General features: G+C 37.9%; 8 protein-coding genes and 12 gene segments (V, D, J or C); 12 read left to right on the top strand and 8 right to left on the bottom strand.

Moving 5' to 3' along the window:
- Positions 1-861: 861 nt before the first annotated feature.
- LOC122970005 (zinc finger protein 808-like) lies at positions 862-9,222 on the top strand. The gene is made up of 2 exons (XM_044336080.1): positions 862-1,352; positions 4,167-9,222. Exons 1-2 carry the CDS (start codon positions 1,160-1,162, stop codon positions 7,040-7,042), a joined length of 3,069 nt encoding a protein of 1,022 aa, XP_044192015.1. The 5' UTR covers positions 862-1,159; the 3' UTR covers positions 7,043-9,222.
- A 1,186-nt stretch (positions 9,223-10,408) lies between these two features.
- LOC122970011 (zinc finger protein 260-like) lies at positions 10,409-45,491 on the top strand. Of its 5 annotated transcripts, XM_044336089.1 has the most exons (4): positions 10,411-10,940; positions 40,762-40,980; positions 42,071-42,194; positions 42,966-45,491. In XM_044336089.1, the coding sequence occupies exons 1-4, from the start codon at positions 10,748-10,750 to the stop codon at positions 44,200-44,202; spliced, it is 1,773 nt and encodes a 590-aa protein (XP_044192024.1). In that variant the 5' UTR covers positions 10,411-10,747; the 3' UTR covers positions 44,203-45,491. The 5 variants fall into 5 exon arrangements, with proteins under 5 accessions (XP_044192020.1, XP_044192023.1, XP_044192024.1 ...); XM_044336085.1 differs by having other exon boundaries at positions 10,409-10,940; positions 42,071-45,491; XM_044336086.1 differs by lacking the exon at positions 10,411-10,940 and adding an exon at positions 38,372-38,560 and having other exon boundaries at positions 42,071-45,491.
- On the bottom strand, positions 20,532-36,761 carry LOC122970014 (zinc finger protein 260-like). 3 transcript variants are annotated; one of them, XM_044336095.1, is made up of 4 exons: positions 36,497-36,761; positions 32,872-33,134; positions 31,153-32,175; positions 20,532-21,740 (listed from the first exon to the last, which is right to left on the bottom strand). In XM_044336095.1, exons 1-4 carry the CDS (start codon positions 36,558-36,560, stop codon positions 20,844-20,846), a joined length of 2,247 nt encoding a protein of 748 aa, XP_044192030.1. In that variant the 5' UTR covers positions 36,561-36,761; the 3' UTR covers positions 20,532-20,843. The 3 variants fall into 3 exon arrangements, with proteins under 3 accessions (XP_044192030.1, XP_044192029.1, XP_044192031.1); XM_044336094.1 differs by having other exon boundaries at positions 31,153-32,151; positions 32,848-33,134; positions 36,497-36,760; XM_044336096.1 differs by lacking the exons at positions 31,153-32,175; positions 32,872-33,134; positions 36,497-36,761 and adding an exon at positions 27,461-27,713 and having other exon boundaries at positions 20,532-22,579.
- Positions 30,264-31,243, bottom strand: LOC122970089 (gastrula zinc finger protein XlCGF49.1-like). The gene has a single exon (XM_044336203.1). It carries the CDS (start codon positions 30,993-30,995, stop codon positions 30,399-30,401), a length of 597 nt encoding a protein of 198 aa, XP_044192138.1. The 5' UTR covers positions 30,996-31,243; the 3' UTR covers positions 30,264-30,398.
- Positions 45,492-47,794: 2,303 nt separating the features above from the next.
- Positions 47,795-54,750, bottom strand: LOC122970062 (gastrula zinc finger protein XlCGF57.1-like). Its single transcript, XM_044336170.1, has 2 exons — positions 54,664-54,750; positions 47,795-51,417 (listed from the first exon to the last, which is right to left on the bottom strand). The coding sequence occupies exon 2, from the start codon at positions 51,140-51,142 to the stop codon at positions 50,117-50,119; it is 1,026 nt and encodes a 341-aa protein (XP_044192105.1). The 5' UTR covers positions 51,143-51,417; positions 54,664-54,750; the 3' UTR covers positions 47,795-50,116.
- A 2,545-nt stretch (positions 54,751-57,295) lies between these two features.
- Positions 57,296-63,856, bottom strand: LOC122970035. Its single transcript, XM_044336129.1, has 6 exons — positions 63,221-63,856; positions 61,510-61,642; positions 60,067-60,284; positions 58,879-59,958; positions 58,607-58,775; positions 57,296-57,936 (listed from the first exon to the last, which is right to left on the bottom strand). The coding sequence occupies exons 3-6, from the start codon at positions 60,275-60,277 to the stop codon at positions 57,810-57,812; spliced, it is 1,587 nt and encodes a 528-aa protein (XP_044192064.1). The 5' UTR covers positions 60,278-60,284; positions 61,510-61,642; positions 63,221-63,856; the 3' UTR covers positions 57,296-57,809.
- An 8,930-nt stretch (positions 63,857-72,786) lies between these two features.
- LOC122970101 lies at positions 72,787-73,420 on the top strand. The segment is given in 2 exon segments: positions 72,787-72,878; positions 73,095-73,420. Coding segments are annotated over 2 exon segments (378 nt in total).
- Positions 73,421-74,556: 1,136 nt separating this feature from the next.
- On the bottom strand, positions 74,557-76,348 carry LOC122970131. The segment is given in 2 exon segments: positions 74,557-75,046; positions 76,291-76,348. A coding segment is annotated over 1 exon segment (255 nt).
- A 2,640-nt stretch (positions 76,349-78,988) lies between these two features.
- LOC122970350 lies at positions 78,989-79,497 on the top strand. The segment is given in 2 exon segments: positions 78,989-79,040; positions 79,166-79,497. Coding segments are annotated over 2 exon segments (384 nt in total).
- Positions 79,498-86,139: 6,642 nt separating this feature from the next.
- LOC122970100 lies at positions 86,140-86,789 on the top strand. The segment is given in 2 exon segments: positions 86,140-86,229; positions 86,446-86,789. Coding segments are annotated over 2 exon segments (381 nt in total).
- An 800-nt stretch (positions 86,790-87,589) lies between these two features.
- On the top strand, positions 87,590-89,486 carry LOC122970107. The segment is given in 2 exon segments: positions 87,590-87,699; positions 87,916-89,486. Coding segments are annotated over 2 exon segments (369 nt in total).
- On the bottom strand, positions 89,397-91,179 carry LOC122970130. The segment is given in 2 exon segments: positions 89,397-89,886; positions 91,123-91,179. A coding segment is annotated over 1 exon segment (255 nt).
- A 539-nt stretch (positions 91,180-91,718) lies between these two features.
- LOC122970080 overlaps positions 91,719-121,896 on the top strand; it is an 891,879-nt gene continuing 861,701 nt past the window's right edge. The window contains 2 exon segments of the V gene segment in view: positions 91,719-91,770; positions 91,887-92,221. Coding sequence covers positions 91,719-91,770; positions 91,887-92,221 — 387 coding nt within the window.
- Positions 95,369-95,987, top strand: LOC122970121. The segment is given in 2 exon segments: positions 95,369-95,451; positions 95,668-95,987. Coding segments are annotated over 2 exon segments (357 nt in total).
- LOC122970109 lies at positions 101,903-102,541 on the top strand. The segment is given in 2 exon segments: positions 101,903-102,002; positions 102,219-102,541. Coding segments are annotated over 2 exon segments (360 nt in total).
- On the bottom strand, positions 103,678-104,189 carry LOC122970132. The segment is given in 1 exon segment: positions 103,678-104,189. A coding segment is annotated over 1 exon segment (255 nt).
- The window catches only part of LOC122970079, an 808,187-nt gene continuing 791,476 nt past the window's right edge, over positions 105,186-121,896 (top strand). Inside the window, 2 exon segments of the V gene segment in view lie at positions 105,186-105,237; positions 105,363-105,687. Of these exon segments, the coding sequence occupies positions 105,186-105,237; positions 105,363-105,687 (377 nt within the window).
- Positions 107,307-121,896, top strand: part of LOC122970078 — a 916,362-nt gene continuing 901,772 nt past the window's right edge. The window contains 2 exon segments of the V gene segment in view: positions 107,307-107,358; positions 107,484-107,817. Coding sequence covers positions 107,307-107,358; positions 107,484-107,817 — 386 coding nt within the window.
- LOC122970053 (zinc finger protein 233-like) overlaps positions 110,890-121,896 on the top strand; it is a 22,778-nt gene continuing 11,771 nt past the window's right edge. Inside the window, exons 1-2 of the mRNA XM_044336155.1 lie at positions 110,890-111,224; positions 113,288-114,933. Of these exons, the coding sequence (XP_044192090.1) occupies positions 111,059-111,224; positions 113,288-114,228 (1,107 nt within the window). The 5' untranslated portion in view covers positions 110,890-111,058 and the 3' untranslated portion in view covers positions 114,229-114,933. The remainder of the gene's footprint in view (positions 111,225-113,287; positions 114,934-121,896) is intronic.
- Positions 115,907-121,896, bottom strand: part of LOC122970038 (zinc finger protein OZF-like) — a 15,869-nt gene continuing 9,879 nt past the window's right edge. The window contains exons 2-3 of one of the 2 annotated variants that reach the window (XM_044336134.1): positions 117,557-118,129; positions 115,907-116,182 (exon numbers count right to left, since the gene is read on the bottom strand). In XM_044336134.1, coding sequence (XP_044192069.1) covers positions 116,109-116,182; positions 117,557-118,129 — 647 coding nt within the window. In that variant the 3' untranslated portion in view covers positions 115,907-116,108. Of the gene's footprint in view, positions 116,183-116,511; positions 118,130-121,896 lie in introns of those variants that run through there. The other variant, XM_044336132.1, reaches the window with a different exon arrangement.

The following is a 121,896-nucleotide window of genomic DNA, read 5'->3' as shown; positions in this document are numbered from 1 at the left end:
CATAGAGCAGGTCAAGAAATATGGGTCAAATTTGACCTGAACAGTTTGTAAGGGTTAAACAACCTCCAAAAGACAAGGAAATGTATAAAATGGGTTTCTCACAGCTTACCTGAACTACAGAATAAAATCTTGAATATGTATGATGACGCACATCATGTTTCAAGGAGAACGAGCAGCAGCACTACATCGCTCCACTATTATTCAGCATGTGTTGTATAAGATCATAATTGTATCTGACATTTTTGTCTTCACATGAAACTAGTCTTTGACAAGTTATTAACATTTTGTGTGGGTTTATCTAAAATGAGAGAAAATATAAGTTAATGAATGTAGAAATGTTTTTGAAAGTTTTTCCTGATTGTCTTGAATTTAATTGTTCTTAAACCTTTAAAAACTGTATTATAAGTTCAAATCTCTCAGTGAAAACCACGAGTCTTAAATAAAAACATGTCTTTGCCCAAATATCTTAAATCACATCTCCCCTCTGTAGTTCAGACGTTGATTTTGTGTATTAAAACAAAGCCTGACTCATCTGTTGCTTTCTGTGAAGTCTCAGCATACAGAAACGTACAACACTATCAGTAGGAGTTGTTTTTTTTTGATAAAAATAAAATGTTTCCCAAACTGTAACTTTTGGAACCACAGTCCTGTATGTCCTCACAATCACTTTGAATGTAACAAGTAATTCTATTCTATTTGTATTTTATTTTGTATTTTATTTTGTATTATAGTCTTTATAGTCTTTATACTTTAAATCTCTACGTTTTATTATATTTTAGTCGTATTCTGTGTATATTTATTCAGACTCGTTCAGCTGCTGTAACACCTGAATTTCGAATAAAAATCAAAGTCTTGTTTTAGCTTAAATTAAACCGGAAGTGGTTTCTTCTGGTCATCTCGGACAAAGATGTCGGACAGCCTCAACATCCTTGTGACATGAGTTTATTTTCTTTTCTTTTGTAAAGCGTCTCCTCTGATATCAACATGGAAGAAGCTTCAGAGCTGCTGAATGATTAATAAACCGTCTGAAAGGTGTTTTCCACCTTTATTCATCTCTCGCCAGCTTTCAAAGCCATAGATAGAAGTTAGCTTAGCCTGCTAGCTGTAAACGGACCGGCTCAGGGTTTGATGGAGAAAAAGTTTCTGTCATCGTGTTAAAATGTCTAAAGTCCAAATGCTGAGAGCGTCGGTGACGCAGAGACTAACTGCGGCTGCTGAAGAGATATTTGTGCTGTTTGAAAGATCGATAGCAGAGTACGAGGAGGAACTTTCTCGATCCAAAGAGAAGAACGAGCGACAACGCAAACTACTGGACGCTGTTTTCAACCCTCAACTTCAGCTACACAGAGCAGGTTTGTTCATTTATCATCTATATACATATTTAAATCAGTTTGAGGTCATACTTCAATCAATAAATACAGCAGCAAGAACTACTCAGATCCTTTACTTCAGTAAATGTGCCAATACAGCAATGTAAACATACTCCATTACAAGTAAAAGTCCTGCATGAAAAATCCTACTGCAGTAAAAGTACATAAGTATTATGAGCTTGATGTAAAGTATTACAGTAAAAGTACTTAAGTATTATGAGCTTGATGTAAAGTATTACAGTAAAAGTACTTAAGTATTATGAGCTTGATGTAAAGTATTACAGTAAAAGTACATAAGTATTATGAGCTTGATGTAAAGTATTGCAGTAAAAGTACTTAAGTATTATGAGCTTGATGTAAAGTATTGCAGTAAAAGTACTTAAGTATTATGAGCTTGATGTAAAGTATTGCAGTAAAAGTACTTAAGTATTATGAGCTTGATGTAAAGTATTGCAGTAAAAGTACTTAAGTATTATGAGCTTGATGTAAAGTATTGCAGTAAAAGTACATAAGTATTATGAGCTTGATGTAAAGTATTGCAGTAAAAGTACATTAGTATTATTATTTATGACCGGAGGCGGTTCTAGGAGTTTTTAACCGGGGTGGCCACAATGTGAAGTTAACATTCAGGCAAGGCGTGCAGAATTTTCTATGTGCATTAATATTCTACTAATAATAAATTAAAACATAAATTAATAAGCTACATGCATACACAGACCTGTTGATGGTCACTATCCTATTTTGCACAGTCTTTATAGTCAAGTAGGCTAACATTGATAAAGTCAAATAAATAGGACCTTTTTCTGAGCTCATTTATAAAAGTAAAGGCTATAATGTAGATTAATGCTATTAGCAAACCACTAAACAAAATACATCATGGAAACCCTGAGTTCTGTTGTCCTCTAAATTAACTCAAAATACTAACCTGAACTATATAGTATGCCATACATTATAGCATATACTGATATAATAAGACAATTAGCCTGGATGTTTTTGGGTTAAGAATAAAAAAACAGGTTCTGAAGGTATTTAAGGCTGTTAAGAAGATCTGTAGATCTGGATTAAACAAGTGGCATGTTCATATCACCAGCACCTGTAATAATCATAATCCAGAATTTACAGACTGTGAGAGGAGGAGTGTGGACTTGGGCAACAGACATTACAAGAAATGGGTAGAGCGAGAGAGCGTTTACGGCCCTGGTGATACAAAAGAGAAAATACAAAATATGTTATCAGAGCAGCTCTAATCTTTCATGGCTTTAAGGTAGAATTGAACTATTAACGCAGCTTCTAATGGGCCCTCCTACCTGACCTGTGAGCCATGTAAACCATTTGCCTTTGCAGCACTCCTGACGCCCCAGTGCTCCCACTACAATCCTCCCTCCTTTAAAACAGTTTGCTCCATCTCTTGGTCCAAGAATACGTAGACCTATACAGAACAAACAATATTTACTGAATAAAATATTTTCTATAGAATCGTAGCACCTGTAAATTATAAATAACAATACTATTCTTATTTTGTCAGCTGCATCAGGCCCATTCAAACTGGCTCCCCCTCGCCTTCATTTATACATTTTCAAATACAAAAAACTATTTATACTACGGCTTGGCTGAATACTTGATGGTTATTATTTACTGAGAGATGTGCATCCATATTGCCCAGTATGCCCAGCTAATCAACCTTTTTAAATTCCATATTTAATCAATAGTCAGTGTCAATCCGCTGCTTTCCATCTGGCAGGATCTTGAAGGATAGTTCTGCTTCATTCTTTCATTGAAGTTGTAAACACTGACACCCGCTTTAGAGGTGGTGAGGTGGGGCCCTTGTGTAATTTGCAAGGCCCTACACAACATGCGTAGTGAACAAATCTCGGTGGAAACAAACATGGTGGCCAAACGTCCGCCCCACAGCGTGGTGGAAGCCAATGATGTGGCAGAAATTTTGGCGCGTGTGTGTGTGCAGATTATTAATAGTGAAGCATCAGTGTTAGAGCAGCATGTTACTGTTGTAGCTGCTGGAGGTGGAGCTAGTTTACACTACTTTATATACAGTTAGCTAGTTTAGTCCAGTGGTTCCCAACCTAGGGGTCGGGCCCCTCCAAAGGGTCAGCAGATAAATCTGAGCGGTTGTGAGATGATTAATGGGAGAGGAAAGAAGAAAAAACAAAGTTCTGATACACAAATCTGTTTTCAGTTTTTGGACTTTTTCTCTAATCTTTGATTTTGTTGGAATATTGGATCATTTGAACATTTACCACATCTTACAAACCCTAACCCTATCGCCCTAACCTTTACCCTAACGCCCTGACGCCCTAACCCTAACGCTAATGCCCTAACCCTAACCATAACCCTAATGCCCTAACCCTAACCCTACCCTTAAATTAAATTGCAGTTTGAGGCCTGATACCTTCCTCTTTTAAACATGGTAGTGAATGAAACAACAGCCTGTGTCCACATCATCACAACTTGATAACTTACAAACATGAACACACGTCTTGTCCTGCAGCTTGTTGAATGAGCCACCAAACAAACATTCAGCAGGGAAAAGTGCACCGCTAACATCAGTTAGCAGCTAGGTAGCTAATTAGCTGCTCAGCTGCATCACATTAAACAGCAGTAAACATACCTGCAGATGTCACTGCGGACCCGTTAGATGCTGATCCTGATCCTGGTCCTGATCAGTCTATAATCGTACTGAAAACAGGCCTACAAAACAGTCAAACTACTGTAAATTAACCTGAATAAACCTCTTTGTGTTTCTGCATTTATGTTTGATTTGTTTCCTGTTTCCTGCAGACGTCCAGCAGCTGTTGAAGAGTAAAGAAGAGGTTCCCCCTGAGCAGCAGGAGAGGAGCTCCAGTCTGCACCAGGAGGACCCAGAGCCCCCACACATTAAAGAGGAACAAGAGGAACTCTGGACCAGTCAGGAAGGAGAGCAGCTCCAGGGGCTGGAGGAGGCTGATATCACCAAGTTCACATTCACTTCTGTTCCTGTTAAGAGTGAAGATGATGAAAAGAAACTTCAGTTCTTACAGCTTCATCAAAGACAAACTGAGGAGAATAAAGAGGCAGCACTTCAAGAGCTGGAGGAGGTTGATATCACGAAGTTCACAGTCATTCCTGCTCCTGTGAAGAGTGAAGAAGATGAAGAGAAACCTCTCTTACAGCTTCATCAAAGACAAACTGAGGATAACAGAGAGGCAGAACCTACAGCCAGCATCTCAATTGAACAGATGGAAACAGAAACTGATGGAGAAGACTGTGGAGGATCAGAACCAGTCATGAACTTACATCCAGGTGGACATTTACAACCTGATACTGATGACAAGACTTTAGACTCTCCTGAGACTGATGTCAGTGATGACTGGACAGAGACCAGAGAACCTCAGTCAGATTTAAACTCTCTGAAAAATAAAGAAATCCATGTTAGTGATATGAAATTTAATACTGGCAACAACTCGTTCATCTGCTCTCAGTGTGGTAAAAAATTTGCCAGTGAAGAAAGTCTGCAGAGACACATGGCACTGAGTCATCATACAGGAATGAACTCCTTTAGTTGCGAGTTATGTAATAAAACATTTACACATAAGATATATCTGACAATCCACATGGGTGTTCACACAGGAGAGAAACGATTCAGTTGCCGTATTTGTGAAAAAAGATTCACCTGGCGTACAGAGCTCAGGAGACACAAGTGTGTTGGTAAATCCTCACAACTGAACGGTGGAGGAACAAAACCAGTGAGGAACTCGGTCCGTGTAAGAGAGTTGAGATGTAGAGATGCCAAAAACTCCTTTAGTTCATTTTCCTGCTCTAAGTGTAAAAAAAATTTTGACAACTTTCATTCTCTGGAGAGACATCTGAGAACTCATAAAAAGGAGAAACGATTTAGTTGCCCATTTTGTGGTAAATTGTTTGCACACAGGGCACATCTGACACCACACATAGCGATGCACACAGGGGAGAGACCGTACAGTTGTCGCCTTTGTTACAAAAGGTTCACCTGGCCTTCACAGGTGAAAAACCACAAATGTGTTCGTCAGAAGCACACACTGCTTCATCAAAGACAAAGTGAACAGATGGAAACAGAAGCTGATGGAGAGGACTGTGGAAGATCAGAACCAGCCAGGAACTCACCTCCAGATACACATTTACAATGTGATACCGATGAGAAGACTTCAGTTTTTCCTGAACCTGATCCTGGTCCTGAAGTCAGGGAGGATGAGTGGAAGGTGACCCGGGAACCTCAGTCAGGTTTACAGAATGATGTCCCTGTAAGCAGTATGAGTCTTACATCCTCAACAAAAAGATTTACTTGTTGTCAGTGCGGTGAAACGTTTCTTAAAAAAAATTTACTGGTGAGACACATGAAACATCATACAAAGAAACAATTTAGCTGCTCACTTTGTGGGAAAGAATTTGTCTGCAAGGAAACTCTGAAGGCACATAAGAAATGGCACGAAGGACAGACCGAATTTAGTTTCTCATTTTGTGGTAAAATATTTACACATGTAAGACAATTGTTGCTGCACTCAAACTCCCACAAAGAGATCAACAGATTCAAATGTAGTGTTTGTGACGAGACATTTTATTCATTTTCTGCGATCAAAAGACATAAATGTAATAGTGAGTCCTCAAAGCTTCACAAACCTGGGACCAGTCAGGAGGGAGAGCAACTTCAAGGGCTGGAGGAGGCCGATACACCCAAGTTCACATTCACTCCTCTTCCTGTGAAGAGTGAAGATGATGAAGAGAAACCTCAGTCCTCACAGTTTCATCAAAGACAAACTGAACAGATGGAAACAGAAGTTGATGGAGAGGACTGTGGAGGATCAGAATCTGATCCAGATAGACATTTACAACCAGATACTGATGATAAGACTCCTGAAATTGGAAGGAGTGGTGATGACAGAGAATCTCAGTCAGATTTAAACTCTCAGAATAATAATAGAGTCCCTGTAAGTGATAGGAGAGCTCACAAAGGAGAGAAACAATTCAGTTGCTCGATTTGTGGCGCAAAATCAGCATCGAAGAGCGGTCTGAAGCAACACATGATATGCCATTTCAGAAAGAAGTCGTTCAGCTGCAGTAATTGTGACAAAAGATTCTCTTGTTATAGTGAGCTCAAAAGGCATAAGTGTGACAAGCATCCTGAGCTTGAAGTTGAAATCAACAATGATGAGGTGCCCAAGAAACCAGTGAAAGATAAAAAACCATTCAGCTGCCCCGAGTGTGGCAGAAGATTTGCTTCACGGGCAGCGCAGGATAATCACATGAGAATTCATTTAGATGGGAAAAAGTACAGCTGCCAGGTCTGCAATGCCATTTTTTGTCAGGGCAATGACTTAGCACGACACATGAAATCTCACAGAGCAGATAAGCCATTCAGGTGCACTCAGTGCGACAAAAGCTTCGGCTACGATTCCAGTCTGAGGCTCCACATGAAGTGCCATTCTACAGAGAGACTCAGTGATTGCCCTATGTGCACCAGAAAATTCAAGAGCAATAAGGATGTGCTAAATCACTTGAAGGTTCATGCAGGAAACCAAAAACCTTTCATCTGTCCTTTCTGTAAAACAGTTTACTTAAATAAAAAGAGCTGGATTAAGCACATGAAAACCTACGTTGGACAGAAATCAGCTGATCAGTTTTTGGCAAAAGAATCAAAATGAGTAGAAAACATCAGGGCCACTTTTAACCCTTACATACTGTTCAGATTCTGACTCAAAATTAATCTCTATACCAAACTTCTGAACCAGAAATCTGTGTTTCATTCATAAATGCTTCATCAGTCATTAATAAATAGGTGTTTAATCCTTAACGCTGTTTATTTCAGCTTCTCAAATGTGATGGTTTATTTCTTTTCTTTATGGAACGTAATGATGAACTGAATATCTTTTGGGTTTTGGATTGTTAGTCAAAACTAGACGTGAAGATGTAACCTTGGACTGTGGAAACTGTCTGACTAACAGTCCAAAACCCAAAGATATTCAGTTATCAAAGTAGTTGCTGATGAATGTTCTGTTGATTGATTAATTGATGAGTGGATTAACCTTGCAGCTCTAGAAAGAGGACAGCAATCCACATCCATCAGCAATCTCGCATCCATCTTGTCCTATCATCTTGCAACCCCTTCATAAATCCAGTGACCACTTTAATGGTTCCTGACCCCCAAGTTGGGAACCATTGGTCTAAAAAAATGTGTGACAGCTGCACAAAAATAATAAAAACTGGAATATTATTTTCATTTTTGTTTAATCCAGGTCACTTTTGGGAAAACTCAGGCTAAAGTAAAGGGAGTTTTTACTGCTCTCGAATGTAAATATGGGTCAAATTTGACCTGAACAGTTTGTAAGGGTTGAACAACCTCCAAAAGAAGAAGAAGAAATGTATAAAAATTGTTTCTCACAGCTTAGCTGAACTACAGAACAAAGTCTTGAATATGTATGATGACACTCATTTACGCTTCAGGGAGAATGAGCAGCAGCGCTACATCGCTCCACTATTATGTGTTGTATAAGATCATAATTGTATCTTCACATGAAACTAGTCTTTGACAATCTAATGTTTTGTGTAGGTTTTATTTAAGTAGTTTAAAAGGAGAGAAAATATCAGTTAATGTATTTAGGAACACTTTCTGATTGTGTCTTTTTTTTGTTGTTGTTAAAACTTTAAAAATGATATAAGTTCAAATCTTTCTGGCTGTGTTCACACCTGCTGTTAACATGCTGCTCTAAGTACGTCAGATCACACCTGGCATTAGAATGCGTCTCGAATGATGACCACTTGTGATTGGATCTCATTTCCCCAATGCGGCAAACTTGGGAGATACTCAGACATTTCTCTGTTAGGAGCAGCTTAAAGGTCAGTCCACCTTAAGTGAGCTTGGTCAGGTTAGGCTAACCCATTGTTGCTAACTACGGGGCTAACACCCTTCACTTTAATCAGCAGGTGGCAAGCAGGTCACGGGAACTTGGCTTGGGTTGTAGCATTTATTCACTGACAAATAGCTCCACATACACCGCACTGCTTCGTTCACAGCTGCTTAATTCATACTCTTTGCTCCGGTCGCCAGCCTCCTTATTGTTTCACACTTACGCAGAGCCCTTCTAGCTGGCCCTTCAATGTGGTCCAGGAAATATTCGGTACACACTGCTAAAGAATGTGGTCTGAGCGATGCGTCTTGGGTGCATTCACACCTGTACTTAGAGCAGTCCACTTGTGATTGGTCACCCAAGACGCAAGTTAATGAAAGGTGTGAACAGGGCCTCAGTGAAAACCATGTGTCCTAATTTAAAACATGTCTGTGCCCAAATATCTTAAATCACAACTCCCCTGAGTAGTTCAGACATTGATTTTGTGTATTAAAGCAAATTCTAGCTCATCTGTCATCATTGCTTTCTGTGTCTATATTTATTTAGGGGAAGTTTCACTGAGAACAATGCTCTTTCTCAGGAAAGCCCTGATCACATTGACACAGTTGCACATTCTTACCTGGAAGCTGCCCAGTACAACCACAGTCTGATCCACTGGAGCAGATGGGGTTAAGGGCCTTGCTCAAGGGCCCCTCAGTGGTGGTAATGCGAGAGAGGGGCATGCACTGCTTCTTCACTTTTCACCACCCAGATTTACCCTGCTGGTCCGGTGGATTGAACCAGTGACCCTCCAGTCACAAGCTTGCTTCTCTAACCTGTAGGCCACTACCTCCCTCCTTCCAATTCTAACTCAGTTGGAGATTTTTTTTTTGTTAAAAGCAAAATGTTTTTACACTGTAACTAACTAACACACAGATAACCTGTGTGGTTGGTTTCTCCTGTAAACTTTACGGCTGATTAAAGACGATTTGATTTCACTTGTTTACCTTGTTTTGCTTTTGCAGTCAGTTGAACAGTGAAGAAAAGCTTCATAAGGCAGTTTGAGCCAATCAAATCACTCATTCATCTAAACAGACATCACAATCGTGCACAAAATGTCTAATCAATAAATGACAACATAGAAATATCTAATCAAATACTAAGGTTGGGATCACAAGTTTACAAGAAGTTTATAGATTTTTGTATCCAGCGCTGATGCCGCTGAGGATGTGCAGACATCTGCTCTGACTTATTCTACAGTATTTATTTCTTACATCAGAAATGTGACATCAAGTCCTTTTTCGTGGCTGAGCGGGGACATTTCATTGACCAGAAATGTAATGTGGCGTACCTTTATTAATAAATACAGAGAGCGATGCTACAGGTCGTTAAGCAACATCACCGCGATCAGTACTCACCTGCTTTTAGTGCATTCCCAACAGACATTAACACCTGGTTGTGTGTGTTTAAGCGATTGACATCTGGTCACATGGTCATACCTGAAATGTTATCCACAACAGTGCTTACCAACCTTTTTGGCCTGTGACCCCTTAAAATAAAGCAAAGACTACCTGGGATCCCTTGTCACATGTTGCATTGTCTGCCAGCTATCGTTCTGTCCATAAAATGTTAGAAAAATGAGAAAATAGGCCTATATGTTAAAGTTCCTCATAGTCCAAGCTTACATCTTCAAATGTCTGTTTTTGTCAGACCAACAGTCCCAAATATATTCAGTTTATCATCATGTTCGACAAAGAAAGTAACAAATCATCACATCTGAGAAGCTGAAACCTTATTATTTTTTCATTTTTGCTTAAATAGTGAGTACAATGATAATTCAATGATCAAAATAGTTGCTGATTAATCTTCTGTCAGTTGACTAATTAATTCATTGACTAACCTTGCAACTTTAGAGAGAGGACTTATTTTGTTTTATTTTAAGAACTTTTAGAGGCTTGAGGAGGTACAATACAGAAATCCACGAGAAATAAAGCAAAAGTTAGAAAAAAGATTGATTCTGTTTTTATTTAGTTTGTATTATAGTCTTTATTTTTACTCTACATTTTATTATATTTTAATCGTATTCTATTATATTTAGTCAGAATCGTTAAGGCTGAATTTCCAAAGAAAATTTGAAATTTATCGTAAATTGCACCGGAAGTGTTTTTCTTTAGTAGGGGACCTGAATGCACCTTTACTCTGGTTGCCACCCGCCATTAAACGGAAAGAAGAAGAAGAAGAAGAAGGAGACGGGGTTCTCTTCTGGTCGTCTCGGACAACGATGGCAGACAGCTTCAACGTCCTTGTTGCATGAGGTTCTCTTGTAAAGCGTCTCCTCTGATATAAACATGAAAGAAGCTTCAGAGCCGCTGAATGTTTAATGAACTGTCTGAAAGGTGTTTTTCATCTTTCCTCATCTCTCGCCAGCTTTCAAAGCCATAGATTGAAGTTAGCTTAGCCTGCTAGCAGTAAACGGACCGGCTCAGAGTTTGATGGAGAAAAAGTTTCTGTCATCGTGTTAAAATGTCTAAAGTCCAAATGCTGAGAGCGTCGGTGACGCAGAGACTAACTGCGGCTGCTGAAGAGATATTTGTGCTGTTTGAAAGATCGATAGCAGAGTACGAGGAGGAACTTTCTCGATCCAAAGAGGAGAACGAGCGACAACGCAAACTACTGGACGCTGTTTTCAACCCTCAACTTCAGCTACACAGAGCAGGTTTGTTCACCTAGCGGTGCGAAGGCCCTGTTGTATGTCGTGTGTTTGTTTGTTTGTTTCTTTCTTTCTGTCTTTGTTTATTTCTTTCTTTGTTATTAGGGCCCGAGCCCAAAGGGCGAAGGCCCTATTGTTTTTCGTGTGTTTCTTTCTTTCTTATTATTCTGTCTTTATTGTTACGCCACTTCAACCCTAAATTTGACCCCCTAAACATGCTCAAAAACTCACCAAATTTGGCACGCACATCATGTCTGGTGAAAAATTTGATACACATCGCACCTTACAATGGAAACCAATGGGGAGGCATGGACTTAATGCCAAACTTTGGTGTCTGACGTCTAATCTATAAGTCAGACCACTTTCAAACCTGTATCAATGGATTCGCCACAAAAAATCCCACTATAATGTGATTTTTGATGTGAGATTTGACCAAAGTCAGGGGATTTATGAAGGTATTTCCACTAGAAGAGTGCTCTGAAATCCTTCTCTCCAGCTGAGAGGGAGAGGGAGGGAAGTGGGGGGGTGGGTGTGGGGGTTAAATGCAGCTCATTTTTGAAGGATACAGCAGAAAGGACTATATACATACAGTACATTATATATAAACTTTGTATGGAGTTTGGTGTTATTATCATTTATTTTACAATAATTGAGTTTTATATGTGTAATTCAGTAGTGGGGATGAGCTATGAGGGGAAGGGAAAAAATGGAGTGAGGGTGACAGTTTAAAGTGCTGCAGAAAAATAAAATCAAAACTAAAATTTGTATCTCTGTACTGCAGTTTTTCCTTTATTATGGCCCGAGCACCTAGCGGTTCACTCACACTCTCCATTCAAATATATGAGTATTTTTCTGTGTCCAGCTGCAGTTACTTATTGTCTCTACACACCTGACAGTACACATGTCAATCAAACTTTGACCAGGTCATGTGGGTTAAAAGTCTTTACTTTTCTAAAAATAGACTTGATGAAAATTAGGAAGTGAATTTCTTTTACACACAAACTCATCAAAAGTTTTTAAATTATTAATTGAAATTAAAGTGAATGGGCCCAAAACCTGCATCATTTTGATGACACAGGTGTGAGCAAGACAGACATGTCTCACCCTGCAGGAAATTCTCATCCTCACACTGTTGAGTTTTGATGTTTTTCCATGACAGAGGAAGTTGCTATAACTTTATTGTAAATGCTCCAATCTGCACCAAACTTAACATGTTTGTAAAGTCAGACCTGGCAGCCCAGGTCTGGAGACATCTACATGCCCGTGACAGAAGCCCTTGGACTGCACCGCGCCCTGACGTGTGCAAGGGTGCGAAGGCCCGTTCAACGTTGCTTGCAGCTTTAATTTCCTTTGCAGCTATAATTTGGATTTAGTACCAAAAATGCCACACATGGTGGACAGTAAAATATTCAGGGATTTGCTGAAAAGCTCAGCCCTGGCACCGCCTATGGTGTGAGGCCACATCTGAGTCTCCAGCTGGATAAAACTGAGCATCCAAGAGAGTAAACTGTGTATGTGTCCAAATCAGTCTATAATCTTACTGAAAACAGGTGTACATTTAAATAAGACATTCACCTGAATAAACATCTTTGTGTTTCTGCATTGAAGGTAGAAAGAGTGTTGATATTTGAACAACAAACGTCCAAACCAATCCCCCCCCCCCGCTCCCCTTCAGAAGCTCCTCCCCCCCCCCCCCCAAAAATTAATGGACGCTCATTGCCAAGACAACAACCAAAAGAGAAATATGGCAGAATCCAGAGTGATGCATCAGCTGTAGAGTCACTTCTGTTCCTCTCACTCTTCATCACAAGCGGGGAAAAAATAATTGTCTCATGTAAGCACAACAGTCCTTCCACACTCTCCGCCTCTCTGCGGCGTCTCACTTCCACTCGACCTGCGTTCAGTGTCTCTGTCCGCAGAAGCAGCGGTCTGTGATCCTGCAGATCCTGGAGACTGACATTTACTGAACCAAAATAGTTTGCATGTGGGCTCCATGGGAAGAAACCCACATTGTTTGTATTCATTGATTCACTGGTACGGTTAATAAGTTGAAAACGCACATACAGTGGGATATTTGTGTGATCTAAACAGCTGCCTGCTCATTACGCTTCACTAAACGTGACAGAAACGGACTCAGAGTGTAAAAAAAAATGCAGGGGTCTCAATGAGACTGTCTGGGGTTCAGTGTGGATTGATACATTTAATAAAATGGAAGCATATCTGTTACATGAGAAAACACTTTCTATGTGTTTCTATCCCCAACCATTCAAGGGCTGCTGGAGATAGGAGACTGTCACATCCTTACACAGACATTTACACAGCTACTGTGTGTAGCCTTGTTATATTTATCCTGTATTATTTTGTGCCCTATGTACTGTGCTTATTCTGTATTATTCTTTATCCTTTTTATTATATTTTTTGACTCGTATTGTCTTGCAACATACTGTAGATGAGAACTAGCTAAAAGCTAACTCTGGTATAGTACATCAAATGACAACATCTATGTTTAAAACTGTACATGGTCCCTTTCAAATAAAATAAAGGAAATAAATATTTTATTGGATAAGAATTGCTGACTTGACCTTTTTAACATCTCATTGGTTTCCTGTTTTCTGCAGATGTCCAGCATCTGTTGGAGAGTAAAGAAGAGGTTCCCCCTGAGCAGCAGGGGAGGAGTTCCAGTCTGCACCAGGAGGACCCAGAGCCCCCACACATTAAAGAGGAACAAGAGGAACTCTTGACCAATCAGGAGGGAGAGCAGCTTCAAGGGCTGGTTGGTGTCGATATCCCATCCTCTCCTGTGTCAATGAAGAGTCTAAAACACACTGAGTGGAACAGAGAAGCAGAGCCTGTAGCCAGCAGCTCAAGTGAACAGATGGAAACAGAAGCTGATGGAGAGGACTGTGGAGGACCAGAACCAGCCAGGAACTCACATCTTTATAGACATTTACAACCAGATACTGATGACAAGATTTTAAACTCTTCTGAGACCGACGTTAGTGATGGTGAATGGACGGAAACCAGAGAACCTCAGATCTGGTCAGATTTAAACTCTCTGAAAAATAAAGAAATCTTTCTTAATGATATGAAATTTAATACTGGCAACAACTCGTTCATCTGCTCTCAGTGTGATAAAAAATTTGACAGCGACGAAAGTCTGCAGAGACACGTGACATTGAGTCAACATACAGGAATGACCTCCTTTAGTTGCCCGTTATGTAATGAAACATTTACACATAAGATATATCTGACAATCCACATGGGTGATCACGCAGAGGAGAAACAATTCAGTTGCCATATTTGTGAAAAAAGATTCACCTGGCGTATCCAGCTCAGGAGACATAAATGTGTTGGTAAATCCTCACAACTGAATGGTGGAGAAACAAAACCAGTGAGGAACTCTGTCCGTATAAGTGAGTTGAGATGTGGAGATGGCCAAAACTTATTTAGTTCATTTTCCTGCCCTGAGTGTAAAAAAAATTTTGCCACTTTTCATGCTCTGAAGAGACATGAGAGAGCTCATTCAGAGAAGAAATTAAGTTGCCCATTTTGTGATAAAGCAATTTTCTGCAGGTCACATCTGATACCACACATAGCGATGCACACAGGGGAGAGACCATACAGTTGTCGTTATTGTTACCGAAGCTTCACCTGGCCTTATCAGGTTAAAAACCACAAATGTAGTCGTGATAAGTACTATAAGCTTTATAAAAGCCGAATCAAGGAGAAAAGAGCGGCAGCGCTTCAAGGGCTGGAGGAGGCAGATATCAACCAGTTCACAGTCACTCCTGTCCTTGTGAAGAGTGAAGATGATGAAGAGAAACCTCAGTCCTCACAGCTTCATCCAAGTCCTCCAGCCAGCAGCTCAGCTGAGCAGATGGAAACAGAAGCTGATGAAGAGGACTGTGAAGGACTAGAACCAGATCCAGATAGACATTTACAACCAGATACTGCTGATAAGACTCCTGAATATGGAAGGAATGGTGATGACGGGATGAAGAACAAAGAACCTCAGTCAGATTTAAACTGTCTGAAAAGTAAGAGGGTCCCTGTAAGTGATAGGAGAGATTATAGTTATAAAAGAGAGAAACTATACGGTTGCTCAGTTTGTGGTAAAAAATCTGCATCAGAGAACGGTCTGAAACAACACATGAAACGCCACTTCATGAAGGAAATCAGCTGCAGCGACTGTGGCGACATATTCTCTTCTTACAGTGAGCTCAAAAGGCATAAGTATGACAAGCATCCTGAACTGGAAGTTGAAATCAGTGATGATGAGGTGCCCGAGGAACCAGTGAAAGATAAGAGACCATTCAGCTGCCCCGAGTGTGGCAGAAGATTTGTTACACAGGCAGCAGTGGAGATGCACATGAGAACTTATTTAGAAGGGAAAAAGTTCAGATGCCAGTTCTGCGGTGCTGCTTTTTGTCACGACGTTGACTTAAGGCAACACAGTCAATATCACAGAGCAGATAAACCATTCAGGTGCACTCAGTGTGACAAAAGGTTTGCCTATCGTGCACGTCTCAGTTACCACATGAGGAGCCACTCTACAGAGAGACTCAGTGATTGCCCTATGTGCACCAGAAAGTTCAAGAGCAATAAGGATGTGCTAGTTCACTTGAGGACTCATGCAGGAAACCACAGACCTTTCATCTGTCCTTTCTGTAGAGCAGTTTACTTTAACAAAGGAAAGTGGATTCAGCACATGAAAACGTATGTCGGGCGGAAACCAGCTGATCAGTTTCTGCCGAAAGAATCAGAATGAGTGGAAAACATCAGGGCCACTTTAAACCCTTATATACTGTTCATGTTCTGACTCTTTACCTTATCTCCTCATAATTAGTCTCCATACCAAACTTCTGAAACACAACCCATGTTTATTCATAAATGGGTGTGTAATGAAGCTTTCAGAGAGCAGAGAGTGTATTCTTCAGGTTTTTACACTCCTCAAATGTGATGAGTTATTGCTTTTCTTTGTTGAATATGATGATAAATTGAATATCTTTGGGTTTGGGACTATTAGACAAAACCAAACATTTGAAGATGTAACCTTGGGCTACATCTTTAACGAATACTTTTCGTTATTTTTCTGTCATTTTATGGACAAAATGATTAACTGCAACATGTGACAAGGGGTCCCTGGTAGACTTTGCCTTATTTTAAGTTCCCCACAGTCCAAGGTTACATCTTCAAATGACTAGATTTGTCTAACAGTCCAAAACCAAATGATGTTCAGTTCATCATGTTTGACAAACAAGGTGATTAATTTTTTCATTTTTCCTTAAAAAGTGAGTAAAACAATCTTTAAATTATCAAAATAGTCGCCAATTAATCTTCTGTCAATCACCTAATCAATTAATCAACCAACTGTGCAGCTCTAGAAAGAGGACTCATTTTGTTTTATTGGAATAATTATCTATCCAATTATATTGAGACCCTTTTCATTAATCCAGCGACCACCAACCAAAGTTGGGAACCACTGGTCTAAAAAAATGTATGACAGCTGCGCACAAATAATAAAAGTTGAAATATTATTTCCATTTTTGTTTAATCCAGGTCACTTTTGGGAAAACTCAGACTAAAGTAAAGGGAGTTTTTACTGCTATCAAATGTAAATATGAGTCACATTTGACCTGAACAGTATGTAAGGGTTAAATAACATCCAAAGAAGAAAAAATATATAAAAAGGGTTTTTCATAGCTTTCCTGAACTAAAGAACAAAATCTTGAATATGCATGACGCTCATTACGCTTTTAGGAGAACGAGCAGCGGCACTACATCGCTCCACTATTATTCAGCATGTGTTGTATCTGACATTTTTGTCTTCATATGAAACTAGTCTCTGACAAGTTATTAACAGTTTCTGTCAGTTGTCAGTATATGTAGAAATGTTTTTGGAAGTTTTTTTTCTAGATTGTCTTGTTGTTAAAACTTTAAAAACTGTGTTAAAAGTTCAAATCTCTCAGTGAAAACCAAAGGTCTTAATGTAAAACATGTCTATGCCCAAATATCTTAAATCACAACTCCTCTGAGTAGTTCAGACATTGATTTTTTTGTGACTCATCTGTTATTGTTGCTTTCTGTGAATGAAATTTTATTTCTGTTAACACGATGTAGTAGATTTTTGTTTTTTTGCAAGATAAGCTGAAAGTTTGGTTTCTTGTAAACTTTACAGCAATAGTTGATTCTTTTCTTAAGTTGATTAAAGACGACTTGATTTCACTTGTTTACCTTCTTTTTCTTTTGCAGTCAGTTAAACAGTGAAGAAAAGCTTCATAAGGCAGTTTGATCCAATCAAATCACTTTCCTGTCAGTTCACTTCCCACCATGAGGCTCATTTAATATTCATATAAAACAGTGGTTGGGACCCCCACAAGGGGTTGCGAGATGATAGGACAGGATAAGATACCAAAAAAAAAAAAACAGACACAAAGTTCACAAAGTTTTAAATGGAGCTTTCTTCTAATTTTTGCTTTATTTCTTGTGGTGTTACTATATTTTAACTCAAGTCTGTAAAAGTTATTCAAATAAAATCCTCTTTCCAGAGCTGCAAGGTTAGTTGGTTCATTGATTAGTCGATTGAGGGAAGATTAATCAGTAACTATTTTGATAATCAAAAAAATGTTTTACTCACTTTTTAAGCAAAAATGAAGGAATAAGCTGGTCAGATTGTGGGACATGATGATAAACTTAATATCTCCGGGTGAGAGAGAGAGAGACACAGAGAAGCATAATAACAACAATAATAACAATGATAATCAACCTAAACAATATTTTACTAAAAGATTTTCACCTTATATTTCATCTCCACCTCATCACGTCACCGAGACATTGCTTTAGAGAAACGTGTGCACTGATCTGAAGTCAGCTGAAGTGTTCACATTCTCACCGCACACTCTGCTTTTATAAACACCATTTTGTGTGCAGGAAAAGGCGTATGCATGGTTTTTGTGTCTAAATGAATTTTAAGCAATTTCTTTAATCAATTATTGGTTAATCATTACTAATTTATGAAATACGCTGGATTTTTTTGCATTATAAAACCATTTTAACCACTGACATGAACAGGCTTAATTAGGAGTTTAAAGAACAGATAAAATAAACACTTAATGATAAATTAAAAATCACAAAATAACGATTTAATTTAAAATTACGAAGCTCCCCCTCCGGTCTGTTGCGGTCTATTCAACAACTGGCCCGACAAAATCCAAAGTATTCAAGTATTAAACACAGCAAACAGCTGCACAGCTTCCAGCTTCATTAGGACATAAATTAGATCAGACTAGATGTGTTCGATATATCAACAATTAATTAACAATGAATCAAAATTGCTGCAGCCTTCAAAAGTGAATAACCTGTCGCTTCCATTGTCTTCTGCATTATTGGTTAATATATTTTTAATCAGTGATGTCCCTGATGTCCCTTAATCTAGTTTTAGGACTTGAATAGAAATCTGATCACGTTTTAGGTCACATGAAGGGTTCACAAACTTTCAAGCAGCACTGTACACACACACACACACACACACACACACACACACACACACACACACATACATACAGTACTGTGCAAAAGTTTTAGGCACTAAAGGTAAAGTGAGGATGCTTTCAAAGAAAATGCCATGAATAGTTTTTATTTATCAATTAACTTCATACAAAGTGCAGTAAACAGAAGAAACCTAAATGAAATCATTATTTGTTGTGAGCAGCTTTGTCTTTTAAACAGCAGCAGTTCTCCACAGTGTTTCAGGAACTCGGCAGGTCGGTTGTTCCTGCATCTTGGAGAAGTTGCCACAGTTCTTCTTCTGTCTCTTCATATAATCCCAGACTGACTCCATGATGTTGAGATCAGGGTTCTTTGGGGGCCAAACCATCTGTTGCAGGACTCTTGTTGATGAAGATAGTTCTTTATGACTCTGGCTGCATGTTTGGGCTTGTTGTGATGTTGCAGAATGAATTAGGGACCAATCAGACGCCTCCCTGATGGTGTTGCATAAAGGATAAAGATCTAAACATCTAATGCCTCTGTTCTGTATATGTATGTGTGTGTGTGTATACATACATATATATATATATATATATATATATACATACAATATTATAGGAATTATATTCCATCAGTGTAACAGTGTGACAACTGTGAAATAGTTTTTGTAAATATTTATGTGTGAGTACAAACTTACTCATACAATATTTTACTAATATTTTATATCTAATACTTTTCCTTGTGTGTTTATGTCCTTTGGTTTAACTCTGATAACATCCTTTTAAAAACAGTAAAATGCTTTTTCTGTTTTCTTTTTGTCATTTGTGTAATGTTCATTCTGGCATTTAAAATTTTGACCTTAAATATTTATCAAACAAATTAAGACAAACATTATTTTTGCCTTAAATACTAACTATCATCAAAATATTTTTTTCAGAAAATAGTACCTATATCACTTGTATCTACTGTGAAAATGCAATAAATACAATATAATATAAAAGTTTCTGTTTATGTGCATTGTTTTGCACTGGTTTTATTGAGGGAGTTGTCCACTGTAACGGGTAATCGGCTGAGAAGTAGTTCCCTGGAGGGGAAATGGGTAATGTGTGTAAGTTGCTACATTACGTGCCGGGACATGTTAATGAAGAGTTAATACGAAATATAAGTTCAGAGACCCAGTGGGTTAGATGCACTGTTTTATTGTTTTACTGAGTACACCTGAACCTCAGGTTAGCTGTTGCTGTGGCAAAGGAATAAAAATGTGCTCCGTTGAGCTACCCAGCAATGCTGTTGTGGAGAAACACTGATCAGTGGTCAACTCATCAGTGAAGAAAGTGTCCAGAGGCCTTTGATGTCTTATGCTGAGAACATTTATTGAACACTTGGCCAAGCGGAGAACAGAAACAGTAACATCAAGGTTGTCTGCACATGATGCAATCTCTTACTGTTCTAGAGATGAAGATCTGACTTTTGGTCTTAAATCCCAACAGATCATCCAACAATATGAATAATTACATTGGTTCAATTAAGTTAATTAGTTTCTAAACAAGGCACTGCACTTCACCCGTGTTAGTTCAGGTAACGATGCACGCAGCTTCAGGTCACCGTCAGCACGGCAGTCTGATTATGCCAATGGAATCTATGCAGCCACCTATCTGTGTTGTCTAGGAAGGGCCCCCTCGGACCTCGGTAACCACGGCAACGCTGATTTACCCTTTATCAGAAAGGCCTCTGCTTCCCCAAACATCACAGACAGTTACTCTGAGTCTCCAGGACAGGAGAGAATGTCTCCTTCCGCTTAAGAATTTTAGTTTGACCTCAAGGCCGATGCTTGACCCAATATAACCCAATTCTTAGCCCTTAAAGATGGAAAATTCAAAACAAATGCTACAATATGTTTTGACAATTTACAGAACTTTGATAAATGTGCACATCAATTACACGTTTTCTTCAGGAAAGGCAAATATTCTAGTTTGCGTATTGAGATCCCATCACAATGTAGGCACAAGCTGAGAAAATGGCATTTTAATACCAGGTGTAAATGCAAAGACCCATTGACTGGATTTCAGTATCCAGATACAGATCACATGTTATAGGTGCAAATGGGGCCTACTGTATATAAATAACAGAATTGCTGATGATTTCAGGAAACAGTAAAAAAATCATTTTAAAATAAATAAAGAATCTGCAGATAATGGAAAGCAGGAACTCAGAGCTCATAATTTAAAAAATAAAAAAGCTGGTTTATGGGTATTAACATGACAGAAGTTACCCACTCACCAAAAAACACAAACTACAGCCCCCCACCTCACCAGCCTTTCCTAACAGTCGACAGCTTGGAATGTAAGCAGAATATTGAGCTTGTGTCTCAGTTGCTTCAGTGTTAAGTCACTGCTGAACAGTTCCTCCGAAGCAGCAGCTTCATTCGTTGCTGCTGACGCTGCTCTCGTCATCACACCTGTGCTTTTTAAGATGTGACCTCTTTGTGAATCTTTTATCACAGATGCTACAGCTGAAATATTTCTCCTGAGAGTGGCAGGTCATGTGTTTCACCAAGTTAGACCTCTGGATGAAACTTTTACCGCAGACAGAGCAGCTGTGTGGTTTCTCCCCCGTGTGGGTCCTCGTGTGAGCCTTTAAAGTCGAAGCCTGACTGAATTTCTTCTCACAAATGGAGCATTCAAACGGTTTTTCACCTGTGTGGATCCGTGTATGTACGACCAGCGCCGTTCTCCGCATGAAACTTTTGTTACAAAATTCACACTTGAAGGATTTTTCCCCTGTATGCAGTTTTGTGTGTTCCTGCATAAGAAACTTACGGCTAAAAGTTTTACTGCAAACCAAGCATTTAAAGGGTTTTTCTCCAGTGTGGATTCTCATGTGCGTAATAAGGTTTGTACCGTTTCTGAAACGTTTGTTACAGACTGAACAGCTGTAAGACTGTTCTTCAGAGTGATATTTCATGTGACGAGTTAAGTCTTGCTTCCAAGAAAAACTTTTATCACAAACTGAGCAGTTAAATGGTCTCTCTCCTGTGTGAATTCTCATGTGTTTGTGCAAATTTGTGTTGTAACCAAATGTTTTACCACAAACTGAGCAAATAAAGAGTGAGTTGTCAGAATTAGATCTCCCATCACTGACAGAGTCTTTGTTATTTTTTAAGGTCAAACCAGACTGAGGTTCCCTGGCCTCTTTCCAATCAGCTCTGACTTCAGTTTTTAACTGAGAAGTGTCTGAAGCCTTGTTTTCAGTATCAGGTTGTAAATGTCTATCTGGTTCTGATCCTCCACAGTCTTCTCCATCAGCTTCTGTTTCCATCTGTTTAGTTGAGCTGCTGGCTGGAGGCTCTGCTTCTCTGTTCTCAGTTTGAGAAGAACTTTGATGAAACTGTGAGGACTCACCAAGACATTTGTGGGTTGTCAGCTGTGAATGCAAAGTGAATCTTTTGTCACAAACACTGCAGCTGAACAGTTTCTCCTCTGTGTGGATGGCCATGTGTTGTGTCAGATATCCCGGCTGTGTAAATGTTCGACTGCAAACTGAGCAACTGAATTGTTTCACTCTTGCGTGCCGTTTCTTATGTGCCTTCAGAGTCTCCTTGCGGGCAAATCCTTTCCCACAAAGTGAGCAGCTAAATGGTTTCTCTCCTGTATGACATGCCATGTGGCTCAGCAGTGACCTCTTGCGAACAAATGTTTTACCGCAGTCACAACAGGTATATAGTTTTTTCATGGTGTTACATATCACATCACTTACAGGGACCTCATCATGTAGCAAGTTTAAACCTGTCTGAGGTTCACTGGTTTCCTTACAGCCCTCATCATCATCATTATCATTGTCTTCAGGTTCAGAAGAGTCTGAAGTCTTGTCACCAGTATCTGGTTGTAAATGTCTATGTGGATGTGAGTTCCTGGCTGGTTCTGATCCTCCATAGTCCTCTCCATCAGCTTCTGGTTCCATCTGTTCAGTTTGTCTTTGATGAAGCTGTGAAGACTGAGGTTTCTCTTCATTATCTTCACTCTTCACAGGGACAGGAGTGCATGTGAACTCGGTGATATCAGCCTCCTCCAGCCCTTGAAGCTGCTCTCCCCCCTGACTGGTCCAGAGTTCCTCCTGTTCCTCTTTACTCTCCAACAGCTGCAGAGCGTCAGGGAACACTGAAATACAAACACATTAGGGAAAAGTAATGTCATGTTCACACTGAAATCACAGATATTACTTCTGTATCTCCACCTTCTTTCAAACATGCAACTCACCATGTAAATGTTTTACATGTTGGTTTTATGTCTGAATAAACGCCCACGTCACTTTTACATAAAAGTCACTATGGCAACCTGACGAGGCTAGCCTCATGTTGATCTTCAGCAGACACATTTCTAATATACTCTACAGCTGGTTTAGTCCACACTTTCATGTCGTGAATATAATAACATGTTTGCAGCTCATTCAGATGTGGCAACAGAGTCTTTGTGTCTGTACTTTATTCTGTTTAATTACTAGACTACTCCTACGCTGTTTGTTATCTGACTGAGTTGTAGAGTTACAAACAACGGCTTGTTTTATATATATATATTATTGCCTTCTATATTTTATTATTATATTTTATGTCTTTCTTTATATCTTTACTCTTTTGTACTATAATGGAGCCTCCTTGCCAAAGTATTTCATACAATTGTAATTGAATAATTGTTTTAGTCATTTTTTAAGCAAAAATACCAAAATATTTGCTGCTTTTAGCTTCTCAAATGTGATGATTTAATGCTTTTCTTTGTCATACATGATAGTGAACTGAATATCTTTGGGGTTTGGACTGTTCTGTTCTGACAAAACAACCTGATGATTAATCTGTTAATTATTTTATCGATTAACTGATTAAGTTGTTTGGTCTTTAAAACGTCAGAAAATGGTTAAAAATGCCAATCATTGTTTCCCAAAGCCAAAGATGCAACCTAAAATGTTTTGTTTTGTCGACAACCCAAAGATAATTAATTTACTAAAAACTGAAGGTACCACGTGCACAGCAGTGCTTCTCTCCTGGGTGCCAGCTGGCACAAAGTAAACAACAGTAAACCAAAAAACAATATTCCAACATACACCAGGATACTAGGATCGACTTTATTTTATTGATGGATTACATTAAAACAAAAGGGGCAAACTATGCATTTCACATGTTGCTTCAAGTCAATAATAATAATGATAGGCAACAGCAAATATAATTCTACTGTACAAAATTACAAAGAAAATCTAAATATTACATTATATAAGACCCATTCCATAATAAAACAAAATACAATTAATGTCAGACTACAAAATACATAGTTAGGCTATCTCATCTCTAATACTAAAGTAGATCTAGAATATATACATTACCATAAAATACTATAAATATCATGGAGGACAAAATACATGAATTTCCTCGTAATAAGATACATATCAAAAATAGTAGAAAAAATATATATTAGAAGAAAGAGGTACTGTACAAAATACATAATACTTTTCACCATTATTACAGAGTAGATGTGAAATATACCTGTCTAAACAAGGGAGGGGAGGGAGGGGCGGTGCCACAAGGTTTTAGTAGCTCAACTTTTCCTTACATATGAGATCACCTGTAAGCACAGAAAAACAATGTAGATACAAGCACAAGTTACAAAAATGGACTCAAGTCTAATGCCTTATTCAACCCATGTGACTCCAAAGAGTTGAGAGTATATATTGTGGTGTATTTTCATTGAGAGTCATGGTGTGCTAACAGACAATATTAAGCTATTCAGGGTGATTCATAAACATTATAAGTAATAGTGTGTTAAAGTCTTATTGATGATGTATCTGTAATCTCATAAATCACATTTAATCATGATATAGGTATAGAAGCACGGTAAAAGAATCATAATCATACACTGGATAAATTTGAGTGTGTTTGTATTACATGTCACTTTGCTTGGGTCAGCATTAAAGTCTTCACCTTTTTTAAAAATAGAAGAAATAAGATCAAGAAATAAGGGTGTAAAGTGGCCAGAACAACTTAATAATTAAAATAAAATATAATGGTGTAATTGGCCAAAGATAAAGAGGATGGACAATAGGTGTGACCTATGCAGACCCAAGGGTATAAAAACTACGTCCTGAAGGCAAGAAACTTCAGAGCAACCTGGTTCATCTTGTATGTACTGTTTGCTCTCCTTTTTTGTCGGCATTAAAGAACACTTTGCTGCTTGGACCTCCGACTCCTGATTTTTTATCATCAAAGAACAGTTTTTGGATCTGGTGTTTTTCCAACTGTCATCCATCGATCTGTCACAAAAATATCCAATATGCTTCCCTTCCCAATAACTGATTCATGATATATATGCCATATATATTGCCACCCCCATGGTTAGGAGTGACTATCGATCCCAACGAATTTATTGGAGGCAGCAGAACCATGGTTTCTTTCCTTGTAGTGCCTCACAATAGCGTAATCCATGTTTTTATATCTTATAGCTGTTTTATGTTCAGCTATTCTCAACTTCAGCTTCGTCTGGCCTACATATATAAAGCCACATGGACACGTCGGCATATTAGATGACGTGTAGACATACAGTTAATAAACTCTCTAATTTTATACTTTTTACCTGTGTGAGGGTGACAAAGCTCCTTAATATCATAAGTGTTAGAGCAATCTGTAAATCTACCACATTTATAATTTCCATATACTTCCTTATAGGGACAGTTTTTTTCATAGGTTCTCCATACATAGTTGTCACAGTAGAGTCCCACATATTCTACCCCTTTTATAACAAAATGTTGGAAATATACTGCAAAGAAGAGTCACATTTTAGTAGATCCCAGTGTTTTTTTGATTATGTTATTAAATGTTCCAGAGATACAGAGGGTTATTGTAGTATTGTATTCAGACACAAAAGGAACTCTGTTGTCTTTAGGTCTATGAGATGAGCAATATAATTCAATTCAATTCAATTTTTGGGGCAGATCTTGACTGATATAATTATTCTTTATTTAGGAAACTAGACTTGTTGATAGCTGTATCAATAACATGGTCTTGGTAACCTCTTTGGATAAATCTTGCCTTCATTTCTCTTGCTTTGACATCAAAATCACTGTCTCGATTACAAACTGCCCATTGTTGATGTTGGTCAGCATTTCCTTAGGACTTTAGGCATGTAAGATAAAGTTTCTGTCAGTATCTTTTTGAAATATAGCGGTATCAAGTTCTCCACTCTCATTCACAGATATCAATAAATCCAAAGAGTGAATTTTCTCTTGACTATACTCCATGGTAAATCTCAGTGTAGGGTAAGGATAATGAATGTAGTCACAAAAACCATGGAGTTCCTAAGTAGATGTAAAACACAAAACCAGATCTTCAAATTACCAAAAAACTTTTGGTTTTGGACTGTAACCACTGGCTCTGAGAAATTGTGAATGCGAACGCAGGTTTGTGTGGAGGTGCAGGGTATGGGCGTGTTTATTTGTAAGCGCTGTGAAACAATCAGAAAATAACATTTTATTCCTCTCATTCACCAGCTTTCTTGCTACCACTGCTCGCTCTCCTCGTCCATTCTCTAGCTTGCTCTTCCACTGCTTCTCTCTCTCTATCGGTTTCTTTAAAATGAGTCGGGAAGCCGACAGCAAAGCCCATGCCAAGGTCGTACAGGGTTACAGGTTGCATTTCTACAAAAGTTGATTCTGGTTCAACTTTCTGCGGTGCTCTTACAGCCCCCGCCCCCGCAGCCTAAACACACAACGCACAACCCGTCCGCTGCCAGCTGGTGATCTGAGGCTGGAGGTACGTGCACAATGAAATCATGAAGGGAAAATGTAGTCTCCTCTAAGCTTTTGACAAGCTGCCAAAAACGAGTCAACGAGATGAAGCAGTGAAACAACAAGCGTTTGAAACAGCTGTTCTGTATTTTGAAGCAGTCAGTAAAATTCAGTAAATAGAGAAGATGTGTGTTTCATTACTATACATTCATCTAATAAATATACAAATCTCAATTAGATGGTAATCTGCATGAGAAATTAAGAAAAAGAAAAAAAAATTGGTTATAATAATCATCCGCTTATAGTGATCAATTTGACCTGGACGGATGTGATCACTATAAGTGGTCTCCACTGTAATTGATTAATTGAGAAAGTAATCAAGAGATTAATAGATGATGAGAATAATCCTTAATGACAGCTGTAGACTAATTATTAATTTTTAATTTGTATTAATTAAGATTAAAAAAAATCATGTAATCATTTCATCTTTAGAGTTCTACCCTGTTTACTGGGGGTCAATAGGGGCCCCAACAAAAAGGTTTTTCCCCGACGCCCCATAGAGGTTAATCTGGCCCTGCTCCTCGCACGACTCAACATTATAAAATCTTTTGTTGTCTTGAGAGTTTGTCAGTGGTGGAAAGCTAACTAAGTACATTTACTTAAGTACTGTACTTAAGTACAATTTTGAGGCACATGTACTTTACTCGACTGTTTCTATGTGATGCTACTGTATACTTCTACTCCACTACATTTCAGAGGGAAATATTATACACTTAATGGAAATATGGAACCACTGGACTAAACTAGCTAACTGTATATAAAGTAGTGTAAACTAGCTCCACCTCCAGCAGCTACAACAGTAACATGCTGCTCTAACACTGATGCTTCACTATTAATAATCTAATGATGTCATATATAATAATATATCAGTCAGAGGGACCAAACCACTACTTTTACTGCAATACTTTAACTACATCAAGCTCATAATACTTATGTACTTTTACTGCAATACTTTAACTACATCAAGCTCATAATATGTAAATTATGTACTTTTACTGTAAGAGGATTTTTCATGCAGACTTTTACTTGTAATGGAGTATTTGGTACTTTTACTGAAATAAAAGATCTCAATACTTCCACCACCACTGGAGTTTGAACTTTAACAAAAAAAAAAAAAAGGAAAAAAGAAGCGCCAACAAAAAAGTCCCATACAGAGAATAATCAATATATAACAGGCAGTAATAAAGTCCAGAAGCAGGAGAAAGAAAACAAACCTGTTCTCTGCAGCTTTATGTCGGGGTTTAAAACCATATCCAGCAGTTTCCGTTTGTGATCGATCTCCTTTTCAACTCCAGATATCGATCTCTCGAAATGTCCAAACAGATCACCGCGAGCCGCATTTATCAGCCGCTGTTTGAATAAATCTTTAAGTTCCTGAAATCTGGACATTTTCCACAGATCGTAGAGTCAAAGAACAGAGAACTAAACTCTGAAGCCTTTTCTGTTGTTTACATTTTTTTTTTAACATGCTCGCTCCCCTGTGTTTTGCCAAAGATCCGGAAACAAAAACACAACTTCCGGTATACTCCGCTGGCCTTCAGAGTAAAAGTCAAAGGTACTTGACTGTTTTAAGACTCACTTAAAATTTTGCAAATTCCTGTAAACTTACCGGCTGAGTTGGTAGGTAAAAATGTGGAAAAACAGTTTGCAGTCCAAAGCAGATCTCCAGCTGGATGACTGCCCACATTAGAACCATAGGAACTTAATACTTAATGTATTGTAGTCCATTAAGTGCATTATTGCCTCCAAACAGGAAATCATAATTATTAAGGTGTACCTGTAATTTTATTTCAAAAACCCATGAAATTAATTTTCCCATTGACAATGGTGTAATTAAGGCATTTTAGTGGGATTATAAAGGGATAATTAGCAGAGAATTTCATAAATTGATATAATTAGGTTTTATTAATGGATTATCTGCATGCTTTAAGGGTTTTGCTTTGAAAAACACCTTAAACTGACACAAAAACATCATGAAATCCTTAAATTACACTTTAACCGGCTTTGTTTTCAGTTAGCATCATTGACAGCGTACAGAGGGATTAAACTGTGTGTTGTCTAGCTTACTACAGTAGTAACCCAGCACTACTTCCAACACCATTAGCCAATGATAGTGTTTTTTGAGGTTACAGGTAAAAAAAAAAAAAAGAAAAACATGAACTATGTGGGAGTCAGTCCTGGATAAACAAACCAGAACCAGATCACTGTCTCATGGCATTAGGAGAAGAGTAATAGTGTTTAAACACACCCTTTGTCTATCATTGTCTTCTACTAACTAGTAGGGGTGAGAATCACAGATGAACGTGGTACTATCATGATATTCTTCCCATGATAACGATATATCACAACAAAGGCGATTCCGCGATACACAACGTATCACACAGAAATAATCTACGATACATCATGATATCTGTGACTGAGGATGAAAGAAAAAATAATTTCAATGTTTATTAGCAGTACATTAGTTTCACAGAAAAGAAGTGCACTATAAACAGCCTGAAACCCTAATTTTTCACTACACTGTCAGGCGGAAGGTCTTTGTACAAAGCTTCGCCTTACACAAATCATCCAGTGTAGGTTAAGACACCAAAAACATAATCATATAGTTCTATGTTTGCATATGATTTTAATATAGGTGATTTTATTTTATTATTATTTCATCTCTCTGCTTGGATTTGAAAATTCTGTTCAGTCAAATTCTCTTATTGTGCCGTAATACACAAGACTCGGAGGTATATTTCCTATCAGCTGCCACCAAGTATAAATATCACAAAACTGATAAGTGTAGCCTCTGTTTTCATGAATGGAACAATGAAATATAAATATATATATTAGCATTATCATGTTATAAATAAAAAAAAAGCTTTGATGGTTTAAAGTTTCTTGGTGATGTTCTCTTATTCACACATTGTTGAAATGCAGAAATGAATAATTGATTAGGTGAAATTGTGCGCTTGACTTTGTCATGTCGATATTAAATCACACTTAAGTGCGGTGGCTGTTTAATATTATTATTGTGGATCAATGGAATGGAAGTTTTTCAAACTATTGGGGTTTTGGAATAATGGGCCGTTGGACCAATGGCACGGCACCAAATTGATTAGTGTTCTTAAAGATACTGAGATTATCAAACAACAGGACTGAAATGGAGCCAATGATTAAAGAAACTCCTTTCATGACTTTAGGCATTCCTTTGTGAAGACAATGCCTTAGGGTAGAAAGCCTTGGGTAGAAATCCTACATGCAATACATCTGTTTCATGTTACTTTAACCTGTTATGTTTTTTTGCATTGTCCCTGACAAATAAACTAATAAATAAAAAAATACAGTGACAGAGTACATTTATTTGTGTGAGAAATGCGGTAGCCAGGTGCATGGGTAAATTTTACCTGTTGGCGGTTTTAGGTATACAGTGACCCCTGGTGATTCTGGTACTAATAATATACAATAAATATACAAAAAAATATGATATTAAAACAGAAAATAACTCAAAAGATTATTCATCTGACCATAAATCTGATGTCAGCTTTGAGTATTTCCTAGTTTTTGATACTCAGTGTAACAGACACATTTCAGTAGCAGCCATAGACTGTATAAAAATATGGACGTAGTTACCGTGACGTCACTTGCTGGTTTCTGAAGAGCGGTTTTGAAGCTCAAAGTGAGCCGCTCCAGCCGTCGCCATCTTGGCAGTGCGTGACGCTGCCTAACTCCCAGCCAATCAAAAATGGGCAAAGAGGCGGGGCCGAACGGCTGAAACAAGCCACCTAGCGGCTGGTGGACCTGTCACTCAAAGCAGCCATGTCCTTCATTATACAGAACTTTACGGCTTAATAAAATTTAAACGGGTGAGTTATAAAAAAATTCACCCCCTGTACAGTTGTCATGAAAGGGGAAATTAGCTACAGAGACCAAAACCGTTGTTTGTACCAGACTGTAAACATGTTTATTTCTGCTGTAAAGTTGGGCATTTTAACATGGGGGTCTATGGGGATTGACTCGCTTTTGGAGCCTCAAGTGGCCGTTCAAGGAACTGCAGTTTTTGGCACTTCCGCATTAGCTTAATTTTACAGCCCCAGAGGTTGCTGCTTGGTAGCAGCCCTACAAGTATACCAACAGAACTACTTCATCACTGTGTGGCCGTGGCATCAGTTATCTGTTTCTGACTGGACCTCCGCTACCAACACACTGATGGCTTTTGAGCTGATGATGCCACGTGAATCTTTGGTGACAAGACCTGCAGCTGAATCGTTTCTCTCCCGTGTGGATCCTCATGTGTGCCCTCAGATTTGTCTTACGGCAAAATGTTTTGCCGCATTCAGAGCAGCTGAACGGTTTCTCTCCCGTGTGAGTTCTCACGTGTTCCTGTAGAGTGTCTTTGCGAACAAACGTTTTACCGCACTCAGGGCAGCTGAATGTTTCCACTCTGATCAGCTGAGAAGTCTCATCACCCAATTGTTTCTTCCTCGCGTGGTGTAACATATGCGGTTTTAGACTTACTCTATGTGAAAATCTTTTACCACAAACCAAACAACTGAATGGTTTCTCTCCTGTGTGAGTTCTCATGTGTTTCATCAGAGTTGCCTTGTCAGCGAAGCCTCTATCACATACGGAACAAATGAATGGTTTCTCTCCTGTGTGAGTTCTCATGTGTCTACTCAGATTCCCATTGCAACCAAATCTTTTCCCACACTCAGAGCAACTAAACTGTCTCTCATTGTTATTACATACCGTTGTACTCTTTATCATTTTTAGGCCAGTTTAAACCTGACTGAGGTTCCCCGCCTGTCTCTTTCTTGTCATTGTCACTGATTTCCACCTTAAAGTCAGGACAGTCTTCAGTCTTGACATCAGTATCTGGTTGTAAATGTCTATTTGGATCCACTCCATCAGCTTCTGTTTTCACCTGTTCGGTCTGGCTTTGATGAAGCTGTGAGGACTGAGGTTTCTCTTCATCATCTTCACTCTTCACAGGGACAGGAGAGAATGTGAACTTGATGATATCGACCTCCTCCAGCCCTCGAAGCTCTGACTCTCTGTTCTCCTCGGTTTGTCTTTGATAATGTGAGGACCCACCCACACACTTATGGTTTTTGACCTGACTATACCAGATAAATCTTTGGTCACAAACACGACAGCAGTATCGTTTCTCTCCTGTGTGGTACGCCATGTGTTGTGTCATATTAGTCCTATGTGCAAATCTTTTACCGCACACGGAACCACTAAACGGTTTTTCTCCAGTGTGAATTCTCAGGTGTGACTTTAGAAGTGCTTTGCGGCCAAATCTTTTCCCACAATCAGAGCAGCTAAATGGTTTCTCAGCAGTATTACATCCAATATCACTTACAGGGACTTCATTATGTTCTGGAGAGATTAAACCTGATGGAGATTCCCTGCCCGCTTGACAATCATCATCTCTGACTTTAGTCAGTTTGGAATTGAATCGTTTTTTCCATGCGTGGATCCTCATGTGACTCCAAACATTTACTCTATAACTAAAACGTTTCTTACAAACTGAACAGCTGAAAGGCTTATCTCCCGTATGAACACTTAAGTGACTAATTAGGGTTGCCTTTCGAGGGAATCTCTCACCACAAAAGGAGCAGTGAAATGGTTTCTCTTCTGCATGAATTCTCACATGTGCATTCAGGCAGTCCCTGTGATCAAATCTTTTACCACACAGTGAGCAGCTAAATGGTTTCTCAGCGATATTACATCTAATATCGCTTGCAGGGACTTTGTTTTTCCCAGAGTTTAAGCCAGAGTGAAGTTCTCTGGTCTTCTTGTAATCATCATCATTGTCTTCCATCTCAGGTTCAGAACAGTCTGAAGTCTTGTCATCAGTATGAGGTTGTAAATGTTTATCTGGATGTGAGTTTCTGGCTGGTTCTGATCCTCCACAGTCCTCTCCATCACCTTCTGTTTCCATCTGTTCAGTTTGTCTTTGATGAAGCTGTGAGGGCTGAAAACTGACACACTTATGGGTTTGGAGCTGATGATGCCAAATGAATCTTTTGTTACAAAATGAGCAGCTGAATGGTTTCTCTCCCGTGTGGAGTCTCATGTGTGCCTTCAGGTTCGTGTCGTGGCGAAATATTTTACCACATTCAGAGCAGCTAAACAAATTCCCTTCATTCACCTGTGAGGACACACTAACACAACGATGAGTTTTGACTTGTATAGACCAGGCAAATCTTTTGTCACAAAAACTGCAACTATATCGTTTCTCCCCCGTGTGGACGGCCATGTGCTGTGTCATATTTGCCTTGTATGTAAATGTTTTACCACAAACTGGGCAACTGAACTGTTTCTCTCCTGTGTGTATTTGCATGTGTCTCTTCAGGCCTCCTTTGCAGCCAAATCTTTTCCCACACCCAGAGCAGCAGAATGATTTCCAACCTGTATTATGTCTCACATCATTTGCAGAGACTTTGTTATTTTTCACAGAATCTAAACCTGATTGAGGTTGCTTGGTCTCCATCCAATCATCATCACCATCTTCAGCCTCAGTTTCAGAAGAGTCCAAAGTCTTATTATCAGTAGCTTGAAGTAAATGTCTTTCTGGATGAGAATTCTTAACTGGTTCTGATCCTCCACCGTCCTCTCCATCAGCTTCTGTTTCCATCTGTTCAGTTTGTCTTTGATGAAGCTGTGAGGACTGAGGTTTCTCTTCATCATCTTCACTCTTCACAGGGACAGGAGTGAATATGAAGTCTGTGATATCGGCCTCCTCCAGCCGTTGAAGCTGCTCTCCCTCCTGACTGACCCAGAGTTCCTCCTGTTCCTCTTTAATCTGTGGGGGGTCTGGGTCCTCCTGGTCCAGATCGGAGCTGCACTCCGCCTGCTCGTCTTCACCGACAATCACTTTTCGGACATCTGAAGGTGAAGCTGAAACACAGACAGACAGCTATTGATACTAACCTGAGCCTGCTAAAATTATTTGTTATTTTCACAGCTGGTTTGTTGTAATTATGAATTGAATAAGTCAGAATAATGCCACAGTATCTCATAATTCTGACTTATACTTAAGTCAGAATTATGAGATACTGTTTTGTTGTTGCACTTATATATAATTTGTTGTATAAATGTCAATTGAAAGCACATTGAGGTGATGTATCAATAAAATTTGCTTGCCTTAACGTTTCATAAGCTTTACTGAACTAATTAGAAGAGGATAGTGATAGACAAAATCTGGAACAGGTGGTTTTTTAACACGTACCCTGTAACCCAACAAAATACCATCATTAGCTAATGACTTGCCCCATACTGCTTGGAAGCAACGCTGGGTTACTACTGTAAGATGTAATCCATCCTCACAATTTCAATTATGCTAACTGAAAACAAGGCCTTTTAAAGTATAATTTAAAGGGGGCCTCTTATGCTTTTCCTTATTTTGAGTCATATATATAATATTTAAAGTGGCCAAAGTGTCAAATAATGAGGTAAATGTATGTAGCAGTAATCCCTGTGAGCAAAAAGCACTAGCTTCAGACTGCTCTGAACGCTTGGTTTTCAAGGGTTTTTTCTACTTTCAGCCCGAGCTGATGTCAGCTGGTGACGGATTGCTTTATATGGTCATCTGCTCCACACACACACACTGCAAGTTCGCTAACATTATGGCATTTTTCCAGTGTTTTTGGGGGTAGTCATGCTGAGCCATGACTGGAGCCAAGCTGGCACGCTGTGAGTGTTTTTCCATTACACAGCAGGGCAAAGTAAAATAAGTAATTTACCTGTTGGAAGTTGGCTCGTCATCTGCAGCTCTCCATCAAACATCATCATCACTGTGGCTGTTTCTGCTTGTACTATTCCTCCCTGCATTATTTCTAACTGATCCGCTCAACAAACAGCTCAAAATATCTCCATATGTAGCTGTGTCGACTGGTTTTTAGCACTGCTAACGGAGCTCTGCTAATTCAGTAAGGAACATGTTTCATTTCCAGTAAATTCTTCACAATAAAAGTCTCCCATTATTTAGTAATTTAAAAGCTTTTAATTTGATATGGCTGCCCCTTGGTAGGCTTCCTGAAAGCTTTCCAATCAGAACAGAGTGGGCTCATCAGGAGGAGCTACGACCGCCTGTTAGAGACAGAGGCTGAACTGAGGGGCTGCATAAAGGGCCACTATAAAATAAACAAAAACAACAAAACAAGTTTTTTGAACTGTGAATCATGCAAAGCTACTCTAGTGGAGTCCAAAAATAAAAAATATAGAGCTAAAAATGAGCATAATAGGTCCCAATTAAGGAGTTCATGATGTCTTTGCGTCAATTTAAGGTGTTTTTCAAATTAAAACCCTCAAAGCATGCAGATAATCCATTAATAAAACCCCATTATATCGCAATTCATCAATTTCTCTACTAATTATCCCCTTATAATTAATGGGACACATTTTTATTTTTTTTATTATTTACATATAAAATATGTAAATTAAAGGGATATTAATGCATAGTAGGACAGTGTCTGGTGTGAACAGGTACGTTTCCTGCTGTAAATTAATTTGACCAGCAGGTGTCTCTAGTGAACACGTGAAGCCTCCAGCAATGAACTCAGTTTCAAACTTAAAAGTATCATCAAGGTTTCATCACTAATAATTAACCTACAACATAATTAATAATTAACTTACAACAGCAGCTGTGACAGAAATAAAAGTACCAACACAAACATATAAAAATACTGCAGTTAAAATCCTACTCAAGTAAAATACATTATTGTGTTATCAGTAATCAGTCCCATCAAGAAGAACTGATTATTACATGATAACCATCTGTTCCAAGTTCCAACATAACTCTGTCTTTAGACATTAATTATATTAAAAATAACACTTATGCTGAATCCAACATTTCATAAACTTCAACTTCTTCTTGTCTGTTGATTATTGTTGGTTGAATAAAACCAGCCTATAGACTCAGTGTGCATCAGCATGGTATATTTTAGATGTGGAACCAGTGGTGGACGAAGTACTCAGATCCTTTACTTCAGTAAAAGTACCAGTACATCAATGTAAAAATACTCCGTCACAAGTAAAAGTACTGCATGAAAAATCCTACCACAGTAAAAGTACATAAGTATCATGAGCTTGATGTAGTTAAAGTATTGCAGTAAAAGTACATAAGTATTATGAGCTTGATGTAGTTAAAGTATTGCAGTAAAAGTACATAAGTATTATGAGCTTGATGTAGTTAAAGTATTGCAGTAAAAGTACATAAGTATTATGAGCTTGATGTAGTTAAAGTATTGCAGTAAAAGTACATAAGTATTATGAGCTTGATGTAGTTAAAGTATTGCAGTAAAAGTACATAAGTATTATGAGCTTGATGTAGTTAAAGTATTGCAGTAAAAGTAGTGGTTTGGTCCCTCTGACTGATATATTATTATATATGACATCATTAGATTATTAATAGTGAAGCATCAGTGTTAGAGCAGCATGTTACTGTTGTAGCTGCTGGAGGTGGAGCTAGTTTACACTACTTTATATACAGTTAGCTAGTTTAGTCCAGTGGTTCCCAACCTAGGGGTCGGGGCCCCTCCAAAGGGTCAGCAGATAAATCTGAGGGGTGGTGAGATGATTAATGGGAGAGGAAAGAAGAAAAAACAAAGTTCTGATACACAAATCTGTTTTCAGTTTTTGGACTTTTTCTCTAATCTTTGATTTTTGTTGAAATATTGGATCATTTGAACATTTATTGAAATGAAAGCATGTGAGAAGTTTAGAGGGAAAAATCACTATTTGGTGGAGCTGTTAACAACTCATAGACATGTGAAATGTGACCCCGACTACACACTGCTTTTTGTAAGACGTCAAAAGACAAAAAGGTTGGAAACCACTGGTTTCATCTTTAACAATGTGTTGTATTTTAAAAGCTTGTTATATTATCCATTGTGTCAAATCTTCATCTGAAAAGTAACTAAAGCTGTCAAATAAATGTAGTGGAGTAGAAAGTACAATATTTCCCTCTGAAATGTAGAAAGTAGCATCACATGGAAATACTCAAGTAAAGTACAAATACCTCAAAATTGTACTTAAGTACAGTACTTGAGTAAATGTACTTAGTTACTTTCCAGCACTGCTTGGGACTGTGTGCTACCTGACCTGGTAGTACCTGTGTGTGTTGGAGTCTAACTGCATTTACTCAGATATTGTATTTATTTATAAGTACATATTGAATCCTTTGCGGCTAACAGCTACCGTTAGCTTAGTAACATGAGGAGAGCAGTAAACGTGTTTCCAGCAGAAGAAAGAAAACAAACCTGCTCCTCTCAGCTTCACTGCAGGTTGTGAAAACACATCTATCAGTTTACAGTGTCGGTTCATCTTTGCTCTGTTGTTTTTCTCTCATCCAGTGGATTTTATTCCGCAAATATCTCTGCTGCTGCTGCTTCTGATGGATTTCAGTAGACTGCAGGCTGAGAAGCGTCATGCTGCCCCCCGCTGTCAGAAATTAGTTTATACTTTTCTTTAGATGGAGTGAAAATATCTTGAAACTGTGCTTCCAATAAAAGGAGAAAACAGTCTTGGAAAAAAAGAAAATAACCCTAAATAGTTGTTGCCTTTCACTGCTGTTTTTTTTTTTTTTTAACACCGTGGATGTATTAAAGGACAGGTTCACATTTTTTCAGGTGTGTCTGCAAAGTGTCCTGTGCAGAACACACTGTGATCTTAAACCAGCAGTCAGGTGTCCATATGAACAGTGAAAGAGGTTTTCCTCGCTGTAATCATTCCTCCTGTTCATACTGGATATTAAAAGATCCTTCAAATGTGCTTTCAATGGAAGTGATGGAGGATAAAATCCACAGTGTGTCCACACAGTCATTTAAAAGTCTGTGTGAAGCTTCTATTCATCTTCAGCAGTCTGAGTTAGTCATATCAAGTGGATATCTGACACATTTACAGTCTTTTTAGCATCAAATTCCCTCTTTGTGTTTCCTCGGACAGTGTTTCCCTGTTGAGCTGCAGGTGGAAGTATAGTAACAAAAAGAGGGACTTTGGCACTAAAAAGACTGTAACGTTGAAAGATATCTACTTGATTTGACTCATTTGGACGCTGAAGCTTCATATTAGCCTCAGATAAACTTTTAAATACATTTTTTTTTTCACAGAAGGAGGACTGTGGATTTTGTCCTCCATCACTTCCATTGTAAGGTCATTATGAAGGGATCTTCTAATGGTCAGTATGAACAGGAGGAATGATTACAGCAAGAAAAACAGCTTTAATGTTCATTTGGGCTCCTGACTGTTGGTTTGAGACACACTTGAAAAACTCGTCCTTTAACAGGGGGAGTTAGTCCAAGTGTCTGCAGAGATGAAGCTCAGCATCAGTCCTCCTAAAGACCTTTCTCAACTTTTACTGAATAACTGTAGAATGACGTAATAGAGATTGTACGTGTTTATAAGTGTGATTTTTGTGGACTAGAAGAAGAGAGTATTTCCTGTACTGGATTGATGTAGCCAATTTTCTAAAAAAAGAAACGTAAGATGGATGTTGAAATAGATTTGTTTGATATGATGCTATATTTTGTTCAAGTTAAGATTGAAAATAACAAGCCCTTATCATACAACTATTTATTATTAGTATAGAAAAAATGGTCAGGAACCAAGCAACCTTTTCTGTACTTTATTAATGAATTTAAACAATATAGCACCACTTTATCTAAAACATTTTTGTTTGTTTGTTTAAAACAATCTCTCTTTTGTTTGTTTTTGTCTTCTTTTTTTCTATTATCTATGTGTCTATTTGTACCTTTGTATATGAACATGTTTACAATAAAGAAAAACGGGAAAAATACATTCACTTCACAGCCTCCTGCCTGTTTTTGCAATTGAGAAGAGAGATTTACAAGGCTTCTGAAAGATCTGTGTTTATATATATGTATTTAAAATCCCATTTAAAAACTATTTATTAATTGATACTGTTCTCGCTGCTCCTTTTTTTTGATTATTTAAAAATTATTGATCTGTCATTCATGTCGGTGTCTCCTGGCTCTAAGTTGTATGTTGTTTTGTACTATATGGTTTGTTTAATAAAGGATGGAGAGAATAAAAATGAAAAAAACGTTCCCTTCACACTGATATTCTTTCATTTAAACTCAGAAACACTTATCAGGTATAGTTTTATGTTGAAACATGTACCCGGAAGTAGCCGTTGACATTTTATCGGCTTGACGGTGATCGCCGTTAGCGGAGTAAACCTTCAGCTGGATCAAATAACGGCAGAAAACCGTCCGAGTTGAGTTCAGTAAACAGAGCAGAGATGGACCGACACCGTAAACTGCGGGATGTGTTATTAAACCCTGAAATAAAGCTGAGAGGAGCAGGTTTGTTTCCTGTTTACTGCTGCAAACTCTGCGCTGCTAATGTTGCTAATGCTAACGCTAGCTGGCCGCGGTCAGTTGATTTTTGGCTGCTGGACTTTTAACACATTTTTACTTTCTCTCATCTTATTCAGTGTGCTGAAGCTGTAACACGTCGGCTGTGACATTTTAATCATGACGAAGCGAGTCACGTGTTCTCCGTTGGGACGTAAACAGACTTAAAAACGCTTCAAAAACTGTAAATAATAATAATAAAAAATAAAAATATCAGACAGAAATCAGCTGACTGTCACGTCAGACCTGCGGCCTGCATCGTCAAGCTAACGGCGCGTTAGCAGTTAGCAGCCGGACTGAAGCTCTCTGTTATCATGAAGTAGGTTCACCTTTAACCCTGGTGCATCACCATGGTAACCGAGGCACGTCACCATGGTAACCTGGCGCCGCTCTGCAGCAGGATCGATTTGCAGCAGATCTTCAATAATCCAGAGCTTCTGTTTGCAGGTTTCAGATGAAGTGATTTACTTAATCTGGTTTAAAACTGAAATCTACAACAGCTGATTTCTTTTCCAGTTAGAAGTTAAAGTTCAGTTTTATTGTTATTTTTTATTTTTACACAAAGACATGCAGATTGTAGCCACATTCATGCCACAAACACAGAAACTCAGTGAATAACAGTTTACAGTAGGATAGTACGGACCACAGGAGGGGCCATGGAGAAAATAAATAACTAATTTGAGTTTATGCCATTCTCTCATCTGATGTACATCCTCACTGTGGATCGCTTGGATTTAATAAGGTTTTATTTTGATCTTGGATTCAGAGATTTGTGGATATTAAGCCCAGCACTGTGTGATCCCTTATGATATGGAGCAAATTCTTTGGGATGACAGACTTATTCACTGTAAAAACTTTGATGCTTCAATTGCATATAAACTCAGCTTCAAGGTTGTGGACATGGATGTATCACCCACCCACCCATCCATCCATCTTTCCATTTTCTATAACATTTATCCTCTAGAGGGTTGTTGGGGGAAGCTGCAGCCCATCTCAGCTGACATTGGTTAAGAGGTGGGGTACAACTTGGACAGGTCGCCGGTCAATCACAGGACCGACACGTAGAGACAGACAACCATTCACACCTGTGGGCAATTTTTAGAGTCTCCACTTAACCTGCATATTTTTGGTCTGTGGGATAAAGACAGAGCATCCAGAGAGAACATATATGTATAGATATATACAGTATATTATGTATTATATTCTCTTAGTACATCAGTGGTTGTGGAGTGCTTCCTGACTGACTCGGGGAAACATCTTCATCACTTTCTTCAAACTCCCGGCTGACTGGCAAAATAGTTAAATTGAGAACACAACACACGGCTCCATAGAATAGAAAGTTAAATAGGTAAAAAATGAGAATAAATAAATACAATAAAGTAGGACAAGAAAAATACTTCAGTAATAGTGGCAATGGACTAATAACAAAAACTATTTTATATCTAAAAAGCACAGTTACAGTATTATTTCCAAGAGTCATCTCTCTCTCTTTACATATATAATATAGATATTAAAAAACTTGAGCAGTGTTTCAGGAAGGAAGCCTTTAGTTCGGCTGATTTTGGTGCAGAAGACAAAGTTCTTTCTTTGTAACGTATGATGTTTTGTTCTTGTCGGTGTTTGACAAATGTTTCACCCCTGCAGCTGCATGTGGGTGGGGCACTTGTATGTCCATGACACAATAAATAACCAACTAACTCAGATATGTATATATAGAATATACAGTATATTGTAGATGCTGCATTCACAGACGTGTGTGGATGTGGGAAATGTCAATCTGAGATGATCAGCACAACTTTCTTATATCTTGTTCTCATAATAGAAGCAAACCAAAAGTCAGTTTAAGAAACAAAAGATCTTGAAACAATTATATAACTCAGGGAAAATATTTTTAAATTGGAAAAAAATGTGAATAAAATGACAAAAAAGAAAAGAAAATTACATTTGAATTGAGAAACTTTACACTTGGTTGGTTGTTGTATTTTTTTCATGGATCAAGCTTGTTGGGTCGAATGGTCCTTAAGGGGGTTCTTATGTTCATTAAATTGGTGCCCTAAGTAACTGAGAAGATCTTAATGGTGGCTCTAGTACTCTAGTTGGAAGTTCAGTCGTCGTTTTCTGATGTTTGATGTGTTTCATGTTCCCTGCAGACGTCCAGCAGCTGTTGGTGAGGACAGAAGAAGTTGCCCCTGAGCAGCAGGAGTGGAGCTCCAGTCCGGACCAGGAGGACCCAGAGCCCCCACACATTAAAGAGGAACAAGAGGAACTCTGGACCAATCAGGAAGGAGAGAACCTTCAAGAGCTGGAGGAGGCTGATATCACCAAGTTCACATTCACTCCTGATGATGATGATGATGATGATGATTCAGGTTTGAACAACATGGATGTTTTACATTTTTAGAGCAGTAAGAAGTTGAAGTTCCCTCCACCACCAAAGAGACCAAGGAAAAAATTTCAAATTGGTGAGGGGGTCTTGGAGGTAATTGCAGAGATTCTTGGGGTCTTTTAGTAGTTTCTAGTGGATCATTACATGGTGCTTGTGATCATTAATGAGGTTTTCAGGAAGGTGGTTCCAGTGGTGCTTCAGGTGGTTCTAGTTCTCTTTTAGGAGATTCTGGAGCAATGTGTTAGACCACCACCACCAAAACCATATAAATATGGACGATGTGTCCCCACTTCCTACCACTATGCAAAAATGAAGCCAAAATATTGCGTTTTCGGTAGCTGCCATCTTGGTTGTGTGACGTCATTGGCAACCAGAATCTATGCAGTAGAGTCAGGGGTGGGATGGTGGACTGCGGGACACGCCCCCTCAACTTGACTGACAGCCCCCCCGCCGCTGAGAGCCAAGTGAACCCCAGCAGCTGCGATGGAGGTAAACTGGCCGAAACCAGCCGGTGACCAGCAGTTATTGCTTGTAGTGAATCACAAATGAAGATGTACGTTAGCGTCTAACAGCAGAAAATGCTCAGCCTGTCTTGACTCATCTGAGGGAGATTTGAGGGCGGCTGTCAATCACAGCTGTCAATCATGACATCACACCCCCTCTTTGTATCGTCAAATAACTAATTAAAAACAAACTTATCAGAAAAAATGAGCACTTGAACATACATCAGCATGATAAGAACAACCTAAAATGACAGAAACCATCTTTCGAGAAAAACTAAAGTTTTTAGTTTGGTCCATGTCCCATCTGCTTACATGTAGGCGGTGGGATTTATGACCTATACTACAACCAGCCACTAGGGGGGAATTGAGATATTTTGACTTCACTTTTGGGGATCTTTTTGGGGAGCTGTCATGTCGTCCATCTTTACATGCAGTCTATGATCACTAAACTGAAATACTAAATGAGAGAATGTGCAAATATTCTGTGTATAAAATGCAACAAATGCAAAAAAAACCCTAAAACATATCAATCACTCGGACTTGTTTCTGTGTGTTTCCTCTTCTCTGCAGACGTCCAGCAGCTGTTGGAGAGTAAAGAAGAGGTTTCCCCTGAGCAGCAGGACTGGAGCTCCAGTCTGGACCAGGAGGACCCAGAGCCCCCACACATTAAAGAGGAACAGGAGGAACTCTGGACCAGTCCGTCACAATCAGTCTGGAACTTAACTCCAAATAGACGTTTACAACCAGATACTGAGGTTTCAGACTCTTCTGAGTTCAAGACCGAAGTCAGTGATGATGATTGGACAGATACCAGTGAACCTCAGTCAGTTTTAAACTCTCTGAAAATTATTGAAGTACCTGTTAGTGATATGAGATGTAATACTGGAAAGAAAACATACAGCTGCCCTGTGTGTGGGAAAATATTTGGCCGCAGCCCACATCTGAAGATACACATGAGAACTCACACAGGGGAGAAACCGTTTAGTTGCTCATTTTGTGGTAAAAGTTTTACACAAAAGGTAAATCTGACATACCACATGTCAGTACACACAGGGGAGAAACGCTTCAGCTGCCGTTTTTGTCATGAAAGATTCACTTGGTATACTCAGCTCAAAAGCCACCAGTGTGTTTGTGAGTCGTCACAGCTTCATCAGAGCCAGACTGAGGAAAACAGAGATGCAGAGACCGGTGAGAAATCCTTCAGCTGTTCTGAGTGTGGGAAAAGATTTGGTCGCAAGGATAATCTGAACATTCACATGAGAATCCACACAGGAGAGAGACCCTTCAGTTGCACAGTTTGCGGTAAGAGTTTTAAACATGGAGGACATCTGACACAACACATGTCAGTCCACACAAAAGAGAACCGATTCAGTTGCAATGTTTGTGACAAGCGATTCACCTGGCTTTATCAGCTCAAAAGACATAACTGTAGTGGTGAGTTCTCAGAGCCTCATGAAGTCTGGACCAATCAGGAGGGAGAACAGCTTCAAGGGCTGGAGGGGGCTGATAAGTTCACATTCACTCATGTGCCTGTGAAGAGTGAAGATGATGAAGAGAAACCTCAGTCCTCACAGCTTCATCAAAGACAATCTGAGGAGAACAGGTACTTTGTGGGAGAAAAGGACTGTGGAGGATCAGAACCAGCCAGGAACTCACATCCAGATAGACATTTACAATCACAAAATGACATCAAGGTTTCAGTCTTTCCTGAGACTGAAGCTGGTGACGGTGATTGGAATGAGACCCGAGAACCTCAGTCAGGTTCTGTGAAAATCACTGAAATTGATACAGGTATTAATACTGGCAAAAAATCATTTAGTTGCTCTGAATGTGGTAAAATATTTGGCCGCAAGGAACATTTGCAGACTCATGTCAGAATTCATACAGGAGAGAGACCATTTAGCTGTTCTGACTGCGGTAAAACATTCGGCTGCAAGAGGTCACTTCTGGGCCACATGACAAGTCATACGGGAGAGAAACCATTCAGCTGCTCTCAGTGCGGGAAAAGATTTGGTCGCATGGTAAATCTGAAGACGCATGAAAGACTTCACACAGGAGAGCGACCATTTAGCTGCCCATTTTGTGGTAAAGGTTTTACACAAAAGGTACACATGACACAGCACATGGCTGTCCACACAGGTGAGAAACAGTTCAGTTGCAGCGTTTGTGACAAAAAATTCACATGGCTCTCGGGGTTCAGGAGACACAAGTGCGGTGTTGAGCAGTCAGAGCTCGATGAAGCTGAGGACAACTCAGAGGTAGAACCAGGTGAGAAACCATTTCGCTGCCGTGAGTGCGGTAACAGATTTAATCACAAGCACAATCTGAAGGCTCACATGAGAATTCACACAGGAGAGAAACCGTTCAGTTGCTCTGTTTGTGGTAAAGGTTTTATTACAAGTGGAGCTCTGAAGAAACACCTAAGAACTCATTCAGGAGAGAAACCGTTCAGCTGCCCAGTTTGTGGTATAAGATTCACACAAGGAGGAAACTTGAAGCGACACATGGCGCAGCACACGGGAGAAACGCGAGAGAAACCGTTCAGCTGTTCAGTTTGTGGGAAAAGCTTTACACAAGTGTCAAATATGAAGAGACACATGACACAACACACTGCGGCTGAGACAAGTCAGCTGCAGGAAGAAGGAAGCGAAGCTGTGATGAGTTCAGACCTGACAGAGTATCAGCAGTCTACTGATGACTGAGGGACTCTGACTTCACATGTCTCTGACTGCAAACCACCTGACAACTGATATCATATATATTATTATATCAGAGCTTTACATTGTTTTAATTTGTTTAATATATTTCAGTCCCCAAAGTGGACACATATACTTAAGAGGTGCTACAGATCCTACATGATTCTTTTGATGTAAACAGCCTCAAATTAAAGCTGAAAATATTCTCAACATGTCCAACACTTCAGGTCATGACAGGATTCAAACTAATGAATCCCATCAGCCTTTCATACCTCTGCACACCTGACCAATCACAGCGTGAAGATTGTCTATTTCAGAAAGTTGTTTTCTTCTCCACTACGGGAAATTAATGACCTGTAACTTGGAGCTTCCCGTTAACACAAACCTGTAAGAACCTCTAAGGTCTTGGTTCTAGGTTCTGCCTTGTTTTCCACTGTGTTTTACAAACCAGAATGTTTTGAATATATGTCATGAAAATGAGAACAAATATCATCTTTGACACCAAATATTATATACTAAGATTTTATTTATAGAATAACTCTGGTTTTATTGTATATTTCATTGATTGAGGCAAAATAAACTATAGTGTGTGTTCATTGTGATGAAGGAACATGTCATCCAGTGCAACGATGTGACTCATTGATGTGTTTTTAATAGTTTTTTGGACAATAACGGAGCTCCACTGCACAGAGGACGAAGATATATCACATAATACTTGTGACTTGTTAGTGGATCATTCACTGTTGGTTTGACTCTGCACATGAAGAAAAATGAATATCAGCATAGTTGTACTTAGCATGAATGTTCCTGTGTCCAAATATTATTTTTTGTACACCAAAACTGAGGAACTGTGTATAAAAAAAGAAAGTAAGTTCATTCCCTGGGGAATCAGCCTGAAGTGTTAATACAGTATTTAATTAAAAGTATTTGTTATTTCAGATTTTAGCTTTCATAAACAGTCTGAATGGATTTCCCAGTGTTTTAACTGCACACTTAAACATGCTGTAAAAAAACAAAATACTTTGAGATTCCAGGTTCATTGTTTTTAAATTTAAATGAAATGTTAATTTTATTTTTTAAAGAGAAAATGATTGTATTTTGTTCTTTATTATCTGAACGTCGACATGTTCAGTCTAGAGTATATTTGTGTGATGAAACAGAACCACATGTGATCATTTATGAATGGTAGAGGACCAATGAAAACAGTTTTCTGACTTAAAAATTGGTTGTGAAATCATTTTTTTTCAATTTCTGGATGTTCTGAGGGAACAGTTGAATAAACCAGTTTGCATTCAGCCACAGTCAAAGAAGTTATTCTTTCGTATGTTCATGTTTTTCATTATTGTTTTTGGTCATTAAAATTACATTGTGAACTTCATCATCTTACTCCAGCTGTCAGTAATATCATATTAGGATAAATGTTGACGATATATATACTGTTTATATGAAGATAACTGTCTCCAGTCTTTGTGCTTTGTGAGGCTACATACATCCCATACCCATACATCTTAGACACTCAGAGATGAAACTAGTATCATCTCAAATATCTGACTCTGGAGAAAATGGACGACAAGAGGACTTACCCAAAAGATCAGAGTATTCCTTGAAGTATGATGCTTTCTAAAATGTGTGTGGGGTTTTGTTTCCCTCTGCATTCTTCTCAAACACTGTAAATATTTTAATCCATCAATCCTCTAATTATAAAAACCATTTAAACCACAGCAGGAATATGTAAACTGCTGTTACCCACTTACTGAAGAAAGAAAGAAACACTTGTAGTCCATCAGGAGGTTCTGTTAGTCATTTAGGGAGCTCTAGAAGGTCTTTGGGAGATTCGTGGGGTTCTTAAAGTGCTTTTAGTGGTAATTAAGGAGGATACATATACAAGGTTCTAGTGGTCATCAATTAGGCTCTAGAAGTCTTCAAGAGGGTCTAGTTATCTTATAAGAGGTTGTAGTTGCCAATGAAGGGGTTTGGGGGTCCTATTTCATGTTCTAATGGTCCTTAAGGACGTTTAAGGGGTCTTTTAGGAATTTATAGAGGCCATTCAGTCAGTTCCACTGGTCATTGGGGATGTTGTAGTAGGTCTTTGAGAGATTTTATAATCTTTGCCAAGGTTCTAGTAGTCGCCTTAGAGGGTCCTGCTGACATTGATTCATGCTGTCCATTCAGTCTTGTTGGCAAATAAGAAGGTTCTGCTGGTTATTAAGAAGGTTATAATGGTCATTAAGGTTCTAGTAGTCATTAAGAAGGTTGTAGTGGTCAATAAGAAAGTTCTCATGGTCATTAATGAGGTTCTAGTGGTCATTAAGAAGGTTCTGGTGATCATTAATATTCTAGTCATCATTATGAAGGTTATAGTGGTCATTAGGAAGGTTCTACTGGTCTAGTTCTAGAGCCATATCATCTTGAGTTGAGGTTTAGAGAGAGGACTGTAGAGTTAATCTCTTAGTCATGTTATGAAGAGATGACCTCACAGTTTGTATGAACAGCAGGAATAATTACACGTCAACAACCCCTTACAGGTGAGTGTTGGATCGAGCTGTGCAGGTTTCGGTGCTGGTGGCCTAATTTCAAGTCTTGTGTGATTCAGAAATCCATCAGGTCCTCATGCAAGCTGCGACTTCCAACAAAAGATCATTTCCTCTAACATTCATTTTTGAAACTTAAAAAAATAAAAAACAAACCCAAAACACGTGTGACCCATGTATGCATGCGAAATAATCATTTATGATATATAATCATGGATAATTATAATCACAACTGCAACAACAAAGAAAACAAGACCAAGTCATGTTCCAAAATCTACTTTATTTGGAGCTCTGTATTCAGACATCAGCAGTCACATAACCAGAAGCATAACATACAAGTATTACATTTAATGTTCAGAATAATATTAACATAGTGGTCCAGCTTGACACTCACCGCTGCTGCTATTATTAGTCATTTTTGCCCACTGCTACTGCTATTATAATTAGTCATATTTCTATTATTATTATTGTTATTATTGTTGTTGTTATTGTTATTATAGTTGTTGCTCTGCTTCTCTGTCTCTTTCTCTCTTAACCCAACCAGCATCCACCTAGAACCTGGTTCTGCTTGAGGTTTCTTCTTGTTAAAGGCGAGTTTTTCCTTGTCGCTGTCGCCAATTGCTGCTCATGGGGGGAATGTTGGGTCTCTGTAAATTTAAGAGTACAGTCTAGACCTGCTCTATGTGAAAAATGCCCAGAAATAATGTCTGTCTTGATTTGGCACTATATAAATAAAACTGACTTGACTAGTGTATAAGGCTGGGTATCATTTTAACTGTTTTATTACTGGTGTCAATATGACACAAAAAATTATCCATTATCTTTGAGACTTAAGACCAACAAACAAACAAAAAAGCAGTAAAACACATGAAACATAACTGATAAAAGGATCATGTTGGTGAGATTAAATAACCACACACGCACACAAGAATGAATCAATAAAAACTAAAACTACAATAAAATGATATATAGTAATCAGGAAAATATGAAAAAGTTACAATAATAGCTAAAAAATAAAAAAAAAAACAAAATAGATAACTTTTCAATTAAAGACAACAAAGAATCTTGAAAATTGAGGCATTAGTAATAATGTCCAATAAAAGGGAAAGAATAACATTTACAGTATATTTGGGTTTTGGCAGTAAATAAAGTTTTTATTTGATATACGGCGAAAGTTTGTTGAATTTGAAATTTTATATCTAGTTCAGAACTTTCATCAGAAGTACGTGTGGAATAATTTTTCTGATGTGACAGAAACAGACTGGTATCATCTGCAAAGAGTGAAAGAAACATGGATGAAAGATAAAGACGAGTCCAAGAATAGAACCCTGTGGGACACCAGAACCAGCTCAGATCATATTAGATGAGCTTCCATTTACATTTACAAAGTGTTGTTGGTTAATAATATAATTATGGAGCATTAACAAGATAATTTAAGCAAAATATTACAATCACCAGTATCAACAGCTTTTGATAAACATAAAAATACACAAATACATCCAATACTGATCGAAGCTGTATGAATGAACAGCCGTGTCTTAAACATTCTATTACAGCAGCATGTTGCAGCCAACATGACAAAACATTCTCTTTTTAAAAGATCATTTTACCCTATAACATTTTTTGTTATAACAATATATCTCACTTTTCTTGTTTTAAAGTTATGTACATGTTTCTCATTTTGAGTAGATTTTGTGTAATGATGACAAAGTTTCTGTTGTAATAAGATAAAATGTAGTAATAACAAGGTTTTCTTGATAAAATGAAATATTTGTTTTGTTGTGATGGCAAAAATATCAACATGAAAACACAAAAAAACTGTCACAATGTGAAAGGGATCTTGTTAAAATAAGAAAATTATCTTACAAGAAGCTGAGCAAATATGTTTGTAATGGTGGCAGAAATACCTTGCTGTACATTGTACATCACCCATTTGAATATTTTTAAAAAATATGTTGGAGCTGAGAGACTGATAATTACAAAATGATCTCTGAAGAAGGTGTGAGGTTGTGAGATCAGTGGAAACAATTCCAGTTGAAAATAATACGGTAAATGTAGAAAACAAAATGATGAATCTGAACAGATGTTAAGATCAGATACTTGAGAGTTTTAGAAACTGACATTTCGCTGGTAAGATGACTGATACTGCTTAATTGGAAGGCCAAAATTTCTCCCTCTCATTTTCATTGGATTACAGATATTCTTTACTTCCTTGAACTGGAAAAAAATAGACTTAAAGGGGCTCATCCATTCTGATTACATCAGAAACATTAACTTTTCACCTAACAAAGATTAGAAGACATAGTCTACTGGCATTGCCTGCTCCTTCCCTTCCCATACATCATGTGAGATGCAATATAATCATTTAAGATAAGCCTGTTTACACAGTGTGCTCACTGACAATTCTTTTTAGTTATTTATTTTTACCTTTTTTTTTCTCCATCGTCTTCTCTTTTCCTTGTCCCTTTTTGATGTATTATTTTTTTTATAATTATTATTATCAATGTGTTACTGCTGGTATTGTTATTGTGACAACCATCTTCTTGCTGTAAATAGTTCTAATAAAGAAACTTACATTTTAGTCAGTACCAGAAAAGTAGAGGGGGGGAGGGGGGGGGGGGGGGGGGGGTACTCAACCGTAGAACTGTATGTGGACTACCAGTCGATTATTGTAAAGGCTTTAAGCAGAAGATGAACTCTTCCTTCCTCTGATGTTATTATTTCAAACTCATCCATGTTGTTCCTGTCTCAACCAGGGAGACTGAGTCAGTAATTGAAAGACATTTTAAGATGGAGTGTAAATTAGCATGTGTTTAGTTAAAGTTAATCTACATCAATCAATGCACCACAAGTGTTTATTACAAACTGAGCAGCTAAATGGTTCCTCTCCTGTATGACTTTGCATGTGAGTTTGTAAACTTCCTAACTGGCCAAATCTTTTTCCACACAGAGCAGCTTAATGATTTCCTATGAGTACTACATCTCTACATCTCTATTACTTCTTTATTTTCCTGAGAGTTTAAACCTGACTGAAAGTCTCAGTCTCAGCTTCAGAAGATTCTGAAGTCTTATCATCACTAACTGGTTGTAAATGTCTATCTGGATGTGAGCTCCTGGCTGGTTCTGATCCTTTACAGTCCTCTCCATCAGCTTCTGTTTTCATCTGTTCAGTTGAGCTACTGTCTCTGCCTCTCAGTTCTCCTCAGTTTGGCTTTGACAGAGCCATGAGGACTCATAACGGATACACTTATGAGTTTAAAGCTGATGTTGCCAAATTAATCTTTTGTCACAAAGTGAACAGCTGAATGGTTTCTCTCCTGTGCAGAGTCTCATGTGTGCCTTCAGATTTGGGTTAGAGTCTTAAGTCTTCACAAACTGGTTGTAAATGTCTATCTGGATGTGAGTTCCTGGCTGGTTCTGATCCTCCAGTCCTCTTCATCAGCTTCTGTTTTTATCTGCTCAGTTGAGCTACTGGTTGGAGTTTCTGCCTCTCTGTTCTCTTCAGTTTGGCTTTGATGAAGCTGGGAGGATTTACTAACACACATGTGTCTCTTGCGTTGTGTATGCCAGGTGAATCTTTTTTTGCAAACGCTGCAACTAAAACGTTTCTCCCCTGAGTGAAGTGCCATGTGGGATACCAAATTTCCCCTAACTGTGTATCTTTTACCACAAATTGAACAACTAAATCTTTTCTCTGCTGCATGAGTTCTCATGTGTCCCTTCACACATGGTTTGGAACCAAATCTCTTCACACATGTAGAGTGACTGAATGATTTCTTATCTGTGTTACATCTCTCATCACTTACACACACTTTATTATTTTTCAGAGAGATTAAACCTGACTGAGGTTCCCTGGTTTCCTTCCAATGATCACTGAATCCAGTCTCAGTAGAGTCTAAAGTCTTGTCATCACTAACTGATTGTAAATGTCTATCTGTATGTGAGTTCCTGGCTGGTTCTGATCCTTCATAGTCCTCTCCATCAGCTTCTGTTTTTATCTGTTCAGTTGAGCTGCTGGCTGGAGGCTCAGCCTCTCTGTTCTCCTCAGTTTGGCTTTGATGAAGCTGTGAGGACTTTCGAACACACTTGTGTTTTTTGACCTGTGAACGCCAGGTGAATCTTTTGTGACAAAGATGACAGCTGAATCGTTTCTCAGCTGAGTGGACAGCCATGTGTTGTGTCACATGTCCCTTTTGTGTAAATTCTTTTCCACACAACGAGCAACTGAACGGTTTCTCTCCTGTGTGAGTTCTCATGTGTCTCTCCAGAAGGTAACTGTAGTGATATGATTTACCGCACTCAGAGCAACCAAAGACACGAAACATATTTTTCCTAGCATAATGTCTCCTACCCCTATGAAGGACCAAGTTTCTGGCTGGTCCGCCACAGTTCTCTCCATCAGCTTCTGTTTCCATCTGTTCAGTTGATCTGCTGGCTGGAGTTTGTCTTTGATGAAGCTGTGATGATTGAGGTTTCTCTTCATTATCTTCATGTGGGACAGGAATGTATGTGAACCTGATGATATCAGCCTCCTCCAGCCCTGGAAGCTGCTCTCCCTCCTGACTGGTCCAGAATTCCTCCTGTTCCTCTTTAATGTGTGGGGGCTCTGGGTCATCCTGGTCCAGACCGGAGCTCCCCTCTTGCTGCTCAGGGGGAACCTCTTCTTTACTCTCCAACAGCTGCTGGACGTCTGCAGGAAACAGGAAACACATCAGACATCAGGAAACAAAGACAGAACTTGATTTTTTTGTTTTCAGTCATGCATGACTTTCAGTGTCGCTTCAGCACTGGATTACTGATACCAACCAGATGAGGAGTTCTTCTTCCTGTCCATTTGAGGAACACCTGAATTGGTTGTGGGATACCAGTGCAGTCACAAAAATCCTACCTAAACCAAGATTTGAACTCTGTTTATAAGGTGAATCTGAACTTCTGAGGGGTGACTACAGATTTTTAGAGATGTCCTGAGCCAGATTGTACCTTGACTGATCTGGGAATGTTTAAATTGATTGGTATCTGACTAAATAAACTCAATAAAATGTAGATCCTTTCTTTACTGTTTTTTGTCCAACTCAGCCAACGATCGTTTCAGAGGGAAGAAGCTCCACAGTAGTTTAAAGGCAGTGGTGGAAGAAGTACTCAGATCCTTTACTTCAGTAAAAGTACCTATACAACAATGTAAAAATATTTCATTACCAGTTAAGTCCTCCATGAAAAATCCTACTACAGTAGAAGTACATAAGTATTATGAGCTCGATGTAGTTAAAGTATTGCAGTAAAAGTATTAATAGTGAAGCATCAGTGTTAGAGCAGCATGTTACTGTTGTAGCTGCTGGAGGTGGAGCTAGTTTACACTACTTTATATACAGTTAGCTAGTTTAGTCCAGTGGTTCCCAACCTAGGGGTCAGGCCCCTCCAAAGGGTCAGCAGATAAATCTGAGGGGTGGTGAGATGATTAATGGGAGAGGAAAGAAGAAAAAACAAAGTTCTGATACACAAATCTGTTTTCAGTTTTTGGACTTTTTCTCTAATCTTTGATTTTTGCTGAAATATTGGATCATTTGAACATTTATTGAAATGAAAGCATGTGAGAAGTTGAGAGGGAAAAATCACTATTTGGTGGAGCTGTTAACAACTCATAGACATGTGAAATGTGACCCCGACTACACACTGCTTTTTGTAAGACGTCAAAAGACAAAAAGGTTGGAAACCACTGGTTTCATCTTTAACAATGTGTTGTATTTTAAAAGCTTGTTATATTATCCATTGTGTCAACTCTATCCTTGGGGTCTATTCCTTGGTCCATTGCTTTTGTTATTATACATAAATAACATAATTCTCACTAATCAATACTTCAATGTACATTTTTTTAAAGATGACACAATTTTATATGCCCCAAGCTCCACCCCAGTCCAGGCACTCATTTCCAGTCTGCCTTTGATGCTTCCCAAATATCATTTCTTAATCACAGACTAGTTTTAAATACAGAAAAGACCAAGTACATGGTATTCTCCACCTCCACCAGAGATTTTGAGTATCCTGCCATTAAAACTTTAAATGGCACCCATATTACTTTTGCTGAGTCATACAAATACTTTTTTTTTTTAGCTTGACAGCAGACTATCATTCAAGATTCATATTCAACAATTGATTCAAAAATTGAAAATCAAACTAAGCTTCTTGTATAGAATTAATGGATGTCTGTCTTCCTCTAATCGTAAAACTATTGTGCAGTCAACCTTCATGTCTGTCTTTGACTAAGCAGTGTATTGTCATGCTGCACCATCAATACTTCAGTAGTTAAATTCTGTGTATCATAGTGCATTATGTTTGATCACAAATTACTAATTTTCTTATAACTTAAGATCCAGACGTTCGGTCGGTTTCTCCCGGGAGCCGAATTATCCGCAGAGGTCTCCTCCTCTCCAAAAACAAACGTACATGCAGATTAAAATCGTTAAAATACTAATTAAAGCTGTTTTACCTAAAAAATCAATGTTTCTCCGATGATGTACAGCGACCACCGGACTTCCTGGAGGGGCTGTTAGCCGAGCTGCTGCTAACGTTTGTCCAGTTTATTTCTCTGATAACTTAAGATCCAGACGTCCAATGACTAAAATCCTTCTTCTGGCTAAAAGATATAGTTAAAAACCACCTAAATTTATCATGAAAATGTGGCTTAAAACTAAATAAAAGTCAATTTTATAACAGTTTGTGTGGAACAACCACAACGCCGATGTATTATCTTGTGTGTGTGTAAGTTACTCTTTGGTAGACGCCATTGTAACGGACAAACACAGCGCCGCCGTATGCATCTGGTGCGTGTTTACTCTTTGGTAGAGGAGGTATGACGCCATTGACAGGCGACCAAATGAAACGGTCTGTTACTTTGATTAAATTACAGATTTCTCTGGGTTTGAAAATTGTTGGAAACATTTGGGATAATGTAAGTACACAACTCAACAACATATATAACATAGGTCTAGTTGTTTTTAGACATTTTAATGTGGAATAATTACATATTATAGCTTTAAAGCCAACTGACAGCTGATCCACCTCCGTCTGTGTGTCTACACAGGAGGCTTTCAGCTACAGTGTAAAGCGTAGGTCACCTGCGTTTTGAAAGTGCTCAGAGCCGATCACGACTGTGGTTATGTGTGTAAAATGGAGAAAAACAGCGCGCATGGCACACGGCGTAGACAGCTGTATTGATTAACACAGACCTATAACTGTACTGTTCTGTCAAACTAAAATAATTTTGATCCAGATTTTGTTCTGGCCTCTTCTTTATGTTTGTATACAAATAATACCTTATTATCTCAATGAAATATACTGAAACAAATGTATATGTGACACAAAAAGGTTCATTCATTATTTTGGCTAGTAAAAAATATACTTGGCCAGTGTATTTTTTTACCAGCCCCCTTGGCAGGTGAGTCAAAAAGTTAATTTTGGACACTGTGTATATATACACTAACTATATTTATAACTCAGAGTATACAGTATGTATATGTATATTGTCTGGTTTGTATCTAGTTTGTATGCAAGCTTCTTGAGTTTGTAAATGAAAATTGTTCAATTAAAAAGAAAAGACATAAAGGGATCCTTCTATGGTAACAGAAATATGATTCTTATACTCAGCTGATTATACACTAATTAAAACATACCTATGAATATTATATTCCATGTCTGCCAATATTAATTTTTGCAAATACAGATACCTTTAAGTCTTACACACTGGTCCTTTAATAAAGTTGACATTTCTGTAAAACAATTCATTTCTCGGTGACTTGTCTAGAAGCCGAATCATGCAGCTGCATCTTCTCATTGTGACATAGACGTTTATCACGTGATATGCGGTACGTTCGCGGTACAGTACGCACATTAATTTAAAATCAGCAGGTTTTTGTACAGAGTTCCGCAGTCGGTCACTAACCCAGTCTGTGCAGACGAATCTGCGGACTGAGCACGATGTCCAGCAGCTTCCGCTGGCGGCAGACTTCCTTCTCCAACTCCTCCAGAGTCTGGTCCAGAACCCCGCAGATCTCCTCCGCAGCTGCCTTCAGTCTGCGTCTCACCAGGACCCGCAACTCGGTTATTTTAGACATTTTTAACCAGGAAGCAGGAGCTCTGATGGCGGCTCACAGCTAGTTACAAACCGCTCGCCAAATTTCTTTTCCTAGGATGGCGAAGTCATGACCCGCCCTACTCTGCCTCTGATTGGCTAGTACTGGTTACATTCGCTGGTTGGGTTGGTTGGGATGATGCGTGAAGCTGCGTTTCATCAGTCGTTCAACGTGCCCTCGTTGACTTCTCCCCCGGGGAATCCCCGCAGCCGTGAAGTGTCGTCCCAATTCTCTGAAAAACTCAAGTGAACTTAGTGAGTTCGCCTCTTCATGGACTGAAGGGAGAGAGTCATCAACAACGATGGTCACTCAGCGCTGCAGATTACCCACGGTGCTTTGCGGTTTCTCATCATTTTCGCCATGACGTCAACGAGCTGCTGAGTAGAGTATGTTAGAGTATTTAAAACAGATGTTTGTTGTCCTGTTATAACTGTTATGTTTTGGAAATAATTTATCCAACATAGTCTGTTCAATATTCATTAACATACAGATATGTGCTGTTTGGTTTTTATGACATCTGCAGTTCAGAGCAAAAAATAGTATTATACCACAAATCTTTTTATTATCTTAGCAAAATTTGAAATTACACAAGAGTGCATTTTATAATAGCAAACCTTTATTTATTTTTTTATAAATGAAATGCAACAATACATACAAACTATTCTTCAAAACCCAAAGCCTTTTCCCCTCTTTTTCTTCTTTCATCATATAATTTATATACTCCTTAAACCTTGGCATATAATGTCTATTGGTGTTTATAATTGTTATGTTTTGCAATAAACATAATAAATAAAAACAGATGCTTGTGATTGGAATAAACAGAAAGAATGTCTGAGCAAACAATTTAAAAGTGCAAGTAACAATATCCAGATAATCAGAATAATCATGTTGAAATTCAGTTTTTGTCATGCTATGGAATTTGCGTTATGCAATTACTTCCATTCCCAATTATTTGCATTTAGAACCCATGTTGCTGGATTATGCTGTTTTCATTTTCCACATTATAGTAATGTTAGGCCATGCAATAGTGTTATTAGTATGTTATTATGGTATTTAAGGGTCAGAAGAAGAGACGGAGCTCCTCCTTATTAGGTCGAGACAATGGATGTATTATAAGCGCTTAGACTGAAAATTCAGGCAGGTGCTCTGCTTTCACAAAAAAGCAGTATCTACATTCTCCAGGACAAAGTCAGGGAAAAAAGCAGCAATCCATGGTTAAAAATCAGCAAAAAGAATAACGTCATGTATTGATCTTTAAGATTAATTTATTTTCAATCAACAGGCTGACAAAACTGCTGACGTGTTTCAGCATGAAGCCTTTCTCAGAGTATGTAGGCTACAGTCACATCATGTGATCACCAATGAACAGACAACAGCTACACCTGAAAGGCGGAGCTCCACTACTTACACCCAACATTGTTCTGGAGAAGACAGGTATGTGTTTTACTCTTTAGTATTACTTGTGTTTTATGATTTTACTAAAAGTACACACAGCACAATAAAAAAAAAAAACTATGTAAAAATCCTGCTTTCAAACATTTACATGTGTCAAAATACACAAATATCACCGGCAAGATGTACTTACAGCATCAAAGTAACATGTAACACATGAAAGATGCACTTAGCTGTTGTTGATTTTTTAGTTTTTGTAGTTTTTATTATGTGTTTAGTCTGTTGGTAGTTTTTTTTTGTAGCTCAGAGATGAAGGACACAGAAACTGTTATAGAAAAAACTGTAATATCACCCAGCAGCCACCAGAGAGCAGCGCAGGCCAACAGAAACAATTTAAGGAAAACAGAGAAAGAGTTGAGTTTAAAATATATTATCTGTATATATAAATTTATTTGTGTGCAGTGGTGGAAAAAGTACTCAGATACTTTACTTCAGTAAAAGCACCAATACAGCAATGTAAAAATACTCCATTACCAGTAAAAGTCCTGCATAAAAAATCCTACTACACTGTAAAAAAAAAACTGTTGTTTTTACAGGAAAACGCTGGCAGCTGTGGTTACCAGAGAATTCCTGTAAAAAATACAGCAGCACAGTAGACAACTTTACAGACGAAATATGTAAATTGATTTACAGTGAATGAAATCACGGCTGAATCACATTAAAAAACTGTTAAGTCTACAATTTTTTTTTTGTTAATTTCACATAACGGTGTTGTATATAAATAGACCATTTCCTGTATTTTTTACATGTAATAACTGCTAATTGTGCATCAATAAATGATAAAATTAACAGGGAAATATCAAACAAAAACTAATTTAAACCGGTAGAACAACAGTAAAACTCTGCATTTTAAATGGAATGGTTCTGTATATTATATATAAAATCTCTTCAAAATATGCTGTGTTTTTATGTTTTAATAATCAAGTTATAATGTAAAATTTACGTATAAACCTGCAAAAATACATCTTGAGAAAAGACGAGAGAAAAATATCACTTTTGGGAAATTTATTTAACAGCAATAATAGTTGTAAACAACTGGATGCATTTTTTTCAACAGATACAACATGCAAAGAAGCTACATATAATGGTTCTTGAACTATGACTGAATCCAAGTTGAGATACTCCAGAAGATTAGCCTCTTTAAATCTGGACATTTTTAACAAACTTTAACAAACAAAGTTTAAGTGTCAGGCACACAACAACAACCCAATTCAATCAAAATTTTGTTTACATTCTGAATGTTCCACAGTATGGCATAAAACTTATCTATCTCCATGGAGACAATCACGTGATGCCAACAGGCCAAGTTACAGGTCAGATCTGTGGAGAGGCGTACCCCCTCAAAATAAGAATGCACGTTTGTTAAGGTATTTTTGCAAAATAACAAAAATTACGTTGTGCCTTAATTACCATAATACACATTGTGGATTGAACAAAGCGAAAAGTAACAGTACCTCTTCTCAAACAAACAGTCAGAGTGCACAGAAGGAGTCCATATTTAGGCTTAACGCCACTCGTGATCGGAGAGGTCCTGGATCAGGGTGAGGACTCGAGGGTTCAGATTGAGACGACGCTTCGAGTTTTTATTCTCCACCTTAGTTCCTTTTTCTGGGTTTATCGAGAAAAAACACCTGTAGAATAAAAGCATATTAAGCATTTTAATTGATCAGTTAAAAAAAAAAACTTCATGTGTTCTTAACTTATTTACTTCGTGGATGTTTTTAAAGCCAAAACGTGGCTTGTTCCCATGAACTGCTATAAAAATAGTATATTTTGATATTTTTTTCTACTTTAAACATGTCACTCTTTTAGAGTCTGAAATATACATATCAAATATTAATTATATTTTTAGCTTTTTAACCCTTTCAATGCCAGTATGTTTACATAACTCTACATAATGCTGTTTTTATACAAAAAAAACTAAATAATTTCCATTAAATGCATTTAGTGAGTACACATACACAACATTATCCGACATCAATAGCACACACACTTTTCTTCCAGAAAACAATAAAAAGTGTGAAACTTTGCGGCATGCTTTGAATGGGTAAAAGTGGTGCCACCTGATGGACAAATATAAAAACTACAAATTGAAAGCCTGTGGTCCAAACCGAAATCTTAACATAAAGGAATGCATTAGTTTTTGTCAAGATAAACGTGGGATCAAAAATAGTGGTTTTAATGGGTTTCAATGGGGCAGTTTTTGGCCCTAGGAACTATTAAGGCAGTTTTTGTGTAGCTTAGCCATTTTAGGCTTAATTAAAGTACAGGTCTGAGAAATGCCATGCCATGTTTACTCACCTTTGAAGAAACTCCAGAGTTGAAGCCAGCTCAGATGGATAATGGATGTTGAAACAGAAGTAGCTCCCGAACATGAGGCACAATGCAGAAATGAAGGAGGAGATGTTTGTGTTGATGAGGTTCCGATCCAGACTCAGCATGTACCTTGTTGAGGAATAGCAGGACTGTCCTATGAACAAATTATTTAACAGGTTATATTAATAAGCGCTGCACTCACATGACAGATTCTATAAACAGTGCAATTAAAAAAAAGAGATATGAAACAGACTTACCACAGACAATAACAGCAGGTGTCAGAGGCACTTGCTCCAGTTGGACCTCTTCTGCCAGACAGGTATCTTCTACATGGAAGAACATGGACTCCTCCTTCTCATCAAAGTAGCTGAGCAGAAGCAGGACCATCTCTTTCACATCATCTGAGCAGCCACTCTGCTGTCCCCGCATCCTCTGAAGCCTTGCATAAGTCTGAAGGAACTTATTACTCTTGGTGACATAAACTGTGGTCATGTAGTTGAGAAGCCTTTTTCCCTTCAAATCCAAATTTCGCGTGAATGTCTCTTTGAGGTCAATCCCAGTGAGTTCCTTGAAGTGGACCGACATGCCAAGTTCGTCAAACCAAAATGGCCACTCCTCTCGAAGGCTTTTGATACTTTTTCCCTGGTTGACATGTTGACGCTGTGTGTAAAAAGTGGACTTCATTAGACATTTTACCTCCTCTGGATTGGCATCAGATTGTTGGAACATCTCCTTGAGTTTTTCCTTCTTTTGGTGCTGGCTCTCTTGAGTTTCTTCACGGGGCAGAAATTTCACATTCCATTTAATGCATCCGTAAGTGTCCTGCATTGCTGCTCTCTCTTCTAATGGGATCTCATCTGTGTGGTCTGAGTCATCAGCCTGATGTTTTCTTTTTCTTATTTTGGGTGTTGAAGTGCGCCTCACATTTTCGATTCTGTTTTGCAGCTGTTTTACAAGGGAATGGTAGCCTGTTCCAACAATATCGCCCTCTATTACATCTTGCAGAGAATTGGGATATTTTGCCACCATTTGCTTTGCAACATCAGTTGAATGCTTTTTACCTACATGGGGGCATTTTTCCATCATCTCAGTCACAACAATCCGGACCATTTGCCTCCTCAGTTTTGGGCCTGGCCTTTTTCCCCTCTCCAAAGAATCCATCACTTCCTCAGGAAATTTACTCCATGGAATTTCAAAGTTGTCTTCCCACTGTGTGTCAAGTCCTAGGCTGCTGGAGGAGGTTGACGATGAACTTTGGGGTGAAACAGAGAGCGATGACAGCAGTTGGGTAGGTGAGGCTTCCACAGATGATAGTGAGCTGTTCTCGGGAGTTTGGTCTTTAAATGACAAAAAAATAAGATTATGATTCACATTGTACAATATTACACAATGTCCATGTCTGCTTTTGCTGTTGAATAGCTGTGTGTTGTGGTGTTTTTACTTACATTTCTGTTTCCAAACAGAAAGAAGCTTTCTGGCTTGTACAGGTCTTAATACTGTCATCAAATCAGCCTCCGTTACGAAGCGTAGATCATCATACGTCTCGACTCCAATGGACTGCAAGTGCTCTTCCAGGATGTTTTTGTTTACTACTTGAAGTTCTGGTAGGGCTTCCATGATGGCGACATCTAGGAAGGTTCGCCCTGAGTCACTCATATTTACACTGAAGAAGAAATGCAGAACAGAAAAAATATACAGTACATACACTTAACAGAACAGGGACATGCATCAGGTAACACTTATATTAATGTCAAACTAACAGTCCAATTAACAGCTTTAATTGGACTTTATTTTGCCACAATACTGTGTTTTAGTGGAATGACTTGGAATCCATTAAGAATATATGATACCAAAGGATAGAAATCAGGCAGGTCATTAATGTTGATACATTGTAACCCAAGACTGTCCTTTGTCACAGAATACAGATGGTATTCTGAGAGGAAGATGCCTTTGTGGATATCCATCAAAACATACACAGATGTGTCATTTTGAATCAAGATGAGTAGAAGTTCACCAAACTCCATATACTCATCATTTCTGTACACAAGAAACTGTCCTTTTTTATATGCAGTGCCCTTGTACTGAATATCTGTGGCAACTGTGGTATTGCTTTCTGAAAAGGCTAACTCCCTGACTGCATGTTTAATAGCGTCACTGTAGAGGTTGGGATAAAACGCACAGCTGTCCTTCACTTGCAGTAGTTTACTGCATTCTTGCCCAGCTAAAAGATATGCCTGATACATCTGATGACGCTCTGACAATGTTTGACAAATATTTTTGAAGTTTTTCAAGTGTCTGGCACATCTTTTAAAATAACTGTGTTTACTTTCAAACCTAAGCGTCCATAATCTCCTCAATGGACCAAATTTCAACGACAGTGCTGAATAATGGCGCAAATAGTGGTGCTTGGGTTTGAGTTGAATTTCAGGAAACATCATCTTTCTCAACTCCAAATATTCTTGGATCAAAATGTCAAGATATGCTATCTGGGACAAGGAAATGTTCTGAGCACAAATAAGATCCACAATGTCTTTTAGCTGGAGAGCTAACTGCCATACTTCATCCTCATGATTTTGCACTTTGTCACCAATCAAAACTGGTAGCAATCTCAGAAGGTTCCAGTTTTGAATGGCTTGCCCTGATAACTTGGCTCCGTCAGGTTTGACAGCACATGGCTTTGTGAGTGCTTCAGATCCTTTGTACTTAAACTGTTTGATGCGCCTGTTTAAGAGTGAGTATGTGAACCATTTTTTCATTTTTATAATGTTCTTCAAGTACAGTGCTAGATCATATGACAAGACTCCTTCAAAGAGGTCATGACCTAAACAAGGCGGGAGACCAGGTTGGGATACGTGAAAAGACTCAAGGGTATTAAAGATAGAGTTTACCTTTATTCCTCTGACGTCTTGGATGTTTTCAGCCTGGAGATCAGCAACAGCTGTGTCATACGTCTCTGGGGTGCGTGGAGGACCACAGGCATTTGGATCAGCCTCAAACTCACTTCTCGTGATGTCACAGTACCTGCAAAAATATTGAGAGCGGCTGAAGTTCTCTGTAAACCCACCTATGCAATGAGAACCAAGGTTATCCCCAGCAATGCAGTAGAGACCCCCTTTTACTGTTTTTCCATCTACATTTATTCCATCTGTCTCCAAGGATTTCAGATCTGCCAACAACTCTGAGAAAACTTTGGCTATTCCAAAACGCTTTAAGTCATTCTCAACACACAACAAGACTAAAAACATATTATCAGTATTTGAACGCAAATGAATGGGTAAATTTGCTAATGAAAGATAAACTGCAAGAACTTTGTGTGTCTTTTTAGCAGAACCCAGGGGATTCACAATTTCAAATGAATCTTGATACAAAATCAGTTTGAGGCTTTCAGGGTTTTCATTAAAGAACTGGTGACATTTGAAAATTTTTCCATCATATAAATCCGTAAAAACCTCTACATCAGGATCTCCAAACTGTTGTGGCTGTGCATTCCTCCATAACTGGGAGTGCAAAAAGCTCTTCAGAGTTTCTGCCACTGGTATGTAGTACGCAAATTTTTGTGTCATGTTTTCATCCATTCCCAATAGCACTTTTTGGGGTTCCGTGTACTTAAACATTTTTGTGAATGTCTGATTTCTGGTGTATGTTGTTCTTAATTGTCCCTGATGACAGGCAGAGAACAAATCTGACTCTTTAATGCAGTCACATATTTTAGTGACTGCTTCATCTGATAGGCTCATATCATTTTTTAATAAAGAACTTACTTTAGTTATTGTGTAGGCTTGACCTAACTCGTGCACATTTTGCATCTCCTCAACAATAGTCTGTATAGTAGAGGCAGGAATAAGCAGCTGTCCTTGCAGTTTAAGGTAAAAGAGACACATGTTTCTGAGATAAGACTGACTATCATTCTCTGGCATATCACTGGCTGCACTAGCTGTTGGCATGGCTTCATGTGTGCTTTCTGAATCATCTGTACTGGCAATGACATTTGGGGGCTGAAGGCGAGTTTCCTTGTACATGTCATCAATACCATCAGGGGAGCATGCTTTATGCTTCCTACACATGTGAGAAGTAAATGATGACTTTTTTGTAAACACATGCTTACAACCACTTACTGGACATGACACAGACCTGCCCTCTCCAAAATGATCATTTAAGTGAGACACTAGCTCTTTCACCGTGTGTAAATTGCGGGCACATAATGAAACTGCGCATTTTAAATCCGCAACAACAGCTTTAGGAGCAGCTTGCGGTGCAGGTGCATTGTGCACACGATAAAAATGGCCCTTGAAAGCTGAGTAAGTGGTAAATGTTTGACTACAGTTGGCGCCAGCACATTTGAAAAGACAATGAGGCTCATTCCTATGTACTCTGCAATGCAGTACATAGCCTCTTAATGTAACAAATTTGCTTTTACAAAAGACGCAGGTGATCATTTTTAGGATTTCAAATGTTTGCCTGTGCTTTTCAGCTGAATTAAGTTATCACACATTGAGCTAACGTTACTGGTCTTAAATATGGACTGGTGCTAGCTAGCTAGCTTTCAGCACACATTTTCGTCTGGTCTCGAAAAAAGAGTAGCCTAAATATGAAGCTTACCTTCCAATTGAACAGCCACAGACCCTCCAAAAAACTTGTAGATTTGTCCTAAAATCTTTTAAAATGAAGTGGTCCGAAGATTTCTGCTCCGTTCTCTGCTCTGCAGACTGCACACTGGCTCCTTAGTGACGCTAACGGCTAATGGTTCGCGCTTCTCCCGCCCTCACGTCATTATCCAATCAGAGACGAACTTCAGCTGCGCACTTTTAAATTTCAAAATTAGGAGGACTCAGTGCACAATGAGAGAGTAAAAGTACAAGTGGTTAGAGGTGGCACTGTTAGGTTGTTTAGCCTGTGAAAATGATAATGATAAAGACTAAAAGAAACATAAAGCATACAAGGATTAGGACTGAACAGTGTTACTTTGCATATATCAATAATTTGAATGTCTTATACACACACTCTACAATATGCTACAAATAGCCTAAATTATAAATGCAATGTTATTAAAATTGTATATTTTTTATATTTAAATAGATAGGTAACCTCTCAGGTTCACAATAAAACTTTTTTGTGAAAACATTTTAAATAGGCCTACGTCAATTTGCATCATTTTATCAATCATGTTAAAATTACAGCATAAACTTGTAAAGTGACTTACATATATTTGTATTTTTTAAAACAACTGACTAAAACTATAGTTTTTACAATATTTGCATGTGAAATTAACTAAATTGTTTTGTTATGAGTATTACAGTATTTCTCTGTTTTTGTTACCAATATTTGTAGTTTTAACAAATAAATTTGATTGTAATCACATATTGTTGTTGTAAATATAACAAAAACATTCTGTTTAATAGTTTCCAAAAATTCACTGTACTTTAAACAAAAAATATATGTTTTTGAGTTTACAATACTTTTCTGTAGGGATTTTACATAGTTTTTATGTAAATTTCACAGTCATTTTTTACAGTGTACAATAAATGTACATAAGTATTATGAGCTTGATGTAGTTAAAGTATTGCAGTAAAAGTACATAAGTATTATGAGCTTGATGTAGTTAAAGTATTGCAGTAAAAGTACATAAGTATTATGAGCTTGATGTAGTTAAAGTATTGCAGTAAAAGTACATAAGTATTATGAGCTTGATGTAGTTAAAGTATTGCAGTAAAAGAACATAAGTATTATGAGCTTGATGTAGTTAAAGTATTGCAGTAAAAGAACATAAGTATTATGAGCTTGATGTAGTTAAAGTATTGCAGTAAAAGTAGTGGTTTGGTCCCTCTGACTGATATATTATTATATATGACATCATTAGATTATTAATAGTGAAGCATCAGTGTTAGAGCAGCATGTTACTGTTGTAGCTGCTGGAGGTGGAGCTAGTTTACACTACTTTATATACAGTTAGCTAGTTTAGTCCAGTGGTTCCCAAAATAGGGGTTGTGCCCCTCCAACCCTTAACCCTGAAATATTGGATCATTTGAACATTTATTGAAATGAAAGCATGTGAGAAGTTTAGAGGGAAAAATCACTATTTGGTGGAGCTGTTAACAACTCATAGACATGTGAAATGTGACCCCGACTACACACTGCTTTTTGTAAGATGTCAAAAGCCAAAAAGGTTGGAAACCACTGCACTATAAAAAAAAAAAAATCGTAAAAAACCGGTAAAAAGTCTGGCAGCAAAAATTGCCAAACACTTATTGTCAAATAACAGTAAAAAATCTTTAGTTATTCTACAGAGATTTATTTTAAAAATACGGATATTTACTTTGGACATTGTCTGCATTTTTACAGTCCAACCATTATAAAATAAAAAGAAAATCTCATTATTAGACATTGCTAGAATGTTAAACAAATGTATAAATCTGTACAAAAAATGAAAAAGATTAAAGATAAAAAGATTAAAATTACCTAATTTAAATGAAGACTCTTGTTTTTATACAGTAATCTTCGGTAAATTCATAGGATTATCCAATCCATCCACAAGAACTCCCCATCAAAGTACAGATTTCTGGATGTAAAACACAGAAAAAATATGTAAAATTACATTCAAATTACCCTCCTTTAACACCCATTAATGGTATCTTGAGAGCTTTAAGTTTTTATTTTATGTGATTATCCAATCTATTTACAGTAGATCCCTGGTAAATGTTGGTTTTATACTGTGCAAAAAAATAAGATCATGTGATAATAGTTTACAAAAACATAATTTTAATAATCATTACTTTATATAAACATTTTTGACAGTAATTAAAATCAACTCTCCAATATATTTACAGGCTTTTCCCATTAATGTATAGGGTCTTCTTTATATAAACATTATGTGACAGTAATTGCAAGCAACTCCCCAATATATCTACAGACATTTCACATTAATATATGGAGTTCTGAATGTACAAAAACCAGAAGGTCTATATAAATGTACCTTTATATCAACTTTGACACTGAATAAATATATACATTTTTCTACTGACGTTTTACAATACTGTGCAATTAATTCAATAGAGATCCCCATTTGAGATGTATGAGATTTCAAGACGTTTAATAACCAGAATATATCATAAAATTACCTTTTACTGCTTGCTTTACAAAGTAATTCTGTAGACATTGCCCAAGCCTAGTATACAGGTACATTTTATGTTTCAGATATCAAAGTTTACAATAGAATAAAGCTTATTTGGGTATTAAAAAAATACTACAAAATTAGTTTCACATTCATTGTATATAAAGCAGCTCCAGACTTTATTCTGGATGGCATCACAAATGTGAGTCTTACATCTCTGGTTTGTGGCTTTGGGAGAAAGTAGTTCATGTTCACAAATATCAGAGGTGGGAGTAAGTTACACATGTGCAAGTCACAAGCAAGTCTCATGTCTTAACCTTAAAGGCTCAAGTAAGTCTTAAATCACTGTAACTTAGAATCAAGTAAGCCAAGTCAAGTCAGTGCTAAATGTCAAGCAAGAAAAGTCAATTAAGTCACAAGTCAGTCACCATGAAAGAAGCACTTAAAACACGAGAGAAAAGGGTACAATGGCAAGCCATGTCATGAGAGAACTGCACATATTAGTTAGTCTCTACAACTAGGGATGGCTATGATTAGGATTCATAAATACAGCTATTTATGGTTCAGTTCATACCTTGTTTTTTGTAGTTGTTTTGTTTTTGGGGGGATTAAATCAACTACAATTTTGAATGTCAACATAAAACTAAAGAACATCATGCAGGTTGATTAACTTTATAAATTAACTTCACATTAATTAACTATTTGAACAACAATAAATAATCTGATCTAAAATGTTTTCCAGGATCTAGGGTTCATAATTTTGTATTTTATGCAGTATTAATGTGTGTGGATGTGTTGTATGACTTCTGCCATTCTGCCACCAGGTTGTGCCTTTGAGTAAGGTGAGAGTTTTGAAGCAGAAGTAGTAGAAGAAGAGGAACTTCCTCCAGTTGCAGTAGTTAGCACAAAGCTAGTGGGTTTTAACAGCTGCAAAAATATGCTGATGGACTGTAAGCTACACATATTGCTTTGTTGTGGTTGTAAAGTGTGCAGATGAAAGAAACTGCAAGTTATACTACAGCCTGAGTCTCTGTCTGCAACACATGAGTACTTTGGTATATTTACTCGCCAAATGGAAAATCTACCTGCATTTGGCGCTTGCACAACGAAACATAGTATTCTATCTGATGATTACTTTTTTCTGCTGTGGATTGTGTAGACTAATACATCCATTCATTTAGAACACTGAAATTGTTCAAACATCAAGCATCATAAAGGAAAAATACCAACTTGTTTGCCTGAACGATTGCATTTGTCACACAGTTGATTAAAGAGAAAGAGACCATTCTGCTGTGGTTGAGTTACATTGATTTTGAAACTCTGTCATAAAAAGCTGTCAATTCATAAGCTGTCTTGTCTGAATCAGAAACGGCCTGGTAATATTAAGCTTGAGAGAAAATCAGCGCAGGTATGAGTAAATGCTTTCAATAAGCTTTGAGCTCAATCCTGTCTTGCATTGTTTTCTAGGTCTTGCTAGACACTGTCTTCAAAGCCTGGGTTGCACACACTTCACTAGACCTGCATGCTAAAAAAAGCCTCAAATTCATAGGACAGATTGAAAGCCAACCATTTCCTTTCAGAATTCCAACAATGGCTGTGATCCTCTGCAATGAGCCTCAGCAAGCCTTGTCCTGAGAATACAAAAGCAGAAAATATGTATCATGCTCTTAAAAGTACCTGCACACCAACAGGTGTCAACGTTGTTGCCTGTATTTTTTTCAATGTACACACAATGGCAACTTTGCTTCCGACCCTCACAGCAGCGGCAGAGGGGAGCCATGAGGCTGCCGTTCTTAAGGAGTGCAGTTTGCCACTTGAGCAGAAATTGAGCATGATCAAACTTTGCCTCTTTTAGTGCAGGGACATTAAGAGTTTAAGACTGTCTGAAATTAAGGTTGGGGCCAGAACAAGCTGTTCTTTAAATGTGATCAACAAAATCTTAAAACCATTTGTAAAACTGACTGGTATCCTGTGTTGGGATGCTTAATTTGGAGTGATGTAGTAGTCTCTACATTTGGAACCAGTTAAAACTCTGGTGCAGTATTTTGCACAGGCTTTAGGCAAGAGAGTGATTTTCAGTTTTTGACTTGCAATATAATGATTGAATTATGCAGAATATACAGGTTAAAATAAAAAACAAACAACAAATATGCACATTATATATAAAATAACGTGATTAAATCTCTATCATCAATACAGTGAAAATTCTCTAAATTACTGATCATCTAGCCTATGAGTAGAAACTAAAATCTTGGTGCAGATGTCCAAATTAGGTTAACATAATTATGTATAGATTTCTTTATTGTGAATATATAATTTATTTACAAAGCAGTCAAAGTATGTATATCCATGCTTCACTGACGCCCAGGGTTGGGAAAACATAGACTTGAAGCTTAAACCAACAGAGCAGCAGAAAAGCAGGTCCATCTCCCGTGCAGCATACGCGCTATGGCTGTCACTTTGAATTAATTCACAGTGCTATGGAATTCATTCAAATTATATAGAACATTAGCATTATGTAATTTATGGGCAAAAAATAGGGCGAGGTTGTGTAGCTGCTGGTGCTCTGATTCTTTAGCCTCGCTTGGGTGAGAAGCTAACAGGTGACTCCATTTGTTGTTGTGGTAACGTTACTGTAAAGTAGTTGCTTCATACAAAGTCGGCAACCAGCCTTATCTTTATCAATAATTTTGCCATTGATAGAGTAAAATCCAAAATGCTTACACACAGCGCTTCTGAGGTGTGTTAGTGTTGACATGATCCAAGTTTCCTCCAGTTGTCATCACGCTCTCTCTACCTAGCCCTACGTCATGCAATAGTTCCAGCGTGACAGTGCGGTTTAGCCACTGATCTATATAATGAGTGAGCTAGTGCACACACCTGGTAAACAGATAGTAGGCCTGGGTCATGCAGTGCAGCGCCCAGAAGCAGTTCCTTAAGCTCCACTTGGCTCTCCCCTGGCTGAGAACGCCCTCCTGCAGGGTGGTGAGGCTGGGTATGACCATGGGGATGTTGAGGCCCAGAACCTTCCAATAACCATGCAGGCTGTATGTGAAGGCTGTGCCTGGGAAAACCATGCCAGCGATGCAAAACAACTCAAGAAGAGGCTGGGGGATGCAAAGTTCAAATAATTATCATGATTAAAATATTTACTTTATCAATAAATTTGTGACACATTGATATACTAACATTACATTAAAACATACATATTTTGAGGTGTTCTATTTTTTTCTAAGTGTATTAAAACTGTATATCTAACCACAACTATGGATTGTTTCAGCTTCTGCCGTCTGGTAAACTGTACCACAGCCTCAAAGCCCTGACCAGCAGGCTCCGAGACAGGTTTTTCCACCAGACAACCAGGCCTATGAAAAATGAACACTAATTGCCTGTCTGCACAGTACACACACACACACACACACACACACACACACACACACACACACACACACTTACACAGCACTTTACACACACCACACTCATTTCACTACCACAAAGTAAATCTTACTGCATTGTGTTTCATTGTATGTTCTTCAAACCAACACTAACTTAGTCGGTAGACAGCAGGTTACTGGTAACGTATTTACTAGCAGTAAATAGGAGCAGCTGGGCGGTCTGATGTTTCTTTAATAAATAATATTAGTAACTTATCAAGCTAACTGGCTAAACTTATTAACACTAGCATACTAGCTGTCACTTAAAGTCTTTCTCGGGTCACAACTTGCCACAGCCTTTTATTTAATGTTTGCAGGACAGAATAGGAGCTGAAACATGTAAATGGTCAACTGACAAATGTAATTTATTTAACGTTACTATGACTGATGTGAGATTCTGATTCAAGGCTAACATTAATAGCTTCATTTGGACTGGCATAACGCTATGTTATCTGAAGACAGTTGCTTGTAATTACTTTAAAATAAGGTTTATCTGAAGTAATGATTATTGAAATTATGTTTTTTGTATGGATAATTCTATGAATTTACAAAAGAATACTGTATAAAACAAGCCTGCATTTAAATTAGGTAATTTTAAAGCAAGTGTTTTTATGGCATTTATGGCTTTTTTTTAATGGCATTTACACTTAATGTAGAAAAAACAAAAAAAACTGTAAAATAATAGGCTACAGTAAATTTCTGTGAAATAACTTTTTTTTTTACAGTGTGGTTTCATATTTAACAATGTGTTTTTTTTAAAAGCTTATTTTATTATCCATTGTGTCAAATCTTCATCTGAAAAGTAACTAAAGCTGTCAAATAAGTGTAGTGGAGGAGGAAGTACAATATTTCCCTCTGAAATGTAGTGGAGTGGAAGTATAAAGTAGCATCAAATGGAAATACTCAAGTACAAGTACCCCAGAATTATACTCATGTACAATACTTGAGTAAATGTACTTCCACTGATGACTGTCTGTCACTGTGGATAATCTTTCTCTGCTGTGTTCAGTCAGTTGACTTGAAAGCTGCTGTGGAGGCAAACAGAGTTTAGTTTCTGTGGGTGGAGGAAGGCGTGGTTGTTGAAACAGTTTGGATTCAGCCATAGACAGACTGGCATGTTCACGTCTCTGACCGCTTTCAAGCACATGATCTTGTTCTACTTTGGCTCTACATTGGACCAATCACGTCTCTGGTCTTCCTCTGATTGGATGAAACTGGTCTTCAGTGTTTCACTTCCCTCTCTGAGCTCAGTAACCATGATGACAGACAAGCATCACTGATGAACCATGGCAACAGACAGGTTTCACTACTAAAGATAAAAAGTTTCAAGCTGAAAGCTCCTATTTAAGTTTAATAAATATACTCAAACATCATTTTCAAAGAACTCAATGTTACGCATTATAGTCTTTAATACTTTTTTTTAATTAAACATTTTCAGCTTAATACCAAACTAATAAAAAATAGTGTGTGTTTGTCCTCCCCTACACAGGCTCAACTTATGAAACATGAAAACAGATGGACTTCACTACTGCAGCAAAATGCTTTTTCCAATTTACAACACTGTTACAACATGATGTTGAACCAGCTACAGTGATATTATGGTATTCACTGTTATAATGATTGAGTGAAACACATGAAATGTTTCCAAATAATAGACTCACTAAATAAATGCCTTGTAGATTTCATCAGATGAAACTATATAATCATTATGTTAAAATAATCAAGAATATTTTATTTCATAGAGTCTTGAAACATAACTTTATTCAAAGGACAGAAGACGTTCTGAAAGATAATCTCTGCAATCATCAAACCAAATCTATGTTAAAAATATCAGTACTCTGGTAAATTGATTGATCCTTTTAGAAACAGCATCATCAGAGTAATCCGAGTCCCTGTTGGAGTCAGTCAGAGCATTTCCATAGAGAGCCACTTTGCATCAGCAGCACCATGCTCCAGTGCTCTGGGAGAGTTTATAGTCCTGAGAGTTGAACACTGGATGACTGACAGCTGTCCTTCATCACAACAGAAGCCACAGAAATCCTCCTCATCAAAAAACATGACTTTGATCTCCGTCCTCATCTGGACTCTCCTCTGCTTCACTCAGGGTGAGGAAAATCATTTTTTCTGTCATGTGAAAATCATTTGGAGTGTAGCTGAGTTTCACCATCTCATGTCCAGTGTTTCTTCTCTCTCCTCAGGGTCTGTTGGACAAAATATTGTCTTGACTCAACCAGCAGCCAAATCAGTGGAGCTTGGTCAAACTGTTTCTATTGACTGTAAAGCTAATACACAAGTATATCACTACTCTGGTTCACAATACTGGCTGGCCTGGTATCATCGGAAAATTGGAGAAAATCCTAAACCTCTGATCTACAGAACATCAGAGAGATTTTCAGGAATCTCGTCCAGATTCAGTGGAAGTGGAGCAGGGAATGGAGTTGACTTCACTCTGACCATCAGTGGAGTTCAGGCTGAAGATTCAGGAATTTATTACTGTCACGGTCTCCACTATCCCAACAGTCAGTGGTTGATCACACAGTGAAAAAGCCTCATACAAAAACCTCCCTCAGTCAGACTGAACAGAAACTGAGCTGACTTCTGCAGCTGGGAGCAACTGCATAGACTGATACAGTTCACTGAACACACACACAAGCAGTTATTTTACAAGTCTATCCAGATCATTCACTCTATCTTTAATCATTTGAAGTTATCACTACAAATATAATAACAAATGTTTATGAGACAGGGATGACTTGTTTCTTCACTACTCTTTAGATGTTGATTGGACCCCTGGTTTCTTCCATGAACAAATGCATCAGCATTTCAGGTATCATTTCATTCACACCATCAAAAAGATCAGCTTGTATGCAGATGACATCCGACTAAACATCACAAAATCTCTGTCTTCCCTTCTTTATGTTACTAATCAGATTAGAAGAGGTTTTCTCCAACTAGTTTCACTCCTATTTTAAATGGTCAGCATATCTTTTACATCATTTGGTAGCCTCATTTTACCAAACTGAGATAAAATAGTTACACTTGAAACATGTCCACGTTTTAAAAGATATTGCAGATCAATAATGTTGGAATCATTTTTCCTGATGTCTGACGTGATAAACAACTACAAAACTCTTCATGTCTTAATCAGTTTCTCATTTGCTACAAAAGCTGCAATTCCACCTTCAGACTGGATTTCTTAAAAGTGTATTCAACAGATTTCAATGAGGAAACACCTGCATTTATCTGTAAACCTTTAGTGAATTTGGGGCCTTTCACATCACTAATTACACAGTCTGTACTTTAGAAAAAAGAAAATACTAACCATGGTAAAAAAAGAGAAAAAAACAACTGAAAACAATTCTTTAAAATAAGCCTCAAAATTCCTCCATTATAGGATTCACATCAGTCTTTTAACTGCTTGGTGGAGATCAAATTAAGTTCTCTCCCACAGATTTTCACTCCTTTATGTTATGGATGATGTAAATGTTGAGTTCTCCCAGCAGTGAGGAGGAAACAGCATGATATGTTGAGGACAGCTACAGTTCACTGACTCTGTGTGTTTGCATATCTGTCCTGCCTCTCTGCTCCCAGCCGTTAAGAGGCCAGTATTGGTCAGTGGCTGGCCAGACCTTTCACAGCCACTGACACGCCGCCGGCAGCACAATGATGATGCCACTGACTCTACTGCTGGCCACCCTGGGGCTCCTTGTTCAGAGTGAGACTCTCTTGTGAAAACTTTGCTTCAGGATGCAACCAGGTTCACCACAATGATGTTCTGCTGTGATGGAGAAACACTGAAACAAGCAGCATTTACCTTCTTCCATCTATTCTCCATGTTAAAGAAATGATACTCTTCTGTTTTCATGTTGATCATCTTTCTCCAAGCTGGATTTGTCTCAATAACCCTTCTCCTCTTTTTCATGTTTTCCAGGTTCATCAGGACAAATCACTGTGACTCAGTCTCCTGGATCTCGGTCTGTTGTTCCAGGACAGACTGTTTCCATCAGATGTAAAACCAGTTCAAGTGTTTACAATTATGGTAATAATAAGGGCTACCTTCACTGGTACCTTCAGAAATCTGGAGAAGCAACTAAACTCCTGATTTATTATGGTACAACCCGTCAGTCTGGAGTTTCAGATCGTTTTAGTGGAAGTGGATACAACACTGACTTCACTTTGACCATCAGTGGAGTTCAGGCTGAAGATTCAGGAGTTTATTACTGTCAGCAGAGTTACAGCAGACCGTTCACACAGTGATACAACGTCGTACAAAAACCTCCCTCAGCTGAAGAGGAACTGATCTGACAGCTGCACTCAAACTTAAACAACAGAGGTTTTAATAACTTACTTTGAACATTTTAATACTAAATATTCTGTGTTTAAACAAACAAGTTATATTTTTAAGACTTTCATTGAAACATTGTATGAAACATTTGGCTGAACATCAAATCTAACCTCTGTTGAAGTAAATTTCAATTCTTTAATAAGTTAAATCTACTGACTACAACACATGAACACTAAAATTATAAATATTATTTATTTATACGATCTCTTTTATAGAAACTCAATCTTACTCATGTTTCAAAATGAATTACAGAATATAATCTTGATAAAATCTAATAATTTGTGTTGTAATATTATGAATAATTTCATTCGACATATTTTAGTCATTTTATTATTAGTATTTATTTAGTATTTATGATTAAAACCAAAAAGGATTTCATAGAATATGTAATTAATATTTAATTCTTTCTTTTTTTCATCTCTTTCTTTTGTCTTTGTGTTTGAGCTCTTCAGCAGAAGCAGTTTTTAAAAATCTGAAGGGTTAAAATGTCAGATCACACTTGTTTTATATCTCTTTATGCAGATGATATCCTGATTTTTATTTCAGATTTGAAAAATATATTTGAAAATTTGGATTGTATAAAAACATGTAGATGTATGTTTCTTTATATAAATCTAAAACAATATTATAGTCTGTACATTAACACACTTTGGTAAGCAGAAATGATTGGATGTGTTTTCACTGAGACAACTATAGATTTTGTGACAAAAGTCTATTAATACAGACAAATCTGAAGTGACTCCAGCAAAGCATCTTCCACAAATATGATGATATTGCTGTAAAATATGAGAACAAATTATGGACTTACTACCACCATGACTGTGTAGCATTAATCACATAATATCTAAGAGTGTTGTCTGAGTGTAAATACTTTCCTAATATACAGTATATGAATCAATACATTATGTGATCTTACATTTTCCTTCTGAAGTCTTCACAGAGCAGTTGAAACATTTATAAGTTTTTATCAGGATTTAACACCATTACTGTTACCATTAAGAGAAAATAATTAAGACACTTTTATAATAATAAACATGAAAACAAGTGATTTGATGAACAGATCTTTATTGTCTGGAAATACTGAAATTATATTGAAACATTACAACAAGCAAGTAAATATTGTTACTGAAACATGTGAAATAAAAGAGAGAGATAGTTGCAGAGATCAGAGTGAGAGCAGTAGCAGAGTAAAAGCAGTAGCAGTGAGTCAGGTCAGGACTGGGAACACTGGTCTCTCCTCAGTGTCTCTGAGACTGGAGTCTGGGAGCCCTGGGTGGCCTCACAGGTCACAGAGCCCACCTTCCTCCACTGGTCTGCAGGGAGCCACAGGGTGCTGCTCCAGCTGTAGCGGCCGTCCTTCTGCAGCACCCCGGGACTCCTGCTCTGCTCCAAGCTGCTGCTGCTGCTGCCGTCCACCTTCCAGGCCAGACTCCAGTCTGAGGGGAAGCCATTGTTGGCCAGACACATGAGCGTGGCCTTCCCCTGCTGCAGCTCCTCGCTGGAGGGGGGCAGCACCGTCAGGGTGGGACGGACATCACCTAGGAGACACCAATCACATTAGAGGACAGGGACCACACAGCTGTCAATCGAACACCAGACACTTGGACACCTTTACTGTGTGAGAGTGGATTTTCCCCTTTAAGGAGTTTCTGTCAGATGTTTTTTCTGCTCCACCAGTCACTCACTCACACATTGTTTCACTTCCCTTTAAGAAACCTCTCATGCAGATCAGCACAGAAAGAGTCCTCATATGACTCTTTACTGCATTTTATTTTACACTATTTACTGAAAATAAGGACATAGAGTTTGAATATATATATTATAAATTGATTTTGAACATATTTACTTTCAAAACTATTAAAAGAGCAACAGTTAATCAGATTCAGTGTTAAAGGACATTATGAGCAAAAACTAAGAGACAGCCGTAATATACACAACATGTTGAGACATATTAAAGAAACAAATATCTTTCAGAACAAAGAAATATTTGAAACTGAGGTTAAAAGACAATTTTAGACACTTTAAATGATGAGATGCAGCATTTTTTTGTTATAATCGCCCACGTTGTTCAGAATAGTTTTAAATCAACGTTCACTCAAAATTGAGACTTAAAGGTTAAAATTTGAAAAAATGTTTAAAAGTAGGATTGTTGTTGTTTAATCTTTCTGCTGTTCACATTTAACAAACTAACTGGAACATGTAAAGAAAAGTTCAGTAAAGCTGCTTTGAGTTCAACTTCAAGGTTAAAGAGGAGAAATGAACAATAAAATTGAGACTTTAAAGTGTTTTACATCAGCTCAGTGGAAACTTATATCGACTACAAATGTTCAGACACAGAAATTATAAACTTAACTGATGATTCGATATTTAATATTTGAGCAGAAACTTACTTCCAACATCCAGTCTGGTTCCTCCACCAAAAGTCCTCCACAGTGATACAAACTGACTGAGTCGTCGTACAAAAACCTCTCACTGTAGAGAGACACGGCTCTCTGACTTTGTCACATTAAACTAAAACTACAAGTCCTCAAATTTCAGCCTGAATCTAAAACTACATGATTACATGATTTCTACTGTGGACCAAACACTTAGAATATATTGATTCATCATTTAAACTTCAAAAACAAACAAAACTCTTATTTTTGTTGCTGGTGGACAACTGTTGGTCAAAAATTAGAAGTGAAAATGTAAAATCAGAAATTTCAATTTCTAGAGAGAACATATGTGCAAAAACCTAAATATCACTCAGGATTTAATAAAATACTTTTAAAGTTTAACTTACTTCCAACATCCAGTCTGGTTCCTCCACCAAAAGTCCACCACAGTGATACAAACTGACTGAGTCGTCGTACAAAAACCTCTCACTGTAGAGAGACACGGCTCTCTGACTTTGAACACAACAAACTCTACAAAAATAGCCTCAGTCTGTGAAACACAGCTGGATGATGTGAAAATATATAACAGTAGGCCAATAATTTATATTCTTATTGTAAAATTAATCATTTTGTTTCATGTTTACTGTATTTTAAATTATGTCTTGAATTAAAACTGAGTGTTGTAGATCTAAAATGAATCAAAACAGACATTTCTGAAAACAATCTGTTCACAGAACATAAATGAAACACAGAAAAAGATCAGTGACACATAATTAATCAATATTCTGGTAAATGTATTGATCCATTGATTAAGCAGCATCATCAGAGTAATCCAAGTCCCTGTTGGAGTCAGTCAGAGCATTTCCATAGAGAGCCACTTTGCATCAGCAGCACCATGCTCCAGTGCTCTGGCAGAGTTTATAGTCCTGAGAGTTGAACACTGGATGACTGACAGCTGTCCTTCATCACAACAGAAGCCACAGAAATCCTCCTCATCAAAAACATGACTTTGATCTCCGTCCTCATCTGGACTCTCCTCTGCTGCTGCTTCACAGGTAAAGTCCAGAGAATCAAACTCCTCTCCTCTATGAACATCCGTCCCTCTGAAATGAAGCCGACAAAACCATCAAAACCATCAAAACCATGACGCTGCTTTATGTTTTTGTCTCTGTATCCTCAGAGTCCAGAGGCCAGGTCACAGTGACTCAGCCTGCAGCAGTGAGATCTGCTCTGGGAGGATCCGTCTCCATCAGCTGTAAAACTAATCCACAGGTGGAAATAGGAAGCAGTAGCCGTAAAGATCTTTTATACTGGTACCACCAGAGAGATGTAGAAGCTCCTAAACCACTAATTTACAGGGTTAATGAGCGAGCACCAGGGATTCCAGATCGTTTTTCAGGCAGTGGATCAAAAACTGACTTCACTCTGACCATCAGTGGAGTTCAGGCTGAAGATTCAGGAGTTTATTACTGTCAGAGTCGTCACAATATCAACAGTCAGTATGTGTTCACACAGTGAAAAAGTGTCGTACAAAAACCTCCCTCAGTCAGACTGAACAGAAACTGAACTGACTGCTGCAGCTGGAAGCTACTGCAGAGACTGATACAGTTCACTGAACACACACACACACACACACACACACACACACACACACACACACACACACACGATAAGAAAGTCATGTTTGTACTTCTATCTTACTGAGGACATTAATTGAAATAATGCATTCTTCTCCCCCTTAACCTCAACTTAACCATCGCAACCAACAGCCTAACCCTAACTCTTTCACTACACTGAAAAAACTGTTCTTTTAAGATCCATATTTCCATTTGAGGACATAAACTGTGGTTCTTTCAGCAAAGGACACTTTTAATAACAGACAAAGAACAATACCTTATCAGTACTTCACTCCTGTTATTTATCATCCCTGCATCACTCATCTGTGGACATTACCCAGACTGACAAATCTACAAATCTAAGCTCAAGCAGTTTACATTCATACAACAATCAATGAGACATGATTTATACTGTAGCAACAGAGGCAGGAATTAGATTTTAACAAAGTCAAATACTGAGAATGTATGTTTATTTTCTATTTTGACAACAGAAGCCAGAAAAATATATATTCTTAATTTTATCAAATCTTACATCACGTTCACTAAAACCAGCTTCAGTGTAATTGCAGATCATTCAATCAATTAAACTACTTGAGTGTAGAAAATTATATCATCTGCATAAAGGCAAAACTTTGGGGTTTTTCATCATTAGCAGTAACACACTGAGATATGAGAAAGATGCTTTTAAATCAACTGGCTGCACAGAAAACAATGAAAAAAAAGTATTATTTTTATTTTTGAGCACTATCACATGTTTACAGTCTTCACAAAACTAGATAAGAAAGTAGTTACTACAGAATAAGGAATTGTATGGTCAGACCTTACATATACTGTTTATCATGTAGCAGCAGGTTTGTACTGTGACTTTCTGTGAGACCAAACTGAGCTCAGAGCAACACTGACGTGAATGAAGTCTGTCAGTGAATTAACCAGTGATTCCATCATGTTTGTATCTAAAGAATGTTGTGATATAAAACAATATATGATGATATCAGTGTGATCAGCAGCTTTAAAATGTGTAGATGAAGAAACCTGAGGGACAGTAATTGTAATAAGAGAGGTGTTTTAAAGGCAGGCTCTCTGGTTATGAAGTCAAGAAACTCATTAAAACCGTTATGTATTTGTAAAACACAGCTGGTTTATACAGAAAGTCACTAAAGTAAAACCCCACAAATTTCCAAACTTAATAATTATGTTTCGTATATGATGTTAAATTTGTGGTAAAATGAAACTGACAGCCTTTACAGTTCTAAATAAGATAGTAGACATTTGGAGATGTGAATTAACTGATAGAAATCAGCATAAACATGAACACTGACGCATTTTGTTAAAAACTCAGTCAGAGCATTTCCATAGAGAGCCACTTTGCATCAGCAGCACCATGCTCCAGTGCTCTGGGAGAGTTTATAGTCCTGAGAGTTAAAGACTGGATGACTGACAGCTGTCCTTCATCACAACAGAAGCCACAGAAATCCTCCTCATCAAAAACATGACTTTGATCTCCGTCCTCATCTGGACTCTCCTCTGCTGCTGCTTCACAGGTAAAGTCCAGAGAATAAAACTCCTCTCCTCTATGAACATCCGTCCCTCTGAAATGAAGCCGACAAAACCATCAAAACCATCAAAACCATGACGCTGCTTTATGTTTTTGTCTCTGTATCCTCAGAGTCCAGAGGCCAGGTCACAGTGACTCAGCCTGCAGCAGTGAGATCTGCTCTGGGAGGCTCCACAACCATCAGCTGTAGGACCAGTCAGGATGTTCAATATTGGAACAACTACCACCTTTTAGCCTGGTACCAACAGAGAGATGGAGAAACTCCAAAACTTCTCATTTACGGTGCTACCACTCGAGCATCAGGGATTCCAGATCGTTTTACAGGCAGTGGATCAAAGTCTGACTTCACTCTGACCATCAGTGGAGTTCAGGCTGAAGATGCAGCAGTTTATTACTGTCAGAGTAAACACAATATCAACAGTCAGCATGTGTTCACACAGTGAAAAAGCGTCATACAAAAACCTCCCTCAGTCAGACTGAACAGAAACTGAACTGACTGCTGCAGCTGGAAGCTACTGCAGAGACTGATACAGTTCACTGAACACACACACACACACACACACACACACACACACACACACATTTGTCCATTTAGGACAAATAAAAATATGTAAAAACGTATTACGTATAAAGTAAAACGGTTTCTGGACAATGATTGTCTTTGTGGAAATCAACAAAGTTCTTCATCACAGCTTCTCATCATTCATTCTTAGCCTGTTACGGTTTGATCCAATGTCTTTAAATGATAATGAACCCATTTCCTGACCTGACTGGTAAGAAATGTCTTGGTCATGACCTTTGACCTCAGCCTCCTACTGGATCACATCTACCTCAAATATGTCCCCTTAAGAGAAATTATGAAAACACAAATCAGCATCAGAAACTTTCATAATCACAGCTCCCACCACCAAAAAATATAAATCACACTACATATTATCTTACAGTAAGAAACCAATCACAGTAAGAGGATCAGAGATATGAAAACATTTTTATTTTTAATGTACATTGTTGAAATTAATTTCAATTTAACTTAATAATAGTTAACTATTGAGTGTAAATGTAAAAGTAAATTTGGTAATCATTTTTAAATTGTATTTATTTTTCTTTCATCTTTTCTTCATTTCAAGTTGTTCACTTTTCAGTTTGACAACAATGTGTAAAGACCAGTTCATTGAAAGTGGTCTGAGTTAAACTAAATGACCAAAGTGTTAAAATTAAAACAAGATCTTTCATATAAGTCAAGGCAAAGGTTATTTAAACACACAAAAACACATTTATGTATTACATGGAAAATTATATGTAATATTTGCAGAGAAACATATGTCCAACATCCAGTCTGGTTCCTCCACCAAAAACCTCTCACTGTAGAGAGACACGGCTCTCTGACATCAACTGAGTGTCGTTATATTTTCTATATTGTAGTGTTAAGTGAATTTGATTTTAATTTCTGTAGAAATATATTGAAATAAATATGAAACATTGTAAAATAACTTTCTTTCAGTGAGAAGACGCTGAAACCATAAAAACATTCTATACATTAACCTCATAACTTGATTGATCCATATCCATTTTAAATTTAATTGGTGTGACGTATTTTGTGGTAATACATTTAGATGGAAGAAATTACATCCTAAAAAAAAGCCCAAACCACATCAAAATGAATATAAACACATCCATACCAATACTCTGAAAGTTGATTGATCCATTGATCAAACAGCATCATCAGAGTAATCCATGTCTCCTGTAGTAGTACACAGCTGGACAGATGTGAAAGACACCATGTAGAACAGACTCAATACTTCTGTTAAAATGTTCTGCTTTCATCCTTTACTTTGACAGGCTTTAAAAAAATACCATCATTTATGTGTAAAATGGTGACAAAAAAATGATAAAATCCTTATGAATATACCCAGAGACAAACTCAGTGTCTGTAGATTCATTGAACACAGTAACATGTGACAGCAGTCATTCTTTAAATTATATGTTGCCTTGGACACATATGATTTGATGACTATGTCTTAAATAATTTAACATAAAGAGAATATCAGCATTATTGCAAGCAAAGAAAAGTATCACTTGAGAATGTGATGATTATGTTAATCAGTCAGAGCATTTCCATAGAGAGCCACTTTGCATCAGCAGCACCATGCTCCAGTGCTCTGGGAGAGTTTATAGTCCTGAGAGTTGAACACTGGATGACTGACAACTGTCCTTCATCACAACAGAAGCCACAGAAATCCTCCTCATCAAAAACATGACTTTGATCTCCGTCCTCATCTGGACTCTCCTCTGCTGCTGCTTCACAGGTAAAGTCCAGAGAATCAAACTCCTCTCCTCTATGAACATCTGTCCCTCTGAAATGAAGCCCACAAAACCATCAAAACCATCAAAACCATGACGCTGCTTTATGTTTTTGTCTCTGTATCCTCAGAGTCCAGAGGCCAGGTCACAGTGACTCAGCCTGCAGCAGTGAGATCTGCTCTGGGAGGCTCTGTCTCCATCAAATGTAAAAGCAGTCCACAGGTTTTTATTGGGAGCTACCACTATTTAGCCTGGTACCAACAGAGAGATGGAGAAACTCCTAAGCTGCTCATTACCAGATCTACTTACAGAGAATCAGGGATTCCAGATCGTTTTTCAGGCAGTGGATCAAACTCTGACTTCACTCTGACCATCAGTGGAGTTCAGGCTGAAGATGCAGCAGTTTATTACTGTCAGAGTCTCCACTATCCCAACAGTCAGTATGTGTTCACACAGTGAAAAAGCGTCATACAAAAACCTCCCTCAGTCAGACTGAACAGAAACTGAACTGACTGCTGCAGCTGGAAGCTACTGCAGAGACTGATACAGTTCACTGAACACACACACACACACACACACACACACACACACACACACACACACACACATTTCATTAAATAGATTAAATAATTTGCACATTGCAGCTTTTAAGATAAATGAAAATATGTCAGAACACTTTAAGGAAAACAGTTTCTGGACAATGATTGTCTCGGGGGAAATCAATTAAGTTTTCCATCACAGCTTCTCTCCATCAATTCTTACCATATTATGATTTGATCCAATGTTTTAAAATGATAATCAACCCATTTACCGACCAATGAGAAGAGAGATTGGCCGGAGACTTTTGGTTAGAAATTACTTGGTCATGACCTTTGACCTCAGCCTCATACTGGATCACATCTATCTCAATTATATCCTGTTAACAGAAAATATGAAAACACAAATCAGCATCAGAAACTTTCATAATCACAGCTCCCACCACCAAAAAATATAAATCACACTAAATATTATCTTACAGGAAGAAACCAATCACAGTAAGAGGATCAGAGATATGAAAACATTTTTCATTTTTAATGTACATTGTTGAAATTAATTTCAATTTAACTTAATAATAGTTAACTATTGAGTGTAGTTAACCAAAGTGTTAAAATTAAAACAAGATCTTTCATATAAGTCAAGGCAAAGGTTATTTAAACACACAAAAACACATTTATGTATTACATGGAAAATTATATGTAATATTTGCAGAGAAACATATGTCCAACATCCAGTCTGGTTCCTCCACCAAAAACCTCTCACTGTAGAGAGACACGGCTCTCTGACATCAACTGAGTGTCATTATATTTTCTATATTGTAGTGTTAAGTGAATTTGATTTTAATTTCTGTAGAAATATATTGAAATAAATATGAAACATTGTAAAATAACTTTCTTTCAGTGAGAAGACGCTGAAACCATAAAAACATTCTATACATTAACCTCATAACTTGATTGATCCATATCCATTTTAAATTTAATTGGTGTGACGTATTTTGTGGTAATACATTTAGATGGAAGAAATTACATCCTAAAAAAAAACCCAAACCACATCAAAATGAATATAAACACATCCATACCAATACTCTGAAAGTTGATTGATCCATTGATCAAACAGCATCATCAGAGTAATCCATGTCTCCTGTAGTAGTACACAGCTGGACAGATGTGAAAGACACCATGTAGAACAGACTCAATACTTCTGTTAAAATGTTCTGCTTTCATCCTTTACTTTGACAGGCTTTAAAAAATATATCATCATTTATGTGTAAAATGGTGACAAAAAAATGATAAAATCCTTGTGAATATACCCAGAGACAAACTCAGTGTCTGTAGATTCATTGAACACAGTAACATGTGACAGCAGTCATTCTTTAAATTATATGTTGCCTTGGACACATATGATTAGATGACTATGTCCTTAATAATTTAACATAAAGAGAATATCAGCATTATTGCAAGCAAAGAAAAATATCACTTGAGAATGTGATGATTCTGTTAGTCAGTCAGAGCATTTCCATAGAGAGCCACTTTGCATCAGCAGCACCATGCTCCAGTGCTCTGGGAGAGTTTATAGTCCTGAGAGTTGAACACTGGATGACTGACAGCTGTCCTTCATCACAACAGAAGCCACAGAAATCCTCCTCATCAAAAACATGACTTTGATCTCCATCCTCATCTGGACTCTCCTCTGCTTCACTCAGGGTGAGGAAAATCATTTTTCTGTCATATGAAAATCATTTGGAGTGTAGCTGAGTTTCACCATCTCATGTCCAGTGTTTCTTCTCTCTCCTCAGGGTCTGTTGGACAAAATGTTGTCTTGACTCAACCAGCAGCCAAAACACTGCAGCTTGGTCAAACTGTCTCTATTGACTGTAAAGCCAATAGACAAGTTTCTCACCACACTGGTTCACAATACTATCTGTCCTGGCACCATCAGAAAACTGGAGAAACTCCTAAACTTCTGATCCAACGAACATCAGACAGAATTACAGGAATCTCCTCCAGATTCAGTGGAAGTGGAGCAGGGAATGGAGTTGACTTCACTCTGACCATCAGTGGAGTTCAGGCTGAAGATTCAGGAGTTTATTACTGTCAGAGTGCACACCATATCAACGGTCAGGGTGTGTTCACACAGTGAAAAAGCGTCGTACAAAAACCTCCCTCAGTCAGACTGAACAGAAACTGAACTGACTGCTGCAGCTGGAAGCTACTGCAGAGACTGATACAGTTCACTGAACACACACACACACACACACACACACACACACACACACACACACACACACACACAGATGATTTATGATGTTCATAGTGTCTTTATCAGTTTTCCTCCTGAAGGTCAAACAGTCCACCTCCCACCTCAACAACCTCTTACTGAGTCAAACAAATATTTAATCATTCAAGATTCATCTTGACTCAAAAATGTAAAATCTATCAAACAGAGACATTCTGTTCTTTCATGCTGCCCCATCATCACCTCAGCTGTTAAATCCTCTTCATCACATTATGTTATGACACATCTCACACTCATCATCTTTCTCTGTATAAAAAAGTTGGATGAACTTCATAACTGACAAGATAGAATAATCATCTCATGATGTTACTCATAAAAGTCAACTGTAAAAGCTTCCAAACTACCTCACGTCTTCTCTCATTTCAATCTAGTAAACTAAAGTACATAGTAAACTTGGCAGAATTTGCTCCAGATACTCTTCATCTGTTAAAATTAAATGAAGTGCAAACTGCCCCGAGCTAGATTCTTTCATTCCCCTTGAAGATTTTTAAGCTTTATCTGATGTTTTCATGATTCCTGTAATAATTGATATTAATTGTAATTGTTGCTTTATTGTTGGTTGTCTGACTTTAGACGTGTTGTTCTTGTTTGCTGGTTGTTTGGTTTTCTGACCATAATTGTTTCTTGCTCTCTGGTCTCTCCTGTCACAACAGATCTGTATCTCAATGACACTGGCTGATGACATAAGTAAAGGTACTAAAAGTGTCAATCACATCTAGCAGAGCCATAATATATGTAGCATCAACATGTGCAGATCATCATGATCATAATTTATTGTGTTCAGCAATTCATACATTACATGTCACTGAACAAACTGTGTTTGTGGACCAAATGCATTAAAGACACCAAACACTCCACACTGATGAGCCCATGATAACAACTGACTGTAAATACAGAGATAGTTTTTATCTCTGAGATTGATACTTATCAACGTTTGTGTAGTTTGATATAAAATATAAAGATGTTTTTAAAAAGGCCTTCAAAAAACTGACAGATTCATTTTGTACCTGTTAGTCCAAAATGTGTGCAGACACGAGTCAAAGATTCTGTAGAAGTTCACAAGTCTTCTGTTAAGATTTTTTGTGTTTTCATCTCTAAATCGTAACAATTGGTTGGAAAGTTTTACCTCCATGTTTCTTGTATTTTACCTCAAATGAGACATCAGAGGAGGGATGATGGCTGAGATAAATATGTAACTTTCACAAAGACGAAATAGACTTTAATTCCAGTTTAAACATCAAGAATGAAACTCTGAAATTATTAAAATTCAGATGAAAGAATAAAATGTTTTAAATAACACAGAGCAATGAGAGTCTACATACAGTTACTTGTGAGTGCACATATTCCATGTGATATACTGTCAGATATTGTAAACATGTCTTTCAAGGTCTGAAAACTCATTAAATCCTACATTTTTTTCAATTTTTTGAAGGCCATAAAGTTGTGTTTATACTGCGTGTTAAAATATTATTTCAGGTGCTTTAACATCACGAGGAAGCCCTCTGAATTATTCTCCCAATAATGTTTTATTGAGTGCACCTGGGACATTTTGACATGACGTCTTTGACCTTCTGAATGAATGTGAGCTTGTAAAACTGTTGTAGCGTTAGAAATAAAAAACATAATATCATCAGCATACCGTCACATCAAATGAATGTGATCGTTGGTTGTGACCTGACTCAGCATTTGACCAAGAAGGTCTGTATATAAACTCCACCTGATTCAACACATGTGTGAGTCCCAAAACAAGCCTTCAATTACATCAGCATGTCTACATCTAATTATTTACAGTATGTAGAATGTAAAAATCTGAGGTATCGGCTACAAATTACAGTGAGTTCTCCCAGCAGTGAGGAGGAAACAGCATGATATGTTGAGGACAGCTACAGTTGACTGACTCTGTGTGTTTGCATATCTGTCCTGCCTCTCTGCTCCCAGCCGTTAAGAGGCTGTCCAGACCTTTCAGAGCCACTGACACGCCGGCAGCACAATGATGATGTCACTGACTCTACTGCTGGCCACCCTGGGGCTCCTTGTTCAGGGTGAGACTCTCTTGTGAAAACTTTGCTTCAGGATGCAACCAGGTTCACCACAATGATGTTCTGCTGTGATGGAGAAACACTGAAACAAGCAGCATTTACCTTCTTCCATCTATTCTCCATGTTAAAGAAATGATACTCTTCTGTTTTCATGTTGATCATCTTTCTCCAAGCTGGATTTGTCTCAATAACCCTTCTCCTCTTTTTCATGTTTTCCAGGTTCATCAGGACAAATCACTGTGACTCAGTCTCCTGGATCTCAGTCTGTTGTTCCAGGACAGACTGTCTCCATCAGATGTAAAACCAGTACAACTGTTTACAGTTCTGTTTATGGTACCAACTTGCTCCACTGGTACCTTCAGAAATCTGGAGAAGCTCCTAAACTCCTGATTCATGCAGTTAAAACCCGTCAGCCTGGAGTTTCAGATCGTTTTAGTGGAGGTGGTGGATACGGCACTGACTTCACTCTGACCATCAGTGGAGTTCAGGCTGAAGATTCAGGAGTTTATTACTGTCAGCAGAGTGTCAACACACCGTTCACACAGTGATACAACGTCGTACAAAAACCTCCCTCAGCTGAAGAGGAACTGATCTGACTCAACAGCTGCACTCAAACTAAAACAACAGAGGTTTTAATAATTTAATTGAAACATTTTAACACTAAATATTCTGTATTTAACAAGAAAAGATTTATTTAAATACTTTCATTGATACAGAATATGAAACATTTGGCTGAACATCAAATCTAACCTCTGTTGAAGTATGATTTAAATTCTTTAATAAGTTTAATCTACTGACTACAACACATGAACACTAAAACTATTATTATTTATTTATTTGATCTCTCACCATTTTTCATAGATAATCAAACATACAACTTTTAAGAAATAAATTACAAAATTAATGTAAAATGAATCAAAACAGACATTTCTGAAGACAATCTGTTCACAGAACATAAATGAAACACATAAAATGATCACTGACACATAGTTAATCAAACACATTTAATGAAGAAACACCTCCATATATCTGTAAAACTCTGGATTTGAGGCCTTTCACATCACTTGTTGCACATTCTGCACTTGAGAGAAACAAAATATCAACCATGTTTAAAAAAAACTGAAAACAATTCTGTGAATTAAGCCTCAAAATCCTTCCTTTACACATTTCACATCAGTCTTTCTAACTGCTTAATGAAATTCTGTCCCACAGATTGTCACTCCTTTATGTTATGGATGATGTAAATGTTGAGTTCTCCCAGCAGTGAGGAGGAAACAGCATGATATGTTGAGGACAGCTACAGTTGACTGACTCTGTGTGTTTGCATATCTGTCCTGCCTCTCTGCTCCCAGCCGTTAAGAGGCCAGTGTTGATCAGTGGCTGTCCAGACCTTTCAGAGCCACTGACACGCCGGCAGCACAATGATGATGTCACTGACTCTACTGCTGGCCACCCTGGGGCTCCTTGTTCAGGGTGAGACTCTCTTGTGAAAACTTTGCTTCAGGATGCAACCAGGTTCACCACAATGATGTTCTGCTGTGATGGAGAAACACTGAAACAAGCAGCATTTACTTTCTTCCATCTATTCTCCATGTTAAAGAAATGATACTCTTCTGTTTTCATGTTGATCATCTTTCTCCAAGCTGGATTTGTCTCAATAACCCTTCTCCTCTTTTTCATGTTTTCCAGGTTCATCAGGACAAATCATCCTGACTCAGTCTCCTGGATCTCAGTCTGTTGTTCCAGGACAGACTGTCTCCATCAGATGTAAAACCAGTATAAGTATTTGCGATATACGTGCTTGCTTCCTCATCTGGTACCATCAGAAATCTGGAGAAGCTCCTAAACCCCTGATTTATGAAGCTTCAAGCCGTCATTCTGGAGTTTCAGATCGTTTTAGTGGAAGTGGATCTGGGACTGACTACACTCTGACCATCAGTGGAGTTCAGGCTGAAGATTCAGGAGTTTATTACTGTCAGCAGGGTTACTTCCCGTTCACACAGTGAAACAATGTCGTACAAAAACCTCCCTCAGCTGAAGAGGAACTGATCTGACTCAACAGCTGCACTCAAACTAAAACAACAGAGGTTTTAATAATTTAATTTGAACATTTTAACACTAAACATTTATTGTATTTTACAAAAAAAGATTTATTTTAAATACTTCATTAATACAGAATATGAAACATTTGGCTGAATATCAAATCTAACCTCTGTTGAAGTATGATTTCAATTCTTTAATAAGTTTAATCTACTGACTACAACACATGAACACTAAAACTATTATTATTTATTTATTTATGTAATCTCTTACCATTTTTCATAGATACTCAAACATCCAACTTTTTTTTAGAAATAAATTACAAAATGTTATCATGATAATATTTATTGTCATTTTTGTTGTAAAATTACTAATCATGTCATGTGACATATATTTGTCATTTTGCATGTTTTTATTCCAGCAGCAAGTATTTATAATATAAACCAAAACACATTTAATTGATTATGTAATTAATTAATACTTGAATTCTTTCCCTTTTTCATCTCTTTCATTTGTCTTTATGTTTCAGCTCTTCAGTAGAAGGAGTTTGTAAAAATGTCCAGGGTTAAAATGTCAGATCACATTCATTTTATATCTCTTTATGCTGATGATATTTTGCTTTTTATTTCAGAATTAGAACATATTTCTGAGGGTTTTGTGAATTTGTTTAAAAGATTATGTATATGCTTTTAATACATCTGAAAAAATAAAAAATATTAGACTCTTTGCACTGACACACTTCAGTAACATAAGATGATTGGAGGACTTTTCATTAAAATTACTCAATTACTAATTATAACAGACAAATCTGAAGTGACTCCAGCAAAGCATTTTCTACAATTATTATGACTTTACTGTTAACTATGAAAAGAAATTATGGACTTACTACCACCATGACTGTGTAGCATTAATCACATAATATCTAAGAGTGTTGTTTGAGTGTAAATACTTTCCTAATATACAGTATATGAATCAATACATTATGTGATCTTACATTTTCCTTCTGAAGTCTTCATAGAGCAGTTGAAACATTTATAACTCAGTTTTTATCAGGATTTAATATCATTACTGTTACCATTAAGAGAAAATAATTAAGACACTTTTATAATAATAAAGATGAAAACAAGTGATTTGATGAACAGATTTTTATTGTCTGGAAATACTGAAATTATATTGAAACATTACAACAAGCAAGTAAATATTGTTACTGAAACATGTGAGATAAAAGAGAGAGATAGTTGCAGAGATCAGAGTGAGAGCAGTAGCAGAGTAAAAGCAGTAGCAGTGAGTCAGGTCAGGACTGGGAACACTGGTCTCTCCTCAGTGTCTCTGAGACTGGAGTCTGGGAGCCCTGGGTGGCCTCACAGGTCACAGAGCCCACCTTCCTCCACTGGTCTGCAGGGAGCCTCAGGGTGCTGCTCCAGCTGTAGCGGCCGTCCTTCTGCAGCACCCCGGGGCTCCTGCTCTGCTCCAAGCTGCTGCTGCTGCTGCCGTCCACCTTCCAGGCCAGACTCCAGTCTGAGGGGAAGCCATCGTTGGCCAGACACATGAGCGTGGCCTTCCCCTGCTGCAGCTCCTCGCTGGAGGGGGGCAGCACCGTCAGGGTGGGACGGACATCACCTAGGAGACACCAATCACATTAGAGGACAGGGACCACACAGCTGTCAATCGAACACCAGACACTTGGACACCTTTACTGTGTGAGAGTGGATTTTCCCCTTTAAGGAGTTTCTGTCAGATGTTTTTTCTGCTCCACCAGTCACTCACTCACACATTGTTTCACTTCCCTTTAAGAAACCTCTCATGCAGATCAGCACGGAAAGAGTCCTCATATGACTCTTTACTGCATTTTATTTTACACTATTTACTTAAAATAAGGACATAGAGTTTGAATATATATCTTATAAATTGATTTTGAACATATTTACTTTCAAAACTATCAAAAGAGCAACAGTTAATCAGATTCAGTGTTAAAGGACATTATGAGCAAAAACTAAGAGACAGCCGTAATATACACAACATCTTGAGACATATTAAAGAAACAAATATCTTTCAGAACAAAGAAATATTTCAAACTGAGGTTAAAAGACAATTTTAGACACTTTAAATGATGAGATGCAGCATTTTTTCGTCATAATTGCCCACGTTGTTCAGAATAGTTTTAACTCAACGTTCACTTAAAATTGAGACTTAAAGATTAAAATTTAAAAACAATGTTTAAAGTAGGATTGTTGTTCTTTAATCTTTCTGCTGTTCACATTTAACAAACTAACTGGAACATGTAAAGAAAAGTTCAGTAAAGCTGCTTTGAGTTCAACTTCAAGGTTAAAGAGGAGAAATGAACAATAAAATTGAGACTTTAAAGTGTTTTAGATCAGCTCAGTGGAAACTTATATCTACTACAAATGTTCAGACACAGAAATTATAAACTTAACTGATGATTCGATATTTAATATTTTCGAGCAGAAACTTACTTCCAACATCCAGTCTGGTTCCTCCACCAAAAGTCCTCCACAGTGATACAAACTGACTGAGTCGTCGTACAAAAACCTCTCACTGTAGAGAGACACGGCTCTCTGACTTTGTCACATTAAACTAAAACTACAAGTCCTCAAATTTCAGCCTGAATCTAAAACATTACATGATTTCTACTGTGGACCAAACACTTAGAATATATTGATTCATCATTTAAATTTAAAACACAAAACTCTTATTTTTGTTGCTGGTGGGCAACTGTTGGTCAAAAATTAGAAGTGAAGATGTAAAATCAGAAATTTCAATTTCTAGAGAGAACATATGTGCAAAAACCTAAATATCACTCAGGATTTAATAAAATACTTTAAAAGTTTAACTTACTTCCAACATCCAGTCTGGTTCCTCCACCGAACGTCAACCACAGTGATACAAACTGACTGAGTCGTCGTACAAAAACCTCTCACTGTAGAGAGACACGGCTCTCTGACTTTGAACACAACAAACTCTACAAAAACAGTCTCAATCTGTGAAACACAACTGGATGATATGAAAATATATAACAGTAGGCCAATAATTTATATTCTTATTCTAAAATTAATCATTTTGTTTCATGTTTACTGTATTTTAAATTATGTCTTGAATTAAAACTGAGTGTTGTAGATGTAAAATGAATCAAAACAAACATTTCTGAAGACAATCTGTTCACAGAACATAAATGAAACACATAAAATGATCACTGACACATAGGTAATCAATATACTGGTAAATTGATTGATTCATTGATTAAACAGCATCATCAGAGTAATCCAAGTCCCTGTTGGAGTCAGTCAGAGCATTTCCATAGAGAGCCACTTTGCATCAGCAGCACCATGCTCCAGTGCTCTGGGAGAGTTTATAGTCCTGAGAGTTGAACACTGGATGACTGACAGCTGTCCTTCATCACAACAGAAGCCACAGAAATCCTCCTCATCAAAAACATGACTTTGATCTCCGTCCTCATCTGGACTCTCCTCTGCTGCTGCTTCACAGGTAAAGTCCAGAGAATCAAACTCCTCTCCTCTATGAACATCCGTCCCTCTGAAATGAAGCCCACAAAACCATCAAAACCATGACGCTGCTTTATGTTTTTGTCTCTGTATCCTCAGAGTCCAGAGGCCAGGTCACAGTGACTCAGCCTGCAGCAGTGACATCTGCTCTGGGAAGATCCGTCTCCATCAGCTGTAGGGTCAGTCGTCAGGTTGATAGAAATTGTGGCACTTATTCATCCGACCCCTGTTTTGCCTGGTACCAACAGAAAGATGGAGAAGCTCCTAAACTCCTCATTTACTTGGCTACCACTCGAGCATCAGGGATTCCAGATCGTTTTTCAGGCAGTGGATCAAAAACTGACTTCACTCTGACCATCAGTGGAGTTCAGGCTGAAGATTCAGCAGTTTATTACTGTCAGAGTAAACACTATATCAACAGTCAGTATGTGTTCACACAGTGAAAAAGCGTCGTACAAAAACCTCCCTCAGTCAGACTGAGCAGAAACTGAACTGACTGCTGCAGCTGGAAGCTACTGCAGAGACTGATACAGTTCACTGAACACACACACACACACACACACACACACACACACACACACACACACACAAATTTTAGATTAAGCCATTAGACAATTAATTTATACGTTTGTGGTAACAAATATGAATCTATCACAGATAATAATCACAGTATTTTTCATGATTGGTCTCACAGTGGTACAAACACAGTAACAACTTTGTACCGATGACCTGATACAAACTGAAGGAAACATATTAGTAACATTGAAGTAAATGAAAAAAGAGGCAAAACAGGTATTTTGTTCCTTTATTAAAACATATGAAATGTGATATGAAATTATACATTGAGAACATCAGATTCCTTAAAGCTTGAAATAATCTTCTGTATCAAGGTGTCTCCGCAGCTCAGCAGGTGATTGACAGTTCTGTGTAGACTCTACCTGTTACCTGTTCTAGCTGTGTTTACTTTCTCTCATATTCACTTTGTTATACAGAGCAGTAACAACACTGCTGAAGAGAAAGTTTGGACTGGCAGTAGTGGATCTGTTAGATGAGGATAATATAATTGTTGCAGCTTAAAGTCAAAAATCAAAAACCAGACTCACTTTTCAGACCCATGTGGAACACCTATCAAGCAACCTGAAGGTCAAAAATGGATTTTTGTACAGAAACAAATCATGTTTCTCTTCTGCTAGTCTGTGAAGGAAGGTTGTCACACACTCGTCACCACTTCACTAAAAATATACTTTAATAATTTACCAACGTTTTGACATGACAGTCTTCTTCAGGGTATTGAGGGACATAACAGCTCAACAGACATTATATAGGAGATAGGACACAGGTGTGTCTGTCATGGGGAGGAGTGTCCTCAATCACATTTATATACTGTTGGAGGAGCGAGTACCTGATTCACATGACATTTAAAAGTCACATCAGAAAAACATGATACGTTTGATCAATAGCTTAGATCATACAGTGCATCAAAAAAACATCTCCATATAAATGCACAATACATTTGAAAAAAGGTTAGTTATACAATATATCAAAAGAATATCAGAAAAGATCTCCATATAAAGATCAAATCATGGCTACGAGTGTGCGACTACCTTCCTTCACACCTTTCCTACTTTCATGGTGGTCAGCAACTCTCCAACACTGGTTTGTGTTCCTCCTCTCTCTCATCCTGAGAATCTCTTCTGCTAGTTGAAAGACCATTGTGCAATCTACAATTCTGTGTGTGCTTGATTATGGTCATATTGTATATATGCATGCTTCTCCCTCCACCTTAAAGCTTCTTGACTCAGTGTATCACAGAGCACTGCTCTTCATCACAGTTGATGAATTCCTCTCTCACCATCGCATCTTATATGAAACGGTGGGATGGTCCTCCTTAACAAACAGAAGGCAGCAGCATTGAATGTTGTTTATTTATTAGGCTCTACTGCAAAAACTGCCTGGTTCCCTCTGATCTCTGGTTACATTTAAATACAGTACTTACAATGTATTTTAACATCAGCTGAACCTCTTGTTCACACTGAACTTGGAAAAAGTGGATTCAAATACTCTGCTGTGTACAGTGTTTGGTTTGTTCCTTCTGGGCGACTGTAGAAACATGGCGGGCTCCGTGGAAGAGGACCCGCTCCCTATGTAGATATAAAGGGCTCATTCTAAGGTAACGAAAACTATTCTTATTTTCAGGTGATTATACACTAATGAAAACATACTTATGAATATTATATTCCATTTCTGCCAACAGATCCTCCTAAATCTTACTCACTGGTCCTTTAAATGAAGAATTAAATCAATAAATGAAAAAATAATGAAAAGAAAAAGCTCCACTGGAAGAGCAGATATTCAGTGAGAACACTGAACGTGTGGAAGCAGCTGCGGACTGATCAAAGCTCTCGTGGTGTCTACAGTTTGTGAATCGCAGCTACATGAAGATTATTGTTTGAAAAGTTGCAGATAACTTACATTATGATCCTTTGAGCTCCACCAGATGAAGCACAAACATCTGCTGGTGTAAATATAGACGCTCAGACAGAGAGGTGTAAAACAACCTTTATTATTCACAGCCAAGCGCAATCACTACAGAAATTTGCAATTTTCGCCAGTTCTGACATATGTGCCAATATTCATGAGTTTTCCAGCATCCCAAACCCCTCAAAAATGCAATGGCCCAACAGCCCCCGAAATAGAAATATTTATTAGACATAAATGGTTTGTTTCTCCACTGCTCTTTAGACTTTGATTCTTTTTTCCATTTGCAAATCCATCAGTATCTCAGGCATCATTTCATTCACACTATCAAAATGATCACTTTGTATGCTGATGACATCCTATTAATCATCACAAAATCCTCATCTTGCCTTCTTTCAGTTACTAATCATATCAGAAATTACAACAGGTGTTCTAACTATTCTCAATCCTATTTTAAATGTGCAGCAAATCTTTTGCATTGTTTGAAATCCACATTTTACCAAACTGACATGAAAGAATTAGAACTCAAGTATTTCCTCGATGTTAAAGACATTGCAGATCAATAGGAATTTCAGAATAATTTTTCCTGATGTCTGACTTGATAAACACCTACAAAACTCTTCATGTCCGTCTGAGAATCAGTTTCTCATTTGCTACACCAGCTGCCATTCCACATTCAGACTGGCTCTCTGAAAGGTGTTTTCAATATATTTTAACGTGGGACACGCTTAGACTCATTGACAAACCTTTGGTGGATTTGGGGCCTTTCACATCACTAGTTGCACATTCTGTACTTTAGAAAAAAACAAAATATCAACCATGTTGAAAAAAACTGAAGACAATTCTGTGAATTAAGCCTCAAAATCCTTCCTTTACACATTTCGCATTAGTCTTTCTAACTGCTTAATGAAGTTCTCTCCCTCAGATTGTCACTCCTTTATGTTATGGATGATGTAAATGTTGAGTTGTCCCAGCAGTGAGGAGGAAACAGCATGATATGTTGAGGACAGCTACAGTTCACTGACTCTGTGTGTTTGCATATCTGTCCTGCCTCTCTGCTCCCAGCCGTTAAGAGGCCAGTGTTGATCAGTGGCTGTCCAGACCTTTCACAGCCACTGACACGCCAGCAGCACAATGATGATGTCACTGACTCTACTGCTGGCCACCCTGGGGCTCCTTGTTCAGGGTGAGACTCTCTTGTGAAAACTTTGCTTCAGGATGCAACCAGGTTCAGCACAATGATGTTCTGCTGTGATGGAGAAACACTGAAACAAGCAGCATTTACCTTCTTCCATCTATTCTCCATGTTAAAGAAATGATACTCTTCTGTTTTCATGTTGATCATCTTTCTCCAAGCTGGATTTGTCTCAATAACCCTTCTCCTCTTTTTCATGTTTTCCAGGTTCATCAGGACAAAAAATCCTGACTCAGTCTCCTGGATCTCAGTCTGTTGTTCCAGGACAGACTGTCTCCATCAGATGTAAAAGCAGTTCAGGTGTTGGTAGCTACCTCCACTGGTATCTTCAGAAACCTGGAGAAGCTCCTAAACTCCTGATTTATTATGCCTCAACCCTTCAGCCTGGAGTTTCAGATCGATTTAGTGGAAGTGGATCTGGGACTGACTTCACTCTGACCATCAGTGGAGTTCAGGCTGAAGATTCAGGAGTTTATTACTGTCAGCAGGGTTACATCCCGTTCACACAGTGAAACAACGTCGTACAAAAACCTCCCTCAGCTGAAGAGGAACTGATCTGACTCAACAGCTGCACTTAAACTAAAACAACAGAGGTTTTAATAATATAATTGAAACATTTTAACACTAAATATTCTGTATTTAATAAGAAAAGATTTATTTAAATACTTTCATTGATACAGAATATGAAACATTTGGCTGAACATCAAATCTAACCTCTGTTGAAGTATGATTTCAATTCTTTAATAAGTTTAATCTACTGACTACAACACATGAACACTAAAACTATTATTATTTATTTATTTGATCTCTTACTATTTTTCATAGCTACTCAAACATACAACTTTTTAGAAATAAATTACAAAATGTTATCATGATAAAATCAATTGTGTTTTAAAAGTTTATTTATAATATAAACCAAAAAACATTTATACATTCATAACTGTAATTAATGAATACTTGAATTCTTTTCATCTCTTTCATTTATTTTTTTTCCAGCTCTTCAGCAGAAGTTTGTGAAAATGTCCAGGGTTAAACTATATTTAGCTTTTTATTTCTGAGGTTTTGTGATTTTGTTCTAACGATTATACAAATTCTTTGAATACATCTGAAAAAATAGAAATATTAAACTCTTTGCATTAACACACTTCATTAACAAGAGATAATTGGATGATTTCTCATTAAAATCTCACAACTATAGATTTTTTTCACAAGACGAGAGTCTATTATTACTGACTAATCTGAAGTGACTCCAGCAAAGCATTTTCTACAATTATTATGACTTTACTGTAAACTATGAAAACAAATTATGGACTTACTACCACCATGACTGTGTAGCATTAATCACATAATATCTAAGAGTGTTGTTTGAGTGTAAATACTTTCCTAATATACAGTATATGAATCAATACATTATGTGATCTTACATTTTCCTTCTGAAGTCTTCATAGAGCAGTTGAAACATTTATAACTCAGTTTTTTATCAGGATTTAATATCATTACTGTTACCATTAAGAGAAAATAATTAAGACACATTTATAATAATAAAGATGAAAACAAGTGATTTGATGAACAGATCTTTATTGTCTGGAAATACTGAAATTATATTGAAACATTACAACAAGCAAGTAAATATTGTTACTGAAACATGTGAAATAAAAGAGAGAGATAGTTGCAGAGATCAGAGTGAGAGCAGTAGCAGAGTAAAAGCAGTAGCAGTGAGTCAGGTCAGGACTGGGAACACTGGTCTCTCCTCAGTGTCTCTGAGACTGGAGTCTGGGAGCCCTGGGTGGCCTCACAGGTCACAGAGCCCACCTTCCTCCACTGGTCTGCAGGGAGCCTCAGGGTGCTGCTCCAGCTGTAGCGGCCGTCCTTCTGCAGCACCCCGGGGCTCCTGCTCTGCTCCAAGCTGCTGCTGCTGCTGCCGTCCACCTTCCAGGCCAGACTCCAGTCTGAGGGGAAGCCATCGTTGGCCAGACACATGAGCGTGGCCTTCCCCTGCTGCAGCTCCTCGCTGGAGGGGGGCAGCACCGTCAGGGTGGGGCGGACATCACCTAGGAGACACCAATCACATTAGAGGACAGGGACCACACAGCTGTCAATCGAACACCAGACACTTGGACACCTTTACTGTGTGAGAGTGGATTTTCCCCTTTAAGGAGTTTCTGTCAGATGTTTTTTCTGCTCCACCAGTCACTCACTCACACATTGTTTCACTTCCCTTTAAGAAACCTCTCATGCAGATCAGCACAGAAAGAGTCCTCATATGACTCTTTACTGCATTTTATTTTACACTATTTACTTAAAATAAGGACATAGAGTTTGAATATATACATATTATAAATTGATTTTGAACATATTTACTTTCAAAACTATCAAAAGAGCAACAGTTAATCAGATTCAGCGTTAAAGGACATTATGAGCAAAAACTAACAGACAGCCGTAATATACACAAAATGTTGAGACATATTAAAGAAACAAATATCTTTCAGAACAAAGAAATATTTCAAACTGAGGTTAAAAGACAATTTTAGACACTTTAAATGATGAGATGCAGCATTTTTTCGTCATAATCGCCCACGTTGTTCCGAATAGTTTTAACTCAACGTTCACTTAAAATTGAGACTTAAAGATTAAAATTTAAAAACATGTTTAAAGTAGGATTGTTGTTCTTTAACCTTTCTGCTGTTCACATTTAACAAACTAACTGGAACATGTAAAGAAAACTTCAGTAAAGCTGCTTTGAGTTCAACTTCAAGGTTAAAGAGGAGAAATGAACAATAAAATTGAGACTTTAAAGTGTTTTACATCAGCTCAGTGGAAACTTATATCTACTACAAATATTCAGACACAGAAATTATAAATTTAACTGATGATTTGATATTTAATATTTGAGCAGAAACTTACTTCCAACATCCAGTCTGGTTCCTCCACCAAAAGTCCACCACAGTGATACAAACTGACTGAGTCGTCGTACAAAAACCTCTCACTGTAGAGAGACACGGCTCTCTGACTTTGTCACATTAAACTAAAACTACAAGTCCTCAAATTTCAGCCTGAATCTAAAACATTACATGATTTCTACTGTGGACCAAACACTTAGAATATATTGATTCATCATTTAAATTTAAAACACAAAACTCTTATTTTTGTTGCTGGTGGACAACTGTTGGTCAAAAATTAGAAGTGAAGATGTAAAATCAGAAATTTCAATTTCTAGAGAAAACATATGTGCAAAAACCGAAATATCACTCAGGATTTAATAAAATACTTTAAAAGTTTAACTTACTTCCAACATCCAGTCTGGTTCCTCCACCGAACGTCAACCACAGTGATACAAACTGACTGAGTCGTCGTACAAAAACCTCTCACTGTAGAGAGACACGGCTCTCTGACTTTGAACACAACAAACTCTACAAAAACAGTCTCAGTCTGTGAAACACAGCTGGATGATATGAAAATATATAACAGTAGGCCAGTAATTTATATTATTATTCTAAAATTAATAATTTTGTTTCATGTTTACTGTATTTCAAATTATGTCTTGAATTAAAACTGAGTGTTGTAGATGTAAAATGAATCAAAACAGACATTTCTGAAGACAATCTGTTCACAGAACATAAATGAAACAGAAAATGATCAGTGACACATAGTTAATCAATATTCTGGTAAATTGATTGATCCATTGATGAAACAGCATCATCAGAGTAATCCAAGTCCCTGTTGGAGTCAGTCAGAGCATTTCCATAGAGAGCCACTTTGCATCAGCAGCACCATGCTCCAGTGCTCTGGGAGAGTTTATAGTCCTGAGAGTTGAACACTGGATGACTGACAGCTGTCCTTCATCACAACAGAAGACACAGAAATCCTCCTCAACAAAAACATGACTTTGATCTCCGTCCTCATCTGGACTCTCCTCTGCTTCACTCAGGGTGAGGAAAATCATTTTTCTGTCATGTGAAAATCATTTGGAGTGTAGCTGAGTTTCACCATCTCATGTCCAGTGTTTCTTCTCTCTCCTCAGGGTCTGTTGGACAAAATGTTGTCTTGACTCAACCAGCAGCCAAATCACTGCAGCTTGGTCAAACTGTCTCTATTGATTGTAAAGCTAATAGACAAGTTTCTCACTACACTGGTTCAAAATACTTTCTGTCCTGGTACCATCAGAAAACTGGAGAAACTCCTAAACGTCTGATCTACCAAACATCAGACAGAGTTACAGGAATCTCCTCCAGATTCAGTGGAAGTGGAGCAGGGAATGGAGTTGACTTCACTCTGACCATCAGTGGAGTTCAGGCTGAAGATTCAGGAGTTTATTACTGTCAGAGTCATCACTCTATCAACAGTCAGGTTGTGTTCACACAGTGAAAAAGCGTCGTACAAAAACCTCCCTCAGTCAGACTGAACAGAAACTGAACTGACTGCTGCAGCTGGAAGCTACTGCAGAGACTGATACAGTTCACTGAACACACACACACACACACACACACACACACACACACACACACACACAGATGATTTATGATGTTCATAGTGTCTCTATCAGTTTTCCTCCTGAAGGTCAAACAGTCCACCTCCCACCTCAACAACCTCTTACTGAGTCAAACAAATATTTAGTCATTTCAAGATTCATCAAACAGAGACATTCTGTTTTTTCATGCTGCCCCATCATCACCTCAGCTGTTAAATCCTCTTCATCACATTATGTTATGACACATCTCACACTCATCATCGTTCTCTGTATAAAAAAATTGGATGAACTTCATAACTGACAAGATAGAATAATCATCTCATGATGTTCACTCATAAAAGTCAACTGTAAAAGCTTCCAAACTACCTCACGTCTTCTCTCATTTCAATCTAGTAAACTAAAGTACATAGTAAACTTGGCAGAATTTGCTCCAGATACTCTTCATCTGTTAAAATTAAATGAAGTGCAAACTGCCCCGAGCTAGATTCTTTCATTCTCCTTGAAGATTTTTAAGCTTTATCTGATGTTTTCATGATTCCTGTAATAATTGATATTAATTGTAATTGTTGCTTTATTGTTGGTTGTCTGACTTTAGACGTGTTGTTCTTGTTTGCTGGTTGTTTGGTTTTCTGACCATAATTGTTTCTTGCTCTCTGGTCTCTCTTGTCACAACAGATCTGTATCTCAATGACACTGACTGATGACATAAGTAAAGGTACTAAAAGTGTCAATCACATCTAGCAGAGCCATAATATATGTAGCATCAACATCTGCAGATCATGATGATCATAATTTATTGTGTTCAGCAATTCATACATTACATGTCACTGAACAAACTGTGTTTGTGGACCAAATGCATTAAAGACACCAAACACTCCACACTGATGAGCCCATGATAACAACTGACTGTAAATACAGAGATAGTTTTTATCTCTGAGATTTATTCTTATGAAAAGTTTGTGTAGTTTGATATAAAATATAAAGATGTTTTTAAAAAGGCCTTCAAAAAACTGACAGATTCATTTTGTACCTGTTAGTCCAAAATGTGTGCAGACAAGATTCTGTAGAAGTTCACAAGTCTTCTGTTAAGATTTTTTGTGTTTTCATCTCTAAATCGTAACAATTGGTTGGAAAGTTTTACCTCCATGTTTCTTGTATTTTACCTCAAATGAGACATCAGAGGAGGGATGATGGCTGAGATAAATATGTAACTTTCACAAAGAGGAAATAGACTTTAATTCCAGTTTAAACATCAAGAATGAAACTCTGAAATTATTAAAATTCAGATGAAAGAATAAAATGTTTTAAATAACACAGAGCAATGAGAGTCTACATACAGTTACTTGTGAGTGCACATATTCCATGTGATATACTGTCAGATATTGTAAACATGTCTTTCAAGGTCTGAAAACTCGTTAAATCCTACATTTTTTTCAATTTTTTGAAGGTCATAAAGTTGTGTTTATACTGCGTGTTAAAATATTATTTCAGGTGCTTTAACATCAAGAGGAAGCCCTCTGAATTATTCTCCCAATAATGTTTTATTGAGTGCACCTGGGACATTTTGACATGACGTCTTTGACCTTCTGAATGAATGTGAGCTTGTAAAACTGTTGTAGCGTTAGAAATAAAAAACATAATATCATCAGCATACCGTCACATCAAATGAATGTGATCGTTGGTTGTGACCTGACTCAGCATTTGACCAAGAAGGTCTGTATATAAACTCCACCTGATTCAACACATGTGTGAGTCCCAAAACAAGCCATCAATTACATCAGCAAGTCTACATCTAATTATTTACAGTATGTACCATGTAAAAATCGGAGGTATCGGCTACAAATTACAGTGAGTTCTCCCAGCAGTGAGGAGGAAACAGCATGATATGTTGAGGACAGCTACAGTTCACTGACTTTGTGTGTTTGCATATGTGTCCTGCCTCTCTGCTCCCAGCCGTTAAGAGGCCAGTGTTGATCAGTGGCTGTCCAGACCTTTCACAGCCACTGACACGCCGGCAGCACAATGATGATGTCACTGACTCTACTGCTGGCCACCCTGGGGCTCCTTGTTCAGGGTGAGACTCTCTTGTGAAAACTTTGCTTCAGGATGCAACCAGGTTCACCACAATGATGTTCTGCTGTGATGGAGAAACACTGAAACAAGCAGCATTTACCTTCTTCCATCTATTCTCCATGTTAAAGAAATGATACTCTTCTGTTTTCATGTTGATCATCTTTCTCCAAGCTGGATTTGTCTCAATAACCCTTCTCCTCTTTTTCATGTTTTCCAGGTTCATCAGGACAAATCACTGTGACTCAGTCTCCTGGATCTCAGTCTGTTGTTCCAGGACAGACTGTCTCCATCAGATGTAAAACCAGTTCAAATGCTAATAGCAACCTCGACTGGTACCTTCAGAAATATGGAGAAGCTCCTAAACTCCTGATTTATGAAGCTTCAAGCCGTCGTTCTGGAGTTTCAGATCGTTTTAGTGGAAGTGGATCTGGGACTGACTTCACTCTGACCATCAGTGGAGTTCAGGCTGAAGATTCAGGAGTTTATTACTGTAAGCAGAGACAAAGCTTTCCCTTCACACAGTGATACAACGTCGTACAAAAACCTCCCTCAGCTGAAGAGGAACTGATCTGACTCAACAGCTGCACTCAAACTAAAACAACAGAGGTTTTAATAATTTAATTTGAACATTTTAACACTAAATATTCTGTATTTAACAAGAAAAGATTTATTCTTAATACTTTCATCAATACAGAATATGAAACATGTGGTTGAACATCAAATCTAACCTCTGTTGAAGTATGATTTCAATTCTTTAATAAGTTTAATCTACTGACTACAACACATGAACACTAAAACTATTATTATTTATTTGATCTCTTACCATTTTTCATAGATACTCAAACATACAATTTTTTAGAAATAAATTACAAAATGTTATCATGATAATATTTATTGTCATTTTTGTTGTAAAATTACTAATCATGTCATGTGACATATATTTGTCATTTTGCATGTTTTTATTCCAGCAGCAAGTATTTATAATATAAACCAAAACACATTTAATTGATTATGTAATTAATTAATTCTTGAATTCTTTCCCTTTTTCATCTCTTTCATTTGTCTTTGTGTTTCAGCTCTTCAGTAGAAGCAGTTTGTTAAAATGTCCAGGGTTAAAATGTCAGATCACGCTCATTTTATATCTCTTTATGCTGATGATATTTTGCTTTTTATTTCAGAATTAGAACATATTTCTGAGGGTTTAGTGAATTTGTTTAAAAGATTATGTATATGCTTTTAATACATCTGAAAAAATAAAAATATTAGACTCTTTGCACTGACACACTTCAGTAACATAAGATGATTGGAGGATTTTTCATTAAAATTACTCAATTACTAATTATAACAGACAAATCTGAAGTGACTCCAGCAAAGCATTTTCTACAATTATTATAACTTTACTGTAAAGTATGAAAACAAATTATGGACTTACTACCACCATGACTGTGTAGCATTAATCACATAACATCTAAGAGTGTTGTTTGAGTGTAAATACTTTCCTAATATACAGTATATGAATCAATACATTATGTGATCTTACATTTTCCTTCTGAAGTCTTCATAGAGCAGTTGAAACATTTATAACTCAGTTGTTATCAGGATTTAATATCATTATTGTTACCATTAAGAGAAAATAATTAAGACACATTTATAATAATAAAGATGAAAACAAGTGATTTGATGAACAGATCTTTATTGTCTGGAAATACTGAAATTATATTGAAACATTACAACAAGCAAGTAAATATTGTTACTGAAACATGTGAAATAAAAGAGAGAGATAGTTGCAGAGATCAGAGTGAGAGCAGTAGCAGAGTAAAAGCAGTAGCAGTGAGTCAGGTCAGGACTGGGAACACTGGTCTCTCCTCAGTGTCTCTGAGACTGGAGTCTGGGAGCCCTGGGTGGCCTCACAGGTCACAGAGCCCACCTTCCTCCACTGGTCTGCAGGGAGCCTCAGGGTGCTGCTCCAGCTGTAGCGGCCGTCCTTCTGCAGCAACCCGGGGCTCCTGCTCTGCTCCAAGCTGCTGCTGCTGCTGCCGTCCACCTTCCAGGCCAGACTCCAGTCTGAGGGGAAGCCATCGTTGGCCAGACACATGAGCGTGGCCTTCCCCTGCTGCAGCTCCTCGCTGGAGGGGGGCAGCACCGTCAGGGTGGGACGGACATCACCTAGGAGACATCAATCACATTAGAGGACAGGGACCACACAGCTGTCAATCAAACACCAGACACTTGGACACCTTTACTGTGTGAGAGTGGATTTTCCCCTTTAAGGAGTTTCTGTCAGATGTTTTTTCTGCTCCACCAGTCACTCACTCACACATTGTTTCACTTCCCTTTAAGAAACCTCTCATGCAGATCAGCACAGAAAGAGTCCTCATATGACTCTTTACTGCATTTTATTCTAAACTATTTACTGAAAATAAGGACATAGAGTTTGAATATATATCTTATAAATTGATTTTGAACATATTTACTTTCAAAACTATCAAAAGAGCAACAGTTTATCAGATTCAGTATTAATGGACATTATGAGCAAAAACTAATAGACAGCCGTAATATACACAACATGTTGAGACATATTAAATAAACAAATATCTTTCAGAACAAAGAAATATTTCAAACTGAGGTTAAAAGACAATTTCTGTCATTTTATATGATGAGAGATGTGCAGCATTTTTTATCATCACCCACACTGTTCAGAATAGTTTTAACTCAACATTCACTTAAAATGGAGATTTAAAGATTAAAATTTAAAAACATGTTTAAAGTAGGATTGTTGTTCTTTAATCTTTCTGCTGTTCACATTTGACAAATTAACTGGAACATGTAAAGAAAAGTTCAGTAAAGCTGCTTTGAGTTCAACTGAGGAGAAATGAACAATAAAATTGAGACTTTAAAGTGTTTTAGATCACCTCAGTGAAAATGAAACACAGAAAATGATCACTGACACATAATTAATCAATAAGCTGGTAAATTGATTGATTCATTGATGAAACAGCATCATCAGAGTAATCCAAGTCCCTGTTGGAGTCAGTCAGAGCATTTCCATAGAGAGCCACTTTGCATCAGCAGCACCATGCTCCAGTGCTCTGGGAGAGTTTATAGTCCTGAGAGTTGAACACTGGATGACTGACAGCTGTCCTTCATCACAACAGAAGCCACAGAAATCCTCCTCATCAAAAACATGACTTTGATCTCCGTCCTCATCTGGACTCTCCTCTGCTGCTGCTTCACAGGTAAAGTCCAGAGAATCAAACTCCTCTCCTCTATGAACATCCGTCCCTCTGCAATGAAGCCGACAAAACCATCAAAACCATCAAAACCATGACCCTGCTTTATGTTTTTGTCTCTGTATCCTCAGAGTCCAGAGGCCAGGTCACAGTGACTCAGTCTGCAGCAGTGAGATCTGCTCTGGGAGGATCCGTCTCCATCAGCTGTAGGGTCAGTCGTGAGGTTGATGGAGATTGTAACGGTTCTGAGCCCTGTTTAGCCTGGTACCAACAGAAAGATGGAGAAGCTCCTAAAGTCCTCATTTACTTGGCTACCACTCGAGCATCAGGGATTCCAGATCGTTTTTCAGGCAGTGGATCAAAAACTGACTTCACTCTGACCATCAGTGGAGTTCAGGCTGAAGATGCAGCAGTTTATTACTGTCAGAGTGTTCATGAAATCAACAGTCAGTATGTGTTCACACAGTGAAAAAGCGTCGTACAAAAACCTCCCTCAGTCAGACTGAACAGAAACTGAACTGACTGCTGCAGCTGGAAGCTACTGCAGAGACTGATACAGTTCACTGAACACACACACACACACACACACACACACACACACACACACACACACACACACACACACACAGACGTTCGAACAGTCATGTTTGTATTTCTATCTTACTGAGGACATTAATTGAAATAATGCATTCTTCTGCCCCTTAACCTCAACTTAACCATCACAACCAACAGCCTAACCCTAACTCTTTCACTACACTGAAAAAAACTGTTCTTTTAAGATCCATATTTCCATTTGAGGACATAAACTGTGGTTCTTTCAGCAAAGGACACTTTTAATAACAGACAAAGAACAATACCTTGTCAGTACTTCACTCCTGTTATTTATCATCCCTGCATCACTCATCTGTGGACATTACCCAGACTGACAAATCTACAAATCTAAGCTCAAGCAGTTTACATTCATACAACAATCAATGAGACATGATTTATACTGTAGCAACAGAGGCAGGAACTAGATGTCAACAAAGTCAAATACAGAGAATGTATGTTTATTTTCAATTTTGGCAACAGCCAGAAAAATATATATTCTTAGTTTTATCAAACCTTACACCACTTTCACTAAAACCAGCCTCAGTGTAATTGCAGATCCTTCAAATGTCAATCAATTAAACTACTTCAGTGTAGAAAATTATATCATCTCCATAAAGGCAAAACTTTGGGTTTTTTTCATCATTAGCAGTAACACACTGAGATATGAGAAAGATGCTTTTAAATCAACTGGCTGCACAGAAAACAATGAAAAAAAAAGTATTATTTTTATTTTTGAGCACTATCGCATGTTTACAGTCTTCACAGAACTAGATAAGAACGTAGTTACTACAGAATAAGGAATTGTATGGTCAGACCTTACATATACTGTTTATCATGTAGCAGCAGGTTTGTACTGTGACTTTCTGTGAGACCAAACTGAGCTCAGAGCAACACTGATATTAATGAAGTCTGTCAGTGAATTAACCAGTGACTCCATTATGTTTGTATCTAAAGAATGTTGTGATATAAAACAATATATGATGATATCAGTGTTATCAGCAGCTTTAAAATGTGCAAATGAAGAAACCTGAGGGACAGTAAGTGTAATAAGAGAGGTGTTTTAAAGGCAGGCTCTCTGGTTATGAAGTCAAGAAACTCATTAAAACCGTTATGTATTTGTAAAACACAGCTGGTTTATACGGAAACTCACTAAAGCTAAACCCCACAAATTTCCAAACTTAATACTTATGTTTCGTATATGATGTTAAATTTGTGGTAAAATGAAACTGACAGCCTTTACAGTTCTAAATAAGACAGTAGACATTTGAAGATGTGAATTAACTGATAGAAATCAGCATAAACATGAACACTGACGCATTTTGTTAAAAACTCAGTCAGAGCATTTCCATAGAGAGCCACTTTGCATCAGCAGCACCATGCTCCAGTGCTCTGGGAGAGTTTATAGTCCTGAGAGTTGAACACTGGATGACTGACAGCTGTCCTTCATCACAACAGAAGCCACAGAAATCCTCCTCATCAAAAACATGACTTTGATCTCCGTCCTCATCTGGACTCTCCTCTGCTGCTGCTTCACAGGTAAAGTCCAGAGAATCAAACTCCTCTCCTCTATCAACATCCGTCCCTCTGAAATGAAGCCGACAAAACCATCAAAACCATCAAAACCATGACGCTGCTTTATGTTTTTGTCTGTGTATCCTCAGAGTCCAGAGGCCAGGTCACAGTGACTCAGCCTGCAGCAGTGAGATCTGCTCTGGGAGGATCCGTCTCCATCAGCTGTAGGGTCAGTCGTCAGGTTGATGGAAATTGTGGCAATTCTGCATCCAACCCCTGTTTAGCCTGGTACCAACAGAAAGATGGAGAAGCTCCAAAACTCCTCATTTACTGGGCTACTACTCGAGCATCAGGGACACCAGGTCGTTTTTCAGGCAGTGGATCAGAAACTGACTTCACTCTGACCATCAGTGGAGTTCAGGCTGAAGATTCAGCAGTTTATTACTGTCAGAGTCTCCATGAAATCAACAGTCAGGATGTGTTCACACAGTGAAAAAGCGTCGTACAAAAACCTCCCTCAGTCAGACTGAGCAGAAACTGAACTGACTGCTGCAGCTGGAAGCTACTGCAGAGACTGATACAGTTCACTGAACACACACACACACACACACACACACAAACCATCCTGCTGTCAGAAATACTCACTAGATCATCAAATGTCATCTCCTGCTGACCCCAACAAATGCACTATTTCCTCCTGTTTGTTTACTACAAACTATAATGGTTATGTCTTTATTAAAAAACCAGTGGGACTTTGAACGAGAGTCACATCCAGGTTAGGAGAGTCAGAAAGTATTATGAGACAGACTAACACATTGCTGATTTGGTCCTTTCATGAGATTTGTTGACACATAGAAAAATATATATAACACAAGATTTATTCTTTAGGAAGTCATTGCTGTAAATTCAGGTTAAATTTCGAGCCAGCATCAAATGACTTTTTAGGTCTCATCAGTCATTATCAACAATTTAACAAACAAACTCAGTTTTCTATGGAGTCTCTGGTTTTGAAGTCATGTGACTGAACTGCAGGTTTGATCTGTGTTAATGTGCTGCCCTTTAGTGGTGGATTTAGAGGATACCTTACTAGTCTGCTTTTGATTCAGTGTGTTTGTGTGTAACATTAGCATCAATACATCAGTGGAAAGTTCTATTTAATGCAATAATTCATTTGCAGAATCTTGCACAGGATCTACTGTTCGGAGGGAGAATCACAAAAAGCTTATATTCAGCTTCAGCAGTCTGAGTTAGTCATATCAAGTGGATATCTGACACATTTACAGTCTTTTTAGCATCAAATTCTCTCTTTGTGTTTCCTCGGACAGTGTTTCCCTGTTGAGCTGCAGGTGGAAGTATAGTAACAAAAAGAGGGACTTTGGCACTAAAAAGACGTTGAAAAATATCTACTTGATTTGACTCATTTGGACGCTGAAGCTTCATATTAGCTTCAGATAAACTTTGAAATACATTTTTTGCACAGAAGGAGGACTGTGGATTTTGTCCTCCATCACTTCCATTGTAAGGTCATTATGAAGGGATCTTCTAATGGTCAGTATGAACAGGAGGAATGATTACAGCAAGAAAAACAGGTTTCACTGTTCATTTGACTGTTGTTTAAAAACACACTTGAAAAACTGTGAACCCATCCTTTAAGACATTATTACAATAACGTGTGTCTGATATGTTTTTTCCACAAAAAAATCTCCTCCTTCTCTCTCATTACAAACTCCATAATCTATAAATATGCAAATATAGATTTAATTTTAGAAATTCAACTGCTGGACACCAGATGTTTCCTACTTCACTATAAAGTTCATTCTCAGTGTTTGTGCACCGGAGGCTTTAAGTTTTCACATCACACTTGTGTAGGTTGCATCCTGGACCACAATTGGCTCCAAAGTAGTTGTGATGTCACAAGTCATGCTCATAGGCCCGCCCCTTAAAACTGGATGCTCCATTTGCCACTTTCAGCAAATGAATATGAAAACAAACTCTGCACAGAGAACAACTTCCAGCTGAAGGAACAAGAAGAAACACATGTTTTTGAGTGGAAAGGGACTTTAAGGAACTTAATGAATGAACTTGAATGAAATTCAAGATTTTTACAAATTTTTACTTTTCATAGTATTCTCTCATAGTGAGGTGTTGATCCTTTTATTTAAATAAAATGACTCACTACTTCTTCTTCTTCTACTGGACAACACAAACATCTTTAGGTGGTCCCAGTAAGTTAAAACTACCGTAAAGGATTATATGAGAAAAACCTGACAGGAATACTGGAACTTAATTGACACAGGAAGACGTCTTTACAGTATTCAAAAACATGTAGGCTTCGGTATAATACGGGGTGGGGGCCCAAGAGAAGAGAAGGTCAATCAAACACTGCATAGAACAGGCGAGCAGCCATCTGGACTATGTACACACTATAATAAACCTGAAACGGTCAGACATGTACTGATAGATGGCAACAGATATGATGAAGGAAGAAGGGAATAAATATCAGTACTAAATTCCTAAACAGGAATATTAGAGAGAACTGGAAATGCATTTCCTGCGGGAAATGCGTGTGAATGCTGAATACTAAATCGCAAAGCATTGCTGAAAATACTAAAGACTCGTTCAGGATCCCCATCTGTACGAATACCATGGCATGTTACATTTAACAGATTTGGCAGTTAATGAGTTGTATGGCGGTGTTTTATTTATGACCACAAGGTGGGGCTATTGGTGCCATGATTCAGTATGTTGTGCAGATTCTCATGGAAAACTTATCTACCAAGTTTCATTTCATTAAAGACAACAGAATTGCAGAAATATCATGTTAAAAAGTTACTTCAGCGCGCCCTTTGGGCAGAATTTTATGAAATGTCACACAGTTCTGTAAGGTCACATTGTGTACAACATTCCCAAAATTGGTCGCAATCCGATTCAGTATTCAGGAGTTATTGACCATTAAGTGCATTAGGCCACGCCTTCAAAAGTTTGCTTTTTTTTTTGTTCAGGGTCCTCTAAACATGGTATGTACCAAGTGTGGTGAAGATTGTATGAAATATGTGCCAACAGAAGCAAAACATACGTTTATTTAAAAAAAACCAAAATGGCGGAAAAATTATATAGGCGCAAATGGGCGTGGCCTATATCAATCTACTCAGCATCATCCAAGGAATATCCTGACCAAATATTTTTTTGATAGGTCTTATCGTTCATGAGTCATTAGCCAAAACGCAAAACAGTTAATTACTGACCACATGGTGGCGCTATTGATACCATGTTTTCATATGTTAAGCCTTTCCAGATGGGACACGTGTATATAAAACATGAGCAGTTTAATACTTTTAGTTTTTGAGATATTAGCTTTCAAACATTCCTCCCATAGACTTTCCATCATAAATTTTAATATTAAAAAATATATAAAATCACTGGATTAAGATAAAGAGCTGAACATTTTGATATTTGAATGGTTTCTGTCGCTCAAAGTATGTAGCTTTCAGCATTCACATTAATTAAGTTGCTTTTTTTCTGCCATTGTACTTTTCCACATCCCAGTCCGGTAGGTGGTGGTAATGCGCCTATAAGCTGGTTTGCCAACCGCCATTAAAACTCGAAGAAGAAAGAAGACGCAGAAGAAGAAGAAATAAATGAAGAAGAAGATCAACCAGGGAGAGATCGTCGTTAATTAGTTAGTTTTCTCTTTTCCTCCGCTGTGACTGAACTCCGGGGGGAAATGTGCAGCTTTCAGGGTCTGAAGGTTTTCGTCCAGCAGCGGTTAACTGCGGCTGTGGAGGAGATATTTGGACATGTTGAGAGGACAATAACCGAGTATGAAGAGGAGATGGACCGCCGACACCGCAGGCTGCTGGACGAGGTTTCCAGACCTGGAATTACAGCAGGTCTGTTGTTTTACTACGACCGAAACATGTTTATCTCTCTGCTAATGTTGCACTGACTCAATTATAACCAGCGGTAATAATTAATCCTTCTACTGCACCGCATTTCAGAGGGAGATATTATTTACTGCACTACATTAATTAATTAGCCTAATAACTGTAGTAACTGGATACTGTTCAGATCAATGTTTTATACATAAAGTGATCATAACATATGCAGTGTTAAAGTTGTTGGAATTAGCTTTACCTTGACAACATCACAGTGCTGCTTACATGGACACGATAATTAATCTGTATTCATTAATATTACATTAATATAGAAGATAAATATAACACTCTGATAGGAGCATTTCACATACTGAGTACTTTTAATTTTGATCCTTTTTGTACATTTCGCTGCCAATATTTCTGTACTTTTACTTAAACACTTAAACACCGTTAAGGTCAAATTTGACCCATTTATATATTTGACAGCAGTAAAAACTCTCTGAACACCAGCGGTGGAAGAAGTTCTCAGGTGCTTTACTTAAGTAAAGTAATATTACCACAATGTAAAATTTAGTGCCCAACCACTACTGGAGTTTTGGCGCTGATACCGATATTAGGGAGTATCGGCTAATATTCTGAGTGAAGACACCGCTTGACTCTGCACCACCAATGGAGTCGGAGCACTATGTAATGACACCATTTATAACTTACCCCAAGCATCTTTTTTCTGCATTACGCTCTGTAAAAAACAAAAAAAGGTTTCATATTGGCGCATATCGGACTGCGATACTGATACATCCGTGATAGGCCGATATCAGCCGATAAAATCAGCTGACAGAAAAATGGGTCAGGCTTTAGTAAAATTACTCCGTTACGGGTTAAATACCTGCAGTTAAGATCATACTTAAGTAAAAGTAAAATTACAAGCTAAATTTACGTGAAGTATTAAAAGTAAAAGTGCTCGTTTTGCAGAAAATCGGCCGCTGTGACAGATATATTAAATCAGACGGATATAAGTTCTGCCACACAAAGTTTGATTAATTTTCAGACTTTTCTCTGAACGTTGCTCTTTTGTGAAATATTGGAAAGTTTTTCCTCTTTGGGCTTCGAACAATTTATTTATTTGGTAGAACTGTGAACAACTTAAACATCTGTAACAAGGAGGATTTTTTTCTATTCATACACTTATTATATATCATTTCATGTAACCTGAAAAGTAACTACAGCTGTCAAATGAATGTGATGAAGTAGAAAGTACAATATTTCCCTCTGAGATGTAGTGGAGTGGAAGTATAAAATAGCATCAACCTGAGTACTTAGTTACTTTCCACCACGGCTGAACATCTTTATTTTAGCCTTAAATTTGATGACTTTTCCTAAAGTGACCCAGAATATACAAATATATTGAAATATTTCAACTTTTTAAAAAAATTTTGTGCAGCTGAGACTAATTTTTGTACAAACTACAGAGGGTGTTCTGGGTTAAATGTGACCTGCATTTATTCAAAAATGTAAAAAATCACCATTCAGAAATGTTGTTGCATTCTTCACAATCAATAACATTAATTGGAACCTATATGACTGTCATGTCCTGTTGTTTTAACTAACACAGGACCATAATATAGTGTCATTGTGAATGTTTTTTCTCCATAAACCTAAAGAATATACTCTCTCTGCTCTCTGAAAGTTTATTTAAGGATTCATCACCCGTTTATTGATGACTGACTGATTGATGAGTGAAAAATAGATGAGTGGTTCAGAAGTTTCATCGAGTCGTGTTTTCTTACTGTTAATAGAGAATTAGGGGGCGCTCGGCCAAGAACCTGGACTAATTTTATGATTAAAGAAAGATTATTATAAAGCTAATCTCCAATTTAGCTTTCTCATCATTATGAGATCATTTGACATATTGGCAAATATGAAGATCTGTGTAGGTTTTTATTACAAAAACATTCCTCTGAGTTTATTTTCTTTGGTGAATAAAATGTCCCTCTGCACATCACTGAGCTCTATAATGAAACATGGTATCAGTGTTGAGTTAACAAACAAATGAATATGTTTGTTTGTCTGTATTTCAGTGTTTCCTGCAGACATCCAGCAGCTGTTGGAGAGTAAAGAAGAGGTTCCCCCTGAGCAGCAGCAGGAGTGGAGCTCCGGTCTGGACCAGCAGGACCCAGAAGATCCCCCACACATTAAAGAGGAACAGGAGGAACTCTGGACCAGTCAGGAAGGAGAGCAGCTTCAAGGGCTGGAGGAAGCTGATATCACCAAGTTCACCTTCACTCCTGTCCCTGTGACGAGTGAAGATGATGATGATGATGCAGAGAAATCTCCGTCCTCACAGCTTCATCAAAGACAAACTGAGGAAATGAAAACAGAAGCTGACGGAGAGGAACCAGCCAGCAACATATGTCCTGAAAGACATTTACAACCGGATAGACATGTGAAGACCTCTCACTTTCCTGAACCCGAGACTGAAGACAGGACTTACTGTTGGGTGGAGATCAGAGAACTTCAACCAGATTTAAACACTCTCAACAATAGCATAGCACCTATAAACGATATGAGGTGTAATACTGGTATAAAATCTTACAGCTGCTCAGAGTGTGGTAAAAGACTCAGCCAGAAGGGGACTCTGCGGAGACACGTGAGAAAAGTTCACAGGAGAGAGAAACCGTTCACCTGCTCGGTCTGTAATGGAAATTTTAGTCAGGCGGTGACATTAGAGCAACACATGAGAATCCATACCGGGGAGAAACCGTTCAGCTGCTCCGTCTGCGCAAAAAAATTCACGCAAAAGAGAAATCTGAAATGCCACATGACGGTCCACACGGGGGAGAAACCGTTCAGCTGCTCCGTCTGCGCTAAAAGATTCACGCAAAAGAGGATTTTGAAAGGCCACATGACGGTCCACACGGGGGAGAAACCGTTCAGCTGCGGCGTTTGTGAGAAACGCTTCACCAGACGGTCGCGAGTCAAGAATCATAAGTGTGTCGCTGAGAGCAGCAGCAGTCTGTAGCAAACGTTTCCATCTAAAGAAAAAGACACCTGAGAGTCGACACAGGAGAGGAACCTGTTTTAGTACATTTAAAAACACTGCATACAGTTGATTTATAAATACTGATATTATTATTATAAATGTGTTGTTGAGAGGAGCAGCTTGTTGATGTGAATTTGGCAACTTTGTGGTAAAAGATTGACAGAAAAGACAAATCTTACAAATGAGTGGAGCCATGTCTGTAAACTATAAAGCTTGAATCAGGGGTAAAATCTTTGATAATTTATGCACACAAATATAGTAAACTATATCTTCAAATTGGAAAAATTGTCCACAGGAATTGATGACTCATACTGTCAAATTAATAGTTTGTCTAATTAGTTATTTGTGTTTTAGAATCACTTAATTTGTGTCCGTAAAGTGCTTTAAAGTTTGTCTCATTATCAACAAACAGAGGAGAGTGTGGACGGACTCTTGTGCTCACATGAGACAATTTTTTTTTTCCCGCTTCTTTTCGTCGTTGCCATGGCAATGCACGTCCATGAATTTGGGGGGGGCGGAGCTTCTGAAGGAGCACGAAGGGAAGGGTGTTAACCGGTTGGGTGTTTAGTTCAAATATCAACAATCTTTCTCGAGAATGACTGATTCTTTTGTTTGATAGCATTCAATTACGACATTTATTCCATTTGTTTCTGTCCCCGTACACTCTGTCATACAGTTTTGATGGTCCATAACCTCAAGACAGTGTCATGAGGTTATGGACAATGTAAAAGCATAATGTGATGGATGCATTATGTGATTATAGTGTCTTTCATATGATTCATATGATAGCATCTGGTTTTGTTTGTAGAAAATGAAAAACTCTGAAAAGTGCTGATACTTTGATGAAATGTATAGATGTACTTTGAGTTTTGACTGTTAAAATCTCTTTGGCTTCCTTTGCAACACAAAAATCTTTATTTTCAGACTTTTCTCTAATCTTCAAGACAAAAAAAAGGTTGGGAACTGCTGCCATACACTGATTTTATGGGATAATAGATTGTTTATATTCTTTGTGCTTACAAATTACTAAGTAGAAGAAAGAAATGAAGTAATTGAGGTGAATTACTAATATGTGGACACATTTTTGTAATATGGGTACACAAGGCGATGTTGAACCTGCCGTATGTAGAGTAAAATCAGCTCGATTCTTTCTGTCAGTATCGTTTCATTCAGCTACATCATCTAACACAATACTTCACTAGTTTATGGCTGACTGCTGAAAACCTGTTTTTAAATAAAGGTTATTTGAGTTGGAAAATTGATTTGTCTCATTTTCTGTTGACATTTCTTACCATGTTTGTGTCTTTGTCACACATGGCAACACAACCAGCACTCAGCATGGAGTCAAACCAACAACCTTCTGCATGAGTTCACTATCGGCTGCTCTGTCAGCGCTGTTTTTTTCCCAGCAGGCAGCAGAACAAATGCAATATTCTGCACTGAATCTAACACACACTCCTGGTACACACAACTATTATGAATTAAAGTTATTTTAAGGCTATTCAGTCTCTTCATTCCTAAAGTAAAGAATACTTAAACTCAGACTGTAGTTGTTGTTATCTAACACTGGAGGACAGTAGATTAACACATGACAGTTCAGTGGAGCTGATCTATAGAATTATAATACCAGCATTTAAAAAAAAAACACACATGCAAATACAGGTTTTATTTTATTAAAATATGAAAAACAATAATCCATCTGTTACAAGAGAGGAAGAACAGGCGGGGAAATACAGACATTACATAAAAGACAGAAAAAGATGAGGCTTATAACTGCACCCTGAGGAACCCCACAGGTGGTATCTGTCAGTATATTAAGAACTGTTCATTTAAACAGAGAACGTTCTGCTCATCGAGAGTCAAATGCTGCATGTGGGAGAACTTGCTGGGATGTATTTTAAAAAGGCAGAACCTCCTGAACAGGTGTTGAGACCTGCAAGTCAAAAGTCAAAGTACAGTTTATACTAAGGCTGTTTAACATGCTTTACCTGGTTAATATCTGAGCGGTCAGTACATGACAGACCTGATAATAAACATACTCAGTTATGTTATTTATTGTGTCTTGCGCAAACTTAAAAGACACCAAAAATATCATTGCAGAGGTGAAACATTGCAATTTCATGGTAAACCAATTTAATGAGGAACACCTGTGCGATCTAAGGCAATCCAATACAACAACTCTGCCATAAATTTTACTTTTACAAAGCTTATACATTCATATGTTTTTGTTGACATTGTCAGAAAGGTGAGAATTCTACTTTTTTTTTATTATCAACGTTGTAGCAGGTGGTGGTGGTGGTGGTGGTGTACCGGAGTTCATTATATTGAAGTGTTCCTAATATTTTGCTCCCCTCATGTCTGTTAATTGGGTGGACAAAATATACTTTTCAATATAACGCTAAACACAGGTGTTCCTAATAAAGTGCATTTCACTAAAAGCCAAAAATGTCAAGCTGCTGGTGGCACTAGATGAAAAGTCAGGGGATCATCAAAGTCAGTAAGAGTCATCCCATGTGGAAAATTAATACTTGTACAAAATTTCATGGCAATCCATCCCGTAGTTGTTGAGATATTAAGCGAATATGTGTATTTTGGAATGGAACCAGCTACTGGAACCAACCCTACCTGCTGCTGCTCTCAACAACACACTTGTGACTTCTGACGTGTGTCTGCTGTCTAAATCTTTTCCCACAAGCATCACAACTGAAAGGTTTCTCTCCGGTGTGGATTCTCATGTGTCTGTTCAAGGCTCCGATTTGACTAAAACCTTTACCGCAGACCTTACAGTTGTAAGGTTTCTCCCCGGTGTGCGTTCGCATGTGATTCACTAATGTTGTTTTGAGATGAAATCTTCTGTTACAAACTGAGCAGCTGAGCGGTTTCTCTTCGGTGTGACTCTTTGAGTGTGTGAACAACGACGAACGCTGCCTGAATCGTCTCCCGCACACTGAGCAGCAGTGAGGTTTCTCCCCTGTGTGGATTCTCATGTGAGACGCGACGTCTCCGCTCCATCTGAATTGTTTATTACAAACCGAACAGCTGAATGGCTTTTCTCCCGAGTGACAACGCATGTGACCGATTAAATGCTGGTACCGAGTCAACTTTTTACCACAAATTGAGCAAGTGAATGGTTTCTCCCCAGTATGGATTCTCATGTGCTGTTCCAGTGTCCCCTTCTGACTGAAACTTGTGCCACAAACTGAGCAGCTGAATGGTTTCTCTCCTGTGTGAACTCTCAGGTGGTACACCAAAGGTCCGCTCTGTGTGAAGTTTTTGCCACAAATTGTGCAGCTAAATGGTTTCTCACCTGTGTGACATCTCATGTGTCTCTGCAGAGTCCCTTTCTGGCCAAATATTTTACCACATTCAGAGCAGCTGTATGATTTAGTTTCAATATTACACCCCATATCATTCAAAATAACTCCACTGTTGTTCAGGATGTTTAAATCTGATTGAGGTTCACGGGTGTCTTTCCAAGTATCACCATCACTGTCCTCAGTCTCAGATTCAGAAGAGTGTGAAGTCTTCATGGTGTCTGGTTGTAAATGTCTATCTGGATGTGAGTTCCCGGCTGGTTCTGATCCTCCACAGTCCTCTCCATCAGCTTCTCTTTCCATCTCCTCAGTTTGTCTTTGATGAAGCTGTGAGGACTGAGGTTTCTCTTCATCATCTTCACTCTTCACAGGGACAGGAGTAGATGGGATCTTGGTGATATCAGCGTCCTCCGGCCCTTGAAGCTGCTCTCCCTCCTGACTGGTCCAGAGTTCCTCCTGTTCCTCTTTAATGTGTGGGGGCTCTGGGTCCTCCTGGTCCAGACTGGAGCTCAACTCCTGCTGCTCAGGTGGAACCTCTTCTTTACTCTCCAACAGCTGCTGGACGCCTGCAGGAAACACAAACACACACATTGTGAATTTCTTCTGATATTTCAGTTGTAAATTTGTTACTAAGAGTCTGTTTTTTAATGAGTCAGAGAGTCAAGTATCTAAATTCAAAAATAAGTTAAAATGGTTATAGTATTAAAGCCGCTGAATGACAGTAAATACACATTTATCATGGTGAAACATGGCACTATTATTTCTGATGCATTTTCATCAATACACACTAGTTAAAATGGTAAAATGTCCAATTACACTTAGATCCAGCACACCACACCATCAACAGCCTCCATGTAAAGTGTTTTACTGTCAGACTCATGTTAACGTGATCTTCTGTAATGTGAAAATGAAATCAATAAAATGTGTGCATTCTGGTCATGGTTCAGTATCCACCGTACAATCAAAGAGTGGTCGATTAATAGATTAATCAATCGACAGAACGTTAATCTGCAACTATTTTGATAAACAATTAATTCTCTTATGTCAGTTTTCAAGCAAAAGTTGCCAACATTTGATGGTCCCGGCTCATTAATGTGAGAATTTGCTGCTTTTCCTTCCGTTAACATTCTAGTAAATTGATTGAAGACAGTTGACTGGACTTAACAAGATATTTGATGACGTCAGCTTGGAGCTTTACAAAATTTTGCTGAGAATTTTTTACAGTTTTCTGACATTTTATGATCAGTTAATTGAGAAAATAATTGGCAGATTAATGAATGATTAAAATAATTGTTGGTTGTAGGCCTAAATCAAACAATTAAACACAAGCAGGTAAAGTAACTAATTCAAACTAATTCTGTAAAAACAATTACAGTATTGTACAAAGGTTTTAGGCAGTTTTGATGTTTAGATTCTTCTACATAATGCAAAACCATCATCCAGTCAGAGTCATAAAGAACTCTCTTCAGCTACAAGAAGAACAAGGAGTCCTTTTAAGGCGAATCGGCTGACAGCAGATATTGATTTCATTAAGGTTTCTTCTGTTAACTCAATTTTGTATGAAGTTAACTGATAAGAACCGTAAGTATAACCCAACAGAAAAGTTAAACATAAATGTGAAACAAACATAAAGTTAAACAAATTTCAATATTTTCTAGACCGGTGAGGATGTGATACTGATAAGGCATCATATAAGTGTGTTTTTTTTTTAAAGTTAAACAAACAGAATTCACCAATTAAGACCTGAATATTGTCTGGAAATGTCACTTTTAATGAATGAATAACACTTTTGAGCCCCACACTCACACATATCGCCTCTCTCTCTCTAACCATGTTTGCTGTCTGTATGAAAACCAAGCAGCAACCTCTGGGGCTGAAAAATGAAGCCAATGCGGAAGTGCCAAAAACTGCAGTTCCTTGAATGGCCACTTGAGGCTCCAAAAGCGAGTCAATCCCCATAGACCTCCATGTTAAAATGCCCAACTTTACAGCAGAAATAAACATGTTTACAGCCTGGTACAAACAACGGTTTTGGTCTCTGTAGCTAATTTCTCCTTTCATGACAACTGTACGGGGGGATTTTTTTTATAACTCACCCGTTTAGATTTTATTAAATCGTAAAGTTCTGCATAATGAAGGACATGGCTGCTTTGAGTGACAGGTCCGCCAGCCGCTAGGTGGCTTGTTTCGCCTCTTTGCCCATTTTTGATTGGCTGGGAGTTAGGCGGCGTCACGCACTGCCAAGATGGCGACGGCCGGAGCGGCTCACTTTGAGCTTCAAAACCACACTTCAGAAACCAACTGGTGACGTCATGGTAAGTACGTCCATATCTTTATACAGTCTATGATTAAAACATGTGCTGCAGCCACTCTTAATTGGTAATTAAGCCAGAGCCAATCAGTGACTGCTATAGTGGTCAGATGCTTCAGCCTTGCTGCTCATGTTTCATCTTGTGCTTCTGCTAATGTTTATCTGAACAGACGGACTGTTTCAGTGAATATTATCAGTACTAGTTAATTCACAGTATGGAAGACTTTTATTTGAAACTGTGTTATTTTCGCTGGTGTTATTTGGAGATGCATTTTTGCCGATTCAGTTATCAAGCTGTCAGTGAGCTTATTACAACACTTCAGTGATTCCTGATATATGTATATTGTTCATTTTATATTATTTTCAGACCACAACACCTTTACAGAATGGAAATATGAATCATTGTGACTTACAGAATAAAATCCTTTCCCTGACTCTTTGTCTGGAGTCTTTCTATCGTCAGTCCTTCCAGGAAATTGCAATTTTGCGATCGCAATAATTAATGCAAATTCAAGAAATCTCCGCAACTTTTCCGCATGAAATGTCCAATTCAACAGACACTTGTGATTTGGACCAGTTGTCTCAATTTGGTCTTTTTCATCATCGCAGCGCATTCAGCAAAGATTCAGGTACATTCAGGTGAAGATGGACAGATCTCACCTGCCAACATAAGTGAACAGTGGAGGGAAACTGTTTCGTATTCCTTGTAACATTGTGGTCAACAACACGAGGAAACTTCAGTAGACAGTCACTTTTCTATCAGGAAGCATAAGAAAACTTTCTGCAATCAATAAACAACATATTTGGTGCCAATATTGAGGTGAAAGTTTATTTAATAAAAGAACTCAAGAACAGTATTTTCTTTTTTACATAACTTTGAGCCCATGATTCTCATGTTCAGAAAATACATTAATAGTTAGTCCTGAGATATAGTTGTTTCTTTGCAGGAAGCTTTTTAATCAAGGAAACGATTACATATGACTCTTTATTGGAAGTACTTTTTTAAAAATCGCATTATTTATCACTTTGCTTGCAAATTTTCCCACAATTTTACCACAATGAGAGCACATAAAACATCGCAAATTGTATCGCAATTTTTGTGAAAAGCTGCAGCAAAATCAAACATTTTTGGCCGCAATAATCACAAAAACCTCAGTGAAATCCTGGAGGGAGTAAAAAGTGCTGCCAACAAGTACTTCCTGAAGTCTGCCTCTTCAAACCACTGACACTAATAACCCCTGTCAGTCAGTCAGTCAGTGAATAAATGAGTAAGTAATAACTAAATATCAGTGGTTCTGTCTGGACTGACCCGCTCCGTGCTGCTCGTCTTCAGGCTTCATCGTGGTTTCATCCTCCGGCAGCAGACCCGCTGCTCTGCCCGCTCTGCCCGCTCCGTCACTCCGTCACACTGCCTACAACACACCGATCATCTCCGCAGCAGCCGCTCGGTGAACCGCGGCGGGACTTCAGCCGTTTCTTCTCCTTCATTCCACTTACGGCAGAAAGTGGTTGACCCGCTCATGAGCCGACACCACGGGGAATAGTGTACAACTTTTCTGTGCACTTTGGTTCTCTTATATTTTTATTATCATCATTATTATCATGTTATACATCCGTGATAACGGCACAACTATCAGCCATAGAGGAAAAAAACAGAGCGACTGACTTCCGCATCGACGGCTGATCGCTTTAGACTGTAGGATCATTTTAAGTTGCTGCCCTCTAGCGGTGATTCCTGTCTGACTTTACTGATATTAATGCAGACAGATAAAAGGATAAGTCTGGCGATTTTCCATATTTTTCTTTATGTTTGGATCCAAACCAACAACGAACTGATCTATTAACAAGTATTGTGTGTGTATCAAAGCCTGATATATCTTATTCCTCTGTTGTTGTCCAGAAACTATAAAAAAAACACATCAGTGAGCCACGCCGCTGCACTGAGTGACATGTTCCTTCATCATTAAGTTTGGTTTATTTGTTTAGAAACGACTCAAGACTAGGAGGCAACTATTTTGATAA

The sequence above is a fragment of the Thunnus albacares genome, chromosome 19 (assembly GCF_914725855.1).
Source record: "Thunnus albacares chromosome 19, fThuAlb1.1, whole genome shotgun sequence".
In the NCBI taxonomy this organism is placed as follows: Eukaryota; Metazoa; Chordata; class Actinopteri; order Scombriformes; family Scombridae; genus Thunnus; species Thunnus albacares.
Note: the sequence above shows the minus strand (reverse complement) of the source record. Positions and strands in the feature narration are given on the sequence as shown.

Excerpts from the sequence above, each read along its gene's own strand:
- LOC122970089 (XM_044336203.1), bottom strand. The coding sequence starts at position 30,995 with ATGATAAAGAGTACAACGGTATGTAATAACAATGAGAGACAGTTTAGT.
- LOC122970062 (XM_044336170.1), bottom strand. The coding sequence starts at position 51,142 with ATGGAAACAGAAGCTGATGGAGAGAACTGTGGCGGACCAGCCAGAAAC.
- LOC122970035 (XM_044336129.1), bottom strand. The coding sequence starts at position 60,277 with ATGAGTGACTCAGGGCGAACCTTCCTAGATGTCGCCATCATGGAAGCC. Across the intron at positions 58,776-58,878 it reads ACCTGCTGTTATTGTCTGTG|GACAGTCCTGCTATTCCTCA; the intron begins GTAAGTCTGTTT and ends ATTTGTTCATAG. Across the intron at positions 57,937-58,606 it reads ACTCTGGAGTTTCTTCAAAG|GTGTTTTTTCTCGATAAACC; the intron begins GTGAGTAAACAT and ends TTTATTCTACAG.
- LOC122970014 (XM_044336095.1), bottom strand. The coding sequence starts at position 36,560 with ATGAACCGACACTGTAAACTGATAGATGTGTTTTCACAACCTGCAGTG. Across the intron at positions 32,176-32,871 it reads ATCAAAGACAAACTGAACAG|ATGGAAACAGAAGGTGATGG; the intron begins ATGGAAACAGAA and ends CAAACTGAACAG. Across the intron at positions 21,741-31,152 it reads ATCAAAGCCAGACCGAACAG|ATGGAAACAGAAGCTGATGG; the intron begins GTGAAAACAGAA and ends TCAACTAAACAG.
- LOC122970011 (XM_044336085.1), top strand. The coding sequence starts at position 10,748 with ATGTCTAAAGTCCAAATGCTGAGAGCGTCGGTGACGCAGAGACTAACT. Across the intron at positions 10,941-40,761 it reads ACTTCAGCTACACAGAGCAG|ACGTCCAGCAGCTGTTGGTG; the intron begins GTTTGTTCACCT and ends TGTTCCCTGCAG. Across the intron at positions 40,981-42,070 it reads TGATGATGATGATGATTCAG|ACGTCCAGCAGCTGTTGGAG; the intron begins GTTTGAACAACA and ends TCTTCTCTGCAG.
- LOC122970005 (XM_044336080.1), top strand. The coding sequence starts at position 1,160 with ATGTCTAAAGTCCAAATGCTGAGAGCGTCGGTGACGCAGAGACTAACT. Across the intron at positions 1,353-4,166 it reads ACTTCAGCTACACAGAGCAG|ACGTCCAGCAGCTGTTGAAG; the intron begins GTTTGTTCATTT and ends TGTTTCCTGCAG.